The sequence below is a fragment of the Pinus tabuliformis genome, chromosome X, assembly GCF_031772625.1.
Source record: "Pinus tabuliformis cultivar Carrire ecotype Pingquan chromosome X, CPIR1, whole genome shotgun sequence".
In the NCBI taxonomy this organism is placed as follows: Eukaryota; Viridiplantae; Streptophyta; class Pinopsida; order Pinales; family Pinaceae; genus Pinus; species Pinus tabuliformis.
Window position 1 is genome coordinate 1,581,949,601 of NC_142308.1, and position 144,179 is coordinate 1,582,093,779.

At 40.5% G+C, this 144,179-nt stretch overlaps 2 protein-coding genes across 3 annotated transcripts; both read right to left on the reverse strand.

The window, feature by feature from the left end:
• Positions 1–21,333: 21,333 nt before the first annotated feature.
• LOC149146061 (uncharacterized) lies at positions 21,334–94,200 on the reverse strand. 2 transcript variants are annotated; one of them, XM_089449595.1, is made up of 3 exons: positions 93,734–94,200; positions 73,994–74,952; positions 21,334–21,890 (listed from the first exon to the last, which is right to left on the reverse strand). In XM_089449595.1, exons 1-3 carry the CDS (start codon positions 94,043–94,045, stop codon positions 21,686–21,688), a joined length of 1,476 nt encoding a protein of 491 aa, XP_089305721.1. In that variant the 5' UTR covers positions 94,046–94,200; the 3' UTR covers positions 21,334–21,685. The 2 variants fall into 2 exon arrangements, with proteins under 2 accessions (XP_089305721.1, XP_089305722.1); XM_089449596.1 differs by having other exon boundaries at positions 73,994–74,959; positions 93,734–94,047.
• A 14,040-nt stretch (positions 94,201–108,240) lies between these two features.
• Positions 108,241–134,708, reverse strand: LOC149146062 (pentatricopeptide repeat-containing protein DOT4, chloroplastic-like). The gene is made up of 2 exons (XM_089452645.1): positions 134,523–134,708; positions 108,241–109,854 (listed from the first exon to the last, which is right to left on the reverse strand). Exons 1-2 carry the CDS (start codon positions 134,706–134,708, stop codon positions 108,241–108,243), a joined length of 1,800 nt encoding a protein of 599 aa, XP_089308771.1.
• Positions 134,709–144,179: the final 9,471 nt, after the last annotated feature.

The window sequence follows — 144,179 nt, forward strand, 5'->3', positions numbered from 1 at the left end:
TGAGACTAATCATTTCATTCTCAACTTTTTCTACTTCATTGATAGCACCCTGTAAGGTTTATGCGTTACTCCTTTTAACCCACATCATAGTAGGGACAAGGAGAGCAGTGATGTAGAATTCCATGAGCACCTCCTCAGTAGGTCTAGCATTAGCTGGGATTCTGTTAAACGAAGTGTTGAACCGGATGTTAAAATCATTGACCTTTTCTTTGGTTTCTATTTTCAAATGCGATAGTTCTAAAACTAAGGCCGTAGGTGTTTTGTCATCGCCATACTTGTCTAAAAAGGCCAGTTGAAAGGCAGCCCACGAGGTGATCGATCCTGTTCTCAAGCTAAAGCACCATGTGGAGGCCGCACCAATCAAAGTAAAAGGGAATAGGCGACATACTATATCTTCATCAGCTACCCCCAACATGCGCACGGCGAGGAAGAAAGAGTGAATATGGCTATCAGTAGTGTCTCCCCGCTCAGGGTCAGATTTAGGAAGTACTCTTTCTGCATTCTTGGGTAAGGGATGCTGCTACCCAGGTACCACTACGACATCCTGAGCGAGCCAGGGAAGGAGTGCTCCCAGAGGAGGTGGGAGTTGGTTCCCAACCAGTTGAAGGTGATTCCCATCTGGAAGAGGAACATTAGCCATATTATGGATAGGGAGGTTCTAGTTCAAGATTTCTTTGAGGCGTTCTTTATTATGATTTCCCAAATTGGGCCAGGGATTACCTTCAAAGAGTGGATCTTCAGGAATTTCTTCCCAGGGAGTGTCGATACTTTGCAAGGACTCTAGCACAATATCTTGAAGAGACAGGGCTGCAGATGTCTCTTCATTTATGGAACAGATCCTTGTCTTTCTTTTAGTTTTCAAAGGTAAAGAGTGAAAGATGGGGAGTTGAATCATGCGTCAGTGATTTTTTAAGGGGGGCCTAACGATTAAGAATTGAAGATTTGACTCGGCAAAGAGTTAGAATCCCTAAGATAAAAACAGATCATTCGGAGAAGTGAAAGATCAAACTTCTAGGGGACCCATTCAAATTTTCTACCAGGGCATATTTTAATAGGATGGTGGATGTGGCCACAACAGACAAAAGAACATTATCGTTGCTTGAAGTAGTAATGATGGTTTCCCAAATAGGAGAAAGGCCTTGAAGAGTCACCACCACCATATCTTTGTCAGATATTTGTTCACCGGAAGATTGCAATTAATCCCTTAGGAGGAATACTCACATGATATAGGATTGCATGGATTCACCCTTATTCATTTTCATTTCTTTGAGTTGATTTTTCAAAGAGAGTATGTGATTCAAGTTGTTGACTTCATACATCCTAATCAGCTAGTCAAACATATTCTTAGACTTCTTCAAGTTACCAACATAAACAAGTAAATGATCTTGCAAACCATCAATGATAATTTTCTTGGCTTTGAGCTCATATTTCTTGTATTTGGATTTGATAGTAGCAAAATCACTTGATGGAGGCTCAGGTACCTTTCCTTACACATATTCCAAAACATCGATGTCATCTAATATAACTTCCAACATGATCTTCCAAGCAACGAATTTAGATGAGCCATCTAGATTCTCATTATCCTTAAGTAAGACTTAGACCTCTTTAACCAAATCAAATAGACTTCTTCAGCTTCTTTCAAGAATGATTACTCTTGTCTCTTTTCTCCTTGGGTTGTCTTCACCTTAGCTTTGATACCATGTTAATTTTCCATTGTTCTATGTTGTTACAATCACTTTAGCCCAATTCTTATCTTCAATTAGAAATCTTTCAAAACCTTTTAATATTTAAATAATCAATAGAAATCGTAGATAGAACAGTAAATGTAGTAGACAATAGAAGATAATCAAGAGAAATAAGAGACACAAGGATTTGGTCAAATACCATGGAAAAACTCACAGCGGGGAAAACCTTTTCAAATTCTTCGTTTTATTAGATTGTCATAAAATGTTCAGCGAAGAGAATACAATGTTCCAATTCACCAACCAAAATATTATCTAGCAAACCCAACCCAACAATATCCAAGAGATGATCCCAATAGACAAAATACACCAAAATAAACCTCTCCAAGCCTGCGATCAACAGTCAAAGTTTGTGATCAGTTGTTAAATGTATCTTAGGTCACAGTTGCACAGAGCTAGTGACCATGTGTGCAGCTGCAACTATCCAACCACAGGAAGCACCCTATCATGTGAGCACCTACAGCTGAGAATTCCTTGTTCCAACCCTGTGGCTATAGATCAAATTCCCTTCTTCACACGTGCGAGATTTGACCCTACAATTTCATATATGTACAAATCAATTTCGTGAACCAACCTCATACCTGTGCGAGAAAAAAACCAAAGAAGAGAGTGAACAAGATGTTTGTTGATGATGTCCAAATGAGGCTCACTTGACTTGTATTTATATGCTTCCAAGGGTGTCCAATTTCTCTTTAAATATGACTTGTAATTTTGTGCACATATGGGTTTCCTCCTTAAAAATACATTTTTCCTTAATGACAATTGACATTGTTGAAATCATGGAGAGTACTTTGGAAAACAACCTTGAAGCAGCATTTGGAGACTTAGAAAGGACCTTGAAGACTTGTTTTTTGAAGAAGACTATTTTCATCTTGAAGCTCTCTTAGAAGATTTGTTGAGTCACGCTAGAAGCCTTGTAGAATGTTTTTGGAGACACTTTGTGAAGACAGATCTTGAAGCAACCTATTAAAGAATTCATCAAAGGAGGTAGCATTATTGAAGACCAAATGAAGTAGTCCTTGAAAAAATATGCTTTAGGTGTCATGAAGAGTTGTGGAGATACCTTTTGTGGATCAAAGTTGTCATTAATGAATTTGTAGATTTTTGAAGACTTGTTGAAGATACCTTGGATAAAAATTGTCAAGGATTGTTGCAGAAGTGTTTGGGAAGACTTGAAGAACTACTTGTTGGAGCCTAGACAAGTGGATAGGGTTGGAGCCCTAGAGGTTGGTGCCTCGTTGAAGTCCGATTTAGAATTTGGCACAGTGCAGGTCGGAGAGTGGTTAATTGAAGATTGAATTCTTCATCTAAGGTTGGAGCCCTAAAATATTGTTGTAAAGAGAGGATTGGAGTCATCGTCATTGATTAATAAAAGTATTTATATCATTGTTCATTTTGTGTTTTAGTTATAAGTGATCTTAACTAGTACAAAAAATAACAATTGTAAAACTAATATTTATTCGCCACCCCCTCAATATTTCCAACAATTTGAATTAGAGCCAATATCTTCAGGCTCAACCTTACACCTAGAAGGTAGATCCTTATAACACAAAATGTTAAGGTCAAGGAAGAAAGGCTCTGAACCTTCTGAAGATGTCTCTTCCTTAGAAAAAAATTCAAATGAAAATCAGGTAGTCAAAGCCCCCATGTTGAATGGAACAAATTTTGAAGTATGGAAGGGTAGAATGAAATTCTTTTTTATGACTCAAGGTTTTGAAGTCTGGGATTCAGTGATTTCTGGAAGCACAATAGAAGAAGAAGAATCCAAAGTGCATAATGCAATAGCAATGAAGGCAATTTTGAGTGGGCTACCAAATCCTATAGAGGACAGAATGGAAAATTGTTCATCAACAAAAGAGCTTTGGGAAAAGCTTCAAGATCTTCACTCTAAAGAATTATTGGTCATAACCTCTGATCCAAAAGATGATGACAAAGAGCATCAAGATGAACCAAAGAAGACAAATGAAAGAAAAATGAAGGGACCAATAGTTAAAATTGGAAACTAGGGCCAAACTCCATGTGGATCATCTTATTAATGGCAGCTGATATTTTTCTTGGATTCCTCTCATCGAGAGGTGTAGAATTGATCTAAAGATTATCCGATTCCGATAATTATTCATGCAGATATGAATTTATTTGTGTTATGGGACAATTCATCAAGGTCGACCAGCAACCAAATAAACCCCACATGTGCTCAACGTTTTAGTATAAATAGAGGTACCTTGAAAGTCATTTGGACACACTCACTTGGGATCTCTACCTCCCTACTTGTCTTTGGGTTTTGATGAGAGGGGAGATCCTAAGGGATAACACTACCCTAATGGAGAATGGTTCCACGCTATCTAGAGGGAGTGCCCTAGGCTCTACGTTGCCCTAATGAAGAAGCCCTAGACGCAAGAGGAAAGGGAGATCTAGCATGATTAAGGAGGCCTAATAGCAAACCCTAACGTAGTCTTATCATGCCCTAATCTATACATTTTTCTGGAAGGGTTTGAGACAGCCCTTAGACACAGCAAAATGGATACCCTAACAGCAATAAGGAGGCTCTCATTCGCTACCCTAACCTACCCTCATATATCGTCCAAAGGATCCCTTATACGCTGCCCTAATCCACTGTCATAAGGAGGCCTTAAGTATGCCCTAGCTGCATATCTAAGGTAGGGTTACAACTGAGTTAAATGTGCCCTAGCCGCAGATGAAGGAGAGCTCTAGCAGCGGTTAAGGGAGAGATCTAGTCGTAGTTAAAGGAGGCCTAAATCTGCAACAAAGAGAGGCCAGATCCACAGCAAATGAGGAGACCTATACGCAGCTAGGAGAGGAGGCCTAATCTACAGTCAAGAGGAGCTCCTATATGTTATCAAAGGGAATTCCTAATCCACCATCAAGTATAGCCAAGATCTGCGGCAGAAATCGAAGTGTGTTGTAGGTGATAGCATGGAAATGTGTGTTGTAGGTGTTACAGTGGGACAACAATATAGTTATACATGATCAATACATGGACAACAAGGTACAACATCTCTGAATAGGACAATTGCAAGCATGATGACAATGGGACAGAAATGAAGCTTGGTGGAGCAAGAAAATAGGACAGCGGCAAGCATGATGACAATGGGACAGCAATGAAGCTTGGTGGAGCAAGCAAATAGGACAACTGCATGCATGATGACAATGGGACAGCGATGAAGCTTGGTGGAGCAAGCAAATAGGACAGCTGCAAGCATGATGACACATGGGACAGCTGCAAGCATGGTGAAGCATGGACAGCAACAGCATGGTGAAGCATGAACAGCGGCAGCACGGTAAAGCATGGATAGCAGAAAGCATAGTGATGCAACTACATTGGGACAGCAGTATAGTACTTGTGCAGCAAGTACACAAAGCAGCAATGGTGCAGCAAGCACATGGGTGACAATATGGTGCAGTAGTGGCACAAGGTACAACAATGCCAAACACTGGGACAGTAGTGTAGCATGGTGCAGCACGGTGAGGTGCAGCATGATGACAAGATGCAGCACCATGATAGATGAAGGAGTCACCTTGGAGAATCAGTTGAAGCATTTTGTCTTCAATTGATCTCATGTATCATATTATTAGAGATGATCTATGCTCTTATCTAGACAAGTCAAAGTGTTGACTTATGTTTTAAATGTACTATCTCTCTCTCTTTATCTCTCTGTTGAACTATTGAAGAACATATAAGAAGAATTGATCAAGGGCTTCCCCACATTGGGATTTGTGACTTGTCCCTGGCTAGCGCTACATCTTGTGTCCTCTTGTCTTGGCTTGTCCTATGCGATTTATGTTTATGTTCTATCTGCAGTTTACTTTAATGATGATGTGATTGCTAATCTGGAAAATAGATTGAGCTAACTATGAAAATTGAATTAAATTTCTCTAATCATAGAACATAACTAAACTTAACATGGAATCAGAGTTGAGGTCAAGACAATGCCCAAGCAAGAGTGAAAGAGTAATCACTGAAGACAGTTGAGAAAGGACAAAAGGATCAATGGATTCCTCATCCCTCTTCAAATTCACCAAGGGCGAAATCGAAGCAGAGAACATTATCAGAATGGTGCAGCGGAAGCTTATGATGGCCTACCTAAAGATCACTTCATTTGGAATTCCGGATCTAAGGGTGGAAGGAAAGGCAGATGACTTGTTCGGCCATTATGCAAAGGAGTGTCCGAATGGGAGGGACACTTGATGATGATAATAATCATTCTAGGGACATCTTCAATGATCAAAGGAATGACAGGTAACAGTCGACTCTTCAGAGAAAGCAAGGAACCCCAGGTATGAAGAATCAAATGTTGTTTCTGATAAGATAAAGAAGTGTTATCTTATATTGGCCCTCTCCTTTAGATTCTTTAGGAATATGGCTTATTGATTGTAGTGGTTCAACGCACTCCATCAGATAGAAGGGTGCTCTCTCTAATTTGGTAGAGATGGAAACAATCATGGGATTATACTTGGAGTCGATGCCACCTATCCCGAAAAGGGTGTAGGGAATGTTACCCCTCAATTGAATGAGGGTAACTCGATTCATTTACAGAACCTCCGTTATGTACTTGATCGCAAGAAGAACCTGGTGTCCACTTCGACATTGAAAGTCAAAGGTCACAGGGTGGCATTCATCGATGGAAAGGTGCGTGTTTTGAAATAGAATTTTCAAAGATGCTTTTATCTTTGAGTTCGGGGTTGGCAATTTGTATCAAGTTGCAAGATGGTCCATTGGGGACCATGTCAGTCGACACATCTCATCTGTAGCACCGGAGGTCTACTTATGGGGCTCTACCCAATGTGAGTTAGATGGTGACTCGGATGCCTGAATTCAAGAAAAGCATGAAGGTACATGTCTAAGATTGTTGAAATGTGGCAATAAGAATATTCCAATTTTAATTTGTCCTTGAATTAAAATTGAGAATTAAAATTCGAATTTAGTCTCACCAGCTACTTGAAAAATAATTAATTAATTCATCTTGGATTAATTAGTTGAAGAAATTCAAGCTAGAAGTCTTTGTGAAGTCATGCAACAGTTATCCCTTAAATTAAGAATATTATACCTTAATTAAGGAGATAAGGGTGAGTTATAATTGAGTTGTGATTAGTTAGGTTAGTTAACTGAGTTATGTCCAGTTAAATTAGTTCCAAACAGTTTGAGGAACTAATTGTGAGTTCAGTCAGTTAATGCATGCATTCATCAAACTAGTGTACTCCAGATAACTGAAGATTCTCTCATAAATAACTCATGCATGTCTATTCAGAGAAAGACCCAATTGAGATTAAAGACAGGGAGTGTTCTATTAGTTGCTAGAATTTTCCTATAAGGAAAACTCTTGCATTTAGAAGGAATTCATTCCTTGAGATTTGTGCAGTTTTACAAGGTGTAAGATCAATGTGAGTGATCAGTGTTACACATGGTAACAGATGGATCACGCAGGAAAAACTGCGCTAGGAAATAGGAGCTTAGAGGGCAATGTGGAGTACTTAATGAGAAGTCTATTTTGCCTATGAGAATCTGTGAGGTTTGTACTAAGAGCTAGCTAGCTATGAGAGCTAAAGTTGTGTGTAATCCTGAGATATTTCCACTTGTATGATAATACAGATAGCAGGGTTTTTAGCTAAGGCTTTCCCTAGAGTATTCTTTTGTGTTTCATGTGCATTGATTCTGCTTCTGGTTATATGTGTTCTACCTGATCTTGCTCAAATCTATTAAGCTTCAACAATTTTGATTGTAGAAGTAGATTGAAGTATTTTTCTTTAGTTATATTGCATTGTCAGGTTAATCTACAATCAGAATTTCTACATGGTATCAAAGCAAAGTTTATCAGAGTTGTGAAAAGTATATGGAGAAGAGAATTCGAAGTTTGAAGCTCGGGATTGTAGGTACAAATCGAATTCATCTCATACTTCAAGTTCGTCAATGGCGTTCTATGGGTTGAGACTCGAGTATGCCTTGGAAGGTAGCTCAAATTACACAGCATGGAAAGATAGAATGGAAGCTGTATTAGAAGACAATGGTTTGAAGGATCTCTTTGATCAAGAAATCCCCAAGCCAGCTGCAGCTAATGCACAATAATTGGTTGAATGGAAGAAGTGAACGGCGAAGGCGAGACGGATTCTTCTGGAGGGAGTTCAAGACCATATTGTCTCGAGTCTCCATGGGAAGTACACTCCGTTTTCAATGTGGAAGACATTGAAGGACCTCTATCAGAACAGTAGCGACTAGAGGAAACTGGCGCTCAAGGATAAGCTTTGGAAAATCAAGATGGAGAAGGGCGATACTATTTCTACATATATGAACAAGCTCACCACCTGTAGAGATGAGCTTGGTAGTGTGGGAATAAAAACTGTCGATGATGATATGGTGATCCTTGCTCTCCTCGGTCTTCCAAAGAGCTGGAATAGCTACCAAGACTCTGTGAATGGAAGAGAGAAACTGTCGGATTGGGAACGACTGTGGTCGAATCTCATGTAGGAGGAGATCAGGAGGAGCACTCTAGATGGTTCTTCATCAAAGAATGATGATGAAGAAAATATGGCCTTAGCGAGTAAGGCAAGGAAAGGGAAAGGGAAGGCTTCCCATTCCAAATCAAATTCTTCTCATGGAGGGAAGAAGGGTGACAAATCTAAAGTGAGATGCTTTAATTGTCATGAGATGGGGCATTATGCAACTAATTTTCCATCGAAGAAGTCCACAAAGGGATCCACAAAAATATCGGAAGGAGAGGCATTAGCCTCTCAGTTTGAAATGGATTTTATCCTCATCTCATGTATGGTTTCATTGATGGTGGGTTGTGTTTGGTATCTTGACAGTGGAGCCTCATTCCACATGACCGGCGATAAAAGTTTATTTAGTACCTTGGAGGAGAAATACCTCAATATGCGCATAGAGATGGGCGATGACGGAAAGTATAGTGTTTTAGGAGTGGGCACGGTTGCTTTTTAGAGGGAGCATGGAACTCCTCTCACCTTGACAGATGTGAAGTATGTGCCTGGACTGAAGAAGAACTTGGTATTAGTCGCCATGTTGGAGGACAAAGGCTACGACGTCGTCTTCAGTAAATGAAAGGTGTTCCTAAGACACATAGCCACGGGTCAGACCAAGAGGATTGGGATTCGAGTGAAGAATCTCTATAAACTAGAGGTAGATCATTGTGCTGCATTAAGTTCGAAAGCAGAATTGGTGCAAAGCCAAGACATTGGCAAGTTATGGCTAGGGCCATTTGTATCATGGGGCCTTGAAGATAATGCAGCAGATATCTACAGGACTTCCCAAAGGTAAACTTGAGCAAGTTGACACATGCAAAGGTTGTACCTTGGGAAAGTATGCCAAGTCTTCCTTTCATGATCAAGACAGTTGAGCAGAAGCCATCTTAGAGCGAGTTCATACTGATTTGTGTGGACCATTCTCAACTGCATCCATAGCAAAGCAAAGGTATTATGTGATTTTCATTGATGGTTATTCTCATAAATGCTAGATTTATTTCATGCAAAAGAAGGATCAAACTTTCTCAAAGTTTCATGAGTTCAAAGCTTTGGTTGAGAAAGAATCAGGGAAGAAGATCAAGGCCTTGAGAAGCGACAACAGTGGAGAATATGTCTCTCAAGAGTTTAAGGACTTCTATGCAGCGGAAGGAATTAAACAGGAGTTGACAGCACCTCATAACCCATAGTAGAATGGGGTAGCCGAGAGGAAGAACAAAACAATTGTAGGGGTAGCATAGGTGATGCTGCATGACCAAGGCCTACCACTTCATTTGTGGGTTGAGGCATGCAACACAGCGGTTTATTGCATAATAGAAGCCCGCATCGCATACTTGGGATGAAAACACCAGAGGAATCTTTCTCCGGTAAGAGACCAGATGTGGGTCACTTCAGGATCTTTGGCTCATCGATATATTGCCATGTGACAAAGGATGCACGGAATAAGCTTGATCCAACAGCGGAGTTGTGGATACTTGTGTGGTACATTGATACACCCCACGACTATCGGGTGTAGTTTCCTACCAGTCGGAGGACAGTGGTTCGCAGAGATCTTAAGTTTGATGCGCAGAAGACCATGCAAGTTTCCCTTGAGAGGGAGCTCCAACTAGAGGTTGTGGAGGAACTTTTGGTTCCTAAGGAGGAGGAGCCTCAAACTGATGCGGAGCAACCGCATGCAGAGGTTCCAGGAGTGGATACATCTACTCAAGCAGAGTCTTCTAGAGATGGACGGAAGCTCACAAGAGAAGCTAACAGATTATTGTCAGATGAGAGAGAGAATGTGGGAGAACCATATTCTCAGCGCAAACAGAGGAGGTCACCTGAGAGGTACACTGGATACATGGCCCTTGTTGGGGAATGTGTTGAGACCGAGCCATATTCCTTTGAGGAAGCAGTGTAGCAGCCGATTTCGGTCGATGCTATGGTGGAGGAGTATGACTCCATAGTTCGAAACATTGTTTGGGATGTGGTTCCAAGGCCGGAGAACAAGTCAGTTGTGAGTTTCGTTGGCTTTACAAGGTAAAGCATGTTGCTGATGGTAGTGTGGAGAAACATAAGTCAAGATTTGTTGTCTGCGGTTTCTCACAGGTCGAGGGGATCGACTATGATGAGACTTTTTCTCTTGTAGCAAGGTACTCATCTATCATATCGATGTTATCACTATCAGCACAGATGGGTTGGAAGATCCATCAGATGGATGTGAATACTGCATTCCTCAATGGCAAGATTGAGGAAGAGGTGTACATAGAGCAGCCGAAATTTTTGAGACCTTAGATTGTGAGTCGCATGTGTGCTAACTCAAGAGAGCTTTGTACGGGCTGAAGCAAGCACCTCGTGCTTGGTACACTAGGATCGATAACTACTTCACCGGGTTGGGCTTCACAAAAAGTGAAGCGGATGTGAACCTATACCAGATCATGGTGAAAGGTAAGCAGTTGATCATTGTATTGTATGTTGATGATCTCATATTGACAGGTGATGATCAGTTGATCATGTCTTGCAAGGAGGACCTTGCAAGAGAATTCAAGATGAAAGACATCGGTCTCATGCATTACTTCCTTGGCATGGAAGTATGGAAGAAGGATGGGGAGTTGTTTGTGTCTCAGAGCAAGTATGCCAATGAGATACTCAGGGGATTCCACATGGAGAAGTGCAAGCCCATGCAAACTCCTCTAGCAGATATCTGGAGGAAGAAAGATGCTACTTCAGGAGAAGTAGTAGAAGCTACTGTGTACAGGTAGCTTGTGGGTTCACTAATGTACTTAGTGAACACACGACCAGATTTGTTCTATGCAGTGAACCAGTGGAGTCAAGCTATGGTTCAGCGTACCAAGATGTTTTGGAAAGCGGCAAAGCATGTTTTAAGATACTTCAGAGGTACATCTCAGTATGGATTATGGTACAAATTGACAAAGGGAGTGAAGCTAAGGGCTTCACTGATGCAGATTGGGCAGGGAGTCCATCAAATCGGAAAAGCACATTAGGTGGAATTTTCAACCTTGGTTCGACGGCAATTTCTTGGTACAGCAAGAAATATAGGTCGGTTGCACTTAGCACGGCAGAGGTTGTATACATGGCTTCAAGTTAGGCAACATGTGAGGCCATCTGGATACGGAAAATTTTAGTTGGTTTGTTTGATCAGAGGATGGACCCAATTGTGATCTATTGGGATAATCAAAGTTGTATCAAACTCTCTGAGAATCCAGTATTTCATGACAGGTCCAAGCACATTGACATTCGATATCATCATCTCAAAGACTATGTGGCGAGGAGGATCATGTTGTTGCAGTATATTTTGACCGAGGAGCAAGATGCTGAAATTTTGACTAAGGCATTGTCAAAGTGTAAATTTGAGTTCCATAGAGACAGGATCGGGGTGGTGGATAATCCCTTTCTTGTTGAGAGGGAGTGTTGAAATGTGGCAACAAGAATATTCCAATTTTAATTTGTCCTTGAATTAAAATTGAGAATTAAAATTCGAATTTAGTATCACCAGCTGCTTGAAAAATAATTAATTAATTCATCTTGGATTAATTAGTTAAAGAAATTCAAGTTAGAAGTCTTTGTGAAGTCATGCAACAGTTATCCCTTAAATTAAGGAGATTATCCCTTAATTAAGGAGATAAGGATGAGTTATAATTGAGTTGTAATTAGTTAGCTCAGTTAACTAAGTTATGTCCAATCAAATTAGTTCCAAACAGTTTGAGGAACTAATTGTGAGTTCAGTCAGTTAATGCATGCATGCATCAAACTAGTGTATTCTAGATAATTGAAGATCCTCTCATAAATAACTCATGCATGTCTATTAAGAGAAAGACCCAGTTGAGATTAAAGACAGGGACAGTGTACTATCAGTTGCTAGAATTTTCCTATAAGGAAAACTCTTGCATGCAGAAGGAATTCATTCCTTGAGATTTGCGCAGTTTTACAGGGTGTAAGATCAGTGTGAGTGATCAGTGTTACACATGGTAACAGCTGGATCACCCAGGAAAAATTGTGCTAGGAAATAGGAGCTTGGAGGGCAGTGTGGAGGACTTAATGAGAAGTCTATTTTGCCTGTGAGCATCTGTGAGGATTGTACTGAGAGCTGGCTAGCTGTGAGAGCTAAAGTTGTGTGTAATCCTGAGATATTTCCACTTGTATGATAATACAGATAGCGGGGTTTTTAGCTGAGGCTTTCCCTAGAGTATTATTTTGTGTTTCATGTGCATTGATTCTTCTTCTAGTTATATGTGTTCTGCTTGATCTTGCTCAAATCTATTAAGCTTCCGCAAGTTTGATTATGGAAGTAGATTGAAATATTTTGCTTTAGTTATATTGCATTATCAGGTTAATCTACATTGATAATTTCTACAAAGATGTACTAAAGGAAAATCTTACAAGGGGACCATTCCCCTCATGTAGCAGGTCACAGGTTTGGAACAACCCAAGCGGTTTGAGATTCACGATCGGGAATCTCATGTGTGCAGGGGGAAGAAATCCCTCTATGGCTTGAAGCAAAACACCTCAAGTTTGATATCAAAGGATAGTTGCCAGATGAAGCTGAGATTCACTAAGAGTGAAGCCAATCCAAACCTTTGTTTGAAGGTTGTGGATGATAGACCTCTCATACCAGCACCTTCTGAGGACGGCCTATTTATGAAAGGTGCAGACCCTCTCATTTACAAAAGTAAGAGGGAGTTGGATTCTGAATGTGGAAGGATAAACTGCAAGCCCGTGACTACCTCAAGGATCTTAACTTTCAGAAGTTATATCGTAGTGATGTCGGACCTGATTTGGGAAATGCCTCTGAGTTTCATAAACTCATTCGCATTAATGTTCTTGGTGAAATTTCGTCCAAACATATGTTTTGTAGTTAGCATGATGAGATCATATATGGTTGAGCCTCACTGGACTGGTGCCAAGAATCTTCTGAGATATATTTGGGGCACAATCTCTCATGGATTGAAATACACTGCCGAAAATATGAAGCTACATGATTACTCGAATGCTCACTAGGCAAGCAATGTGGAGGATCACTAGAGCACTTCTCAGTGTTGGTTCTCTTTGGTTTCTGCTTCGACATCATGGATGAGCATCAAGTAGAAGTCGATTGCTATAAGCACCGCTGAGACCGAATACATAGCTACGAGTATGATCTCGTATGAAGCTACCAAGTTTTGGAAGTTTTTCAGTGAACTATTTGTACACATGATGAATACCACCATGATCCTCTATGACAACCAGGGGGGATTCGATTGTTGAGGAATCCCGTATTCGATGATTGCTCCAGTAGATAAACATCAGATACTAACTTATCTGGGATATGGTACGTCGATGAGCGAGGAGGCTCCATCACATTGACACTGATGTACAGGTCGCAGACATTTTGCCAAAGCCACAGCAAAAGGTCAAATCTATGACTTTACCAAATGACTAGGAGTTGTTGAGAGACCTTCTTATAAGGGCCCTGCATGTTGCATGTATTGAGCTCTGGGAGCTCTGGGGGGTTTCAGGTACTTACTGGAGCAACACACTACCATAGGGCGACTCACCATCCCCTAATGGTGCGTTGTGTACAGTGTGAATGGCTCAGCCTTCCCTTGTGATACCCCGAGGCGACTTTGGGACAGGATGATTAGTTCTCCTGTCAAGGCATCCTACCCATGCAGTCTGGGACTCATGGGAAGTGCCTCTCATCTGATCAATGAGCAGGGAAATGGGGTTAGGGACCATAGTAGTACTATCAATGGACGCATTTTTGTGTCTACCGTACTCCCTATGCTAGGATGACCTCCATTGATTTGGGATCAATGAAACTGATCTGGGATCAGTATGAGTGGTTTGAGACACTCTCTTGTGATATTGATCTGGGATCAATGAAACTGACTTCCGGTCAGTAGAGAATGGTATGAGACATTCTCGATCAATTCTTCTTCTTCATGGTTCAGCAAAGCAAAGCAGTGCAAGGCACTGATGGTAGAGATAGTACAATCAGACATATAGATCAGCAGATGGAGTTCTCCCTAGTTGAGAGGAAGTGTTAAAATTAGAAACTAGGGCCAAACTCCATGTGGGTCATCTTATTAATGGCAGTTGATATTTTTCTTGGATCCCTCATATCGAGAGGTGTAGGATTGATCTAGAGATCATCTAATTCTGATAAGTATTCATGGAGATATCAATTTATTTGTGTTATGGGACAATTCGTCAAGGTCGGCCAACAACCAATTAAACCCCACATGTGCTCAATGTTTTAGTATAAATAGAGGTGCCTTGAAAGTCATTTGGACACACTCACTTGGGATCTCTTCCTCTCTACTTGTCCTTGGGTTTTGGTGAGAGAGGAGATCCTAAGGGATAACGCTGCCCTAATGGAGAAAGGTTCTACGTTATCTAAAGGGAGTGCCCTAGGCTTTATGCTGCCCTAATGAAGAAGCCCTAGACGCAGGAGGAAAGGGAGATCTAGCATGGTGAAGGAGGCCTAACAATAGACCCTAATGCAATCCTATCATGCCCTAATCTATATGTTGTTCTAGAAGGGTTTGAGACAGCGCTTAGACACAGCAAAAGGGATACCCTAACAACAATAAGGAGGCTCCCATTCACTGCCCTAACCTGCCCTCATACATTTTCCAAAGGAGCCATTATATGTTGCCCTAATCCGTTGTCATATGGAGGCCTTAAGTATGCCCTAGCCACAGATCTAAGGTAGGGTTACAACTGATTTAAATGTGCCCTGGCCGCGGATCTAAATGGAGACTTAGCCGCAGATGAAGGAGAGCTATAGCAGTCGTTAAGGGAGAGGTCTAGCCATAGTTAAAGGAGGCCTAAATCTGCAGCAAAGAGAGGCCAAATCCACAACAAATGAGGAGACCTATACACAGCTAGGAGAGGAGGCCTAATCTACAGTCAAGAGGAGCTCCTATATGTTATCAAAGGGAAGTCCTAATCTACCGTCAAGCATAGCAAAGATCTACAGCAGAAATCTAAGTGTGTTGTAGGTGACAGCATAGAAATGTGTGATGTAGGTGTTACAGTGGGACAGCAGTATAGTTGTACATGATCAATACATGGAAAGCAAGGTACAGCGTGTCTAAATAGGACAGCGGCAAGCATGATGACAATGGGACAGCAATGAAGCTTGGTGGAGCAAGCAAATAGGACAGCTGCAAGCATGATGACAATGGGACAGCAATGAAGCTTGGTGGAGCAAGAAAATAGGACAGTTCCAAGCATGATGACACATGGGACAACTACAAGCATGGTGAAGCATGGACAGCAATAGCATGGTGAAGCATGAATAGCAGCAGCATGGTAAAGCATGGACAGTATCAAGCATAGTGTTGCAAGTACATTGGGACAACAGTATAGTACTTGGTGCAGCAAGTACACAAAGCAGCAATGGTGCAACAAGCACATGGGCGATAGCATGGTGTAGCAGTGGCACAAGGTACAGCAGTGTCAAACACGCGGACAATAGTGCAGCATGGTGAGGTGCAACATGATGACGAGATGCAGCACCATGATAGGTGAAGGAGTCACCTTCAAGAATCAGTTGAAGCAGCTTGTCTTCAACTGATCTCATGTATCATATTCTTAGAGATGATCTATGCTCTTATCTAGACAAGTCAAAGTGTTGACTTCTGTTGTAAATGTATTATCTCTCTCTCTCTCTATCTCTCTGTTGAACTATTGAAGAACATATAAGAAGAATTGATCAAGGGTTTCCCCACATTGTGGTTTGTCCCTAGCTAGCGCCACATCTTGTGTCTTCTTGTCTTGGTTTGTCTTCTGCGATTTATGTTTATGTTCTATCTACGGTTTACTTTAATGCTTATGTGATTGCTAATCTGGAAAATATATTGAGCTAAATATGAAAATTGAATTGAATTTCTCTAAGCATAGAACATACCTAAACTTAACACCAATTGTATAAAGGAAGATGACGCTGAAGAAATTCTTGAAGTAGAAGTTGAAATCGATATTAAGACAAAGCTTGTAGTTGCCCTAGAAGAAATAATCAACTTGAAAAAAGAAAATGAGGAACTCAAAAGGCAAGCACAAGATGGTGACCATGACCTTGACAAGACAAGGAAGGAAGTTTACATCTTCAACCTTCAAGTACAAGAAAGAGATAAGGAGTTGACCAAGCTTAAGGAGGAATTGCATCAAAACAAGAAAATGCATCATGAAGAAGTCATATCCATGAAAAATCAGTTGGATAAAGCAAAGAAAATTGAAGACATTTTGTCAAACCATCTTGAACAAAGAGGCGAGGACTTCAACAAATTTGAAGCAAAAATTGGTCAATACAAGGAATAGGTCTCCTCCCTTAAATATCATATGGAAGAAGCAAAGAAACAACTACAAGAAGTTGAAAAGGTGATGGAAGTTTTGGCCCTCTTGGAAGGACAAGTAGGTGAAGAAAAAAAGGAAAGAAATGACATGGCATGCCAACTAGAAGAAAAGGATGAAGATATCTCCAAATTAAAATTAGATGTCACCTCTCTCAAGGCCCAATCATGTGAAGCAACAAAGATGAAGGAAGAAATGGAGAACCATATAGCAAAGAAGGATGAAGAATGCAAGAAGATGAAAGAAGAAATTGATATCCTAAGGAAAGAAGTTGAACAAGAGTCTAAAGAGCTCTCAAACCCTAGATGAAATCCTAAGTCATCAAAGATCCCCCCTTGGTAAATCAGGCTTTGGTTATGCAGGTGAACCCTCAAGCAAAAATGATGCAAACCCTATTGCATCAAACAAGAAGGTTAAGGAGAAGCTTGGAAGAAATGTTGATGCCCCCAATTCCAGCAAAAGCAAGGAGATTAATCAAGATAACCTTAAAAGAAACCCTACTCCAAGAAGGTGTGCAAAAGGTGTCAAGAATGAAAGAGGCAATGGATATCATCAAAGGATCTCAAGGCGGAAAGACTTCAGAAGTTCATCAAGGCAAGCTCCCTTTAGGTACCAAAGTATATTTTTTGGTTATTGCTATTCTTGTATAAATTTTGGGCACATGGCAAAGGATTGTAGGGCATACAATAAGGACAAATATAATGGCCCTCATCAGCCTCCTAAAAGAAACTTTGCAAGAAGAATTCATGCCTCCTCATTGATAAACAAGTTGGAATGCTTCAAATGCCATAACATTGGACATATGGCTTGTGATTGTAACTTGACTTGGGTTCCTAAACAAGCTAAAACCATGACTACCAAGCAAGAAAAGAAAGTTACACAAGTTTGGAGAAGGAAGCAAACTGAATCAGAAAGTGTCTTGGACACTCAAGGCATCAATTCATGTTGTTGATCTGAAGAGTACATCTTCGAAAGATATGATATTCCAAGCTTTGATGTTGAGATTCTGCCAAGAAGGAGACCATGCACACTGTTAGGAGGAGCTTGTGATTATTGACCATTCTTGCAAAGGCTATCCATGAAGAGCCCTGTGAAACCCTTGATGAGTCACACATGGACAATCATGCTATGAGACATATGTCTTGGATGATCTCTTAGAAATTTTGCAGAAAATCTTGTTTGACAAGTTGGTATCTCTCTTGCATAAAGACATCATCTACTTCATTCCTTTCCATGAAAGAATGAAAGGGTTTGTTTCATCAAGCAAGTTCATTGAAGAACATGATCATTTGTCCCCACTACATAGCCAATGGACCATTGTTGAAGATGCCTTACACTTGATCGTAAAGTAGTAATCATTCTTGGGTTCATAAGCAAAAAGGAGAACAATACGGTTTATGCAAGTAGGGGGTGTTGCTTGATCACATGAAGAAATGCAAACTAAGACATCTATCTTGTACCACATTGCCATAAAAAAGAAAGCGTGATGACAAGGGGAGCAGCATGACAAGAAGAAGCATGATAGGGGGGATCACTTGATGGAAAAAGGCATTGTCAGGACACACCATTTGCCATTGATGTCAAAGGGCGTGGGAATGTTGAAAGGGAGAGAATATTGTCATCAATGACAAAGGGGGAGACTGTTGGTCAAATTTGACATTGATGTCAATACGATGACAAAGCCTAGGTGCATTGTTGAAACAAACCCTAGGAGAAAACATTGGGTGCCAAATGCATTGATGATACCTAGGTGCATGGATGAAGAAGGGCTTCATATACCAATGATCAACTCTATACAACTGGATGTAAAAAATGATGCACACATTCTGATGATGTCAAAGAGTAGTATGAACAGCCTAATTTTGGGGATATTGCAAGAAGAAGACTTGACTATCTAAATGTTGCCCACGCAATGAGAAGGTTGTCTACTAGTCTAGCATATGCCCTTAAGCATGCACTCGGCATTTAAGCATAGTGTCACATAGAGATTTTTTGGGTATTAATATGGACCTTTAAATTTCCATCATTACAACATGGAGAAGCTATAGTCAAACCTAAAATAATTAGCTTACATGTTACAATCATATAGGCAATTTGTAAGAGCCCATGAACAACACACTTGATTATAAACAATATTGGAACAGGTCCACACTACCGCAAATTTCTCCTTGTTGCTAAATTAGTTCATGGGCAAAAGGAAGTTACAATATCTGTGTCCACCTATAGAGAAGAAACACACAAAAAATTGTTCAAAATTTTAAATTATATACAAGTCGGCTTCCAAATGTTTATGTCAGCCCTTCAACCCAAAATTCATGCATGTTCAACTCACATTCAAACAAGTATAAATACAAACCTAAACTTGTTCATTTTAGCAAATCAATTTGGTCAAGGAAATTTGATCAAGCAGATAATAGAATTCGGATCTGAGGTGTAAAGGAATTGAAGGATAAAGTCTACCATTGGGAAAATCTCTTACGGTTTCTTAGCATTCTTCTGTGATCAGAACTTGTATGTTTTTGTGGTAAATTGTTGTAAATTCGGCCCTGTGGATGCCCTGATATTTCAGTCCCGTCAAAGCCTGAAATTTCAGCGCTAACAAACTATGAAATTGCAAACCACGGATTACAAAATAAAATGAAGATTTAAGGACCTATACACCTGCAAGCCAATGATAATTTGAATCTTGGACCTTTGATCTATCTATTGTTGTAGAATTGTGGTTGCTCCTCAACAATTTTTTTATGCTACTCTTGGTGACTCCTTTACACATTATGTTCCTAAAGTGTGGACTACACTATAGACCTATGGAATTACATTTTCATACCTGTGGAAGAGTTTTTTTTCTTATTGCGGACCTCTTCAGACCTGTAAGTCGTGTCTGTGGGATAACCATCTTTTAGACCTATTGCAAAGCTCACTTGTGAAAGCAAACCTGAAGTGGATCATTGGAAACATTCTTGCAGACCTATAATGATTCGTTAGAAACTTGTGAAAGCATTTTTGCAGACCTAAGGGGATACTTTCTTGGACATAAAGGGACAATTGGAGAAACTTAATTTCAAATCCTAATTGAAGACATTTTGGATTAGGTCTTAAAGACACCTCTTGTATTGGCATGAGAGTTGTGACATTGTTCAAATCTTGGAGAGTCTTTGAAGCAAACTTTGGAAGACGGCCTTGAAGTAGCTTTTGGAGACTTGAAAAGGACCTTGAAGACTTATTGTTTGAAGAAGACTATTTGTATCCTAAAGGTCTCTTAGAAGATTTGTTGAGTCATAATTGAAGCCTTGTAGAATGTTTTTGGAGACACTTTGTGAAGACATATTTTGAAGCAACCTATTGAAGAATTCATCAAAGGAGGCAGCATTATTGAATACCAAATGAAGTAGTCCTTCAAAAAATATGTTTTGGGTATCATAAAGAGTTGTGGAGATGCCTTTCATGGATCAAAGTTGTCATTAATGAACTTGTAGATTGTTGAAGACTTGTTAAAGATACCTTGGAGAAGAAATTGTCAAGGCCTGTCACAGAAGTGTTTGGGAAGCCTTGAAGAACTACTTGTACTCATTATTGAAGAATTAAAGCAGTGGGTTAGAGACCTAATGGTTGGAGCCTCATAAAGACTAGGTTGGAACATGGACCAGTGGATAGGGTCGGTGCCCTAAAGGTTGTTGCCCCGTTGAGTCCAAGTTGGAGTTTGGCACAGTGCAGGGCGTAGCCTAGTTGATTGAAGATTGGAGTCTTCATCTAGGGTTGGAGCTCTAAAATATTGTTGTACTTGATTTATTGTAAAAAAAGATTGGAGTCTTCATCATTGATTAATAAAATTATTTATATCATTGGTCATTTTGTGTTCTAGTTATAAGTGATCTTAACTAGTATAAAAAATAACAATTATAAAAGAAATATTGATTCACTCTCCCCCGCCCCACTTTCAGTATTTCCAACATTATCTATGCAGGCTATTCTCTGTCCTTGTCTTTGGGAGTTTGGCCTTGTCTCTGATTTACAGGATTCCTTTCTATGCCCTGAAGTTTGTCATTCTTATGTAGAACCTAGGGTGTTCAAAACATTTCTATAAATGTTTAGCCTCCTCTTTCATAAATGGCCTTCCGACTGGCCCTTTTTGGGTTTATTTTTCAATTGGTTTCAATCATTTTGTGATATCGCATATGCAAAATTTAATTTCATTCCTCTTTTGATAAATAAAATAACACATCATTTTCTACGAGCAAAAAGGAAAACCTAGATATTTGTTAATCAAATTTATCACTCTTTACATGTTTATAGTTACAGATATGTATCATTATTATTTAAATTAATTTTAATGTGATAAGCATACTATAACATTTTGCTGAAAATTTTGTTTGTATTTTATCAATAAAAACAAAACTACAATATAACAAATCCAATTGGATACATTTATTATTTTTATTACTTTTTATTTTTTAATTGAGCCAACATTATGTTTTATTATTAATTTTTTATTTAATTCTTCATTTAACAACAACTAACATCTGTCCCATACTAGGGTTGTAAGCCACCTCATTTATTATTTTTATTACTTTTTATTTTTTAATTGAGCCAACATTATGTTTTGTTATTATTTATTTATTTAATTCTTTATTTAGCAACAACTACATCTCTCCCATACTAGGGTTGTAAAGCACCTCTCAGTGCATAACATTGTGGTGTTTAAAGATCATACAATAAATTTAACCAAATTTAAAGCCAGCTTATAAGAGTACATCACACCTGAGAATATGGTGGAACCACCTATTTTGTTTACAAATTTTAAGTTGAACTGTGCTTAAGGCTATTCGACAATTAACAGGTTACAGTATCATCTGATCTTCAACTCAAACTAACCATGTAAATAAATAAAGAAGAAAATATTTTCGAACAGACATCACTACAAATTGTATCGATGACCGTTAATCACTGACTTCTACTTCCTTCAGGTATAACAAGATGATCTGCGAGCATGAATGAAAGATTTCGACCATTGACAGGTTTCAGTATCATCTAATCTTCAACTCGAACAAACCATGTAAATAAATAAAGGAAAAAATATTTAAGAATGGAGATCACTACAAATTGTATTGACCCTTAAATCACTGACTTCTACTTCTGTCGGGTATAACAAGATGATCTGCAAGCATGAATGAAAGATCATGCATTTCAGAAAGCAATGACTCCACTATTTGTTGTTTGGAATCATCACTTGAAGACACTTGGGGCATGGCAACCATTGAATTTCCGATGCTCAGAGAAGCAGAGGCAGCCTTGGCTTGGGCATTAACTTTCTTGTCTTCTACCCTGCAAAAGATATCATGTTGTCAAATTATAGCACCATTAATCTCATTCAAGAACAAAAAAATCAGAGTTTCTATAGTTTATCGTTCTCTTTTCAGACATGATCAAAACTAGTCCTGAATGAGCAGCATCTAACAATCTGAGAACATGTAATAACATGAATTAATATATATGCTTCCATGTTACTTTGAAATCTGGATTTTCTAAATCCTACATATAGTCGGGAAACTTCTTTTCTTTTTTACTATATTTAATTTCAGTTTATAGTATTTTTGAAGACTGGGAGCTTGTTTCAAAGCATATAGAAACTAGTTTTGATCAACATGGTCATGGCAGGTTGGTAAAGCACGAGTGTTTTATGCCCCCCGCTAAGATTCAAAATTTAAATCCCTAGCAGACACGTTTCATCCCTCGTGACTCTCACCCATGCCCATTTCATGTGGTTGGGGCCAAGTGCAAGTCCTGGGAAATTTTGGTGGAGTAGATAACCGAGCCATGTCTTCTCAGCGAAGGGATCTTTCTGAAATGTTGTAAGCTGGCTCCACTTCATTGTAATGTTCAGAGATTGAGGAAAGGCATGTTTGTTGGACAGTGATAATAGAAGCATCTTGTTGAAAGAAAATATCGTTTCTAGTACAAACAGCATGTCATGTTGCTTTTGCGAAGAAGGCTTACTTCAACTGCAAGTTTTCAGTGTCTATACATTCCTTTCAAAGAATGCCTGATCCCGTTTTTCCACAGTTTTAGACCTACCTTTGTGATTGTGTAAGTACTGTGTCAACATAAATTAATAGAAAGTGTTAGCTTTTGGGGTTACTCTGAGATTGTTTACACCATGTTTGGGGTGATTCATGAACTTTGGGGTGCATGGTGTATGTTCAGCCCCTAGCTGATCTGAGATGGATTGATACATTGAAGATGGTCCATGACAGATTTGCACAGTGGAGATAGCTTTCTTAGTGATTATATGACCTCGATTAGGTGTTGGATTGGTATTCTTCTCTCAGGCACTGGAGTTCTCTTGACAGTTTGGTGGACGCTCTTCATTATGGCCACATGAAGAGTTTGCTTGCTTGGACAATGCCCTAATTGAGAGGAGTGTCACGCATCTTGGAGGAGGTCATGAAGCCATAGATAACATGGGATAACTTGAATTCTTGTTTGGAAGCTTGGAGTTCTCACAGGGATGCTTGGGCTACAACAGTGTTATTGAAGGGGTGCCTTACGCAATAGAGTGCAAAGGCTTAGGGGCATCAATGGAGTCTTTAGAGGCCTGTGATGGAGAGATATAGGCATACCTTGCATAACTACGTCATCTTGGAGCCCTTATTATGTACATCACCTTGGAGTATGGAGACATGTACTTTGAAGTGGAGCACTGCACTTTCTTTGGCCAACAAGTGCTCGTTGTAGGTTGCTTGTAAAGGCCTATTCCCACATTGTATTATTGGCCTCCCTTACCTCTCATATATAGAGAGGAAGAAGAGAGTTCTTCTCATTCATCATCATCTTTATACTCTTCTCGTTGTAATTGTCTTCTAAGAGTGATTTGCAAGGGTTTATGAGTTCCTAAGGAAACACTACGAGAACCTATAGAAGGGAAAGAGGACATGCTAGTTTGAAGTTTGCTCTTGTAACTAGAGTTTACTCTTATGGAATAGACATTGGGGATGATCATTCTCATCCATTATTACATACACCTATCTTGTATTCACTCTAGAGTTGAGAAGTGACCTGGGGAAGAGTGTGCACAAGTCTTCTCTCTCGTCGTTTCACCTGTAGTTGATCTCTCTCTCTCTCTCTCTATGTTGCTAGGGTTTCTTGGCCTTTTTGAAGTATCTTGGAGCATCTTGGAGATCTAAAGTTAGGGTTTATCCAATGGAGGTTTGAGATTGAAGTTTTGTGATAAAGCCCTAGAGTATAATTGTTGACAAGAACAAAAAGAAGAGGACATCTTAACTTGGAGGACTTAGAGTGTCACGCATGTTGTAACTCCCTTGTTGAGCTAGCGTTTTCTTGTTTTCCCTAGCTAGGGTTTGGAGAGCCAGTGGACTTCTACTATCTTTGACATAAAGCTATGGCATGCACATGTACTTCAGCTTTAGCATATTAATGAAGCTTTCGGCCTGTCCAAAACATGTGCAATTTCCATATTTGATTATCAGCCATATATGTTCATATATTTTTATTTATAACTATATCTGTCTTGATGATTGAGATAAGTAAAATTCAGGAATTTAAGGGCTGTTTTGCTGCAGAAATACAGACGTTTATTGCTGTTATAACTGTAAATGTGAATTTTCAGATCTGGTCTATGTGGGATAAGTTGCCCTAGAGGGCTGAGATTTATCAAGATAGTTTAGTTTCTTTTCTCCTTCAGTTGCCTAGACGATTGGGCTGTTAGAAAGTGAATTATTTCCATTTGTTTAAACTCTATTTCATAACAGCCCTATTGATGAAAATTCATATGGTGAAAATATAGGAAATTTATAGTCAAAGAGGTGAAAGTTCTATTTCGCATTAAAAGATTTAGCTTCTAGGAATTCCTATAGAAACACTACACTTTTATTATCTCATAAACCAATAAAGAAAATGCTAATTAAATCTTCGAATAGCTTTCAGATATTGGAATTTGCACAATGGCATGCATTTTTATCACAAGGTGATAATAGGAAGTAAATTAAAAAATGCTTTCTAGTACAAACAAAATCCCGTACCCATTCAATGTTGTCAGGTTTACAACTCAACATTCAATATAATCAAACATACATCAAGCAGAGGGCACTAGGAATTTACACTCAAGAAACCCCTAGATGGGAAATTTATTCAATCAATCAATTCCTATGTGTTTCTATTGTACGATTGATCCTTTTATATAGCTTTAGGTGACCATAACAAACATGTCATAATTACACATGTTCAACTATCTCCACAACTATTTCCAACAATATCTCCATGAATATCTTAACTTGATCCTCATCCCTAACCTGGCTAAGTGATTAAGTTGAGTGATTCTCCCTGTAAAACACGAACTTCCCCTTCGCTAGAGGCTTGGTGAGAATATTTACAACCTGCTCCCCTGTAGGTATGTATTGCAATCTTACAGCACCTCTCTAGACCATGTCTTTGATGAAGTGATGCCTGATCTCTATGTGCTTGGACTTATCATGAAACATTGGATTTTCCAAAAGTTTGATGCAACTTCGGTTATCACAGTGTGTCACTATAGGTCCCATCTCAAGATCAAATAAACATGTGAGCATCATGCGAAGCTAGATGGCCTCTACTGAGCTAAGTGCCACAAAATGTTGCTTCCTACTAAACCACGAGATCATTGCAAACCCCGCGCTAAAACAACACCCGAAATCTACTACTCACTGGCCAATCAGAATCTGTATACCCCTGCAACTATACTCTGCAAATTCTAACATGCTTCAGCCCAAAATCCATTGTACCACGAAGGTACCTCAAAACATTGCTTCGCTTCCACCTAATGAACCTACCTCGGCTCCACCATAAACTGGATAAGTGCGTTCACTACAACACATAAATATGGCATGGTATTGACCAAATACATCAAGGACCCAATAAGCTTCCTATACAAAGTGGGATCCACCAACTCACTCTCGGAAGCATCAATCGTCCTCAAGTTGGTGATCATGGGTGCAAACATCGGTTGGTAATCCTCCATAATGAATTTGCTCAAAATCTCAACTACATACTTGCCCTACCCCAAGGAAAATCCCTCTTGGCTACTGCCACACCTCCAATCCCAAAAAGTAGTGCATGAACCCAATATCCTTCATCTCGAACTCCAAAGTAAGGTCCTCCTTGTGCATCCCAGTGAGCCTCTCAGACCCCGTCAAGAAGCGATTGTCAACATAGAGGACCAAGATGAGCAACTCATCCTCAACAAGTACATAGTATAAAGTTTGAGTTTGCCCCACTCTTAGTGAAGCCCAATCCACAAAGGTACCCATAGATTATGGAGTACCATGCGCACGGTGACTGCTTAAGTGCATAAAGGGCCTTCTTCAATCTGCATACATGGGACTCCCTCCCATGCACCTCAAATCCTTGAGGCTACTCAACATACACCTCTTCCTCAATCACCCCATTGAGGAAGGAAATCTTCACATCCATCTAATGTATCCTCCACCCCATCTCTGAAGCAATAGATATGACCACTCTGATAGATGCATATTTGGCAACAAATGCAAAGGTCTCCTCATAGTCCACTCCCTCCTGGGAGAATCCTCTCACTATGAACCTTGCCTTATACTTCTTGACGTTGCTATTTGTTGCATGCTTGATCTTATAGATGCATCGAGAAGTGACCATTGACTTCCCCTCAGGCCTTGGCACTATATCCCACACATCGCTCCTCATGATGGAACTATACTCCACCATGGCATCCCTCTAGCCCTACTGATCTACTACCTCCTCAAAAGTAGAAGGCTCGAAATCACTAATGTTGCACCTCAAGGCCATGTAGCTAGAAAGTCTAGTTGGTGGTCTACTCTACCTAAACATCCTGCTAGGAGCCTCCACATCCTCCTCTACATCTCTCAAAGTCTGCATGACCCATCTCAACCTCCTTCCGGTAGAGCTAGAAGGAACATCTCGTTGCTCCTAAATTGAAGGCTTTGTCCCTACAGCTAGTGTTGTTGGTCCCTCCTAAACCTTCAAAGCCTCTCGCTCCTTCTCCCCTACCACCACCAGCCCAGTATCATGCAACCTCCTAAAGGTCCTACTACCCTCCTCGAATATCATATCCCTATTGATGATGACTTTCCTCTATGCTGGAATGTGGACCCTGTAAAACTTAGAAACGTCATTGTAGCCCACACAGATCCCTCTCAGAAGAGGGCTCTAGCTTAGTCCTCTTCCCTAATAGAATATGGAAAAAAACTAGATTACCAAATACAAAAAGGTGGCTCACCTCCAATCTCACTCCTGTAAAAGCCTCCTCAAGAGTCTTGTCCTCCACCGCCCTGTGAGTACTCTTGTTTTGTAGGTATACAATTGTATTGCAGGCATCCGCCCAAAAGAACATACGCAAGTCCTAATCATAGATCATTGCTTTCGCTGCTCCAACTATGGTCTTGTTCTTCCTCTCTAAAACCCTATTATGTTAAGGGTTGTAAGGCACTATGAGGTCTCTCTTGATTCCTGCCTCCCTACAAAAACCCTTCAACTCGTTGGAGGTATACTCACCCCTGTTGTCTGATCTCGCACCTTGATCTTCTTCCCAGTCTAGTTCTCCACGAAAGCTTTAAACTCTTGGAACCAACCAACGACCTCATCCTCGGTCTTCAAGAAGTAGATCCATGTCCTGGAATAGTCATTTATGAATGTCACAAAGTAACTAAACCCTGTGATCAACACCACTAACATAGGACCACATACAACCGAATGCACCAAGTCCAATACTCCCTTAGACCTGCACCAAGTCCAATACTCCCTTAGACCTAGTCTCATTGTGAGGAAAAGTTGCCTTGGCATGCTTGCCAAACGCACATCCATAACACACACCCTCTACTCCACCCTAATCTCCAAAAATATCATGCAACATTGGTAAAGCCCTATAGTGTAGATGTCCCATCCTCCTGTGCCAAAGCTCACTTTGGTTGTCACTATCATGCACCAGAGTTGATCCGGATTTAAATAGGAATGCAACCAATTACAGAGATAACCATAAATACAGAGATGCAGCAGAAATAATACTTCATTTCATTATCATAAAACACTGAAAAATGCTTACAAACAGAAATTGAAATAAACTAGCTTGGGCGATGGTAGCTTATCTCTGAGAAGAGATGTGGCAGCTACATGCCTTTGAACTGCGTTACAATGAGGCTCAAGGGCCATTTTATTATTGAACAATAAGAGCAAACCCTAAACAACCAGAACCCTAACCCGAGGAGACGTAACACCAACAGTTTATGGGCCCCGTTGGAGTTAGTGAGATAACCAACTTCCCGCGATCATGACTTGGTCATATTATCTCTGCTTGACGCGCATGATACCCAATTGGAAAGATCTCTTCGAGGACTACAATGCAAAAGACAATTTTATTAAAAAATCGATGGTGGTAGATTGACAAAAAAAGTTGTTTAGGGCCTCAAAACGGCTCCGGAAGTTTAGGACCCGAAAAACTGCTAAAAATAGTAAATTGTGCTACAATTAAGGAAACTGAAAGAGACAGTTGTGGGGGTCCATGTGGGATAGGCGGGTGACCACCAACATCCACCTGGATCATTCCTCCCCCCTTAGGAAGCAATGGTCCCCATTGCGTTGAGTGCCTCCATGAGATGGGGAAAATTCTGCTGAACTTGGTCCCTGGTGAGTTGTTCTACAATCTCTGATATGTCTAGTAATGGTGGGAATCATGCTCGAGGGCAGTCCACATTGAACACTCGGTGCAAGCCAAAGAATGGGAGAATGTTGTGCTCCAAAGCATTGTTTCCCACAGCCTTGGTAATGGTGTAAGGACCATATCGGAGTGGTCTGAGCTTTTGATGGGCTTTTATAACGCATTCTTTCTGCAGATGCAACCAAACTTTGTCGCCCACTTGAAACATGTGTGGCACCCGATGTTGATCATGTCGACGCTTGTACTTGGCATTTTCCATAATAGAGTGCGATATATCATCCTGTTGGGTAGAGGTGCTCTGGGAGTCAGATCGAACAAATGCTTGACTTGACAGTGCAATGGTACCCCTGTGGGTGACGAGAAGATGTCCCTGTGTTCTTCCATAATCGTATCCACCTGCTTCTGCTGCGTGGAGGAACCCTTCCCGGGGGCCATGGATGTAGCTACGATATTCGCCTTACTTTGAGAGCAAACCAGAAAGAAAATAAATTTCCTAGTCTCGGAGATGATCTTACTGCATTTCTTAGCAGAGATCAAAGAGGTGGCGGTAGATGGGGCTACCTCCGGTATCTTGTATAATGAATTACCCAAAGAAATAATAGCAGCACGAGGCCTTGACTCATACATAGCATGTCGCTTCCACAAGTATGGTTGGCCTAATAATATATCACAAACATCAAGAGGTGCAACATCACACAATACCTCATCTGTGAAGGGCTTGATGCTGTAGGGAAGGCGGCACTGCTAGCGGACTCGGAGATCTCGTCCTTGGTGAAGCCACCCGATGTTGTATGGTTGCGGGTGTGGTATGGTCAGTAGGCCCAGCCACTTCACGACCTCTGCTGAAATGAGGTTCTTTTGGCTGCCACTGTCAACAATGAATTGCAGTGGCAAACCCTTCACCCACATTTGTGAGTGGAAAAGATGCTCCCCCTCCTCTAGATCTTCGGGCTCATTCTTCTGGATCTTGGCGGTGGCAACAGTGGCGCTAGGCTCCGCATCAATGATCTGCTTCCCTTTGTCATTCCTCTTGTCGAGTTCTAACTCAGGGTCAAAACATGCATCTAATTATGAAGCCTTCAACTCGGCCACCAACGACTGCTTGGCCCAACACTCACTTGTGTTATGAGTGGGGCTCTTATAGAATTCACACCACTTTCCTGTGTCCTTCTTTGACTTCGTGGTGTTGTTCTTTTCTTGTGGCTTCGACGGGTTGTCTTGGGTCACACTGTCTTGGCTTTGTCCTTGGTTTTGCAGTTTGGGGAAGCCTTTTCCTTGCTTCGGATTTGCAGATCCAAAGTCTCACTTCTTATGTTTAAACTTCTGCTCAATCTTGACAACATATCAGTATACCGTGCCAAGCGAGGAGATGTCCAGGAACTCCATCTCGTCCTGGATGTACCTGTGTAGGTAGCCACGGTACTTGAGAACCAAATGCTTCTCAGAATCCTTGATACCCAACTTCGTGCGAAGGGTATGAAAAACATTGGTAAACTCTGGCACATCTTGGTCCCTTCCCTGTCACAGCGTTGTCCACTTTATGTATTTATCCTCATAGCTCCCGACAAGGTAGTACTGCTCCTTGATGGCATCCCGGAACGAGTTCCAAGTGGGTGCGGTTGAAAACAGTGAGTTCGTACTTTCATCCTTCTGCTCACAGTAGGTTTCCCACCAATTCTTGACGTGGAGGGCTGCTTTGAGAAGTGCAAAAGTGATCTTTTCCCAGCTGGAAAAATCATGAATAGAAAAATAACCTTCCAGCAGATTTAACCATTTATCTACGGCATCTGCGTCTATCTAACCCTCAAATATGGGGATTTCAAAATTATCTTGTACCTTAAAGGTTGTGGCGTTTCTATTATGAAACTAGCTCACAAATAGAAAAGAGTGATCAATGCCTTCAAAATAAGCCTCTTCGAGGGGGCAACCTCCTTTACATTACACAAATGAACAATTCTTGGATGATACAAATCACAAGACCTCCTTTCTATATATAGGAGTCTAAGGGGTCATAATATAATCAGAGCCGACATAACAATAATAATGTAAGGGCATAAAAATAACAATAGTGGGCTTCTATGGGACACAATAATAACAATATGGGGACTACATGGGCACAACAATATAATAAGGGGGTTGCGCTAATAACAATAAGGGGTTACACTAGTACAGGGACCTAACATGCCCCTCTCCTTCAAAAAGTGTTGTCCTCAACGCTTGAGTAGTTCTGAATGATTCCATATAATATTTTTATCCTCCCATGTGGAATTTTCAGCAGATAAGTTCTTCCACTTGATGAGATACTCTGAAATTGATTGATTTTGTAGCTGTCAATTTCTTGTTTCTGTGACGGCTTCAGGTTCCAATATGATTTTTCCTTCCTCGTCAAGTTCTCGCAATATTATTTGAACTGGGATATTATGCAACTTTTGAATGAGTGGCCACACTTCTTTGTCATTGTTCCATTCATCCCTTGCTTCATTTATCCAATCTGGTTAGATAACAGAAATAGCACAAAACAATACTTCCACATCCTCATTCTTTCTTGAGAGTGCATCTGCAACAACATTTTGCTTCCCTTCTTGTAGATGATTTCAAAGTCATAACCCAACATATTTGTGACCCATCGTTTTTGTTCTTCTGAAAATAATCGTTGTTCTAAAAAGTATTCAAGACTATCATGACCCATTTTTACCTTGAAGTGTCTTCCCATTAGGTAAGGTCACCATTTCTTAAGTGCATATAGTATTGCCAAAATTTCCTTCCCATAAATAGATTGCTTGGGGGACATTTGTTTGTATAGATGTAGCCATAAAAATACCCAATCGCCTACATCAAAACTTCTTCCACTGCGATGTTGATTTGCTTCTTGTTTCATTCGATTCTGCACCAAAGTGGTGTTATCTTTTAAAATTTGGAGAACTTGTTGTTGATGCTTGATGTGATCTTTCACTGCTTGAACTTTTTTCTTCTTGATATGCCCTTCTATCTTGAGAGTTTGAGGAGTGGTAATTTCTGCCACTGCATTACAAGATATGGTCGGATTCATTTCTTGATGCTCGATGTGATCTTTTACTTCTTGAACATTTTTCTTCTTGGCATGTCCTTCTATCTTGAGAGTTTGAGGAATGGTAATTCCAGCCAAAGCATTACAAAATATTTTCGGATTCATTTCTTGATGCTCGATGTGATCTTTCGCTTCTTGAACCATTTTCTTCTTGATATGTCCTTCTATCTTGAGTGTTTGAGGAGTGGTAATTCTTACCAATGCTTTACAAGATATGTTCGGATTCATTTCTTCTTTCTCTGGGGTTGGTTCCTGGTGTATATCCTCTTCTTTTGATGTTTCTTGATCATTTTCTTCCTCCTCTTCACAATCTATGTAAAATAATTTCTACTTAGCACACTTGTGACCTTTAGTGTATTTGCTATCACAACTATAACAAAGCCCTTTTTCTCTTTTTTCTTCCAAATGTTGTCGTGTAAACCTTGTAAGTTGTGGAAGGCTAGGAGCAAAAACACTTCCATATTTATAGTTGTGAGTGGTAGGATTCCTTGTTTCCATAATTCTGCGTTCAATTTTTCTTGCCCACCTAAATGCCTTCTCCAATGAATCAGGTTCCCAAAGAGCAACCTCATGTTGAATGTTATCCTTTAAAGTCCCTATGAAGACATCAATCCTTTGCTTCTCTGGGATGTCATTTACCCTTATATTCAATTTTCGAAGTCCTCAATGTGCTCTGCCATTGAACCCTTTTGTTTGAGATTTATCAATTGGCTAAAGAAGGTGTTACTCTTTGTATCCTCATAATGTGCCATCAATTCTTCCATGAAAATTGACCAAGTGACAAGTGGTTTACGAGAGCAAAGCCCTTTATACCATAAAAATTGATTCAGTTCTAAATATAAAGATGCAATATGTACCTTTTGTAACAGTTGTACACCATGTAGATCAAAATATTTCTCCATCTGTAATATCCAATTTAGCGGATCCTTGCCATCAAACTTCCTCATATTGTTTTTTCTTGATTTTAGGAGCTCGATCTTGAATCTGCTGTATCTCTGTAATTTCTTATGTCCAAGGTCTGAAATTGCTCCCTGCAGTAACCCTCTGAGTCCTCTTTCTAACCCCACAACTCTGATCAAGATTGGATTCTCCAAGGAAGAGTTATGTCAAATCTCCCAGGATGACCTGATTATAGAATGGTTCAGTAATGCGAAATTGTACGAAATGCCACGTGTCCCTATTTGAACCTTAGGATCTGAAACCGACTAATAACAATAATAATAATATGGGGACTATATGGGCACAAAAATATAATAAGGGGGTTGCACTAATAACAATAAGGGGTTACACTAGTAGTATAGGGACCTAACCGCTTCCAGAGTAGCTGTTGGAAGCAGATGCGCCGCCCCTGGGTAGCCGCTAAAGGATCTGGGCAATTTTTTCCATCATCGCGTTCCATTGTCGCTCGAGGTCTTCTTCAAGCAAGATTTTGATAGGATCTCCTGCCCCCTTGTCTTTCTTTACATCTGCCATGGGAGGCCGTCGGGATTTGCGAGGTTGGTCTTGCAAAGATTCGACTAGTTCAAGTCCTAGCTCCTTATATCCTAACCTTGTTGGGGATATGCAAAGACAAACAGAGAAAAAGCAGACCGCTCGGATACCACTGATTCGGATTTAAACAGGAAAGCAACCAATTATAGAGATAACCATAAATACAGAGATGCAACAGAAATAATACTTCATTTCATTAATGTAAAATACTGAAATATGCTTACAAACAGAAATGGAAATAAACTAGCTCAGGCGATGGTAGCTTATCTCTGAGAAGAGATGTGGCGGCTACATGCCTCTGAACTGCATTACAATGAGGCTCAAGGGCCCTTTTATTATTGAACAATAAGAGCAAACCCTAAACAACTAGAACCTTAACCCGAGGAAATGTAACACCAAGAGTTTATGGGCCTCATTAGGGTTAGTTGGATAGCCAACTTCTCAGGGTCGTGACTTGGTCATATTATCTCTGCTTGATGCGCATGATACCCCATTGGAAAGATCTCTTCAAGGACTACAATGGAAAAGACGATTTTGTTTTAAAATCGATGGCGGTAGATTGCCAAAAAAACATCATTTAGGGCCTCAAAACGGCTCCGGAAGTTTAGGACCTGAAAAACTGCTAAAAGCAGTAAACTGTGCTACAATTAAGGAAACTGAAAACTGAAAGAGACAGTTGTGGGGGTCCATGTGGGATAGGCAGGTGACCACCAACATCCACCTGGATCATTCCTCCCCCCTTAAGAAGCAATGGTCCCCATTGTGTTGGGTGCCTCCATGAGATGGGGAAACTTCTGCTGAACTTGGTCCCTAGTGAGTTGTTTTGCAATTTCTGATGTGTCCAATAATGGTGGGAAGCATGCTCGAGGGCGGTCCACATTGAACACTCAATGCAAGCCAAGGAATGGGAGAATATTGTGCTCCAAAGCATTTTCCTGAGCTTTTGATGGGCTCTTGTTAGGCGTTCTTTCTGCAGATGCAACCAGACTTTGTCGCCCACTTGAAACTTGTGTGGCACCCGATGTTGATCATGTCACTGCTTGTACTTGGCATTTTCCATAATGGAGTGGCGATATATCAGCCTATTGGGTAGAGGTGTTATGGCAATCAGACCGAACAAATGCTTGACTTGGCAGTGCAATGGTACTCCTGTGTGTGACAAGAAGATGTCCTTGTGTTCTTCCACAACTGTATCCACTTGCTTCTGCTATGTGGAGGAACCCTTCCTGGGGGCCATGGATGTGGCTACGATATTCCCCTTACTTTGAGAGTGAACCAGAAAGAAAATAAATTTCCTAGTCTGGGAGATGATATTACTGCATTTCTTAGCAGAGATCAAAGAGATGGCGGTAGGTGGGGCTACCTCCGATATCATGTATAATGAATTACCCAAAGAAATAATAACAACACGACGCCTTAACTCATACACAGCATGTCGCTTCTACAAGTATGGTTGGCCTAATAATACATCACAAACATCAAGAGGTGCAACATCACACAATACCTCATCTGTGAAGGGCTTGATGTTGTAGGGAAGGCGACACTACTGGCGGACTCAGAGATCTCGTCCTTGGTGAAGCCACCCGATGCTGTATGTTTGCGCGTGTGGTATGGTTAGTAGACCCAGCCGCTTCACAACCTCTGCTGAAATGAGGTTCTTTTGGCTGCCATTGTCGACAATGAATTGCAGCGGCGAACCCTTCACCCACATTTGTGAGTGGAAAAGACGCTCCCCCTCCTCTGGGTCTTCGGGCTCATTCTTCTAGATCTTGGCGATGGCAACAATGCCGCTGGGCTCCGCATAAATGATCTGCTTCCCTTTGCCATTCCTCTTGTTGGGTTCTGACTCAAGGTCAGAACATGCATCTAATTATAAAGCCTTCAACTCGGTCACCAATCACTGCTTGGCCTGACACTCACTGGTGTTATGAGTGGGGTTCTTATGGAACTCAAACCACTTTCCTGTGTCCTTTGACTTCGTGGTGTTCTTTTCTTGCGGCTTCAACAAGTTGTCTTGAGTCACACCGTTTTGGCTTTGTCCTTGGTTCTGCAGTTTGGAGAAGCCTTTCCCTTACTTTAGATTCATAGATCCAAAGTCTTGCTTCTTCTGTTTAAACTTCTGCTCGACCTTGACGGCATATTGGTATGCTATATTAAGCGAGGAGATGTCCAAGAACTCCATCTCATCCTACATGTACCTGTGTAGGCAACCGTGGTACTTGAGAACCAAATGCTTCTCAGAATCCTTGATACCCAACTTCATGTGAAGGGTATGAAAAACATTGGTAAACTTCGGCACATCTTGGTCCCTTCCCTGTCGCAATGTTGTCCACTTTATGTATTTATCCTCATAGCTCCCGACAGGGTAGTACTGCTCCTTGATGGCATCCCGGAACGAGTTCCAAGTGGGTGCGGCTGAAAACAGTGAGTTCGTACTTTCATCCTTCTGCTCACAGTAGGTTTCCCACCAGTCCTTGACGTGGGGGGTTGCTTTGAGAAGTGCAAAAGTGATCTTTTCCCGGCTGGAAAAATCATGAACAGAAAAATAACCTTCTAGCAGATTTAACCATTTATCTACGGTATCTGCATCTATCTGACCCTCGAATATGGGGATTGCAAAGTTAACTTGTACCTTAAAGGGTGTGGCGATCCAGAGTAGCTGTTGGAAGGATCTAGGCAAAGTTTATCATCATCGCATTCCTTTGTCGCTCGAGGGCTTCTTCAAGCAAGATTTTGATAAGATCTCCTGCCCCCTCGTCTTTCTTTTCATCCACCATGGGAGGCCGTTGGGATTTGTGATGTTGGTCTTGCAAAGATTCGACCAATTCAAGTCCTAACTCCTTATATCCCGACTTCGTTGGGGACATGCAAATAAAAACAAAGAAAAAGCAGACCGCTCGGATACCACTAATCCGAATTGAAACAGGAACACAACCAATTACAAAGAACCATAAATACAAAGATGCAACAGAAATAATACTTCATTTCATTAAATGTAAAATACTGAAATATGCTTACAAACAGAAATGGAAATAAACTAGCTCGGGCGATGGTAGCTTATCTCTGAGAAGAGATGTGGCGGCTACATGCATCTTAACTGCGTTACAATGAGGCTCAAGGGCCTTTTTATTATTGAATAATAAGAGCAAACCCTAAACAACCAGAACCCTAACCTGAGGAGATGTAACACCAAGAGTTTATGGGCCCCGTTGGGGTTAGTTGGATAGCCAACTTCCTGGGGTCGTGACTTGGTCATATTATCTTCGCTTGACGCGCATGATACCCTGTTGGAAAGATCTCTTCAAGGACTACGATGGAAAAGACGATTTTAGTTAAAAATCGATGGCGTAGATTGCCAAAAAAAACGTTGTTTAGGGCCTCAAAACGGCTCCGGAAGTTTAAGACCCAAAAAACTGCTAAAAATAGTAAATTGTGCTACAATTAAGGAAACTGAAAAAGACAGTTGTGGGGGTCCATGTGGGATAGGCAGGTGACCACCAACATCCACCTTGATCAAGAGCCTTCACATGCTATCATTTTAACAGATGTATGTTGCTCTCCTTCATCCCTATCACATGTCTCACACTGGGACCCGCTCCTCTAGGCCTCACAAAAACTTCATCTCCTATGAAGTTGAACTCAAGTCCCTTATCCACCATGGTCGATACAAGTTAACACCCCTCACTTCCATCAGACTCCTTGAGTCTTGCTGAAACTATATGTTACTATGTTGCCAACACCTTCCACTACATATCTCGATTATCTCCATGCTCTACATGGAGATATTGGTGCTCCTTGGCTAAGTTGGTAAAGAGATCTTGACATCCCATCATATGAAGAGGATCTCCATTGTCCACAAACCACACACCATCAGTGATGGTGCCAGAAAAGCAAGAGATCAAAACAAACTCATTTTCAAACTTCTCAGAAAGCTCATCCATTTGCTTTGTTGTTGCTATAAAAGTTTTCCCTTTGCCTTTTCTATGTTGGCTCACTCTCTGACATAATGAGCAAACATGCAATATGCAAAGCATTTAACTTTACTCATGTCCTTTTTCCCATGCAAAGGTTCTCCACCACCCTTGTCAAAGCTAGTAAAGAGGTCTTGAAATCCCATCATATGAAGAGGATCTCCATTGTCCACAAACCACACACCATGAGTGATGGTGCCAGAAAAGCAAGAGATCAAAACAAACTCATTTTCAAACTTCTCAGAAAGCTCATCCATCTGTGTTGTTGTTGCTTTAAAAGTTTTCCCTTTGCCTTTTCGTTGTTGGCTCACTCTCTGACATAATGAGCAAACATGCAATATGCAAAACATTTAACTTTACTCATGTCCTTTTTCCCATGAAAAGGTTCTCCACCACCCTAATTTTGCTTTCCTTTTTCCTTGCCCTTCATCACTTGCCCAACAATAGAAAATTTCTCCTCATCTCCACCCTTCAACTGCCCACCAATCATCGAACTTTCCCAAATCTCCCTCTGGGTAAAGTCATACCACAACCAATTCCAATCAAGAAGTTGTTGCCTAGCAAGGATCCCCTCCACAAAAGTGGTCCATTGATTCACACAACCCTTCAAAGCTACTTTACAAGCTCTAAATCATCCACGAATTGCCCCAAAGTTGATAGTTCATCGTGAACCTGTTCAATCCTCGTGAGATAAGAAGTCTCAGTCTAAGATTTGTTCATGTGAATGGTGTTTAGCTTCTCCCTTAGCACCATCTTCGTGTTCTAGTTACTACAATAGCATAGGTTGGTAAAGAACATCCACATATTATGTGTTGTATCATTTCCTGTTATGTGAAGGATCACGTGATCCTTCACACCATCCAAAATATTGCCTTTAATTCTCACATCCTTCAACCCATAGTTGCAGGAATCGCCCCCCCCCCCGCGGATCCTAAGCCGGAATCGCGTCCCGTACGGAAGCGTTCCGGAACCTCCAGGCGAAGCGCGATTCCGGTTTTCATGAAGCGCGATTCCGGTTTTTTAAAACGATTCCTGGAAATTGGGTTGCGTTGCCCCGGATCCGCGCTTCGGAGGGCGCTTCGGGCATCCGGAAGCGCCACGCTTCGGGCCCGGAAGCGCACGCTTCCCGAGCGCTTCGGAGCGCTTCCGGAAATTTCCGCGCGGGCAGCCAATGAAACTTAAATTTTTTTTAATTTCTTTTAAAAGTTAACTTAACTTAGCATGAGGGGGTGGGTTAGGGTGAGTTTAGGGTGAGTTTAGGTGAGGAATGAAAAGCATAAAGCTCCCATTCATTCCTCATTTTCTCACTTTGAGTTTATGAGAGTTGGAGAAGAGAAGAGAGGAGAGGAGAAGAGAAGAGAGGAAAGGAGAGGAGAAGAGAGGAGAGCTTGGAGGAGTGAAGAAGGAGGAGCTAGGAGAAGGAGGAGGAGCTTGGAGCAAGAGCTTGGAGGACTTCATCTACAAGAGCTAAAGAGGTAAGTTCAAACCCCAAACTCCCTTGTTTTTTTGAAAAAAAAATTGTATTTTTCTCCTCCCTCTCCTACTCTTTCCCATTGTTTCTACTTGCTCCTTTATTTACAGGTTGTCCACCACCTATATCCATATTCCAAGATGGTGTTCTTTTGGCTTCTATGTATCATTCCACTCTTGGTTTTAATGATGGCAAGGGTGAGGAATAGAGGGGAAGAGGAAAGGGATGAACTTGGTCCTAATAGTAGTGACCCAATGTATGATGAGGAGGAAGGGTTTGAAGAGGAAGGGGATGAACTTGAAGGGGACACTGAAGCACAAGATGGGAAAGGTACATCAACACCCTTGTGGAACTATGTGACCAAACTTGATGGGGGAAAGGGTGGTGGATCTTACAAATTTGTGTGCCCTCATGGTTGTCATGGAGGAAAACCATATACGGGTTCATATACCCGTCTGAGGAGGCATCTTTGTGGGGTGCTGGACAGTGATGAAAAAAAGGGTTCTGTGGGGGTACAAATTTGCCCAAACATTTCAACTGAAGAAAGAAGAAAATACATCCAAATAGAGATGGCTGCACAACAAAAAAACAAGAAACAAAAAACTCATTCTGAATCAAGTGCAACCTCTAAATTTGGTAGTTGCCCATCTCCTCATGGTACTTCTGCAACCTCTGGAGGTAGAAGAACAATAGGGGATTTCCTTAATGTTGCTGGGAGGGATGATGTGGATGGAAAGATAGTCCGTTTTCTTTGTGCTTGCGGTGTACCATTCAATGTGCTTCGCTCTCCCTATTGGCATGACATGGTAAAGGCCATCAATGAAGCCCCAAAAGGATACAAGGCCCCCAACTATGAGAAAGCTAGAACAGTGTTATTAGAAAGAGAAAAAGCTAAGGTTCAAAGAGCTTTGACACGTTTTACACATGAGTGGGTGGATTCTGGGGTATCCATTGTATCAGATGGGTGGACAAATATTAGAAACCAACATTTGATAAATGTTCTTGGTGTTTCTTCTAGTGGTGCAGTATTTATTGCATGTCATGACTCCTCCTCCATCAGTGCAACTGCACAAAACATTGCAGATCTCCTATTGAAATCAATCAAAGATGTTGGTCCGAATAATGTGGTTCAAGTGATCACAGATAATGCAGCAAATTGTAAGGCAGCAGGAAAAATTATTGAGCGTACTCATCCACACATCTTTTGGTCTGGGTGCCTGGTTCACACATTGAACCTTTTGATGCATGATATTGTGAAACACAAAGATTGTGGGTGGATTGCTGAGGTTTACAGGAAAGGGAAGCAGCTCATTAAATTCATCACAGGGCATACAAGGGTAAACTACTTCTATGGCACTTACTCCAAGTTGCAATTGCTTAAAATTGCAAAGACAAGATTTGCTAGTTATTACCTCACCTTTAGGCGGCTAGTGAGGGTGAGACAAGCTTTAACTAATCTGGTGTGTGCTGATTCATGGGATGAAATTAACACTGACTCAGATGGTGCTAATGCAGTCAAGGACACTGTTCTTGACAGTTACTTTTGGTCACAGGTTAAATATGTTTTGCAATTCACCAAACCAATTTATTACATGATCAAGTTTGCAGATTCAGATCGACCAGTAATTGGGGAGGTGTATGAGCAAATGGATAGCATGTTGGGGCAGATTAAAGACAGTGTTGAGCCTAGAGATACCACCTTGTACAATTATATTCGTGTAGAGGTGCAAAACCGATGGGAAATGTTGACAGTTGCTCACTTGCTAGATAAATCATAATATGCTCTATGTTTTATGTTTTATAATATGCTTAAATGTTTTATGTTTTATAATATGCTTAAAAATTTGATGTATGTTTGTAATAGCTAGAATATAGATGATTGTTGTACATACTAGTAACTACAATGGAATCATGGATGCCATATCTATCTTGATTTATGCAAAAATATGCATGTTTTCATGTCTTCTACAATTAATTTGGTATTTGGGATGTTTGTTTTGAGTATAAATGCAAAAAAATATAAAAAAATATATATATATAGCAGACGCTTCCGCGGACGCTTCGCTTCCTAGATTTTTGGAAAATGACGCTTCCGCGCTCCCGCTTCGTGCAACATTGCTTCAACCTATGCTCTGCTACTTGTGTGGCATCCATAAGAACCTAGATCTTTGTGCTTGCAAACTCCCACAATCCATTCGACTTGAGAACAATAGAAATCCTCTCCTTCCATGGACTGAAATTTCTAGCCCTATCCAACATGTCTTCATACCTCAACCCTGATGCTACCATACTATTGCTTTAGCCACAAAATCCTAAAAAAAATAAACTACCATCAAAATCATTGTTCTCCCATCTTCAAAGTTTTAGAGCTCTAATAACATGTTAGATTTTTATTATCACCCCTAATCAATTTTATCTCAACAATTAATACAAAACCTACAAACTATTTCTTGCAAATAAATTCTAAATTGTTGTAAAATAAATACACTGATATTCTAACCCAGTAAATTAATTTGCAACAAAATAAAAATGAGAAATCAATGACATGCAACAATAGAAAAATTTACCCACAACACTTTTCCTTCACTTTTATTAAATTTGGAAAATATTGTGTAAGACCCACAGAGAAATACAGAAATTATTAATGGTTCGAGAAACCTATGACACAGTTTCCCAAGGAAAATCCACTTGGAAAAAAAATGACCTTCTGCTAAAAAATTTAGCCTACAAAGAAAATAGGCCTGCTACCCAAACTCGGCCCCTGCACTGCTATACGGTTTGACTCAGTCGCACGTGTGAGCTACGACCTCTATTATCGCACACATGAGCCGCGGCCTCCTCTCAGTGGCACATGTGAGCCACGATCTCCTACTAGCCGCATATGTGAGCCATGGTCTCCTCACAGTCGCACGCGTGAGCCACTGCCAACAACTCAACCTCCTTCTCTCCAACTTGGCCCTCAGTAAATTCCTCCTCTCTCCTTAATCAAGTCGAGCCAACCTCTTGCGCAAATCTCTCGCTAAACTGTTTGACCAAAAATTGTCTTTCGCCTCATCAGTAGGCTTATTTAATGGTTTCATTTAGCCAAATCCCTAAACCTAATCTCCTAAGTGATCAATGGCTAGGATTAAATCTTAAGATCAGTTGAGATCAATGGTTGAGATTATATCATCTAAGAAACTTACTTATCATTAGACTTAGACCTAATAATTCTCGATAATTAATTATTGAACTTTTCCTAAGTTAAACTTAGGAAAGAAATCAAAAATCTTTTACACCTCGCATGCTAGCACCCAAAGAGGCAAATCGAAGTCTTCTCCATGCTAAGACACAAATCTAGAAGAAGACGTTCTGCAACTACAAAAATCAACAATATTTCAATTACTTATTTTACCTTGCTTCTACTACTTCATTTTTCTTTTTCTTCTTTTGTTGTTTCATGTTTCTTAGATTGCCACTTGCCACTACATCTTTTCTTCATGCCCAAGTTTCGATGTCGAGCCTTCTTTCATCTTCTCTTGCTTTCTTTCAACATCCTCTTCTCCTTGCATCCTCCTTTGGTTGCATAATCTCTATCAAATCAACCTCTTGCTATGCTTCATCGATGTTTGTTTTGTTGTTTCTTTTGTCCATGCCCAAGACTTAAGAGTCCATGTTCTTCATTCTCTATCTTCTACATTTACTCTTCTACCAATTTCTTATGTCTTGCATAATTCTTCATCTAACTCTCCCACTTAAATACCTGCATAGAAATGTTTCTTCTTGGAGTGTGCACAATGTCCAACAAGGTATCCTAGGGCAATGGATTGCAAACTTAATTGACACACATGTTATGATTTACATCACTTAGCTTGGCTCAACTTTGACTTTTCATATGGCTTGACAAAGGCTTCATTACATAACCATGATCTTTCGACTCACATTTGGACTTGACTATGAATTTACTTGTCTCTAGATTCATAGCTTAATTTTTACTTCAACTAAACTTGACAACTTGATTTTTCCTCCTCCCAAACTCACAACAATGTATTCATGACTTGACAAACTCTCTATTTTCAATGCACCCTGCGACTTGACCACAAATTTAACTTGGGTGTAGGGTAAACACCAATCATGCACCCCAAACTTCTCCTTCCAATGACCTCTTAGAAGACTAAGACCACATGGTCATTACAAACAACTTTCAAATATTCTCTAAGTCCTTCTACAGACTTGGTAGATAAGAACCTTTTTAAATCAATAAAATTGACCATGAGTATAACAGAAATCAATAAAGACTAACCATAGCAATTAGACAAATACACAGCATTGCAACCTCCAACAATACAACTACTTGACTTGTAATCTTTCCTTCAACTTATTATCGTCAAATTGCACTTTTTCAATAGAAAGATAAAAACTATTCCACCATTTCTCTCAGTTTCTCATTTCTTCCATCCAATTCTCATGATCCTCTTTTCCTTCACACTGCAAAATCTTTGATTCTGATCTATTTGTATTAACAACATATGCAACCTAGACCTTATTGTCCACAAGGCACTTGAAGTCAATGCTAGGCTTATCTTTCTTATAGGCCATGCCAGAGACTGTTTCTGTTAAATTTAGTTAACAATGGTATGTTCTATGCTTAGCACAATTACTTCAATGTACTTTAAGCAGCCCAATGACAATTTCCAAATTAGTTTCCAATAGCAATCACATTAACCATAAATCACATTGACAGTAACTGTAGATAGAACATAAAATAAAATGCAAAAGACAAGCCAAGACAAGAGGACACCAGATTTGGCGGATGCCAGGGAAAAACCCCAATGTGGGGAAAACCCTTTGATCAATTCTTCTTATTATTATATCAAATGTTCAACAGAGATAAAGAGTACAAAAAGTCAAAGTCAACTTGCCAAATCAAAGTCAAAACTGTGTCAAATCTGCAATCAAACTCAGCCCTAACCAAAAAGTCAAAGATGCTCCACGCAGCAGTCAAACTTCTCCATTGAAGCTCAATCAAAGGCAATCAAACTCGGCCTCCAGTAGCAGTAAAAGTCAGCCCAAAACAATCATAAAATTTGTGGTCAAACTCGGTAAACTTGAGGTCAACCCTACTATCAACACAAATCAAACAACCCAAAATTTCTCGATTTTTGTGCCAATCAATGTGACATGGTCAAACAGAGTCAAACCCTCCAAAATCACAGTCAAACTTGATCAAACAGCCCCTAGTCAACGTTGGTCATGTTGAGAATTCAATAGGGCAATAAGTAGGTTAATTCTCTTAACTTGATAACTATTTGTGTTACCTTTTTACTTATTAGCTTTGTTCCTTATAATTACAATGTGCAATACATCAAACAGCTACCAAAACAACAAGAACAATGACAGTATATAGGTTGCAAGCCAGGGCCAAAACCCCTCCTCATGAGAGGAAAACTCGTAAATCTCTTCTCATCTTATAGATTCTTCAATTGAGGAATACCATGACCTAGTGACTCAGACAAATACCCTCCAAGATCAAGATCAACTTGGCCTCCAGCTGTACATACTTCAACCTCCCACTGTAGATCTGAAATTTTGGCTCACGACAACTGTTGCCGCTGTTGTTGCTTCTCTTGGAGACTTTGATCTCCCTTGAATAGCCTTCTCCTCCCTTCACTTGTCTTTCCTTGAGTCTTAGGGCTACTAAGACACCCTAAGAGACCTTCACTTGACTTCTTTTCTCTTCCTCTCCCAAGATCGGACCAAAGATAGTCACAGCGTAGAAACCCTAATTTCGACCTTCTCAAGAGAGAGAGATCTAGCCCAAGCACTTTAACTTCTTCGACTTCTTCTCTTCCTCTTCTTTGCATAGAATGAGATGTGTGGATGTGTAGAATGTAGGACGAGTTCCTCTCTATATATAGGCTCTTCTGAGGGGGAGACGTTGCTCTTCATGTACGCTGACTTGACAGCTCATTAGGCCGACTTCATCTTGGAGGAATTTCGACACTTTAAACTTTAAAGACAATAATTTTTTCTTTACAAGATACAATGTGCCCATAGGGTCTTCAATATATGACAATGACTCTATAAACCCTAGGAGCACTCAATGGGTGCTTGACCTATAAAATATAGGAACTTGAGCGTGAAACCCATGCTCCAATAATAATTTATTTTTCATTTTATTATTTACAAGAATACATTTCATACTTATGAAGACGAAACCTAGTTACACATTCTTCAACAGGTTAAACCCCTGCAACTGTCTTGAAATTCGGCCCTGCAATCTACCCAGAAAATTTGTCCTCCTTGTCACGTGTGAGAGAAAGAGAATGCCCAATCGATATACGAACAAATGAGAGAAGGAGAGAGAAGAATGTGTCGGTCATAATGATGCCTAATGAGACAAGAGGTCACTTGTATTTATACAAGTCGTTGAGGATGAAGTGACACATCCATTGGCCTTCATGAGCCTACATGATGATGTGGTCGACCTTAACAATTTGCACGTGTGGGCATAAATTCAAAAACACACTTCTGCTTGTCCAAATTAGATGATCTTTATATCAATTTTAGTCCTCTCGAAAAGAGGAATTCAATGCAATCATCATCTCCATCAAATGAGTTGTCCCAAGGTGGAATTTAGTCCTAGTTGCCAATTTTAACACTCCCTCTCAACTAGGGAGAATTCCACCTACCAATCCATCCATCATCATCGATCATCATGCCATCCAGATGTCATGAACCATCTTTGTATCTCATCCCATCTCTGCTCTGCTGAACATTAATATGAATAATGAAGAAGAATCGATAGAGTGAGTCACAAGACCTTACCACTCTCCATTAACAAAAGTCAGTCGGACTTGATCTCAGATCAAGTTGTTGAACACCATGCATCCTAGACATAGGGAGTACGGCAGTACACGGTGCGTCCATCGGTAGTGCTATAGTCCCTATCGAATTTTCCCAACTCGTTGGCCAAATGAGAGTTACTTCCCATGAGTCCCGGACTACATGGGTAGGATGTATGTTAGGGCATCAGCAGGAGAAGGTGAACCACTCATCCTGCTCATATGCCATAGGAGAAGATGAACCACTCATCCTATTGATATGTCAATCGTAGGGGAAGGTGAACCACTCACCCTACACATGTCAACCATCATGGGGTATCACAGAGGAAGGTGAACCACTTACCCTGTACACAGCGTACCAATTGGGGAAGGTGAACCACTCACCCTATGGTCGCTCATAGCTCCAAGAAGTACCCAAAGGCCCCTGGAGACCCCAAAGCTCAACGTTCAACTCAAGAGGGACCCTCATGGGAGGGTATTTCCACGACTCCAAGTCTCTCTTGGAAGGCTAAGAATTTGACCTTCTCTAAGGGCTTTGTGAGGATGTTTGCGACCTGCTCATCAGTCCTTATGTGTTGGACCCTTATTGCTCCACATTGTACCATATCCCAGATAAAGTAGTACCTGATATCAATGCCCTTAGAGCGGTCATGGAACACGGGATTCTCTGAAAGGCGAATCCCACTCTAGTTGTCGCAAAAGATCACAATGGTATCCAGCATGTGCTCAAATAGCTCACTAAAGAGCTTCCTCAACCAAACAGCTTCACAACAGGCCATACTAGCTACAATGTATTCGGCCTCGATGGTGCTTAAAGCAACTGATTTCTGCTTCCTACTCATCCACGAAATCGAAGCAGACCCCAATGAGAAGCAACATCCTGATGTGCTCTTTCGATCCACCACACTACCAGCCCAGTCAGCATCAGTATATCCATGTAGCCTCAAATTCCTGGCAGTGTATCTCAATCCATAGTTGATTGTGCCACGAAGATATCTCAAGAGATTCTTAGCAGCAATTCAATGCATGTGATGAGGCTCAACCATAAATTGACTCAACGTATTCCGAGCGAAGCATACATCCGAATAGGAGTTTACTAAGAACATCAGGGCCCCCACAAGTTGTTTATATTCAGAGGGGTTTGCCAATTCGGGCCCAGCAGCACTACCACATAGCTTCTTAAAGTTGAGTTCCATCGAAGTAGACACAAACTTGCAATCCACCATCCCACATCTCTCAAGCAACTTCACAATGTATTTTCCTTAAGAAAGGAAAATCTCACCTAGCTTTTGCCAGACCTCCAGGCCTCAAAAGTAGTGCATCAGTCCTAGATCCTTCATTTCGAACGCAAAAGCCAACTCCCTCTTGCATTGATAAATGAGAGGGTTTGCACCTGTCAGAAAGAGATCATCTACATAAAGGACCAAGATGAGAGGCATGTCTTTATCAAACTTGACATATAGGTTACGATCAACATCACTCCTCATAAACCCCAACTTCATAAGATAGTTATCAATCCTTTCATACCAAATCCTAGGGGCTTGCTTCAACCCATAGAGGGCTTTTTTCAACCTGCATACATGTGTCCTTCGATCTTGTACTTCGAACCCCTAAGGTTGTTCCAAGTTCCTCCTTAAGCGAGCCATGCAAGAAAGCAGTCTTAACGTCCAATTGATGTAGACTCCATCTTTGAGTGGCAACAAGAGAAATAATAGATCGAATAGTGGTATATCGAGCAACTGGTGCAAATATCTCGTCATAGTCCACTCCTTCCTTTTGAGAGAAGCCTCAAGCAACGAACCTGGCCTTGTATTTCTCAGCACTCCCATCTACTCCATGTTTGATTTTGTATAGCCATTTTGAGGTGACAACGGACTTGTCTTACGATCTAGGCACCACATCCCAGACATCATTTTTCATGATAGATTCATATTTCTCATTCATTCCATCCTTCCAGACTTGGTGCTTTACAACTTCTTCGAATGTACATGGCTCAAATTGAACAATAGTACTCATAGCAACTAAGTACCCTTGATACATGTTCAGCTTCTTACTTTCACGAAATGTCACTCTTGGAGCAATATGTATTTCAACGTCTTCGAGAGTATCTTTGAGCCACAAAGGCCTTTTCCTTGAGGTAGAGAGATCACCAGGAGGTGGATCAATGAGATCCATTGGGCCTTCAACATCAGGCATGGGCTCATATGTCGGAGGATCATCCTGTTTTTCTGCAACATCATCATTATCCATCCTTGGAATGGGGAGATCCCTGGATTTCCCAAGGACACTGTCTTCATCGAAGGTAACATCATGGCTTATTTCCATGTCTCTTTGACCAGGCACATAGATTTTATATGCCATTGAATTTTCATTGTAGCCCACAAATATACCTTTCTTCCTAGATGCTTCTAACTTGTTTCTTTTCTCTTTAGGCACATGAAAATACACAAGACAACCAAATATTCTAAAATGAGAAACATCAAGTTTCTTACCAATGAAAACTTCTTCGTGTGTCTTGAAATCCAGTGCTTGATCTAGGCTCCTATTTTGAATATACACAACAGTGTTGGCAGCTTCTCCCCATCGGAACTTCGGTAGACCTTGATCATGGAACATGGCACAGGTGACTTCCATAATTGTTCTATTCTTTCTTTCAGCAACTCCATTTTGCTCAGACGTGTATGGAACGTTTCTTTCCCTCTTAATGCCAACCTCTCTGCAAAAGTCATTGAATCATTTGAGTTCCATTATCAATCCTCAATATTTTGATCTTATTCCATGTTTGATTTTCTGCTAAGGCTTTGAAACAACGGAACCATTTGAACACTTCATCCTTCTTCTGCAACAAATAGATCCATGTTTTGCAAAAGAATTCATCCACAAAAATCGCATAGTATAAGTATCCTCCCAATGATGTTATGGGCAACATACCAGATAGGTCAGCATGGACCAATAGAAGAATATCAGTAGTTTGGCTTTCACTTGATGGGACTGGTCCTCTTGTAAGTTTCCTAGTTGCACAACCCTGACAAACTCCTTCATGATTCATGTTGAAATCAAGCATACCTTAACCATCTTCCTTACCCCAAGTAAGGCTTTGTAATGAAGGTGGGAAAATCTTCGGTGACATAATTCAGATTGAAGTGAAGCATCGCAAGTCAAGGCTCCCAAAAGGACTTCCTCCAACTTGATAGAGACCATCAACCCTAAATCCAAGTGGGAATGGATCTTTAGGGTTTCTTTGCCAAATATGTACCTTTCCATCAATGAATGCTACGTTGAAGCCTTTATCTTCCATTGCAGAAATAGACACTAGGTTCTTCTTCAAATCAGGCACATATAATACTTCTTGTAGATGAATGGTTTGACCTTGATTTAGGTGGAGAGTGACAGTACCTATCCCTTTCACAAGGTAGGTGGCATTATCTCCAAGTATGATCTCCAAATTAGTCTTCTTTTCAATCAAATTTGAGAGGGCCTCTTTGTACCCAGTGAAGTGCCTTGAGGCTCCACTATCAATCAACCAATGATCCAAAGTATCCAGAGGAGAGGCAATAGATAGAGCGGAAATAAGATAAAACTCCTTTTGTTTTTCTACAACATTACTTTCCTCATACCTGGAATTTCTCGATCTTTTGGGAGGTCGACCATTTCCATATCGAGCAGTGGGAGCATTCCTTTTTCCTTTATTGTTGAACTTGTTGTTCCTTTGATTGCCATTGCCTTTGAAATTGTTGTTGTTGTTGTCGTCATCCCTTGGAGAATTCTTCTTGTGAGGACACTCTCTAGCATAGTGGCCGAACTTGTTACAATTGTAGCACCTTCCTTTCCTTCCTTCTTTGAATCCTTGCTTGAACCCTTGACCCTGTCTCCTTGGACTAGCATTATTTTTCTTCTTTGCATGAGCGGAGAAAGCAGTAGATTCATTTCCATTTGAAGGCTTGTCTCTCTCTATCATCCTCGTCTCCTCTTGAGTGCATCTAGCCAATAATTTATCGAAACTATGAATCTTGTCATTGTTGAGAATGGTGGTGTTAAACACATCCCATGCTCTTGAAAGACCCGCAAGTGCAATGAGAGTGAGCTCCCTGTCAATAATAACTTCTCCAATAGATAGAAGGTCATTCTTGATTTGTGTGATCCTCATGAAGTAGGATTGGATAGACTCGACTTTATCCATCTTAATGTCCTTCAACTTGTTTTTAAAAAAGAGGATTTGATTTGCATTGTTCACTTTGAACATCCCAGCCAGCTTATCATATATCTCCTTAGAAATTCCCAAATCATAAATATAGGCAACCAAATGCTTTTGAATAGAGTCAACCAAAATTTTCTTTGCTTTGACCTCACCTTTTCTATACTTCATCTTAGCAGTAGCCAGTGCATTTGAAGGAGGCTCCACCACTTTTCCCTGCACATTGTCCAATACTTCATGCTCCTCCAAAGTCATGGCCAAAGTCATTTTCCATGCATGATAGCCAGATTTGTCACTGAGCTTGTCCTGGATTTTGAAGTAAGATAAAGAAGCCATTGAAACTTGTCCAATAAATCTTTCTTGGTGATTGCTTTTCTCTCTCTTGCTTGGGCTTTGTCTTCACCTAGGCTCTGATACCATGTTAAATTTAGTTAACAATGGTATGTTCTATGCTTAGCACAATTACTTCAATGTACTTTAAGCAGCCCAATGACAATTTCCAAATTAGTTTCCAATAGCAATCACATTAACCATAAATCACATTGTCAATAACTGTAAATAGAACATAAAATAAAATGCAGAAGACAAGCCAAGAGAAGAGGACACAAGATTTGGCGGATGCAAAGGAAAAACCCCAATGTGGTGAAAACCCTTTGATCAATTCTTCCTATTATTATATCAAATGTTCAGCACAGAGAGAGAGTACAAAAAGTCAAAGTTGAATTGCCAAATCAAAGTCAAAACAGCCCTGTCAAATCTGTTGCAAGGAAACTCAACCCTAACCAGAAAGTCAAAGATGGTCAATGCAACAGTCAAACTTCTCCTTTGAAGCTCGGTCAAAGGCAGTGAAACTCAGCCTCTGGCAGCAATCAAAGTCAGCCCAAAGTAGTGATAAAATCTGTGGTCAAACTTGGTCAACTCGAAGTCAACCACGTGTGAGAGAAAGAGAATGCCCAATTGTTGTACGAACCAATGAGAGGAGAGAGAAGAATATGTGAGTGATGATGATGCTAAACGAGGTGAGAGGTCACTTGTATTTATACAAGTCGTTGAGGGTGAAGTGATGTGGCCGACCTAAACAATTTGCACGTGTGGGCATAAATGCAAAACACGCTTCTGCTTGTCCAAATTAGATGATCTTGATATCAATTTTGGTCCTCTCGAAAAGAGAAATTCAATGCAATCATCATCTCCATCAAATGAGCTGTCCCAATGTGGAATTTGGTCCTAGTTGCCAATTTTAACAGTTTCCTGCAAAATTTCACCAGATCTAGGTGTTGATTCCTTACCACCAACTAGTTGATTAAGATCTGGAAGCAATAATTCCTCTTTCACAGTAAGGTCCTCCTCGTTTTGGGCACTAACATCAGCAACTACTGGAGGTTCTTCTTCCACATCTGAATTCTTATTTGAAGGCAAAGTCTCCTCCATTCACACCAAACTGATTTCTTCTGACATGAGATATCCTCTGTGAAGAAGCCCCCACAGTGAACTTCATCTCATCATTGTCCTGACACTCCTCTGTTAAATCAAAGCTTACATCTCTTTCAGCTTCATTCTTGTCAAAAGCTACACATCTCTCAGCAATGTTTTCCTGATCAATCTCAGCTGCAGGTGCAGTAACAATTGAATTGTCCAGTCTCACCATGGCAGGTTTCTCGAAGGCATCTACATTCTCCATATCTCCAATAGCCTGCTCTTGCTCCAGAGCCACTAATGACAGTTTTTCATTGATAACATCTTCTCGTAACTCTTTTTTTCTCAATATGTATAACAGTCTGCTCTTGCTTCAGGGTCACGGATAACAGTTTTTTCTTGGGTACGGCTAAATATACTGGCTTTTCATGTTTGATATCTACAATAGCCTACTCTTTTTCCAGAGTCGCAGATGACAGTTTTTCATTGATAGCATCTTCTTCAAGCACATGAACACTATCTCAAATTCTCAACTTTTCTTGTTCTCACCTCACACAAACTACCCAGTCTGCTGTCCACCACTAAAAACAAAACAAAAAAAACAAAAACTCAATATTTCTTCTATTGCATGCTTCTGGTTGTGGTCTTCTCATCAAATTGTTTCACACACATCAAATGTCTTCTTGGTTCTAATACCAAATGTTAAGTTTACATTCTACAACTCAGTATTGAATATAATCAAACATACATCAAGCAAGGGAATTTACACTGAAGAAACCCCTGGAGGAGAAATTATATTCAATCAATCAATTTCCATGTGTGCTTCTATTGTATAATTGGTCCCTTTATATAACTTCAGGTGACCATAAAAACCATGTCATAATTACATATTCAACTCCACCATCTCCATAACAATTTCCAAAGATATCTCCATGAATCTCTCAACTTAGTACTCATCCCTAACGTCTCTCCTTGTCCTCGTCTTTGATTTATGCATTGACTTTTATGTGTGGTTTACATCATTAGAAAGCAATCCTATAATTTAGACATCATTCACGATTCACAAGTATGTGTTGATTCTTCAAATGCTTTTAGAAACAAGGTTTATTTCCTTAAATTGTGAGTCTGCAGTGTCTCTACAGATTGCTTTCAAAGAATGTCTGATGTTTTCCCTTAAAATTTTGGATCTACTTTTCTGATTTTGTAAGCATCTTGCCATGAAACACTATGCTTCCCATAATTTCACAGGCTATTCAAGAAAATCCCAGTCATTAAATCTTTGATTATCCTTGGGCATGTGGTCTCATTTCTTTTTTATCTTTTCTAGACACTGTTTATATTTTGTAAGCATGTACTATTACAGGTTCTCAGGCTTTTGCAGTTAGATGGGTTTTCACTCTGATCTTATGGAAAAATTGCATCGATTTTGTATTTGTTGATGTTTCCTACCAGGCTTAAGACGTTCAATCTCATAAGCCTGGTAGGAAATATCAACATAAACAAGATGAATGCAGTTTCCTCGCAAGATCTGACCTCGTAAGCCTGGTAGGAAAGTCAACATAAACAAGATGGATGCAGTTTCCCCACAAGATCAGAGTGAAAACATGTACTATGTTAACTGAAACTTTCCCATAATTTCATAAGCTACTCAAGAAAATCCCAATCAAATAATGTTTAATTAAACCTAGACAATCAGTCTTGCATTTCTCTTTTAGCTTTTATAGACATTATCTGTTTATATATACTAAATGCAAGAAAGAGAAACAGATGGATTCACCTCACTTGATGGAAGCCCCCATTATTAACCATTTTAGTATATACACCTAAGCTAGAATTTCAAAGCAATGAAAGGATAGACATTGAAATAAATGTTGTTAGACACCTAATCCATTAGGGTTATGATGTGGAATATGAACCATCATCAAGAGTCCAAGAGACCTTGGAATATGAATCCAATATTCATAAACTGTATTTATATGTGTATCATTTTTATGGTAAAGCAATCCACACTTACCATCTAATTCTAGTGCAATCCAATAGTATTAATAGAGCCATCCTAACCTGTTAAAATTGGCAACTAGGGCCAAACTCCATGTGGGTCATCTTATTTATGGCAGCTGATATTTTTCTTGGATCCCTCTCATCGAGAGGTGTAGGATTGATCTAAAGAACATCTGATTCCGATAAGTATTTATGAAAATATGAATTTATTTTGATTATGGACAAATTGTCAAGTCGGCCAGCAACTTATGTAGGCTCAGAAGCCCAACAGTCATGTCTATTCAACCTCTACATTTTAGTATAAATAGAAGAGGACTTGAAGTCATTTGTCACACACACTAGCTCTTGTGATCTCACTTCACCCTATTTTGGGTTTGATGAATATGAGAGCTAGAGGGAGTGCCCTAGGGTATACGTTGCCTTAGATAACATGCCCTAGATCTAAATGTAGTCATGAGAGAATAAGCTCTACGTTGCTCAAAAAGCCGGAACTGCTGGAAAAGTTGGAACTGTCGGAAAAGCCAGAACTGCCAAAAAAGCCAGAAAAGCCGGAATTGCCAGAAAAGTTGGAACTGCCGGAAAAGCCAGAACTGCCAAAAAAGCTGAAACTGCCGGAAAAGCCGAAACTGTCGGAAAAGCCGTAACTGCTGAAAAAGCCGGAACTGCCAGGAACAACTGAAACTGCCAGGAAGAGCCGGAACTGCCAGGAACAGCAGGAACTGCCAGAGCTGCCAAGAACTGCCGAAACAACCGGAGCATCTGTCTCTGAAGGAGAGCAGCATGCAAGGGACAGCTAACTAACATTGGGACAGTTGTATGGTACTTAGCAGCAAATACACCAAGCATGCAATGTTACAGCTAGCATGCTAGGGACAACTAGCGTGCAACAAGAAGCATGCTAAGTACAAGAAGCAAGCAAGGGACAACAAGCAAGCAAGGTGCAGCCAACACATAGGTCAGGATGGCAACATGGTGCAACAATGGCACATAATGCAGTACAGTGATGGATACAGTCATGATTAATGAAGCGTGATGAGACGCAGCATAGTGATGATGGGTGCAGCATGGTGCAGCGCGGTGAGGTGCAACATGATGACGAAATGCAGCACAACGATAGGTGAAGGAGTCACCTTGGAGAATTAGTTGAAGCAACATGTCTTCAACTGATCTCATGTATCATCTTCTTAGAGACGATCTATGCTCTTATCTAGATAAGTCAAAGTGTTGATTTCTGTTGTAAATGTACTATCTCTCTCTCTCTGCTAAACTATTGAAGAACATATAAGAAGAATTGATCAAGGGTTTCCCCACATTGGGGTTTGACCCTGGCTAGCACCACATCTTGTGTCCTCTTGTCTTGGCTTGTCTTCTGCGATTTATATTTATGTTCTATTTGCAGTTTACTTTAATGTTGATGTGATTGCTAATCTGGAAAAGATATTGAGCTATCTGTGAAAATTGAAATAAATTGCTCTAGCATAGAACATACCTAAAATTAACATGGTATTAGAGCTGAGGTGAAGACAATGCCCAAGCAAGAGTGAAAGAGCAATCACTGAAGACAATTTGGAAAGGACAAAAGGATCAGTGGATTCCTCATCCCTCTTCAAATTCACCAAGGGTGAAGTCGAAGCAGAGAACATTATTAGAATGGTGCAGCGGAATATGGCCTACCTAAAGATCACTTCATTGGAAGACCGGATCTTAGGGTGGAAGGAAAGGCAGATAACTAGTTCAGCCATTATGCGAAGGAGTGTCCAGGGACACATCACTTGATGATGATAACAATCATTCCAGGGACATCTTCAATGATCAAAGCAATGACAGGTAATGTAGGTCATCAAGGAAATAGCAGACTCTTCGTAGAAAGCAAGGAACCCCAGGTACGAAGAATCAAATGTTGTTTCTAATAAGATAAAGAAGCGTTATCTTGTATTGGCCCTCTCCTTCAGATTCTTTGGGAATCTGACTTATTGATTGTAGTGCTTCAAGGCACTTCATCGGATAGATGGGTGCACTCTCTAATTTGGTAGAGATGGAAACAATTGTGGGATTATACTTGGAGCCGATGCCACCTATCCCGGAAAGGGTATAGGGAATGTTATCCCTCAATTGAATGAGGGTAACTCAATTCATTTATAGAATCTCTTTTATGTACCTGATCGCAAGAAGAACCTTGTGTCCATTTCAGCAATGAAAGTCAAAGGTTTCAGGGTAGCACTCATCAATGGAAAGGTACGTGTTTGAAAATAGAATTTTCAAAGATGTTTTTGAGTTCAGGGCAATGTCACATGGTTCGGGTTCGAATTGGAATTCGATTACAATTAAGTTCGATTCGAGTTCAAATTTTTAGATGAGATTCGTATGAGGTTCACCATTAAATTCGTTCATATATATAATTATTTTATATATATATATATATATATATATAATTATTTTATATATATATATAATTAAAATTACATAAATCTTTTATATTCATTTATAATTAATATATATTTATAATTTTAATCATATACTATATCAATAAATTTATAATTTTCAAATTCCAACGCGCTACGTCAATAGACCTATAAGTAGGCTTAAAATCATAACTAACAAAACTAATTCGCAAAAGCACACATTGTGGAATAACGTATGGTCTAATTAATGCTAAATTCTACTACAAATTTTGGTTCAGCGGTTTTATCTTATCGCAGTTAAGATTCATATAGTGAAAAATTGGTTTACATTCTTTCTTTTTCTTGAAAGGAAAGCTTCCATGGACACATACACTTTGTTATAATTTCTCTCAAGAACTGAATCAACTAAATAAAGAATCGGCATATCAAGGCGATGACGGACTTAAACGCCCAGAATTTAACTTCTAAAAAAAATGTCAGGTGAGAAATGTCCCAGCAGGACTCGATCCCTTGCGGCAGAGGTGCGAAGCCATCCTTCGTTAAAATGTTTTGGTAAACAGGGCAAACAAAAGGCTCGCCAATCTGCGCTTTCTTTCCCTCTTCGATCTTCACCACAAAATTCGGAGTCTCCTCCATACTTCAAGCAGCGATCTCCCTGCTCCTTCGCGTCTGCTATCTATTAAATTTTTTCTTAGAAATTGTGGAGCCACGGGAACGCTATCCGTAACCTCAACGCAATAGGAACTAATATAAAGTCGAACCTAAACAAACTTTAAATTTTTTTTTGAAATTCGCCGAATTTCAGACCTCAATGTTTAGGTTCGACGAACCCTATGACAATGGTTCAGGGTTGTATCAAGTTGCAGGAAGTCCACTGGGGACCATGTCCATTGACACATAGCACCAAAGGTCTGCGAGTCAGATGGTAACAGGGATGCCTGAATTCAAAAAGAGCATGAAAGTACATGTCTGAGATGTACCAAAGGAAAATCTTACAAGGGGACCATTCCCCTCATGTAGTAGGTCCACAGGTTTGGAACAACCCGAGGAGTTTGAGATTCATGATCGGGAATCTCATGTATACAAGTGGAAGAAAGCCCTCTATGGCTTGAAACAAAACTCCCCGGGCATAGTATGAGAGGATTGATCGCTGTTAGATGAAGCTGAGATTCACTAAGAGTGAAACCGATCCAAACCTAGATAACCGGATTCGCCCTAAAGGCCCCTCGAATCCCGAATCCAACAAATCCGACATGATTATGTCCAGATTCGTGTCCAAATCCAATGACACGACGTGTCCTTTCCTGACTCGTCGAATCCAAGGTCGTGTCACGATTTTCATCTGCGTGTCACGATCGTGTCCTGTTTCCAGGACTCGCTAAGCTCAAAAAGCAACCTGCGCGGGTATGAAAAGGGCATGTTTGCACATTACAACCACGCATATTTTCATTTGGCAAGTGTTTTGTGAGCTGTTGGCAAGTGGAGAAGGGTTTGCAGCAGGGAGTAGAGCATTCAGCAAGGAGAATCGACCACCAGGTAAGTGCATTTATGATCTCACTGTTTGTAGAATGCAATTTTTTCCATAAACTAATGAATGGGGTGGTGTACCATTAATGGTTTACATTATAATAGTATGGACCCTGTGGTTGTTATGAATGGGGTCGATTTGTAATGAAATAACTTTATATCTGGAATCTATTTAATTATATGTATTGTAACGGCAAGACATCTTTATTTTTATGTTAATTTTCTTTCACTCAAGAAGAGGCAAGTGTTATGGTGTTCCATAGACCTCTACTAAATTGTTTGGTGATCTATCCATCCCCCAAAATGGCTCCTTTTTAATAGAAGTTAACCAAAGAGAACAGTGTCTCAGTGGTCGTTGGTAACCCGTTCTCAGAATACTTTGGCAACCTTGAATTTCCAAAATACATGCTAAAACTGTCTCTGTTTTATGATAAATCATGTGGAAACCATCTGTTAAGTTTGAGTGATGGATGCTATCCTTAACAACTAGGCTTTTGTTAAGCATTAACCATCCAAGCACCCTGCAATTAAAGGAGAGGGGTTTACGGATATCTGAACACCTGCTGACCTATCTAACTTCAACATTTTGACTAGCCCATATTTTGGTTTACGGATATCTGAACATCTGCTTACTATTGTTACACAGTACACTCTATATTTTGGCACTCATTTTTGGTGGTTATCGTTTAAAAAAACAATTTGAAGCTAGTCCTGTCATGTATGTCTTTCTTCCTCGGGATATACTATCAAATTCAGACCACCACAGCTCCAAATTGGCAGTTATCTAGTCCTGTCATGTATGTCTTTCTTCCATGCTTTTTCTGGCAGCTGTCGCTGTCCTGAGCGAGTAGAACTGCTGCTGTGGTGGTATGAATCTTTTGTAAATTGTTTCCATTATTTCCCAGTGTTTAAAATAACCCCTGCAAGAGAGTAATTTTGTTCTAAATAGTTCCATCTCTATTCATAGCAATTGCTTATGATTGCAAGGTGACCAATACAGGGGGTTTTGTGAGTTTGTGTGTTAAATGTGACTGGCATTTCACCTCCATTTTTTTGCGTTTTTTACAGCAGTTTTTATATGATTTTCTATTTACAGATTTGTGCATGCTTTGTTCATTTTTTTACAGGTAACAGTATTCATGGCTCAATCAAAGGCAGCAGTTAGGGGGCAAAGGAAGGGCAAGAATGTCATGGGTAGAGATGCGCTTCCTCCCCCAATATCATCAGAGTCTGCTGCAAGTAATGTTGAGGGAAGAGGACTTAAAGACAATGATAAATATCCATTGTGGAAATATGTCACAAGAGAGGATGGGCCAAACAACAAGGGAAAGGGAGGAGGCAATGTGCAATGGAAATGCAACTTTTGTAACATTTCTTTCAAAAGCACATATTACCGTGTGAAATCACATTTGTTGGCTTTACCTAGTTGTGGGATTGGAGCTTGTAGAGTTATTACATCACAAAAGATAAAAGAATTGGAAAAGGAGGCCAATGTTGGTATGGAACATGTGGCTTCAAAATCAAAAAAACCCAAGAATGAAGACCCCCTTACATTTTTTAGGAAAGCCACCACCAAATTTCCATTTGAGAGTTCTACTTCTACTGGGGGACAAGCATTAAAAAGAAGAGCACTTGGTCCAATGGACAAGATTTTCCAAAAAGAGAGACGGGAAGAGCTTGATCTCACCACTGCCTTCTTCTTCTATCAAAACTTCATATCATTTAATGTTGCACGTTCACCTTTATTTATTGAGATGTGCCGAGCTCTAACTCAAGGGGCTCCAGCAGGGTATGTGCCTCCTGGGTCAGAGAAACTGAGAACCACATTGTTGACGAAGGCAAAAAAAGAGGTGCAAAAAATGCTTGAGCCTATTGTAGCATCATGGCCAACATCTGGGGTTAGCATTGTTTCTGATGGATGGACAGATCTAGCACAACACCCAATTATCAACTTCATGGTGTCTTCCTTGAATGGTCCAGTTTTCATGAAAGCAATGGATACACTTGGCGAATACAAGGATGCACAATTTATGGGTGAGTTATTTATTAAAGTTGTTGAAGATGTAGGTGTTGATTCTTGTGTGCAAATCATTACAGATAATGCACCTGTTTGCAAGGCTGCTGGCATGATTGTGGAAGCTAAATATCCATAAGTTTTTTGGACACTTTGCATTGTCCATTCATTGAACTTAGCACTGAAATCCATTGCTTCTGATGTGCTTTGGATTGGAAGCATTATTGAGGATGCAAGACATATTCGTAACTTTGTGCAAAATCATACAAATGCCCTCACTATCTACAAGGAGTACAGCAATCTATCATTGTTGAAGATTGATGATACACGGTTTGCATCTTCATTCATGATGTTGAAGAGGTTGAGGGAGGTCAAGACCGCTCTTGGGTCCATGGTTATTTCTGAGTTTTGGTCTTTTTGGAGAAAGACAGATCAGGCAGCCGCTAAAAGAGTGAAGGACACAGTGCTAGATGATGCTTGGTGGGAGAGGGTAGATCTAATTATTCGGATCATGGACCCTATCATTTCTTTGCTTCGAGTTGCAGATATAGACAAACCCATCCTAGGAGAGGTTTATGAAGGATGGGATTCCATGATTGAGTCTGTGAGGAGCATTATTCTACAGAGTGAGTGCCCCGATTATGAGACATCACCAGAGGCCTTCTGCGATACCATACATGATATTCTTGTCAGCGAATGGGACAAGAATTGTACACCTTTACATTGTTTGGCTCACTCATTGAACCCCAAATACTACAACCATGAGTGGCTGAATGGTGGACCTTCCCGCAGATTCCCTCCTCACATGGATGGTGAAATCTCACAGGGGAGGAAAGAGGCATTCAGGCAGATTTATTAGGATAGTGCATTGCTTGTTGAGGTGGAGGATGCCTTTGCAGAGTTTTCCACTGGCAATGGTCGATTTGGAGGTTAAGATGTGATTAGAGATGGGGGGGCTAAGAAGCCCTATTCTTGATGGGCAAATCATGGGGCAACAAGCCCTCCTCTTCAGCAGTTAGCCATGAGGCTCCTCTCTCAGGTGACTTCATCCTCTTGTTGCGAGAGGAATTGGAGCACATATGGGAATTTGCATAATGTGAAGAAGAGCAGGCTTGAGCAGTCCAGGGCAGAGACAATGGTGTATGTGCACACCAACCTTCGTCTTATTTACGGGCAGAGGGAAGAGTGGTTGAGGGGAAAGACAAATATGTGGGATGTCTTTCCTGATGATATGGGTCTGGACACCATTGTTGAGTTGTCATTGGCCAACATGGATCTCAATGATCCAGTGCTAGAGCCTGTTAGATTTGATGACTTAGAGGGATCAACCTCCACACCAATAGATGCAGAGGCGACTATGGATACAAGGGAGGAGGAGGATGCAGAGGAGAGCAGTGGGGACCATGATGATGAGGACAATGATGCTGATTCCGATGCTATTGTTGATTGATGCCTTGAGGCTTGTATACCTGTAGTTGTTTTATATTTTCTATTTCTATTTGCCATTGGCATTGCACCAGCACTACCTATGTAACACATTTTGATTTGATGACTTAATGAGAAAACTACAGTTGTCATTGTGTTTATCTTACTATCTTGTAGTTGTAAGTTGTCTTTCAGTTATGAATTATGAATCATGATTTAAATTTTTAATAGATTTATCATTTATGTGACCAGTACCACTAACATTTATTTGACTTTTGTATGTACTATGCATGCTAATAGCTATAGATGAAGATCTATGTTTGAAATCAATAAATTTGTATCATTAATTAAAATTTGTGTAAGAAATATCTAATTTTTTAATATATATATATATATATATATATATATATATATATATATATATATATTTTAATAAAATAATATATAACGAATCCTACGTGTCCTGTTCCGGGGAGTCAGCGTGTCTGAATCTAACACCACGAATCTCAAATCCTACGTGTCCCAAATCCTCGTGTCATGTGACTTAGATCCAAACCATTACCCAAAGGTTGTGGATGATAGACCTCTCATACCAACACCTTATGAGGACGACCTATTTCTGACAGGTGCAGACCCTCTCATTTGCAGAAGTAAGAGGGAGTTGGATTCCAAATGTGGAATGATAAACTGCAAGCCTGTGACTACCTCGAGGATATTAACTTTCAAAAGTTATATGGTAGTGATGTTGGACCAGATTTGGGAAATGCCTCTGAGTTTCATAAACTCATTTGCGTTGATGTTCTTGGTGAACTTCGTCCGGACATATGTTTTGCAGTTAGCATGGTGAGCTCATATTTGGTTGAGCCTCACTAGATTGGTGCCAAGAATCTTCTGAGATGTCTTCGGGGCACAATCTCTCATGGATTGAGATACACTGCTGGAAATATGAAACTGCATGATTATTCAAATGTTGAGTGGGCAAGCAGTGTGGAGGATCATTAGAGCACTTCTTAGTGCTGGTTCTCTTTGGATTCTGCTTCGATATCATGGATGAGCAGGAAGCAGAAATCGGTTGCTATAAGCACCACCGAGACTGAATACACAACTACGATTATGATCTCGTGTGAAGTTGCATGGTTGCAAAAGCTCTTAAGTGAGTTGTTTGTACACATGATGAATATCGTTGTGATTCTCTGTGACAACCAGAGGTGGGATTCAATTATTGAGGAATCCTGTATTTGATGATTTCTCCAGCAAATAGACATCAGACACTGCCTTACCCAGGATATGGTAAGTCGATGAGCGAGGAGGCTCCATCACATTGAGACTGATGTACACGTTGCAGACATTTTTTGTCAAAGCCCCGGGAAAGGTCAAATCTGTAACTTTCCTGAACGACTTGGAGTCGTTGAGAGACCTTCTTATAAGGGTCCTACATGTTGCATGCATTGAGCTCTGGGAGCTCTGGGGGCTTGGGGTACTCACTAGAGCAACATACAACCACAGGGCGACTCACCCTCCCCTGGTGGTGCGGTATGGAACAGGATTATTCGTTCTCCTGTGGGCCAGGATGATTCGTTCTCTGTGGTCACTGTGGAACAGGATGATTCGTTCTCCTATGGGCCAGGATGATTCGTTCTCCGTGGCGACTGTGGAACAGGATGATTCGTTCTCCTGTGGGCCAGGATGATTCGTTGTCTGTGGCGACTGTGGAACAGGATGATTCGTTCTCCATGGCGACTGTGGAACAGGATGATTCGTTCTCCTGTGGGCCAGGATGATTCATTCTCCGTGGCGACTATGGAACAGGATGATTCGTTCTCCTGTGGGCCAGGATGATTCGTTCTCCGTGGCAACTGTGGGCCAGGATGATTCGTTCTCCGTGGCATCCACTGACAGGATGATTCGTTCTCCTGTGGACAGGATGACTCGTTCTCCAGTCAAGGCATCCTACCGATACAGTCTGGGACTCATGGGAAGTACCTCTCATCTGATCAATGAGGAGGGAAATGAGGATAGGGACCATAGTAGTTCTATCGATGGACGCATCGTTGTATCTACCGTACTCCCTATGCTAGGATGACCTCCATTGATCTGGGATCAGTATGAGTGGTTTGAGACACTCTCTTGTGATATTGATCTGGGATCAATAAAACTGGCTTCGGGTCAGTAAGAGTGATGTGACACACTCTCTTCAAATGAAACTGACTTCGGGCCAGTAGAGAATGGTATGAGATATTCTTGATCAATTCTTCTTCTTCAAGGTTCAGCGGAGCAGAGCGTAGCAGATTAGAGCAGAGCAGTGCAGGGCACTGATGGAAGAGATAGTACAGTCGGACATATGGATCAGCGGATGGAGTTCTCCATAGTTGAGAGGGAGTGTTAAAATTGGCAACTAGGGCCAAACTCCATGTGGGTCATCTTATTTATGGCAGCTGATATTTTTCTTGGATCCCTCTCATCGAGAGGTGTAGGATTGATCTAAAGAACATCCGATTCCGATAAGTATTTATGAAGATATGAATTTATTTTGATTATGGACAAATTGTCAAGTCGGCCAACGACTTATGTAGGCTCAGAAGCCCAACAGTCATGTCTATTCAAACTCTACGTTTTAGTATAAATAGAAGAGGACTTGAAGTCATTTGTCACACACACACTCACTCTTGTGATCTCACTTCATCCTGTTTTGGGTTTGACGAAGATGAGAGCTAGAGGGAGTGCCCTAGGGTGCCCTAGATAACATGCCCTAGATCAAAATGTAGTCATGGGAGAATAAGCTCTACATTGCTCAAAAAGCCGGAAAAGCCAAAACTACAGGAAAAGTCAAAAAAGCCAAAACTGCCGGAAAAGCCAGAACTGCCGAAAAAGCCGGAACTGCCGGAAAAGTCGAAACTGCCGAAAAAGCCGGAACTGTCGAGACTGCTGGAAAAGCCGCAAAAGCCGAAACTGCCGGAAATGCCGAAAAAGCCGAAACTGTCGGAACTGCCAGAAAAGTCGGAACTGCAGGAAAAGCCGGAACTGCCGGGAACAACCGAAACTGCCAGGAACAGCCAAAACTGCCAAGAACAGTCGGAACTACTGGGAACTGCCGAAACAGCCAGAGCATTTGTCTCCGAAGGAGAGCAGCATGCAAGGGACAGCTAACTAACATTGGGACAGTTGTATGGTACTTAGCAGCGAATACACCAAGCATGCAATGTTACAGCTAGCATGCTAGGGACAACTGGCATGCAACAACAAGCATGCTAAGGACAACAAGCATGCTAGGGACAACAAGCAAGCAAGGGACAACCAACACATAGGTCAAGATGGCAACATGGTGCAGCAATGGCACATAACACAGTACAGTGATGGGTACAGTCATGAATCATGATTAATGAAGCATGATGAGATGCAACATAGTGATGATGGGTGTAGCATGGTGCAGTGCGGTGAGGTGCAACATGATGACGAAATGCAGCACAACGATAGGTGAAGGAGTCACCTTAGAGAATTAGTTGAAGCAGCATGTCTTCAACTGATCTCATGTATCATCTTCTTAGAGATGATCTACGCTCTTATCTAGATAAGTCAAAGTGTTGACTTCTGTTGTAAATGTACTATCTCTCTCTCTCTCTCTCTGCTGAACTATTGAAGAACATATAAGAAGAATTGATCAATGGTTTCCCCGCATTGAGGTTTGTCCCTGGCTAGCGCCACATCTTATGTCCTCTTGTATTGGCTTGTCTTCTACGATTTATATTGATGTTCTATCTACAGTTTACTTTAATGTTGATATGATTGCTAATCTGAAAAAGATATTAAGCAAACTGTGAAAATTGAAATAAATTGTTCTAGCATAGAACATACCTTAAATTAACATAACTCCTAACCTCTCTGACCATCAAAAATGTCCCTTGGCCCCTCTACTTCGCATGTTAGGTAAACTTGACAAGGGAATAGAGTCAAAGTTGACCGGGTTACAGTAGTGGTTTTGGGCCCATGGTTTTTTGGTTGCCCATGGTAATTTTCCCGTGGAATTCATGTGATGGAGCCTTTAAAAGGCTTGGAGGACACCATTGTAATGGTGCCAAGGAGGTGAGCGATGAAGGCTCACTACGTCGAGCTTGGTTAGGGTTTTGACCAAGGGATTTAATGGAGTATTGTTAGGTTGGGTTTTTGCTCATAGTTGGGATTTTCCCAAGGTAAATACTATGCATTGTGTTTTTGTTTTACATCTTTGAATTTTGTTGTTGGTTAATTTAGTTTTTCCTCTCCGTAAATTTTTATATCTCTGTAAAATTTCTACATTTGGTACCAGAGCTAGATGTTGGCTTCAGAGGGACGCTTCTGTTGCCAAGGGTTTATTTTTTCCTGGTAAAAAATGGAAACAATTGAGCCTGTGTGTCTGACCTTGCGTGTAATGGTGGCAGGTTTATGAATGCTCAAGAATGAAATTTGAGACCATGTGGGACAATGGATCAATGGCACACCTGATGTGGCCCATGGGTCAAGCAATTCACAAAAGTGCAAGACTTGGTGGATGCAATGTAAGACAACTTGGGTGCGGCAACATTCGTGGTGAGTTGGCTCCCTGGTCACGACTTGATACGCGTGGAAATGCAAACTACCATGATGGGTTCATGTTGTAAGCAAGGCATCAACCCTAGAGGCGAACTAAGCACAAGGTATTTGCTGCTCTACAGGCATTGACAACATTGATCAAGTTTCTCGAGGTCAATCGCATGGCAATGACAACACCCAAAAGCGATGCAAGTGGGACTGCAGTTGACCATGGGTCAATGTTGGCAAGCGGCAATCTCGAAGGCACTAGTATTGCTCAACTAGATGATTGGTATCGCGTTATTACCAGCATGCAAGACAGTGGCAACAACCTTGGAAGCTTCGAGCAAGGGCAGAGAAATGCAATGGAGATGGAGAACATGTCGGAGGTTCAGAGGTGGCCGTAGCCGACAGGGTCTATGGTGAGGTCACTGATGAGCTGCATCGATAAGCTGCAGAGATACAAGCAGCATATTTTAACACAAGATGTGCAACAAAGTTTTTTTCCGATGGTGTGGTAGAGGCCAAGCGAATCTGGAAGTGCTCAAAGCACTGAGCCATATGTTTTAATAATTACACCCTAACAAGAAGCTATGGACGTTGTGTGTGCTTAAGAAAGGTTTACTGGTAACTGAACCCTGAGTGGTGCAGATCATGGTAATGAAGAGATGTGACTAGCATGGTTTTCAGCTCTTGGTGATAAGGAGGGTGTTATTTTGGGTCCACATGTTGAATAACATCATATGGAAGGCAGACGTACGATCTATGATACAAGACTTTGTTGTACATGTCATGTATGGAATACAAGCGGCAGCCAGCAAGTTCTTGCTCTAAGCAACAAGGATTTATTCGATGCTTCGAACGTTGGCAAATAGCGAGATCGAGATAAAGGCATTGTTACAAAAATGTGTGGAATTGGTAGCTGAGACATCGTAAAGGTTTTCATTTACCATGGTGCAAGGACGTTGTATTTTTCGACGTTCAAGGAGCAAGCTTTTGCCCGGAGGCAACAAGAATGTGGTATTTGGTGCCATATCATGGATCTATTTTGGAGATCTTTGTGTGTGCTACAGAGATCGTTGTTAGCGATGCACAAACCTCACTTGTATCCAGAGAATTGTGATAAATTTGGTTCATGTTTATGAGCCATGAAGCATGGCTAAGAAGCAGGAGAGAAGAGTATGTCACTCGGACTGTATATATTATTATGTTGGAGTCAAAATTATTGTATGTAAATGGGCATACTGTTGTAACACCTGTTAAGGCATGCGTACTCTTGGGAAATTGCCAGTAAATTCTGGTGTTAAACCTAGGTGATAGGGGGGAATGTTGGATTAACAAATACCTCAAGTATAAACTTAGAGGAAGGTAGGAACAAACAAAGTTCGTTCTTCAAGTTAAATACTCCAAAAGACTTGGAATATGTAGATCTCCATTGAGGATACAAGAATATATATAAAATGTATGAATAAGAATGATGTTACAAATGAGAGTGAGGGCTCTGCTTATATACTAGGCAGGTGCCTCTTCATGGAAAGTCATGTCCCATTTAGACATGCCTCTTCAACACTAATTACTAATTAACTAATCATTATTACAATTATCATCATTATTTATATTTAATATATTTTATTCATAACATTGCCTTCCTCTTCAAAAAGCTTTGTCCTCAAAGCTTGCTGATGAAAAGGCTTGATCTCTTTTTCTGTTTCGAATGTCTTCTCGTCTCAGAACTGTCATCTTCGTTGATACAAGTTGATATGATCCTCTAAGTGATAAGCAAAATTGTCGGACTGAAAATGGATCTAGCCATCCTACATTAATCTTTTGTGGAATATTCTGATCACTGGAAATTTGTAACAAACTGTCATCATAGGACTGGATTGAGCTTACTTCAATATTCTTCGAAACATTAGTTTGTTGATTCTATTCTAAATACGTAGCTTGATTGAGTTGTCTACTCTCGTGATTCGGATGTCGATAAGGAATTCTAGTGATTTGATTTTCCCTTATCTTGTTTGTGTCGTTTTCTTGATTTATTTGAAGTACCTGATTTCCTTTAGCTATGGAAGTTGAATGGTTAATTTTTGGATCTTCACTTGAACCTTTTGTTGCTAGAACTGCAACTTTTGAATACATCTTTACTTCAGCTAGTTTGTCCTCTTCTTGAGTTGTGATATTGATTGGATCGGTATTTGTTGTTTTTTCGTCAACTTGAATTTCTACATTTGATGCTTCCTTCTCGATAAGTTGTTGTACCTTGTTTTCTAATGACTTCTTGTCCTTCTTAAGCTTCTTAATTTGCGTCAATAATTTTTCACTATGGTCTTTAAGCCGAGAAACTTCTTCATTTTTGTCAGTGGTGATCTTGTCAATTTCTCTTTGCATGTTTTGTAGTACTTTTTTACCTTATTGAAGAATTATTTTTGAAATATCTTGTATGTTTTGTGGTGTTGCTGAATTTGGTTTCAATGTAGCATCCTGGACTGTTATTTTCTTCTTCCTAAACGAAAATGTTAAAAGCTTATTTTTCGTATTTAAGATAAAGGATCCTAGAGTTTCCATCCAGGGTGAACCCAAAATAACGTCACCTTTATTGCTCCATAGGGTTTGAACTGAGAATTGTGATATAAATGTATAATCCTCAATGTTTAACTGTAAATTGGTTATGTCATATTTTTTGTTGCAAAAACAGTCTAATTTTTCGATTATATTTGACTCTGAAATCACTATGTTTTTGTTGCTCTAATACCAAATGGAACGAACAAAGTTCGTTCTTCAAGTTAAATACTCCAAAAGACTTGGAATATGTAATCTCCATTGAGGATACAAGAATATATATAAAATGTATGAATAAGAATGATGTTACAAATGAGAGTGAGGGGCCTGCTTATATACTAGGCAGGTGCCTCTTCATGGAAAGTCATGTCCCATTTAGACATGCCTCTTCAAGACTAATTACTAACTATATAATCATTATTATAATTATCATCATTATTTATATTTTATTCATAACAAAGGTTAAGGGCTAGAGTCAGCGGAGCTAACTCACTTGGAATGTTTGGTTGGATTTAGTCAAGGAAACCCCAAGTCAAGGTTTAAGGGGGAATGTTAGGTAAACTTGACTAGGGAATAGAGTCAAAGTTGAGCGGATTACAATAGTGGTTTTGGGCCCATGGTTTTTTGGTTGCCCATGGTAATTTGCCCGTAGAATTCATGTGATGGAACCTTTTAAAGGCTAGGAGGACTTCATTGTAATGGTGCCAAATAGTTGAGCAGTGAAGACTCACTGGGTCGAGCTTGGCTAGGGTTTTGGCCAAGGGATCTAATGAAATATTGTTAGGTTGGGTTTTTCCCCGTAGTTGGGGTTTTCCCAGGGTAAATATTGTGCATCGTGTTTATGTTTACATGTTTGAGTTTTGTTGCTAGTTAATTTAGTTTTTCCTCTCAGTAATTCTTTATGTCTCTCCTATAAAATTTCTACATAGCAGATCCGCTATGCTAGCCTATCAACTCCTATAGCGAGCAATTCTCTTCTTTGGTTGGCGTCATTTGTGTAATGCCATACTCGTTCTCTGCATCCAAATTTTCTCTAGTCACACTCATTCTCGGTGTTTCCTTAGCTTCCCACATGTCCATTTCCTCTACTCACTGTTAGTGGCATTTCTTTGCCCCTACTTTTTGTTGTTATGAACAAGGGTTTATGTGGTGTGCCCATTTCTTTTCGTTTCTCTTCCTTTGTGACCTAGTTGATGGGATTCTGAGTTAGGGTTCTCCAGGCTCGAAGAATGCCAACCTCAACGCAATGGTCAGCCTCTCTATTTCTCCCAATCTATTTTTTCTTCCTCATGAGGTCAAGTAAGAGAGTCATTTATTTGAAATCAAACTTGCATCTGTTTTTTTGGTTTACCCCTGGTCTTTCTCGATTAGCTTTGCTCTTAATATTCATCTCTTGCTTCATGTATATTAGTTGTCTCTAGTGTATTCATATCTTGATATTTCCTTCATTCTACAATAATACTCTCCTCAGAGGGATTGGCATCAACATAGACATCCATCATAGATAAAATTTTGTTGTTCCAGTGAATTTTATTTCAAATTCTAGCATCCCAATGTTCTACAAATTCCAATTCAAGGGAAATCCTCTGAAATCAAATCAAAGGCTATTGAAACTTTAAAATGTTCCACTAAAATTGGCGAGAGTCGCCCACTAACCATCAGACCATTTGAACTCGCAACTTATATCGAAACAGGCCCGTATACAATCACCAAACTAGCAAGGAGCAGCCACTAACCATTAGATTGAAGTCAAATCCTCTTTTTGGATACATTATGAAATAATGCTCAAAGGAAATGTGAAAGGATTTTACAGAGATCATGCTCAAATCATGGCTTGATGCTAAAAATTACTAGTGAAGATGCATTCGCTCATCTCCATCATAGGCATGGTGTTGACGGGCAAGGAGAGCTACAGATAATGGTCCAGAAAGATCAAGCACACCCACACTTTTAATGACTTGTGGAATGGCATTTGTGAAGAAGAAGTTGCCACTAGAAAAGGAGCGAGGACAAAGTACCTACGAAGCCTACATCAGATAAGGAGCTAGACATATGGAAGAATAAAGACAATAAAGCATGTGCCCCTGCATCAGTAAGGGGAGAGGTGAGCCCATAACATTGTTTCCATTACAAATTCTTATGGTGCTTTAAAGAAGTTGAAAGATTTGTATGACTCACACTCAAAATTGGAGCTTGTACAAATAATGGTCAAACTCTTCAACCTTGAATTGAAAGATGACTTTCCCTTGGCACCAGTTTTTGAGATCAGAGCCATCATGCTTGACATAGACACCACTGTAGTGAAGATAGACATTCCTCTCATAGCTTACATCATGTCCCTTTACCCTATATCATAGTTGCAGGAATCGCCCCCCCCCCCCGCGGATCCTAAGCCGGAATCGCGTCCCATACGGAAGCGTTCCGGAACCTCCAGGCGAAGCGCGATTCCGGTTTTCATGAAGCGAGATTCCGGTTTTTTAAAACGATTCCTGGAAATTGGGTTGCGTTGCCCCGGATCCGCACTTCGGAGGGCGCTTCGGGCATCCGGAAGCGCACGCTTCCCGAGCGCTTCGGAGCGCTTCCGGAAATTTCCGCGCGGGCAGCCAATGAAACTTAAATTTTTTTTAATTTCTTTTAAAAGTTAACTTAACTTAGCATGAGGGGGTGGGTTAGGGTGAGTTTAGGGTGAGTTTAGGTGAGGAATGAAAAGCATAAAGCTCCCATTCATTCCTCATTTTCTCACTTTGAGTTTATGAGAGTTGGAGAAGAGAAGAGAGGAGAGGAGAAGAGAAGAGAGGAAAGGAGAGGAGAAGAGAGGAGAGCTTGGAGGAGTGAAGAAGGAGGAGCTAGGAGAAGGAGGAGGAGCTTGGAGCAAGAGCTTGGAGGACTTCATCTACAAGAGCTAAAGAGGTAAGTTCAAACCCCAAACTCCCTTGTTTTTTTGAAAAAAAAATTTGTATTTTTCTCCTCCCTCTCCTACTCTTTCCCATTGTTTCTACTTGCTCCTTTATTTACAGGTTGTCCACCACCTATATCCATATTCCAAGATGGTGTTCTTTTGGCTTCTATGTATCATTCCACTCTTGGTTTTAATGATGGCAAGGGTGAGGAATAGAGGGGAAGAGGAAGGGGATGAACTTGGTCCTAATAGTAGTGACCCAATGTATGATGAGGAGGAAGGGTTTGAAGAGGAAGGGGATGAACTTGAAGGGGACACTGAAGCACAAGATGGGAAAGGTACATCAACACCCTTGTGGAACTATGTGACCAAACTTGATGGGGGAAAGGGTGGTGGATCTTACAAATTTGTGTGCCCTCATGGTTGTCATGGAGGAAAACCATATACGGGTTCATATACCCGTCTGAGGAGGCATCTTTGTGGGGTGCTGGACAGTGATGAAAAAAAGGGTTCTGTGGGGGTACAAATTTGCCCAAACATTTCAACTGAAGAAAGAAGAAAATACATCCAAATAGAGATGGCTGCACAACAAAAAAACAAGAAACAAAAAACTCATTCTGAATCAAGTGCAACCTCTAAATTTGGTAGTTGCCCATCTCCTCATGGTACTTCTGCAACCTCTGGAGGTAGAAGAACAATAGGGGATTTCCTTAATGTTGCTGGGAGGGATGATGTGGATGGAAAGATAGTCCGTTTTCTTTGTGCTTGCGGTGTACCATTCAATGTGCTTCGCTCTCCCTATTGGCATGACATGGTAAAGGCCATCAATGAAGCCCCAAAAGGATACAAGGCCCCCAACTATGAGAAAGCTAGAACAGTGTTATTAGAAAGAGAAAAAGCTAAGGTTCAAAGAGCTTTGACACGTTTTACACATGAGTGGGTGGATTCTGGGGTATCCATTGTATCAGATGGGTGGACAAATATTAGAAACCAACATTTGATAAATGTTCTTGGTGTTTCTTCTAGTGGTGCAGTATTTATTGCATGTCATGACTCCTCCTCCATCAATGCAACTGCACAAAACATTGCAGATCTCCTATTGAAATCAATCAAAGATGTTGGTCCGAATAATGTGGTTCAAGTGATCACAGATAATGCAGCAAATTGTAAGGCAGCAGGAAAAATTATTGAGCGTACTCATCCACACATCTTTTGGTCTGGGTGCCTGGTTCACACATTGAACCTTTTGATGCATGATATTGTGAAACACAAAGATTGTGGGTGGATTGCTGAGGTTTACAGGAAAAGGAAGCAGCTCATTAAATTCATCACAGGGCATACAAGGGTAAACTACTTCTATGGCACTTACTCCAAGTTGCAATTGCTTAAAATTGCAAAGACAAGATTTGCTAGTTATTACCTCACCTTTAGGCGGCTAGTGAGGGTGAGACAAGTTTTAACTAATCTGGTGTGTGCTGATTCATGGGATGAAATTAACACTGACTCAGATGGTGCTAATGCAGTCAAGGACACTGTTCTTGACAGTTACTTTTGGTCACAGGTTAAATATGTTTTGCAATTCACCAAACCAATTTATTACATGATCAAGTTTGCAGATTCAGATCGACCAGTAATTGGGGAGGTGTATGAGCAAATGGATAGCATGTTGGGGCAGATTAAAGACATTGTTGAGCCTAGAGATACCACCTTGTACAATTATATTCGTGTAGAGGTGCAAAACCGATGGGAAATGTTGACAGTTGCTCACTTGCTAGATAAATCATAATATGCTCTATGTTTTATGTTTTATAATATGCTTAAATGTTTTATGTTTTATAATATGCTTAAAAATTTGATGTATGTTTGTAATAGCTAGAATATAGATGATTGTTGTACATACTAGTAACTACAATGGAATCATGGATGCCATATCTATCTTGATTTATGCAAAAATATGCATGTTTTCATGTCTTCTACAATTAATTTGGTATTTGGGATGTTTGTTTTGAGTATAAATGCAAAAAAATATAAAAAAATATATATATATAGCAGACGCTTCCGCGGATGCTTCGCTTCCTAGATTTTTGGAAAATGACGCTTCTGCGCTCCCGCTTCCGCTTCCGCGCTTCCGCTTCGCTCCCGCTTCGTGCAACATTGCCCTATATACTCTCAGTATCTTGAATCTCTGCAACCTAGTGACCAATTGAAGTACATTACATTTGACTCTTTGGTGGAGAAAGCTGCAGAATGAGAGGAAGCTTTTGGGAAGAGGAAGACAGCAGCTCAACCCCCTGAAGAAACAGTGTGACTTGCTCAGAGAGGGAAGAATCAGCTACACGATTCCTCTAGAGGAAGTGACAGTCAGAAAGAAAATGGAAGAAAGAGAGACAACATGGATGGACATTATGCATCAACATGCAAAATCCCCTACGAGAAGATCAAAAACAAACAAAACCAGAAAGAAGACAAAGAGAACACCAGATCCAGCAAAAGGTAAAATGCCTGAATCTGCTCATTATATTGTTGCCCATTGCAATATTGGAGTAAATGGAGATTTGCTTCACACTTCATTTGCTTGTTGGAAGTATGCATGGCTTCTTGACACAGGTGCAACATGTCACATGACCTTCCAAAGAGACTTCTTTGAAGACTTCAATGACAATGTAGATAGAATAGTGTATTTTGCAGATAAATCAAGTCTCAAAACCTCAGGTCTTGTCACCGTCAAGCTTAAACCGCCTGATCACTGATTTTCTTTGTATGATGTGCTCTATCTTCCAGAGCCACAAAGAAATATGCTGTCCCTCCTGCACATTCGCCAGCAAGACCACTCTATTCATATCTTTGATGGTAAAGTAGAAATAAGGAAGGCATCTGATAACATAATCGTTATGACTCAAGTGGAGGATGAAACATTATTGGCCCTGAGAGGGACGTATGCTCACACAGATTCCAGAATTCTGCATACATCTCTCATTATGATGAAGGTACAGTGCCATCTAGTCTTCTATTGCATGCTAGGGTTGGACATACTAATTATGATAGCCTTTGTTTACTGAAAAATAATGGTGTTTCCAGTTTGCCTACTATTCCTACGAAACCGAAGCAAAGTGATGCTTATATCCTTGGAATGCATAGCTAACAACCATTTCATGATTCCACTTCCAGAGCATGTAGAAAACTTGGACTGATACATTCTGATTTGTGTGGCCCTATGTCTGCTCCATCTGCTAATGGCAATAAATATATGATGACTTTTACTGATGATTACACCAGAATGTCTCGGGTGTACTTGCTGAAGAGCAAATCTCAAACTTTTGAAACTTTCAGAAATTTTCATGTATGGATTCAAAATGAAGCACAATCGCGTACTGGCTCTCTTCATACTGATAATGAAAGAGAATATACTTCTAATGAATTTGAAGACTATCTTCACCAATAAATGTGTCTAGATTCTAGTTCTCTGACTTTTTTAACCCAAAAAGGAGCACCAAATGTCTGGTACTCAGTCATACTAAAATTTCAAGCTGTACATTCCATAGCTAGTGAACTGTCAGTACCCCTGTTGTTGTTCATAGTACTGCAACTGAACTTAGAACTTTAACTAGGGGTTGCTGTCAGACAAAAAAATGTTTTCTGAAACGTCGACCCTTGCACGAAAACCCATGTAACAAGAATAATGTTTTGAACTTGATGCTAACAAAATTAACAGAAGCAATAATGGAGGATGTAAGTATATATGTGCAGAATAATGAATGCAAAGAAAAATAACTTCAATAGATCACGACCGGAGGCAAATTAAGGAGAACAAACAATCTATGTGCTTGAGAGATTATGAAAAGAAAGCTGAAAACTCAACAATCAAGCAGAGTATATACCATGACTGTCTAAAAGTAGTGACATAAAAAGGAATAAGAACACACCCATTGAACAAGTCAACTTCAGTTAAGGTAGTATTTGCAGTTGTTGCCTCGCCTACCCTCAACTTCTGTGATGCCGGATTTGACTGGAAAAGAGTATCAAACTCCAATATTCCGTTCCCACCAGCTCTATGACTCTCAACATTTCCTGCAGTTGACTTATTGTTCTGAAAATTAGCATCTTGCTGCAAAGTTGAAACAGAGAAAGAATCTTGATAAGCTTCCAGCCAGCCTGCCTGGAAATCAGTGTTTTCCTCAGGAATTTTTGAGCTCCCTCTGTATTCTTCCTTTGTCATAAAGCTTGACCAAGGATCATCTTGAAGCCAGCTGTCTTGCATGTGCATGGTGTTTTTTGCACCACTCTTCTGGTCTCCAGACAAACCTTCACCATTGGCTGTAGATTGGCTGAGTATAGCCTGGACTGATCCCTTGTTTTCCTCTGTTAAATGAAAGGTATAATCGGCAGAAGGTGCTGCAGGTGTGTCTGAACTCTCCAATCCAAGTATATTGACTTCTGGTTTGGCACTTTGAAAATCAGCTTCCCAAGAAAAAAAGGGATCGTCATCCACTACACCCGTTTGCATGTTCTGTCTGCTTGGTTGTTGTGTAGCAAAAAAATCCATGTGACTGTAATTTTCACTTGCCGGTGGAACAAGTTCCGCAGATGCATGTTGCCCCACATCTTGTACCTTTCCTACTGTTGTATCTTGGTTATCTGAACCTTTCTGCGACTTTGATTTACCAAAGAAATCTTCTAAGTCAACTCCCAACCTATATGGAGGATTTGCATTTGCCATTTGTGCCTTACTTGTGTGTTGATTGAATCCTCTTAAATTATCCTCCGGCCATTTCAATTCCAAACTTGATATATCACAAGCAATAAGTCCATCCTTTTGTTCTGTCTTTTCAGCCCACACACTTGTCGCTTCAGCATATGGTATAGGCTTTCCAGTTGGGACATCCTGCCAACTTCACGAAATTATTTTGATTGGAATATATGCTTAGCAAACTGTTAGCCTGTTCAAAGAAGGCAGGTGTACCTGAGGTGTAGCCCACCATTTCATGATTATTAATCCCTCCAACTATTTTCATTGTTTCATCATCATGACTACCCCATCGTAGCAAAGATAACAAAAACTGCTCCTTGGAATTGGTGCTATTGAGTGCAACACCGAATGCCAAACACAATGCAACAAAACCGGAACAGAGGCTATTGAGTGGAACATTGAATGCCAAACACAATGCAACATTTTTTAAACACAGCCCCATCAGTTGGGCTCCACTACATTGTCTGTATTGTTACAATAAAGACAAAAACAGTTCAACAGATTTAAGCATGCTCCAAACACTTATCAACATTGACTGGAGGGGCTGAGATGTGATTCATCAAAACACACATGCATTTGACACACGGTATTCTCTCTAAAATGTTTTTTTCACTAGGAAATGTGGACTTTCAGTGTTTTTCAATCCCAATACAAGTGGACACATCTGCAGCATGACTTAGAAGAAGCCCACATTCACAATTAGCTTATATACTATACAATTTTGAAAAATCAGAAACAAATTTTTGACTACATCTTGATGCTTTAGGTTTTGCAAAGTTCAATTACAAAGGAGAGACATTGACAATACTTATATTACAACAGAGCTTCTTTAAAGTTTGAACACACTCAAACAGAACAACAGACATGGGGGAACACTTGATTAAAGTCTAAAATCATCAGCTGTAAAAGGCAGCAGTGTTACTTGAAATTATGTCACAGAAACTTATATTTATCAACTTACATCTCTAGTTATTAAATATTTTAAGCAAAAAACCTCTCTTCATATGTTCTTACATCCACTTATGCTCAAGATAGAAATCTGACTATTTTATAGCCAGACGTAATACAATCTTGCCATTGGAGAATCCCATCATCATTTTAAGCAAAGACATCTCCTACAGTTATTTCACTCGGTTGTACCAAATGCTTTCTTGACTATTCCTAAAATTTGAAACCATATCTAGCAATAAACCTGAATAAAATTGGAGATTCATTCTCCAATAGATGAAGTCTAATGATCCATACTGATCCATGTAAAATATTACTTCCGAATTGTTAGTCTTTATGGTTCCTAGATCTGGGGACCGAGCTGCTCGTAGACAAACTGAACCAAGCTGGAGAGAGTACAATGTTATTCTCTCTAAAATGTTTCCCTCACTAGGAAATGTGGACTTTCAGTGTTTTTCAATCCCAATACAAGTGGATCCATCTGTGGCATGCCTTAGAAAAAGCCCACATTTACAATTAGCTTATATACTATACAATTTTAGAAAGTCGAAAACAAAGTTTTGACGACATCTTGATGCTTTGGGCTTTGGAAACTTAAATTACAAGGAAAGACGTTGACAATAGTTACATATCACAACAGAAATTTTTTAAAGTTTGCACACTCAAACAGAACAACGGACATGGGGGAACACTTGATTGAAATCGAAAGTCATCAGCTGTAAAAGGCAGTAGTGTTACTTGAAATGATGTCTAGGATAATTTAGGTTATTTATGTCTAGACTAGCTTCTGAACAATATACTAAATATTTTAAACAAAAAACCTATCTTCAAATGTTTCTTATATCCACTTACGCTCATGATAGAAATCTGAACTATTTTGTAGCCAAATTACTAGTTCTATTGGAGAATCCCATCATCATTTTCAGTAAAGACATCTCCTACAGTTATTTCACTTGGTTGTACCAAATGCTTTATTGACTACTTTGAACCCTCATTAGCTATAAACCTGAATATAAATGTAGACTCATTCTCCAATAGATGAAGTCTAATGATCCATACTGATCCACATAAAATATTACTTCCAAACTATTACTCTTTATGGCTTCATGATCTGGGGACTGAGCTGCTCGTAGACAAACTGAACTAGGTTGGAGAGAGTGCACGTTATTCTCTCTAAAATGTTTTATTGACTATTCCTAAAATATGAACCCTCATCTAGCTATTAGCATGAATATAATTGAAGATTCATTCTCCAGTAGATGAAGTCTAATGATCCATACTGATCCATGCAAAATATTACTTCCAAATTATTACTCTTTATGGCTCCAAGAGCTGGGGACCAAGCTGCTTGTAGACAAACTGAATTAGGCTAGAGAAAGTACAGACCTTGCTTCTCAGGTGCATCATCAGATGTAGTGGACAGTTACACAGCCCATCATCCAAGCAGAGTTCGACATCCACCCTTTCTGCCTTGAGGTCATTTTCTGTGTGGTATCTTTCCTTCTTAGAGTCAAATCTCTCAGAGACTCAGCAACCGGAATAGAGAGGAATCCCTATCTTGCACTTTGCTCCTCAGAGAACTTCACTTCAAATCCTCCCTCGAGGTGGGCACAAGGTTGGTTCTCAAGGAATCTTGGCTTCTCCAATCAATTACTCTCTCCCCAAAGCACCTCCCCCCATTCGGATTCTGTCATGATGTGCTAAGCCATCTCTTGTTGACTAGAGAACCAAGCCATCAAAGAGGACATCTACAGATTGTACACTTTGGTCGCCTGGACCTCACCTTCAACGAACCTAGGCTCGAAGATGTCCTACCTAGAGCACTTTTTGGAGCTGAAGGATGGCATCATCGTCCACCCCCATATACACACAAGCATTGGATGAGGTCACTCAAGATCCCTTTAGGACAATGTTGGGTCAACTCCCATCGACTCTAAATAGAGACAGACCGCCATATATCATGATCTAATAGGATTTGCCAAGTGTGCCACCATCAAGAGCCAAGGACAAAGATGCACCTTATTTTTCGATATCCCCTACGCTATGAGCTCAAAAGATGCTATCATTGCCCTTACAGGGAATCAAAGGTCTCTCTACTTTCTTTTGATATTGGAAACAAAGATGCTTAGCTCTCTTCATCAAGGAGAACTTTTGCCATAGATCTCAACTCTTGCACACCATGCCCCGCCCTAGAACGACTAGACTAGTCACCTCATACTTTCCCTGTTGATCCATCAAATCAAAGCAACAAATGACAGGCAAAATTCCAAAGTGCACCAAATAGTAGAACGGTGAGACCCTGTGTTTCTCCTCGGCCTCTTCCTATGGGAGGCCACCTGATATTACCGAGATCAACTCAGCAGTATCAATTTGTACATCAAGACACATTCTCAGAGTGCTAAAGCGATCAACTCCAGACGAACTCAAAGAAGAGTACCTCTAGCCCATCAAATTACCTCCCAGTCCTAGAGGAGTAGCCAAAGATCCATTTGGAGTTTCCTTCTTTTGATCTTAGATGTAAGGAGTATCCATTGCTCATATGTCCCCCTTGAATCATATGGAACCCCAAATGGTTCTAGAGGACTCTAACAGCGAGCCAGTGACTTATTCACCCCCTTCGCCCTCAGCCATCAAACTCACGAGACCTTGACATCATTGGCCTCATTATTTAATCGTCGTTTGAGTCTCTCTCGACAAGTTCTCAAGTTGACAAAACTCACTTAGTACTTTGTAATACCATAGCTTGCAACAGTTTTATACATTTATACATATGTTCTAATGAAAGCTTCTTTCTTTATATTGTTTCCAACATTTCTAGGAGTTGCGCTTTGTTAAAATTGGGTAGCGTCGGGAGGTACTCTCACATGCCCTTGGTGTTAGGCTTATGAGAGAGAAACGCTCATAAAGTGTGATTTTATGAGTGTATGGGCTTTGCACCCAAGTTGTGGGCTTTGTACCCAAAGTGATGGGACTTTGTGCCTAGCGAGAGCATTTGACGCTCTAATTTAATGTTGAGTTTGATGTTGGGGGTTTCTTGAAGGACAAAGGGACTTCCAAAGGGACCTTTGGTCAAGTATAAATTAAGAGGCCAATGAAGAGGTGCAGGGAAACTCACATGGAAAAGAAATGATGGATTCTTCTTGAATGAGCTCTGAAATTTACTAAGGAAACCACAGACCTAAGCTAGGGCAACAAGGTGTTTTGGGACATCTTTTATATGGTGCATAAGGGCTTTAGTTTTGTTGTTTGCAGATGAGAGGGCAAAGGAAGAGCTAGAAGCAACCTAGCCATTGGCCAAAAGGGAGAAGGTAGTGCCCTCATGAAGGGCAGTCAGACTAAAAGAGGAGGCCTAACCCTAGTTTAAGGGTTTGTTGGTCAAGCTGCTACCTCAGCAAGCAAGTCGGGGGTGAATAAGGCTAGTGCAGGTCAAGTTGAACCCTAAGGAGCAGGTCATAAGGAAAATAAAAGTAGTCGAGAGAGAGCTAAGGTCTAAGGAGCAGGTCGTAGACTTGTCCAAGTTGGTCGAAGATGAGTATAGGAGGTCACACCCTGTTTGAGGTTGTCGGAAGGGTTCAACAAGGAGGTTGCAATCTTGTTTGAGGGTAGCTATATGGTACAGCAATAGGGCACAGTCTAGTTAGGACCGACAAGGTGTAGAAAAAGCTATAGCTAGATTATTTAGTGTACAGGGGACATCCCAAGAGGGCTACCAAGTCACTAGGAGCAGTCCAAGGTGTCTAAGAGGTTGATTGTTGAAGTTGCTAAAGGAACAGACATTGTTAAATGTTGGAGAAGTATTTTATATAGAGCTATACAGTTGTAAATATTTTATTATACCTTGGTCTTTACAAAGGATTGCAAAAGGGTTAATATCCCTAGTACGGGAGCCTTATGGATTTTCTTATTATTGGACTTGTTGTCGCACAAAGTGTCTAGGCATCGCAACAACGCTCAGAGTAAAGGTTTTCACTCTAATCTTTACTCACTCCGTTTAGACTCTCTCCTAGACAAGTGAAGGGGGGTAGTCCCTAAGGTGAATGGATGAAGATAGCCTGTGAAACACGGGCTCTAGGAGACTTAAGGATGGACAACCTAACAAGTGTAAACGAGTCCTGGTTAACTGAGATGGATAGATCTAATAAAATAAGACACAACCACAAGATAAAGATGATTTTAAACCAATGCCTTATGTTCAATTAACCAAAGCCTAAATAAAAGCAAGTTATACAAAGCAATTTATAATGTGGCAAAGCGACGATCATGAACAATTAAATGTAAAATGCTCAAAACTTTAGCATGCATGATAATCTAGCAAAATTTATCTTTCTCCAACAGTCAATATGATTTTTTTAAACATTTATCACACCTGACAATAGAAAATTCACTACCATGAAAGGACGCCAAGGAACTTTAGTTTAACAATTTAATCATTCCTTAGGGAATTAATTGAATGTGGTAAATGGAAAAAAAATTAATGTGACAAAAGTAAAACAAATCAAAGGGTTAATAAAATAAATTTTTAATGGGCCATAGGCCACATTAAAAATTTTAATGTGAAAGCGCAAGTCCTTTAATTTATTTCTCTAGTAATGCTAAAGTCACCAAATAATTTTTTCATTTTTTAAGTTTTTAATGTTTTTAAATGTTTTTTAAAAGTTTTTTAAACGTTTTTCAAATCAAAATGAAAAAATGAAAAAATATAAATAAATAATCGAAAAACAATAATCAAAACCAAAAAATCGAATTTTACACTAAAATGAATTGAACCAAAGTTTCATTAAAAATGGAATCGGAACTTTTTATTTTATTTTAAAAAGGAAGAACTAACTAAAACCCTAAAAGTGAAAGACAAAACAAAAAATAAAAAGAAATCGAAGTGTTTTGTTTGTTGTTTATGCAGGTTTTGACGGCATAAAGACTTCGACGGAGGGGTAATGGAGGGTTTGCAGCTCGATGGAATATTCAGGGGGAAGGAGAGTTTGAGATGGATGCTTGGAGGCAGGCTGAGAAGGATGCTTGGACGTAGGCCGAGAGGGATACTTGGGAGAAGTTGCAGTGAAAATCAATGGAAGAGGCAAGAAAGTTAGCAGACGGGTGAGCTGTGGATATGAGGGAGCTGTGAGGAAACGCAGAAAACAAAGGGAGAAAGGGTTGCAAGCAGGGATCTGAGATGCTTAAAGAAAAAAAGAAAAAAAGCAAAAACGCAGGCAGGGTTAGCAAGGATTTCGAGTAGCAGAGAGAGGAAAGGAGGTTGCAGTTTAGATAAGGCAGCAACAGAGGAGAGAAACGGAAAATCCCAGGCAATGATGGAGAGAATCCACTAGTTTTTTGCAGCAGGGGTATAGCAGCAGATTGGGGATAGAGGATTTCCCTAAACAAAAATTGAAATTTTCTGCAACAAAAAAAAGTAAAAAAATCCCAGGCAGCAGATAGAAGAAAAATGGTAGCCAAAGAACCCAAGAAAAATTTCCAAAAATTTTGATTAAAATGTTAAAAATTCAAACCCTTGGGACTGCAAAATGATATTGAGGCCAGATCTTACATTCTAGGGCCTAGATCTAGCTTCAAATTAAGCTTCTCTTTCAAATCTGCAACTTGTACCTGAAAACAAAAACACCCAAAACCCAGATATACAAAAACAAAAACCTAGAAACCCAAGTCAGAAAACTAAGAAAAATACAGATCTATGCACAATAATGGTAGATCTATCAGATCTAAAGAGTATGAGTCAAACTCCGCTCCCAGATTTGATAATCTAAGGCTCTCAACAGCAAGATCTATCAATTTTCCACACCAAAAAAAAAATGAGGTGCTAACTCAAAACCCTTCATGTATCACCAATAAAATCTTATGATAAGCCCGGAGCTAATTTAGCTAAGGCTCTTCAGAAAACACGGATCAGGAGTTGGTTGGTCCAACTGAAAACTTTCCCTAACGCTCGAGGATCTAAAAATCAAGAATTTCCTACAAAACTCAATCTAGCCATCAAAATAGAACAAGAAAATAACAATAAAATTCAGACAAATAGAAATACCTGCTATTACATTCAAAATTTAAATTATCATTTAAACCTCAGCGACTGAACAAGATACCTATACTCAAATCACTCTTCAGAAGCTATCATCAATGGCTTTAGAAAAAAATTATGCATGAAAACAACACATCTTACAGTATTCCCATGAAGAGTAAACACCAACAAAATTTAACCCCAAAGTCTTTCTTTATTATCCAGAAAACAAAAAAACAAAAAAAACTCATGCAAGAGCTTTTTGCTTAGGACACGACTCAGAGATCGGATGGATCGACTGACAAATGACTTCCTATTTAAAGATAAATCCTCCAACAGCTAGTTCAAGTGATCCTCGTCAAAACAATCTCGATCGTTGATGAAGATTAAAATTTCTTTTAATCTCATCCGTCAAAATATTTAATTCTTGAGGAAATTCCAATGTTTCAATTAAATGCATTTTAATTAACTCAAAAATTTAATTTCCCCAAAATTTTGACTTTGACTTAACCCCAGGGATCAAAAGTTTAAAATTTATCAAAATAATTAATTTACCTTAGTCCCTGGACCTCTTAAAATTTAATTTTTTTAAGACTGACAAATTTTTCCTTTGGAGAATTTAAATATACTTAGAACCGACAAATTTTGCCTTTGGAGAATTTAAATATACCTAGGACCTAGAATAAATTAAATTTATGGCTTAAGATTTTAATTAATTTTTGACCAGAAAATTTAATTAATTACCTATGAGGGGATAAATTATTTTTCCAACCCTAAAGACACTTTACATCATGATTTTCATACTTTTTACATCACAAGGGGGAAAACCCATTTGTAATAGACCCTCACAGTCTGCCCATTTCTGCGACACAAATATAATCCAGCAAACCAAGCAATTTGCAATAAAATAACCTAATCAAATAGTTAAGATTATTCCCAAATCACTTTTACATAGACTCGATCTAGAACACTAGGACTTGCCTAAGATCCCAGCGACAAAATCCATTCTAGCTTTGGGGTAAGACTGAAGGAAAAATCTGTTGACCATCCAAAAATGTATCAGTGAGACAAAAAACCCCCCAGAATGTAGATCGTCACCAGAAAAGTAGGTTTACTTAGGCCATCACATACATGACACAGATCTGCTGAGACTATTTACATCATATACATGCAAAATGGGTTTACATTATAACATCTTGGAAATCAGGCTAATGATGATAGTTGAACAGCACAGACACATCGATCAGGCACTATCCCTTTTGCAAAAAAAGGGGGTGTACTGTTATGGGTCGTTGACACGTAGTGGTCAACAAGACTTGTAAGAAAATGAGTTTGGAAAATTAAATATTGTGCTTGATCTAATTGTTGATGTGATTTTCGTTGTGCAAAAGTTTTAAAAGGTTAGGCATTTCAGTGTGTTGTGTTTTCTAGCTAAAACATCGACCAGATCTAGTGTGCATGGAATTCTAACGTGGAATTAGAGCTACTTTAAAGAGCAGTTGGGTCCGAATTGTGCACAAGTGACAGCGCTAAAAGGGAGTTGAGTTGCCATGTTGTTGAAGGAGGGACAATTGGTATCTTGGATTTCTAGGTAAGAATCCAACAAAGAAAATGGTTTCTGGCTTGTGGCTTGAGGACCTGTTGGAAGGGATATCCAACTACAGTTCATGATATAGCTGTTGATGTGATTTTCGTTGTGCAAAAGTTTTAAAAGGTTAGGCATTTCAGTGTGTTGTGTTCTCTAGCTAAAACATAGACCAGATCTGGTGTGCATGGAATTCTAACGTGGAATTAGAGCTACTTTGAAGAGAAATTGGGTCTGAATTGTGCACAAGTGACAGCTCTAAAAGGGAGTTGAGTTTCCATGTTGTTGAAGGAGGGACAATTGGTATCTTGGATTTCTAGGTAAGAATCCAACAAAGAAAATGCTTTTTGACTTGAAGCTTGAGGACCAGTTGGAAGGGATATCCAACTACAGTTCTGTTGTAGCGGCTACAACATCCTCCAAAATTTTGCCTTAGCTTCGTTTTGGAGCATCCCTACTAACCATCCTTAACAGCATGTCTTGCACAGCCCCGGTACTTTTACTTTCAGTTGAGTTTCTTTCGCTTATCAACTTGTGTTCGCTAACTTGTTCGCCTTTCACCCATAAGCTGACCTCTCGTGATTGGTCTTAAACTGGTTCTTGTGCTGACTTGGAGAATTGCGCAGAACTCGAGGGCAACCAGCCTTGCTCTCCGGAATTGCGCAGTGCATCATGGTAGCGAGCTACTCTCTAGAATTTCGCAGAGCAGGATGCCTTCCCCAAGAAAATTGCGCAGAGCAGCCCATCACTAGGTTTGCTCTCAAAATTTGTGCAGTTCTGACTGGCAACCTTGGTTTCAGTCCAGAAATTGCGCAGAGCTTGAGGGGCAGCTAGAGCCACTCAGCCTAGAAACTGCGCAGAAGTCATCCCAAGGCTTGTTGTCCGTTGCATGTGCTCACAAGTTGACGGGTTCCCTCCAAGACTCTGTAATCTTGCCTTTATGCATGGCAGCTTTTTCCCAGAAAAGCAAAAGGAAAAAGAAAAAAGCATCCCTAGATTTTAGAGATCTATTAATAGCCATTGGGGGTTACATGCAAAAGTCGTTTTAGAAACCTCCCGCCAAGCATCGCTTTTTCCTAGAATTGTGGCATGCGCGTCATAAACCTCGATCTTGTCAAAACTATTTATTCGACACCTCAGAGCTCATTCTTCACTTCGATCTTGGAGCTCTGACATCCCAACGTATCTAGGAACCTTCGGCACACTTATTGCAGCTTTTTCCGTGTAAGTCCGCTTTTCATGTCTTTTGTTGCTTTTCTGTCGCATTTTGTATTTTGGTTTGTGTGAGTGTTGTTTGCTTGGTTTCATTGAACACTTGTTGTCGTTTTAATGCATGTTAGCTTGTAGGAGCATTGTTTTGAGTTTTCCATTGCATTTCCTTGTTGTCGCATGCATGGCACTGTTTCTGCACTGACAGTCACCATTGCGGCGACTCGCTTCACACACTTCATTGTTTTCCCATCTTACTCAATCCTGCACTTACTGATTGCATGCATGGTCATTCAATCATGTCTGCCACCCAGCTTTGCACATGCATTCAGTCCCTACTGTTTTCAGTTGCCCGTCGATAAGTCTACGCTACCTTGGCCCGGACCGTGCCTTGCTCAGCTTGCACTGCGCATTTCTGGGGTGGAAGGCCTTGCCTTGCTCCTAGGAATTGCGCAGAGCTTGCCTCACACTGGCCTCCCAAGATGTGCTCTACGCAATTCTGAGAGACAGTGCCTCAGTTGGCCCCCGGGATTGGCAGTGCAATTTCCCGAGTAGCAGTCATGCTGACTGAAATTACGCATTGCGCAGTTCCAGTCCTCAGCAAGCCAAGTTGGACTGTGCTATGCGCAGTTTCAATAGTCAGTCAACTCACTGGCAGTCTGGATTATGCTCTGCACAATACTGGTAGTCAATCTCCCAACCTCTCCCAGAAAAAATTACACATATTTCCCAGTCAGTCACCCATGTGTGTTGCATGTCAGTCCTCAAATTTCTTTTGGTTTTCAACTAACAGTTTGCTTGCCATGAGTGTTGCTATGTCTCCAGGTATCACAGGTGTTCATCAGTCTCTCAGCAATACAGGTACAATGGCTTCCAAGAGAGCAGGGTCAAAGGACACCATTGAGAGCGCAACTAAAGATGTGGTCAAGCAAGTGTCTATGAGCTTGCCCATCTATGAAGATACTAAGTTGTTCATAGACAAGGAGATTAAGATCACATGGCAGGATATCAATAACATGTTTTCAGGCACCTTTGAGGAGAATCTGGCGAACCGTAGAGTCTATGTCAACATACACAAGTCTTGCTTGTACTGAGTTGCATGCAGGTATCTCGCATTTCCATGCGCAAACATGATCCACTGGATTGTCTCGCATACTGATCCAGAGACAATGGTGTTGAGCAGTGTCAATGGAACAGAACTTGCTACCTTTAGGGAAGCAAACTTTCAGGAGATGTATCACTTGCCGCAATTGGTGAACAAAATGGATGCACTCTTCATCCCAGCAGTAATGCAAACTCAAGAGACATCTTGAAGAGATGGGTGAGAGAGCCGTCTAAGTTCAGGACGACACCCAACCAAGTATACAAGACAAAGACACTGCGAAAGGCTTATCAGTTCTTGGTCATCTTCGCATGCCGCTTATACAGCCAAGAGAGTACAGAGACCTTCCCGCAGAGTTGGGTCATTGTTTTGGATCAGCTGGCGAATGAAGGAAGACCTTTCAATTGGTACGGCATGTTGGCTCTCCAGCTAAAAGGGCAAGTAACAAAAGCCTAGCATCTGCCCAAGGGTCAACAAGCACAGCTATTCATGTCCTCTTACATGCTTGATGCAATCTGTGCCCGCCAACAGTTCCCTGGCTTGGGTTGGGCATGGACACCTTCAGAAACCTCTGTGCACATCTATTGCAGGTTGTTCTCCAAGTGCAGCTTTTGTGGAGTTATACTACAGCTATCAGACCACTTCGTCACCCCGGTGTACAGGATGATCTTTGAGCGGGGTCCGCCTTGCATGTCACAAGTAGCGATGGAGGCATTGGTTAACATAGCAGATTGGTATGCCTCACCCCTTAACACCTTCATCCAGATGTACAGCGCATAGAAGGCTCTGCATGTGTTACCGAAATTTGCCATGGACAAGTTGGTTATGCAAGAGGTTGCATACCACATCACGACATGGTTGTCAACGAGACTGCAAAGGAAGAAGAAGGCACCTTGGACAACTCTTCCTTTGTGGATTGGGTTGTATGAGATCCAGAGTCTCAAGCATGCTAAGGCCGAGACGGAAGAATTCAAGAGATTCACCTTTGGCACCAAAAGTTTCAATCCATATGACCCGCATCACTTGGTGGAGGACCACTGTGCGAGAGTGTATCATCCTTGGATCCATGGGGCATGTCATTGGCCTGAAGAAGACCCGTGGACATACTGCTACAACTCCTCAAGGCTCAATGAACCAGTCAGAGTGGTTGTAGAGTGGTTAGCAGTGCAGAAGGCAGTAGCATCTCAGAGAGCAGCAACATCAACAGCAACAGAGGGCAGCAGACCTACGCATGACAAAGGCAAGAGAAAGGTTACCAACAGCGCAGAGGTGGAGCAAAGCTGCAAGTTCAAGGCAGATCCACTTGTAATGAGAGCAGCTTTGGAGATTGAAGCAAAGAAGCGACAGTGCAACAGAAGGATTGCGCAAAGATAGAGGGAGAAGCAGAAACTAGAGGAGGCAGAGAAGAAGTTGCAGGAGGTGAAGCAACAACTAAGGGAAGAATAAGAGTTGCGCAGAAGGGAGAAGGAAGCGCAGCAGGAACAAGAATAGCAGGAAGCGCAGTGTACACACATTGATGAAACTGTGCAAATACAGGTTATTGACTCATCACTGCTAGCAAATAGCAAACAGGATGAACAGTCGCAAGAGCAAGACTTTGCTCAGGAGATTGAACAAATGTTGGAATAGATGGACACGCATGTGGTTCAGCCAAAGCAGGGTCAGGATAAAACTTCATGCCCAAGGACCCAGAGGTCACTCCACCAGCTTCACCAAATTCGGAAGCATAGCAAGTCCCAAGTGATCAAGGAGACACCAAAATCCTTGAGGACAATCTAGAAGTAGATGTGCACAACATATCCCTTGACGAGTGACAACACAGAGTTGTGCATTTGCGCAAAGTGCCCACTCCAGATGTCCATGTATGTCCTACGCATTTTCAAGAACGAGTGATCGTGTCCGATTTGCGCAAACATCCAACTGCATTGGCCGATGCTACTAAGGCATATGCCGAAGCCACCAGCTCAAGTGTAAGCGGCCAAGCAGGGAGAAGAGCAAGCTACAGCATCCGCCAGAGCAGAGTTGAAGAAAGCGATACTTGATGAAATATCGTCTCTCGAGACAGTGATGCGAAAATTGTACTTCACATTCGTCACCATGCATAAGTCAGTGGTCCATCTTAATGGTTGACAGCAGCGCTATGCTAGGAGAGCACGCATCTTGACAGACATACACACTATTGTCGATCACATGTAGATATGGACAATGAGGTACAAGGGAGCCTTGTTGTACTTGCCAAAGATGATGAAGCCAAAGGCAGTGGAGTTGAAGGCACGCATTCGGAGTCAGATCCGAAACTATGAGGAACTCCCACAGCTCATCACCAGCTTACAAGCTTCACATGCACGAGTGTTCAGGAGCATGGATGTCATTGTGCGCACGCATGTGATCCCATCCATTGGCACACTCACCGAGGCGAAAGCAAAGAACCAAGTCCGATTGGAGCTAGACATGTACTTCGATCAATTGATGCGCATAGCCACCAGTGCATATTTGCAGATGAGCACAAACACTATGCACCAGTATGTCGTTGGTTCGACTGCACTCAAGACCATGATGCGCATGCTATATGACAAGTTGGACAGAGGTGCCAAATCAATGTACCTGGATGCAACAGAGGCAAGAGTTCACTTTCAGAAGGATGTCACCGTCACCACGGAGTACAAGGACACCCCCGTACCAGTAGTTTCCCCACCGCATCTTCCAAGTATTGGTGACCGCTCCTTTATAATCATACAAGTATAGGTTACAGCTCCTTATCAATCAATCTCTATTGGTGCCGGCTCCAGCAAGTACGATAATTTGCTTAAGGCTTGCTTCCCTACTATTGACCCTTTACGAGAGGAGTTCCATACCCAGCAGAGGAGCCTTCTTGTTGCCCGCTACATTATAGATAGCTCCTTCACTTTACGTACGCTATTGTCATCGTGAATTGCTAATTGCCATTGATCGCTATTGCCAAGCCAATCACAATCAACCTCGAAGTCACCATGTATTGGTACGACCTCCATCGGTAAGAGCAAACCTAATTGAAACATGTACCTACCTTATTGGGAAGATACCTGATTGGGCTGCCGAGATTATTCTCTGTGGGGTGAGCCGGTTTTCGCACCCAGATTGTATTCAGAAACTGCATAATAATAAAAACTCTCAGATATTTGCACCGGTATTCCTGCATTGGGTTTTTTCCGGGGACATTGGTCCAAAAACAACGGTGTCACTTGTGTGCTTGTTTTGTTTCCTTCAGTTGATGATCTGTAATGGATTGAGCATGTACTTGTATTTATTTTCAGTATTTACATGGTAAATAACTTGTTAATTAACCAAAACAAGTAGGCAAAAATAAATCAGAAAAGTACATGAAGGGTTTCTAACAGTTAGACTTAGAAATTCCAACATGGTATCAGAGGGTGATTGCAGATCACAAGAGAACTGAGGACATCAGCCGAGCAAAGCAGCAGCAGTAGAAACAGATGTCCCGAGTGATAGAAGTTGTTCCTAGCAGAGAAGCAGCAAGGAAGGGGTGACGCAATGCCTGCATCATCAAGTTTGAGTCGGGAAGAGGATCAGCGCAATGGTAGAGGGGAGCAAACTCGACCTACGCAGTGCCTGGTCATCTTTCTCAGTCAGGAAGGATTGACGCCCGTGGCCAGGAGGTGCGGATTTTGCTGGTGTCGGGATTGTGCAGAGCCTAGAAGCTCTAACCTTCAGTTTGCTGGAGCTTAGGAGGCTGTGGGTAAGTTGCAGAGTGAAGCTGATGGGGAACTGTAGTCAGAATAGTACCTAACAGGGCAAGACCAAGGAAGAGGGAGTTGCTACCGCGGATTTCTAGCCAAGAAATTCGAATCAATGGTGCAGTTGCACTAACGATCGGAGTGGGGGCATCTCGACATTGGCAGTAGGGTTTCCAAGAGGGAAATCGAGGCTCAGAGGGAGCCACACCAAGAACTTCCAGGAGGGAAGTAGAGGAGCAGCGAGATGGCAGTGAACGAGGTAAGAGACAAGGACAGACTGGACGGAGCCTCAAACTTCATAGTCTAGAAGGCTAGAATCTTGTCCGTTCTAGACAGGAATCATGTCAAGCACTTCACCTTAAGGACGATAGCAATCCCAGTTGACCCAGTTGAGAACGACAAGTACGAGGAGGGAATGACGAGGACCAAGAGCATCATCCTTGATGGGGTCAAGGACCATGTAGTACCACATATTATCGAAAAGGACATGGCAAATGAGATGTGGGAGGCCCTAAAGAAATTGTACCAGCATACTTCTGTGCAGAGAAGGATGCTACTTGAAAATCAGCTACGGTCATCCCAGATGCAGAAAGGGGAGCAGATAAACACCTTCCTCAGTCGATTGAAGGAGATTTGGGATCAGTTGACTTCCATAGGGGCCACGCCAGATCGAGAATTGATGGTGAGAACAGCCCTAAACGCAGTCTCGGAAGACTGAGAGGTGTTTGTCCAGAGCATACTGGGCAGGGTGACCCTTCCAGATTGGGAGGAAATGTGGGTGGCTCTTCGCTAAGAAGAGATCAAAAGGCTAAGCAAGGCAGGAAGTAGCAGCAAGGGGGTCAGAAACAAGAAGGAGGAAGAGGAGGATGCTGCCATAGCATCTAAGGGAAAGCAGGAGAAATGGAAGAAGGACCTCTCCAAGGTCAAATGCTTCCACTGTGGGGAACTGGGTCACTATGCGAGCCAGTGTCTAAGGAAGAAGAGCAAGGGAGAGGCTTTTGAGACCAAGGCTGCGCCAGCAAGGGCGGAGAAGGAAGTGGAGACAGATGATGACTGTGCCATGGGTGCTCACACACCACTTGAGAGGAAGTGGGGAGACATCGAGCTGTAGTCAAATGGACTACAGGTGATGAGGGTCAAGATCCTCGAGGTACCCAAACTCTTGGATTATACCTTGCTACGGGAGCCCCGAAGAGGAGTAGCAGGACTGGCGGATGTCGATAGAGATGGATGCGGTTGAAGCAAGAGAGGGAGCTACAGTGCAGGAGTCCTAAGACAGCGTGAGACAGCGGTGCGAGATGCACAGAGTTGTGGCAGTAGCGCAGAGGTCAGAGAGGGAGCACTTGTCAGTGACAGAGGGAGCTTCAGCATCGGGAGTGTTTCTAGCCTAACGGAGATGTCAGAGTTGGGAGATCAGTTACTTACTTCTCAGTAGCTGAGTTGCAGTGCAGCAGTTAGCAGTGGTAGTGCTATAGGCAACACGATGCAGCATGACGAGAGGGGTTACAGTGCAGATGCAGCAATGGCAGTGGCAGGGCCATGGGCAGCAGCACGGATGCAGAGGGAGTTGTCGTACAGATGCGACGATGGCAGTGACAGGGCCATGGGTAGCAGTACATGATGCAGCAGTGCAGAGGATGTTGGGCAGCAGGCCTAGCATTAGCACAGGGACCGATGCCCGATGACCAGAGTGATGCTCAGTGACGAGTATTACTAGAGCACAGTCCTCGCTAAAAGGGAGTGTTGATTTGGGGTAGCATCGGATGTGCTCTAGCCACGAAAATTAGCTAAAGCACATGAGATCTCCAATACCCAGAAATGGTTTGGGCAAATTCTAAACAGTTTGGGAGATATTAAAATAATTAATATTTTTAATGGAGTCCCTAAGTATAAACTTAAGGAAAATAAAATATTAATGTGAATTAATATGAAACCGTGTTAGAAGGGTCCAAAAGTCATGGATCAAGCCAGAGTTAATCTTAGTCGTTGATTAGGGACTTAATCTCGGTCGTTGAATTGTCAATGAGAAAAGTATAAGAGGAGGCTTGAAGGTCACTTGGAAAACACACCGAGCTGATCAAGATTTCAATTTTCTGGGGCAGGGTTTGTTGAGGAAGTCGAAAGAGTGATCAGAGTTGCAGCTGAGGGGCAGTGAAAACAAAAGAAGAGAGGCAAAGAGGGTACCGGGAGAATCAGCGTAGACGCCAGGAGAGCGGGACGCAGAGCCAGCTAGAGGCCACGCAAAGCCAGCTACGGCCCATGCAAAGGCAGCCAGGAGCTGCGCAGTGCCTCAGAGAGCCAACGTGGGTGACGCAAAGGCTCTAGAGGCTGACGCAGGGGTTATTGGGCTGATGCTGGGCTAGGAAGGGCTGACGCAGTCCCGACGCTGGGGTTTTCGTGGGGCAGATTGGAGCTGGGAACTGTCAGAGTGTTTATCCGAGGTTTCAGCCAAAATATCTGCTTCCGAGTAGAGAGGTACTACTACTGAGATTATTCTCTGATGGGTGAGCCGGTTTTGGCACTCAGATTGTATTCAGAAACTGCATAATAATAAAAACCCTCAGATAGTTGCACCGATTTCCCGCATTGGGTTTTTCCGGGGACATTGGTCCAAAAACAACGGTGTCACTTGTGTGCTTGTTTTGTTTCCTTCAGTTGATGATCTATATTCTATAATGTGTTGAGCATGTACTTGTATTTATTTTCAGTATTTACATGGTAAATAACTTGTTAATTAATCAGAACAAGTAGATAGACATAAATCAAAAAAGTACATGAAGGGTTTCTAACAGTTAGACCTAGAAATTCCAACAAGCACCTACAAAACATGATGGGGTCGTACGCAGACTCAAATGACCTTCCTAACAAGTGGTACACTTATTCAACAAAGTTGGCAAAGTTTAAATCAACAGTTGAAGAGGAGGAGACACATTAAATAATTTTGTTCAAAAAGTATCAGAATATGCAATGGGAATCAACTTCACCAGATTCAGCTTCAAATAATCACTACTTAACTGATTCATGTGCAAAAATCTAATATAAAGATATTTTAACCTATTCTTCAAAAATCATTATGTTGCACTGGAATTGTGACATTAAGAGTACTTCAAATTTTAATCCGCTATTAGCTCTGAAGTCAGTCATCACAAGTCTCCTCATCAATAGGCAGGGGTTAAGTAACGAAACTTACAATTAGGGATGGGAACCTCCTGCTCTTGGGTGAATAAATCATAACTTTGACATGGCCACAAAAGGTAATACAACGGTTTTGGGGTTCAGTACTGGTTTTCGTGCCAAGTTCATTAAGACCAAAACCAACAATCAAGCAGAAATTGAATGCCTGCTTGCCCCTTAGAGTAAAGGAAGCTCTCAAAAGAGGCTTAAAGAAGATTGTTTCTGAAGGGGATTCAAAATTGATTATTGATCATTGATTTGAACCAGATGACTTAATATAGAGGGCACTTCAAAAGCTATGTTTTCTGCATAAAAGGGTTTGAAAGATGGACTACATGTAGCTCCTCAATAAAATTCTGAAACCCATGTATGCAATTCAGAAGTCAGTTTGACAGTGGGGCATTTCTCCTGCAGACAGCACTTTCGTAATTTGTTTAACTATAGATGCTTTGTTAAGAAAATTATCGTATTTGCTTCACAAAAATGTCGAAACGTTTGTGAGGTTGAGAAGCTTTTGTCTGTCTTCAGCTTTCACGGCCACAGGGTGAGTGTATTGACGTTAGAGGGCAATAAAAACTCTTCATTTTTATCTTTTAAAATAAAGAATAAAAACACAAAGCTAGTAAGCTTATCGTAAATTTCATGACATAAATCTAGGTGATAGAACAACTTCCTCCAAAACATTAGAAGTATTACAGGATGAGACTTGAGTTGAACCAGTGTACTGATATTAAAAAAAGTAAAAACAAAATTTTGGAAAAAGGATAATACAATATAAGTAAGAAATTCAATAACAGAAACCTGTGATAATAATAAAAAAAATAAGATAAAAAAAATCATGACAGAGAACCTAGGTGACAGAATAACTCCCTCAGAAATAATGTCATGCGGTGCGGCCAATCAAGATGGCCCGCGTTAACGAGAGAATAAAATAAATGAAACTCTGACCTCATCTTAACTCTAGAGACCCTAACCTATATTGTATTTTATTTTTCCATTTTAACATACTAGACTGTTTATATTACTAGTATTTCGTTTGGTAGAGGTCAACAACCAATGGAATGGGTAGGTCCTCAACGAGATTCGAAACTTGAACAATATGGCGAGTAAATCCCTGAATTGAGGAAGTGGTGAAGTTTAACAGGAATTTAACTCACCGAACCCTGCGGTTGAAAGGAAGCCATGAGGAGCTGATAGGCGAGGGTAGATGCGAACGACATCGTGAAAGACGAAGCCGCTCCATCCCGTGGCGTTCCACAGGCAGCGCAGATTCGAGAATTCGGTCCCAGAAGCAACGAAGCCCTGCAATTATGGCATCGAAAGGGTCCAGATCCTGCATTTGCCACTAACTCCTCGAGTGTGGGTAGAGGATTTGTTGCTGTCAATTTGGATGCATTCGATCCCGCAACCTCCAACAAATGGGATTTGACTTTCTGGAGCAAAGGAGTTGATGTGGCTTCCATCGCCATTGTTCAGTTCTCCGTTATTTTTCCGTCGAAGCTTCAGAAGACGGAAAATGGAAAAAGGTACAAATATTGCGCACATCAAAGTCGTTAAAAACGCCAACGCCCATTAAGCTCCATCGCTTTTTACTGGTATAAACGCTTTCTGATTTTAGGGGAAATTATATGGCGTGGACGTTGGGATGGAAAGATCTGATTTGTTTCATTGTGCATATGGAGGTTTGATTTGTTAAAAAAATTGAATTATATTTGGTTTCAAATTCCTTAAGGTGTTATTTATAAATTTATAATGGAGGAAGATATAAGTAATATGAAACCAAGTCTTATCATCAATTCCGGTTTCTAAAGTTTTGGTGTTTGGAATTGATTTGTAAGTGGTTTCACTAGTGTTCAAATTTTGGAGTAGTCACTCATATGCTCTTAGTGTAGGAAGATATACACAATATGAAAGCAAATCCCATCACCAACTCTAGCGTCTATAGTTTTGGTGTTGCGATATTATTTAGATAATAATTATTATTATTATTTAGATTATGTGAGATAGTGACTTAAAATATTTGTAATTTTTATTGGTATATATCTATTTTAATTATAGATTTAACATTATTTTAATTCGAGATTTAGTCCCCGATGCGGGTGCATAGGTCAGATGATCGGAAGATGGCGGCGGGAGCAGTCGGCGCGTGGAGTACGCCTCGTGCCACCTGGTTCCACCTGCAGATGGCATTCAATTCTCTGCCGAGTTCATTCAAAGCCGAGCTATCATGGTTTGACATTCCCCACAGGTTCTCCGGCATTAAATCGATGGCGCATACCCAACTCAGATTTGTTCCCTCCTCTCGCATTTTCGGCCTCCACGCAGGTGCAGAGCTCTGTCCGGTGGAGGTTTCAGGTATCCAAGGTATTCAGGCTCGTGATGCATCTTCTGTTAAGATTTTACTGGAACGCCTCTGCCCCTTCAGCGTTCTCCTCCCCTGTAAGCTCTCCAGCTCTCCCAATTCTCTGATAATCCAGTCAAATCTCCCCCTTCTCGTTGAACCTGTTCAGCCCAGTACTGTTGTCTGTACTACTCTCCATTCTCTGGGCATAATGACCATCCTGAGACAGAGAATGGGTTGCCGCAGAGGAGGAGTTCGTGGTCGCCCCCTGCGCCATGCCTCTTCCTCCTCCGAGGACACTACAACTGAAAGTCATCCTGTTCGTGGTCATGGTTGTGGTCGTGGCAGGGGACAACGGGCTGCAATTTCGAATCCTCATCATTCTCATGAGCACTCGGCCCGCTTTCAAATCCCCTGCAGGCTAAGCAACCACTCCTTCATCACTACTGTCACGATTCAGCTCAGTGAAGGCGTCGCAGATGTGGCTGTTGCAACTCCGCGTGATACTTCAGAGCAGAAGACGAAAGATCTGCCAAGCACATCTCAGAATCAACGCCAGCAGTGTCAGGTACCTAAAAATTCTACTCTCCTGGCTCAGCCTGCTATGGCGCATTCAAATCCTCCAGATGATGGGCGTCGGCCAAATGATAAGGGCCTTTCCTCTGACGAGGACAACCTCTCCAGTTATGGTTGCCGAATTGTGGAAGAATCGCCCTCCTATGCTCATGATGCCTGATCTGGGTGTCGTCATCTTTTGGAATCATAGTGTCTGGTCAAAGAATATGCTCAGTGGTTTTCTGTCTTTGTTTAATGGTTTACTGTCTATGTCAATAGTTCGAGTCAATAGTTTTACTTATGTTCAGCAGTTTTGGAACCTCAGTCAGTATGCGTTTTGTTATGACAGTTCGGGTTTAGTCTCAGGCGGTCTGTTTTTAGTTTATATGGACTATCTTTCAAATCCATCATGCGAGATAGCCAATATCCAGGCTAGACCTCAAGAGGCTGCTGCCTCTTTGTAAAAAAAAATTGTATCAATAATAGAAGTAGTCTGATTCGAAAAAAAAATAAAAATAAAAATAAAATAAAATAAAATAAAATAAATAAATAAAAAATTAAAATTAAAAAAATTAAAATTAAAAAAATAAAATAAAATAAAAAATATATATATAAATAAATAAAATAATAAATAATAATAAATAAATAAAAATAAAATAAAAAAATTCGAGATTTAGTAAGTGTTAAAAGAGATAAAAAATTTTGAGATGTAAATCTCTTTTAAAATATAAAATTTGAAGAAAAAAATTGCACTTTTAGAAATCTGAACCCTACTTGAGATGGATGTATAAATCTATTCAAATTTGAAATTTTTCCTCTACACTTGAACTATATAGTTTTCACAATTTACAATTGCAATTTGAACATTTTTTTTCTATATTTTAAATAAAATTGAACAAAAAAATATATCCAAGAAAAACAAAATGTAGAATAACAAGGGTTGCATAGTAACTAGTCCGTGCAGGTTAGTTTTCTTTTTGTGTGCAATATGTATTTATTTCATTTGCTAATTGGGCATGTAAAAAAAAAAATGTTATTTGAAAAAAAAAACTAATTTTAAAACATATCATATCAAATACCACTTTGACCACTTTAGCTTTATACTTAATGGATTTAAAAGTTTGGAGATTTTGTTTTATTTGCTCAAGTTAAATATATCAATTTTACTTAATCTTTTTCTTTTATTAAACCTTTAACTATTTATAAATCTTATGTTATCTATTAATTTTCCTAAAACATTCATAACATATATTTAGTTATAAATGTATATATTAATTTTATTGAGATAAATTAAAACTTATATTAATAATTAAAACAAAAAAAACAAACAAAAAAACTTATAATATTTTAATAATTAAAACAAACAAAAAACTTATAATATTTTTTTTTAATTATAGTAGTTAGGTAAGTTCAATATTTTTAATGTTTAACCATATACATTCACCCTTTAATATTTAAATTTGGCACATACATAAATATATTCATTGTTTAATATTTAAATTTGCCACTTAAATATATCACTTTGTATATTTATGAATATAAAATAATCATATTACTTTGTGTATTTATGTATATAAAATAATTACTCTTTTTAAATATTAGTGTTACACATGCCTATTGTTTAGGATATATAATAATTATAGTTGAAAATGAATATTTTTATTAAAATTATAAAATGGATGTGTTACAAACTATTTATGTATATATATATGGCTTAATTGTTTTAATACCAATAAGTTCGATATGAAATTTCCTTATATATTTTTATATTTAATAAAAGGTTTACATGTAACTATGATACAGAGAAGGGAGAAGAGAGATATGAGATGTACGTGAGGCTAGCTGAGAAATATCTAGGTTTAATAAATATCCCATTTTATAGAACAAAAAGCAGTACTCTCTACGTTTGATTGCAATGAAAATCCTTCTATATTTTTTTTGACATGTCATCAATTTATAAAGTGACATGGATGATGAGTACACTATAGAGCACGTAGGTAGTTATAGTATTTTGGCTGAAAACTATTTTCTTGTGCGTGCTTTAATTATTTGGCTGCCCAATTTTATTTTGTTGGCAAATACTAAGGAGATGATCAATCAATGAAATCAGTCATAATTTTATTTTGTTGGCAAATGTTGAGGAGATGATCAATCAATGAAATCAATCCTATTAGATTTCAATAAATATAAATGTTGGCATAGAGCTTACTTAAAAGAATATATCAACTTACTTTACCATGTCATTGCTCAACATAATACAATATGCTTCAAATTGAGAGGCATCACATCGATTTGACACGGGTTCACAGAGCCGAGCAGAACAATAACAAGAGGTCAGGCAATAAATGCGTTCATGCCACATACATTTTCACACCAGGAATGGGTTACTGCAAGTGCACGGTCTGCTGATTTAGAATTTATAACCTAACACGGATGACGACAGGGATTGTACTCAAGGCTTCGTGAATCACGAAATTATCCGCAATAACATATTAAACTGGATAGCCAATCAGATTAATAAAAAAATAGTTAAATTATTTCAAAAAAAAAACTAATAAATTTGGATTTTTAATGTTGAACTTTGGAAATTTTGCAAATTTTTTTGGTCAAACCGAAAGTAATATGCGTTTGACCAAAAACCCAATGCATAGTCCTGTTAGGCGGCAGGGACAATAAAACTATTTGAAATATGTTAATTATGGAAGAGATGTTGTGAGGTTATTGAGCCGAGAGGCTCATTTTATAGCTCAGTGTGAAGGCGATGTGTAAGTATGTATGTGCTCAACTTGGTGTTAATAGGGGTCCTCTTAAAATAAAAATAAAATATTCTCTACATAAAAAAAGCAATGTGGATCAAAATAGTAATAATAATAATAATAATAGAAAAAAAAAATGTTATGCATGTTTAATTAGTGATAATGTGACCTAAGATAATTTCATGTAAAGTAATTAGAAGTAAAAAAAATATGTGAGTAAGATGTTCAAACCTTATACATTTCAAAAATATTTTAACATGTTTGGTTAGTTTTGACATGGTTTCCCTTTTCACCAAGATCCTAGTCCCCGAAGCTTTAAACCTAATCTCCCAGTTAGTAGATCCTTAAACCTTGAACCTGATCCAAATCTCCCTCAACTCAAATTTATTTTCTTTTAAAGGTAACATATATGAGCAGATAGAAGGTAGAGTTATGGGCTCCCCTCTTTCCTCGGTAGTTGCTAACATCTTTATGGAACACTTTGAAGCCAGAGCTCTCAATTCTTGGCATCTCAAACCCAAATGTTGGTCCCAATTTGTTGACGACACCTTTGTCATTTGGCAACACAAGCGACCTGCACTTGACGCCTTTCATTCCCATCTCAATAGCATTTCCCCTTATATCCAATTCACTATGGAAATTGAATCAAATAAATCCCTTATATTCCTAGATGTCCTTGTTACTCGTCTCCCCAATGGCTCCCTCTCCCATCAAGTTTATAGAAAAATACTCACACTGATCGTTATCTCCATGCCCTTTCACATCACCACCCATCCCAAAAGTCAGGTGTTCTTAAAACCCTTATCTCCAGAGCTCTAAAAATCTTTGCTCCTGGGTTTCTTTCAGTTGAAAATCCCCATTTGTTCCAAGCTTTTAAAGCTAATGGTTATTCCTCTACTCAGATCAATAAAGCCTTTGAATGTGTTGCTCACCCTAGGTCCTCCAATTCTAATCCCTCTCCCTCTTATGGCCAAGTTACTCTCTCATACATTAAAGGAACTACTTATTTTATAGCAAAGATCTTGGCCAAAAAGAACATTAAAATTGTTTTAAAGCCCCATAAAACCCTCAAGCAATTATTCGAGTCGATAAAAGACAAGTCAGACCCCATGCTAGGATCAGGGGTATATTAGATTCCATGTTTTTGCGTTAAATCGTATATTGACCAAACTGGTCATCCTTTCAAAGCCCGCCTCAAAGAACATGTAGTTGATACCAATCATAATCGTTTTTCAAATTCTACCATCGTTGAGCACTCATTTAAGTCCAAGCACTTAATTTGTTTTGATCAATCAAAAATCCTTACCTCTTTTCCTTTCTATAACTCTCGAATTATTCAAGAAGCCCTCAAAATCAAGAAGAACCCTAATAACTTTAATAGGGAGGATGGATACAGGCTAAGCCAATCATGGAAACCCGCCATCTACCATCTAGCCCCTTGATTCCTACCCCTCCCTTCGTTGCCTCTCTTCCGGTCTCGGTGGCCTTTAATCCCCTCGCGCCCCCGCTTTCATGAATCTTATTATCATTTCCTAAAATTTGTTCATCATTCTCAAATTAGACCCAAATGGTCTCTCTTTCTATATTCTTTAATCTTATTCTTGATATTATATTCTTTATTTAAGTTAATTAATAAATATTATTTATCATTAATTTTTGTTTCATTTTCTTTATATTTTATATTATTTAATTAATTATTATTTTAAATCATTAATTCTTATTTAACTAACTCTTATTTTATTAATTAAATTATTAAAAATAATTATCATTTTATTGATTAAATTAAATTAATAAAAATAAATAAATAAAATTCAACTAATTTTTATTTTAATTAATTTTTATTTGAGCAGAAAATTTTCAATTCTTATTTTAATTTTTAATTTTAACTAATTCTTATTTGAATTTTTTTTTTCTATGTAAAATTAATTCTATTAAGTAGAAGAGAAAGTATTTACAGGGTGACCGAAGTCAGTACAATACTCTGAAGAAGAGCCTTCATTCCAAGAAAAACCAACAAAAGCCTCCCTCCAGAGGCGAGGAAACCCATAACTGAAAACAAAACCACCCATAGAAACCCATACATCCTAATCAAAATCAGGAGACCCGTTCATCAGCAGCCGGAAGAGACCCAGAACCCGGATAACTAAGAAGCAGTCGAGGATATCCAAAATTGGGACAAAAAGAAGGAGGATTACCTCCAGCAGCAGCATGCTACTCATCAGGTTGTTCCTCCACAATTCGAAACCATCCGAATTGTTGTTCATCTTCAGCAAGAGCGTTGAACTAAGCAGAGGGACCAGGATCGGCAGGTTGCATCTCCGTGTCCTCAATTGTTCTTCCTAGTTCCGCCTGTGTAGGCTGTGGCACCATACCAATGCCAAGCTGGAATGCAGGGGGAGGACCATGAGCGGCTCCCGAACCTCCAATATGATCAGCAGTGCCTCCCAATTGCGTGGTTTCATAAAACCTCACCATGATGTGAGCAATGACTCGTGGCCGATGAAGCGAACTGTCAAAGGTAAAAATAGCAGAGCCAATTGTCGAGGGTGGCCCAGGAGGCAAATTGGTTGCTCGACGCCTTCCTCGTCCGCTACGGGTGCTCGGATAGCACCCAGTGAACAGCTCGCTGGTGGGCGGCGAGTCCGAATTGGATTCATTGGGGGCACGCCTGGGTTGGCCACGGCGACAGCCCATTCTCTGTCGAAGGCGGGCCATAATAGGAGAGGCCTCAGACGGATATCCACCAGACACTACACTGTATCCTCGAAAACCCACCGCGATAGGAGAAGATTGAACGATCGCGCACCGAACAGAGTCAATATCCCGGAGGTTCAGGCTGAGGGAGGAATATAACATAACAGAGGGAATGTCGCCCACCTTATGACTGAAACTCTTTGAGCCAGCGGGAGCGGAGAGGCTGTTTCCTGCGAAGTCCTCTCCCTCCTTTCCAAAACCTTTGCTCGAAACAGGACTAATGCACCCAAGACTTAAAGACAGAGGCCACTGCTCAGAGCTCGAACTCCAGCCAGTGTCCCAGAGAGAAATAGCATAAACCATACACACCAACTCCGCTTCAGGCGCAGAATTGACAGAGAGGACCCAGCCTAACACTTCACCTATCTGCCTCGCGCTTGCATTACCTTGCGCTTCCTTATAGTTGTCTTCCCTCCCTCGATTAACCCACACCATAACTGCCTCATTGATGAAGACCGCCATCGCTTGCAGCTCACAGCATGCGAGAGTCGACGCATTAACAACTGAACCTGCGGCACTTAACGGGAGTATGTGATAGCCTACATGCCAGGCTGCCTTCCCCCGCTTTGCATACCTCTTCACATACAGGGTGGGCAGGTGTCGAGCCACCTCCCACCACCCCTGTCCCATCACATTGATCACCTCCCTATTCACCCGCATCCGAGGAACTAATTCTTATTTGAATTATTTTCACTTCTCATTTTAATTTTACTTTAATTCTTAATTCTCATTAATTCTTATTTTCAATTACCATATATTATTAGTATTTAAAATTACATATATATTGATTTCGATTTATTATAAATTAGTTAATTATTCATAATTTTTAAATTTTAATTAATTCTCATTTTATTTCAATTAATTCCTAATTTATTTTAAAAATTATTATTCTTCAATTTTCACTAGTAAATTTTGTTATACAAATTATAATAATTATTATTTTAATATAAAATTTTATATTTGATCTTGACCAAATTTATTCCCTACACATTAACCTCACTGATACTTTGTTCCTTTTATCCTATAAAAATGTTCTTCAATACTTCTTTACTCACAAAAATTATTTGGTCCCTCATGATGGATGGAGTAACCATCCAAAACATTGGACAGATAAAAAAACATTACACAATTCACTTCCCGAAATCTCCAACAACAATGTTATTTAAATAAATTATTTGAAGATCTATGTTAAACGAGTTTTTTGAATATCAACTTATTATATATCTATATATACAAAAAAAAATTGTTAAAAGAAAATATTTTAATGTTGTATATAATGAAATATCCAATGTAGGTTATGAATAAAATATTTTAATATAAATTAATATTTATGTATACTTAAAAATATATATCATTCAAGAATACAATTTAAACAATGAAAAATTACAATTGTTTTCTTTCACTTTAAAATAAGCTTGCACCCGAAGGACTTTGATCCCTCTAGGCTCATGCTAAATCCATGCTTAAAATGGATCTATGATGGTGTTATATTATGTAATGTAAACATTTTGACTCGAACAAATTACATAAGAATATGATGAACAAAAAGAGATACAAGCTAGATTCCATGGCCAATTTAGTAGCAATCTCTCTCTCTCTCTCTCTCTCTCTCTCTCTCTCTATATATATATATATATATATATATATAAGACAATTAAAACACACGCATATATATAATATGCAATATATGACAATTAATATATACACACATATATAATATGCAATATAGGGCAATATATATATATATATATATATATATACTAGCAATTGTCCCAAAAGGTACAAAGAGAGGCCGATAGGATTATTAATTTGGAATTGTAAAATTTAGTAGCAAATATTGCAGAGGGAAATCCCATGATATTACAGAATGAAATCCCATCCTATTACAAGTAAAACTGAGAAATTTCATATACCACAATACAAGTAAAACTGAAATCAATCTTGTAGAGTGAAATCCCATCATATTACAAAATGAAATCTCATTATATAGGATTTATTAGGGTCATTACAGAGAAAATTAGCATAAGTGGAGAGCTGATTCAGAAGGTATGACATGGACTCTATAGAGTGAATCCCCTAATCTTGTAGAGTGAATCCCATCATATTACAAAATGAAATAGAAGTCTAAAGGATTTATCAGAGACATTACAAAGAACGCTATCACAGTGGAGAGCTGCTTCACAAGGCAGGACATGGATTCTGCTTATTCACCACAGAAACTCTTTTTGTTGAAGATGAGAAGCAGCACAAAAGTAAGTCATTCCACAGTTACTACAAACTTACAACAATATTAACATCCTGCAAATATTCTCATCTATGAGGAGCTTTGGGGGCCTATAGATTACAAGAGAATAGCATAAATTCTTCACTAAACATGTTAGTAGCGTACTGATCATCTTGGCGGTTGGAGACAGAACTGGTGTTGAAGCTCTCTTTCCTCACAAACCCAATAGGGGCTTTCTTGTCATAATTCTAAGTACAAAATTTGACTGTCATTTTCTGCATCTTTCTGTTTATATACATTGTTTGAACTCCTGTACAAAATTTCCCACATAAGAGAAACAAAAGATATTACAATCATATTGTAAGAGAAATGATCTGGCTACTAACAAATGAAAACCAATATGAAATGATGATTCAAGCACTACAAAGCTAAATCCTAGTTTTCAAAATACATTCTGTATTAACTGCATGTGGCCATCAGACTGTCTTTGTACAGTGACTTAAGCTATTTGGCTAGCAAGAAATGAAAAGAATTCAAAACAAAGATGTTATTACTAATCAAGTTTGACACAAGAATAGATATGCATATTAAGGGACACAACCACCTTTAAAGGAAAAGAAACAAATAATACTAAGATCCCCAGATATATATATAACAATAGTGTGGAGTTATTTCAACGAGGCTTGTCAAGGTAATCCCAGCTATTGTGGGTCATGAGGCATTACTTTAAGAGACAATTACGAGATCAGTTTCAAAGCAGAGCTGTAGGAGATGGATCAAACAACAGAGCAGAACTTTATGCTTTTTGGTAGATTCTGAAAATAGCAATAGAGAAAGGTTTAAATTGTCTGCAGGTGATAAGAGATTCCAAACACATTGCAGAGAGGTCAAATGGAAATTTCAATCAGGAAAATTTGCAGCTGGCCCATCATTGGACGGAATCAGAGAAGCAAGGAAAAATTCCATGTCATTATCTTTTCAGCATGTCTGCAATGGATAAATATGAAGGTTGATATATTGTCCAAGTAAGCACTGAGGATGCAGAACAGATGGATGGAGATGATTCAATACCCCATCTGGACCTTCTCATTCAATATATTTCTAATCAAGCTATTATAGTAATGACCTTTTGGATGGTTGTTTTGGAAGCAGTGTGTTGTAAAATTTCCATGTTTAAGAAACTGATCGTAAGTAGTTTTCTTTGGTGTCTTGAAAAACCTGGAGGATTGCATTAGGTGAATGCTTTTGAAATTTCTTAAGAGTTCATGTATGGCACAACACACACACACACACATATATATGAGAGCACTGGATTTATCAGAGGGTTGGTGGATGGGAGATTGCTGAAGAAGTTGTGGTCTCTTTCCCAATTTCCCTGTGATCCCAGTTTCTGTGGGAAAAATCTCAACATCCAATAAAGGTTGCCAACTACACTCAAGGGAATCAAGTTTTTCTTAAACTCTCAATGAAATTTTGTTTTTTCATTCTAGCAGAACCCTTTCATTCAGATGTGCTTTTGCATGCTGCAATGTAGAAAAACTTGTTGTCACTTTCATCGTGCCAAAACATGAAGAGTGTAAGTTTCAGACAATAATCTAAAAAGATTTTGCGAACAATTTTTGTCACGTTTATCAAGCCAAAGCATGAAGACTCTAAGCTTTAGAGAAAATTCCATCTTTCAAATTAAACAACATAACATTACAAAACATGCAAGTCCAGAACATAATTTTTTTTAAACTCACAAAACTAATTTCATTACTAATAATTGGGCAAAAGTTAAAACATTGCTTCCTGGAAGAGGACACATTTAGATATATATTAAAGAAAGGGTTGACACGAAAATAAAACACAAATCTCTATTCTTAAAATAGTCTTAAGCATGGAATACAATTCAGATTATTTTTTCTGGCTGACTACCGACCCTAAAGAGAGGGGAATTAGTTTAAAAACGTTTTGCCTGCTGGAAACCACATTGAGCTAGCACAGAATCCAAATACCAATTAACTCATAAAGTCACATTTAACTTCAGATACAAGGTACAAAGAGAGGCCGATAGGATTATTAAATTGGAATTGTTGAACTTTTCTAGAAGAGTTAATTGGTTTGTGGAAAACCTTGTTTTCTTGGACTGGAGCACTGTGCAATTACTTTTCAAGAACACATTGAATGTCTTATTTCATTTTAGAGTAAGTTAATTACCCAAAATCAAGAGGTTAAGTTAATTACCCAAAATCAAGAAACCTCTATAGATGGCCAAGCATATACGAAGAATACATCTCATTCATATGCAATACTAAATCCATCTTTTCTTTTCTCTGAGTAAAATTTCAAAAGCATGAACACATGCCATTTCATATGCACAATAAACCCAACTTCTGAAATTTCAATGTTTGATCAAATCTCCAAAGAAATTTGAACCAAAGAATCTACTTTTTGTTTTAATTGTCCTGTGTAAAGGAACGAGAAAATGCGAGGTAAGCGATGGAGAAGCCTGGCGACTAAGAGGAAACATGGCCACAAGAATGACCTGGTTCACTTCCGGGGTAAGGAGAAATTGTTACCGCCACGGTTGCACTGTGGAAGCCATCGACAGTATAGACCTGTAGCTTTCCCCTGCAAAGAAGGGGAAAAGGAAGTACCAATCAGCCATGCATAATAAATTACAGATCATCTGCAAACTCTGAATAAAACTAAGTGACTAAATGTTGCCACATTAAATTTAAGAAACCTAACAAGTATCTCCTTTTAATTACCTTAGAAATTTACGAATAGGGAAAACAACGTTTTCATCTGGTTATTTCTTACTCATCAATAAATGAATTCATTACCAAAATGTATTAGAAAGTGGCAATAAATAGATGAAACCATGATGGAACTTAATCTACTTTATTGGCACTGAAACCCACACTATTTGGCATAAAGAAAGGTATTGGAAAACACATGTGGGTATGTTAAATTTTAGTACCAGCAAAAATATCAATTAGTGGGGCAGATAGTATGAGAGGCCAAAATCTGACAAGGGTCCCAGAGAAAGCAGTCACAACAATTAACACAAACAACGAAGTTTCAAATCAAAGCACAGGCACCGGATGGAAATCAGACAAAACAAAAAAGCCACAACTTAAACTAATTTGGGAAGCAGATGAATATAGGATAAATATGGTTGTTTTAATAAAAAAAGATAAATATGGTTGATCAGTCCAACAGACCAATAACAGATACCAGCAAATGGGAGGAATGATATGATAGATCATAGAACCAATGAGCATGAACAACTTTAACAAACATTCAAAATATGCAAGGTGTCAGAGGACAAAGATAACTGATCAGACCAACAGTTCCATGAGACAGGATCTTGCAACAAGGGCACAGCAAATGATGATGAATATCGCTTGTCCTAGCAACACATTAGAAGCTCTCAATTTAGTGTCTACTCATTCATGTCTATATCATCAATACCTGGTATGCATGGAGGTCTTTAGTCAGTTTTTCAGTTCTTTAACAAACATTCAAAATATGCAAGGTGTTAGAGGACAAAGATAACTGATCAGACCAACAGTTCCATGAGACAGGATCTTGCAACAAGGGCACAACAAATGATGATGAATATCGCTTGTCCTAGCAGCACATTAGAAGCTCTCAATTTAGTGTCTACTCATTCATGGCTATATCATCAATACCTGGTATGCATGGAGGTCTTTAGTAAGTTTTTCAGTTCTTCTGTCGCAGTCAATATTTTTGTAAGGTTGAGAGTTGTAGCCACAAGTCAGGGTAATTCATGGAGTTCTTTCAAGTTTCAAGCACCTATGTATGTGACTATTTTTCTGATTAATGTCTATTAAAAAATGCTTTACTGATCTCTTGAATGAATATATGTGAGAGATGAATTTTGCAAGCCTAAGGAACTGAACTACGGTACAATGTAAAATATTACAAAAAAATTATACAAATGAAATAGCAATATAGATACAGAACTAAAATTCTATAGCAATATAGATATAGAATTTATCTCAGGTAAGAAATTACATAATAAGTGCGTCATAGCAAAATGAAGAAGATAAATCATTCAAGAATTACCTATAAGATTGAGTAGAGGCGTGAAGGCTTTTTGTAGAATGTGAATCATTCCATGAGTGGAGGAGGCGTGGAGGTTTCTTTGTTGATGTGAATGACATACTTGCTGACACTCATAATGTATCATTTTCAGAACCTTCATTGAAGAATATGGGGCTCCAAAGACTTGCCAAAACCATTTTAATTTTTACGATGCAGCTGAAGGAGTGGTTCTTGTCTCAGAAAGCTGTTGCAACATTGTTCCATCAGGTTTCACAAAAGATAAATTCAAAGTTCATGGTATATGAGAAGAAAGAAAGAAGAAACTGTAGCATATTACATTGAAGAAAGTGGAACATGCTCCATGGCAATCCAACAGCCTGCAGAAGAGCTATGTGAAATAGAAAACAAAACATTTAATTACTACCTTGAGTTAAACATCCTCATTTCATAAATATAGAAAGATGCTTATTAGCGGATGTAAGTATGACACTTGCTGAAAGCCCCATTTTCATCTTTACTCTTCGCCCTTTTTGAGGTATCAGTAACTCCAAATACTTGCCAAAACCTGAGTGTTTCATCTGCTGCAGCTGATGCAACTGTGTACCCATCAGGGCTATGAAGAGGTAAGGCATAAGAAGGATCATGAGGACAAATCCATTCATAAAACGAAAGATGAATGCATAAGTACTCATAAAAATAAATCAATTTCCATACCTGTGCTAGATGAAGAACTCGAGAAGTATTTACTGTAAGTTCAGTAATCTTCACCTCAGATGGGTACTTCCATAAGGTTAACTGGTTCTGACTAAATCCATGTGAACTCAGTAACTCACGTTCATGCCTATTCCAGAGTAATGAACAAACTTGGGAATGAGTGTCTACGGTATTTAAGCAGGCACCTGTGTGAGTACTCCAAAACTTTATAGACCTGTTTGCACTCCCTCCACCACATGCTAAAAGATTGCTTTGGAAGGGGCATCATGCCAAGGCCTTGACTGCTGCACAGTGTTCATCTAAGCGGTGGAGATATTGAGAGGTAGAATTATGGGATGCCATGCTCTGATCCCAAATGTACAGTAGATTGTCATTCCCCCCACTTGCAAGTTGTTGGCCAGAAAGAGACCATTTCAATCCACAAACCTCCTGGTCATGCCCATTCTTAACATACGCTGCAATCATTATGGTCCATGAGACAACATCTTTTTGAGACAGGTTGTCAAACAACTTGCGTGCATATTTTATGCTCCCACATTTAGCATACATGTCTGTCAGGGCGTTTCCCACAAATACATCAGATAATAAATCATTTCTAATTGTGTAACCATGAATTTCCTTGCCTAGTTGCAAAGCTGCTAGGCTGGTGCATGCTGGGAGAACACATGAAATGGTTAATGGGTTTGGCTTCAGTGTTAGTTGCAGGTGCCGAAAATATTGCAATGCCTCTTCAGGTTGTGCATTCTGTGAGTAACCTGCTATAATTGTATTCCATGTGATCGCATCCCTTTGAGACATTCTACAAAATACACCATGAGCACCTTCCATATCCCCACACTTGACATACATGTCTATGAGTGCATTCCCCACAGCAATAACAGAGTCAAAACCATATCTAGTTATATAGTCATGGATGTCCTTGCCATGCTGCAGAGCTCCTGATCGGGCACAGACTGAAAGGATGCTTGTAAGGGTTACCACATCGGGACTGAAACCTTGCAGATTCATTTTATAAAACAGGTCCAATGCCTTGACATGATTACCATTTGAAGCATAAGCTCTAATGGCAGAAGTCCAGGAAGACACACTTTGCTGTGAGAATTTCTCAAACATCTGGAGCGCTTCCGTCAAGCTTCCACATTTTGCATACATGTCAATGAGTGAATTCCCCACTAATGCATCTGATCCAAATCCCCTTCGTGTTGCATAAGCGTGGATTTCCTTGCCCTGCTGCAAAGCTGTTAGTCTAGCACAGACTGGAATAACACATGCCATGGTTGCCGAATCCGGTGCAGTGCCTGAGATTTGCATCGCACGAAACAATTCCAATGCCTCTTCACCACGATTGTTCTGAGCATAACCCACAATTATGGCGTTCCAGGAGACCACATTCTGTTCAGACATATTGTCAAACACTTTGCGTGCATCCTCTATACGCCTGCACTTGGAATACATTGAAATGAGAGCATTCCCTACAAAAACATATGAACTAAACCCACTTCTAAGTATACGCTCATGGATCTCCTTACCCAGTCGGAGAGCTGATATTGCTCCACAGGCCTTGAGAACACGAGTAAATGTGAACTCATCCGCCTGTATATCCACATCCACTGCACACATTTGGCAATAGATATCAAGGGCTTCATCAAACCGCCCTTGCTTGATATTCTCACCGATCATCAGATTCCATGAGAAATCTTCACTCTTCCAATGCCGGATCCCGGTTTTCCGACCGAGGCGAGGGAGGTCGCCGCCGTGTTTTTCTTCACGTTGCGTTTGAGGGCGGGCAGAACGGGGGCGATGTCGGTCAAGACCACGTCGAGGCCGAGCAGGGCACAGAAAGCATGCCTGGGTGTGAGTAGAGGCTGGCCCGAGTGACTGTAGGCCATGGCACCGACATCGCCCAAGTTAATGCAGACGGTTCCAGAATGAGCGGAAATGAATAATTGAAGGAGACCATGACGAATATTTTGAAAATGCGCACAGGTGTCAGCCTGAGAATCAAGCCTGAACAAATACAAAGTAAATTGCCCACTCCGCCAGGTGTCAGCCTGAGAATCAAAAGGACGACGAAAGTCTCTTTCAAAGGAAGGCCTATCGGCCTAATTAAAACATTTTGTTTAGGTCAAATTACATAAAATAATGTGCATTTCTCTTTTAAATTGAAAAGAGATTTGATCCCTCTAGACCCTTGGTAGATCCGAAGTTAAAATGGATATAGGCTAGTAATAATCAATTGTTTTATATAATATATTTTGTTTAACCATATATAATATTGACATAGTTGACACATTTTATTTAATATAAATATTGAAATATTTTAACTATAAGCCATGTTAAATTTTGTTTATTATTATAAATATTTTTAAAATCATCCATATTAATTTTATATTAAGGATTAAATGAATTACACATTTTCTTTATTGTTACTCTTACCATAAAATAATTGAATTTCTTTCTTTTCAATTTCTTTTAATTTTAAGGCATTTCAATATCTCATTATGGTCAACATTAAAATAATGTATTTTATCTTTTTACTTTATAAAAAGTTAATGAATATTTTTAAAAAGTGTCAAAATACATAACATTTTTTCTACTTTTAGTTACTTTATCTCTCTTTAAAGTTGATATAAAATTATGGAGAAGTTTATTAAGCATGCTTAAGCGGGAGCATGAGCACTCCTTGCAACAAATTTACACCTCGCTTCACCTTGTCGATCTAATTCGATGACCCTTGTGAAGGCATCTCCATGAGGGGATCGCCCCCCTCCCACACAACCTCTTGATCTAACTGTTGTCGCCTTCAAGAGCCTCATCAACTCTCAGGCCGCTACAAAAGCGCCCTTCAGTCTCTAAATTTGTCAAGAAACTTGACTCAATTCCAGAGATTGAACTGCCTCCCTAAGTCCCATGTAAGGCAACACTTTCACTTGTCAAACGAGGGTTGGTTGGTCAGTTCACGGATCTTTGGCCCTGCCCAAAAATAGTACAGAAATGGATTAAGCGTAACTAGGCTTCGAAGACTTGGACAGATATCAGTGTGCTTTTGCGGCAGAGGGTATTTCACCTTCTATTTCAAATCCAAAGAAGATCTAGACCTGATCTTCAAGAGCAGTCCATACTTTATGGACACGCGAGGCCTCTACCTAAACCGATGGACACCTTATTTTGATCCAGAATTAGACATTCCGAGTGTCATTCCCATTTGGGTTTGTATTCCACACCTCCCTCGTCACTGCTGGGGAGATGATTCGGTAAGAAATATTGGCAATGCAATCGAAAAATATATAGAAAGAAGCAAGCCCAAGGAAAACCTGCAGGCATGCGCCTAGATCTGTGTGGAAGTTAATCTCAGCAAAGGGCTTCCAATAGCAATAAAGATTAAGGTAGACAACTGGATGCACATCCAACCAATCATCTACAAGCAACTCCCCTTTAAATGCAAGGTATGCCATAAATATGGTCAAGTTGCAACTAGATGTTCAAAACGACCAGTAGAAGAATCCCAAGGGAATTCAAAGACACAATGGGAGACTGTGAAACATAGGAACTCGGGCAACTCTAGCAAACCCTCCAAGACTACAATGCACCATGTTTCATGTCCTTCCCCACTAGTCCTCCCCCGCTCCCCCTCATACCCAATCCCCTCTAATCTTGATCCAGATGAATCCCTCGTTATCCCCCCTGTAAGAGCCCCTGGTTAAAAGTTCATCTAATAACAGTTAATAAAGGAAAAATAAGACCGTGGTTAAGAGACACTTATTCCAAGTTGAATGTTGGGCAAAGATATACTGGTGGGCATCACTGGATGTGTTTATGGCTAAGGGAATTAGCAAAGGCAGTGGCTAAGGAATTAAAAAGACAAAAAGGCATTTTTGGCACATTTATTTATGAAGATAAAGGAAAACAGGGGAAAAGGAAGGTGAAAGGTCATAGGTTGCATGTGAGGAGGAAAATGAAGGAAAATAATGGAAAGTGAAGAAAATAGAGGCCTAATTGTCAAAAAGGCTTATGAGGATCAGTTGGTACCTTTTGTCAGTGCAGTTTTGGAGCTCTCTCATTATTCTTTTTCTCTTTCACACTCTTGGACACTCAGAGTTTTCTTGAAGCATTTTAGTTTGGAGCAAGGAAGAGCAGGATCAAGCAGCTTCATCAGGAATACTTGCAGGTAACATATTGCATGTGTGACTTCCTAGCTAGTTTTGACATGTATGGCTTTGCATGATGGTATATGGTTCTCTTGCTGCCAGTGGCATGGTTTTGTTGAGTTATGACAGTGGTTTTCAGCCTAGCCTTTCCTTTTTCTAGATAGCCATGGTGTGATGGGATTGTTTTCTCAGTTTTGAGCTTTGGAATTATCGAATGGTTTCAGAATATGGGGCGGAGGTGGTCTTAGGAAAAAACCAAAGGCCTAGGAATCCCTTGACCGGTTTTGGCAAGATACATGGTAAAGCCTAAGGGTGGAGTCTCAGTTTAGGGCCTAGTGATCTAGTGTGGATTGTGGTAAAGCATGAGAGACTAGTGTCTCGGTCTAGGGACTAGTGATCCAATGTGGATTGCGGTAAATCCTGAGAGACAAGGAGACAGAAAATTCCTCAAGGATAGTGATGGAGTCTGACATTCCAAGCTCGGTTTGTTTTTGTGATCTCGATGCCGGTTTTGGTGAGATCACGGTTTGGTGAGGGTGAAGGTGGTTTAACCTATGGATTCCCTTGGTTGTTTTATCCATGAGATCACACATTCATGCTTGGAATATGGCACGGGGGTGATTGGATGAAAGAAGGATTTGGTTTAGCCATGCCTACGATCGGGTGGTACGTGGAAGTCCCGAGCCTAATCAACTTTGCCTATGTTTAATAAAAACTAAGCTCTTTTTTCTTTTGTACTTGTAAATATGTGGCTTTAATGGCTGTTATCTCATTGTTATTTTCATGGTTTAATGTTGGTTATAAGCATGGTTATATGATTGGTTATGTCATGGTTATTTCATGTATTTAATTGTAACTGAAAGGTTAATGGATGCAAGACCTAATTGATGTCCAAACTGTTAAGGGAAGAGGGTGGTGATCCTTCTTGTCAAGTCTCATATGGGTTATTAGTCATTTATGCTTTGTCTTGCATTCATTTCCTATAGATTGCATTGGTGCCAAGTGTTTGACATAATGTCAATCCCAGTTGGGGATGGTCAGGCCTAGTCCTGGAGTCAGTTTTTGATTTATAATTCTTGTGGTCATGTAATTTATAAGTCCTGAAAGTGTCATTGAGTTCTGGGCTTTGACCTGGACTCTGGGCCTGAAAAAGTGGTTCAAATCTCGGAGACGCAGGCACAACATTAGGCATAAAAGTCCCCAAACGCGTGCACACCCAAGTTGTGGGAGCGTCTGGATCCTTTTGGATGCATGCTTATCCATATTAAGGGAGCGTCTAGGGGTTTAATGGTCTAAAAACTCAGTGGTACCCAGGGGTTGGTTACTTGAGTGGTTGGGATGGTTCCTGGGAGTCTTGTTGCTGATGTGGAAGGTCTGTATGGTGTGTTTCCGTCGGTTCCACTTCCTTAAGGTGACTTAGGAGTTCGAATGGGAGGAGGGTGTTACACCCCCAAACCATGAAGAGGGAAAGATCCATCTGTTTGAGGTGATTCAACCTTGAACCTTCATATCTTAACCAACCCCTCATTTCCTCTTCCCCCCTAGGTCCCAACCCTTCACCCTGATCCGGATCTTTGGGGGAAGCCCCAAAGATCTAAAAGATTGAAATGGATCTTGTGGGGGAGGCCCCCAAGATCTGAAGAATTGTAATACTATAAAGAAAATGACAGAACACACCGTAAATAAAACCACAAAGAAACTTTTTATTAAAACCGATAATAACTATAAAGGCTATATTGTGGCAGACAATCTGTCATTTTACAAAATGCGACTTGTTACTTATAGTATTTTTCAGTTACAATACCATGGGTCAATTCCATGGGTGGATGTCACAATACCATGGGTTAATTCCATGGGTGAATGAATACCATGGGTGGATGTCACAATGCCATGGGTCAATTCCATGGGTGGATGTCACAATACCACGGGAAAATTTTGTGGGTGAATGAATACCATGGGTGGATGTCACTTACAATACCATGGGTGGATGCCACTTACAATACCATGGGTGGATGAATACCATGGGTTGATGTCATTTTCCATTCGGATCATTCCTCCCTCCTTAAGAAGCAATGGTCCCCATTGCGTGAAGTTCCCTCCTACGAAGCCTTTTTTGAATATGAAGACCCACTGAAGAGAAGGGTTTTATGTGGTTAACCCATAACCATGATGAACGAAGATCTGAGGATAGAGATACCCTGTAATGCTTGTGACCAACTGTGATACTGACAGTGTGCGGCCTAGCAAATGGACTTCGATGAAGTGTGGGTTTGTGGATGACCCATAACCATGATGAACGAATATCCGAGGATAGAGATACCTTATAATGCTTGTGACCAACTGTGACACTGACAATGTGCGGCCTAGTAAATGGACTTCGATGAAGTGTGGATTTTTGGATGACCCATAACCATGATAAACGAAGATCTGAGGATATAGATACCCTGTAATGCTTGTGACCAACTGTGATACTAACAGTGTGCGGCCTAGCAAATGGACTTCGATGACAAGGGTTTTGTGCAGTTGACCCATAACTATGATGTTGGTTGTTGATGAAGTAGCAGGTGCCTACATAGCCTGGGGTAGGAGGGCAAGTTTCCAAATAACCCAAGCTGAATGCTGCTATGCTGAAACTGATGAATGTGAAGCAAGTGCCTACTAAAGTGGGGTGGGAGGGTACGTCTCCAACGGGAACCCGCTCCGAATGTTGCTCCAAAATTAAAATGGACATAACTCAGTCAATATAACTCATAATATTTATTATAACCTGTTTTTGGAAGTAGAATGACCATTTTGCATCTTCCCATGTGTTGGAAATTCCTATCTTGACACTCTGGAATCTCAGATTTGCACTGCAATTGTTGTGTCATCACAAAAGTTCTGAAAAAATTAGTTGATTTTAAGTCAACGATATCTCCCACATCCGAACTCTGATTCGACCCATTTTTTTTGAAATTAGGTGATTTTTCAAGAGAAGCTCAGATCTACAATCACTTTTGTCAAATCTGCACCAAAATTTCAAAAAAGGATAAGAGAGACACCATCCACGAATTGTTGTCAGAAACATTTCTGCAAATAGCTGATTTTAAATCAACGATATCTCGCTCATCCGAACTCTGATTCGACCTTTTCTTCTTCTTCTTCTTTTTTTTCTTTTTTTTTTTGGGGTATTTTTTCACAAGGAATCCAGATCTGTTATTTTTTTTGTAAATTTTGCACCAAAATTTTTAGATTTGATCTGTAAACTCGTTGCCCAAAAACATTCCTGCAAAAAAATGAAAAATGAAAAATTCCTCCCGCTTGGCCAAATGCGATGTGGAGGATGTAGCACATGCCCGAAGTTTGTTGAATATTGCTATAAAATTTGAAACTAAAATGTGCATCAAACCCTCATTCCCATGGAATCATAACCTACTATGATACCACTGATCCGGATCTTGGGGGGAGGCCCCCAAGATCTAAAAGATTGAAATGGATCTTGTGGGGGAGGCCCCCAAGATCTAAAGAATTGCAATGCTGTAAAGAAAATCACAGAACACACCATAAATAAAACCACAAAGAAACTTTTTATTAAAACCGATAATAACTATAAAGGCTACATTGTGGCAGACAATCTGTCCTTTTATAAAATGCAACCTGTTACTTATAGTATTTTTCAGTTACAATACCATGGGTCAATTCCATGGGTGGATGTCACAATACCACGAGTCAATTCCATGGGTGAATAAATACCATGGGTGGATGTCACAATACCACAGGTCAATTCCATGGGTGGATGTCACAATACCACGAGTCAATTCCATGGGTGAATGAATACCATGGGTGGATGTAACAATGCCATGGGAAAATACTATGGGTGAATAAATACCATGGGTGGATGTCACTTACAATACCATGGGTGGATAAATATCATGGGTGGGTGCCACTTACAATACCATTGGTAAATTCCATGGGTGGATGAATACCATGGGTTGATGCCATTTTCCATTCGGATCACACCCTCTACTATACTCAATCACACCCCCTCCAATGGCCACCCAGAATCTCCTCCATCCTCTTCTGAAGGAATCAAAACTAGAAACCAAAAGAAATATATAAGGAAATAAGAGACAAAGCAGTGTAAAAAGACATGGCTCTAGGTGTTCAACAACCGATGGAATCATACCTAGACAAGGGAATAACAACGAATGACATGCAGCCCTAAGAGGGAGAGGTAATGACCCTATCACATCTTCTCAAGGAAAATAATGAATTTAGTCTCCTGTAACAGTAGAGGCTTGGGTCACACCTCCAAAATAATTGCAGCCAAAGACCCTATCAGATCATAATGTGCGACAATCATTTTACTCCAAGAGACTAAATTGAGTGAGGAAGAAATGGTAGCAATAATTAAAAGAACCAAGAATTTCTCAGAAGCAATAATAAGCTCTAGAGGAGCATCAAGAGGCGTATGCACAATCTAGAATCATACAACCATGGATATCAAAGCAGTTTATAAGGATCAACACTGGATCAAGACTGATCTTCAAAGCAAAGAGATTGGGAAAAATTTCATAATGTACAATCTCTATGCCCCCACATACTACAGGGATAAAGAACCGTGTTATAATTCATTGGCAGCGAAGCTATCAAAAGAAGAAAGTGAAAATATGATAATAGGAGGAGACTCTAACTTAGTCATGGACACAAATGAAAGGAACAGTGGGTCCTACCTTCCTGATCCATACAGAGACAATCTTGAAACAATAATTATAGGGAATAATCTAATGGAAATCATTCCAAAGAATGGTAAATTCACATGGAATAACAGAAGGATAGGACTAGGCAATATCAAGGAAAGGTTGGATTGCTTCCTAATCCATGTAAGTTTCATAGCTAGGAATGGATTGATTTCCTAAAAATTCTTCCAATAGCAACATTAGATCACAAACTCATCACCTTATTTATAGGGTGAAAGTGTAAATTTGAGACCCCCCTCTTTCTGTTACAATCCTCAATGGTCTACAGTCGATGAGGTTAGGAATCTTGTTAAGACCACATGGAAGACCAGACTAAATGGATCTCCAATATTCATATGGGAAACCAAATTGAAGCTCGTTAGAGCAGCCCTCGAAGAATGCGTAGAAGTAAGTTGCAAAGAGCACGCGTAGGAGATAATGCAATTGCAAAAATAGCTTGAATTACTACAAGCAAGATTGGAGAGCGATAAAGAAACTGTAGAACTACAAACTAAAGAGAAATAAATATACTAGAGGTTGTACCAAAGTAAACGAAAAAAGGAAGAGAGTTGGAGGATTAAATCTATAAGCTTGTGGTTGCAAGTTAGCGACAAAAATACAAGCTTCTTTCACAATAAAACCAAAGCAAGAAGAATAAAAAACAAAGTAAAGGTGCTAATTAGCGAGGGAAACATCACCATCGAAGGGCAAGAGGCAATAAAAAAGGAAGCTCATCAAACAATTCAAAAGACTCATGTCAACAGAGTTAGAACCAAACAATTTTGATGGCATGCTTAGAACAATACCTAAATTGGTAATATACGAAGAAAATATAGCATGGATTAAGACATTGGATGAAGAGGAACTGCAAAGAGCCATTTGGAGCATGCACCCAGACAAAGCACTGGGACCGGATGGCTTTTCCATATCCTTATATCAAACCCACTAAGAGATCATGAAAAAAGATCTACTAAAGATGATATGATGGGGTCAAACCAAATGCAAAATTGGAGGTAATACTAATTCCACCCTTCTTACTTCGATACCTAAAGAATCTAGACCCTCTTCCCTTAACTGTTTTTTCCCCATCTCTTTATGTAATTCCTCCTATAAAATCATAACCAAGATTCTTGCAAACTGCCTTAAAATCCTTCTCCCCAAGCTGATTTCTAGAAATCAAGGTGGTTTCATCAACAATAGGCAGATGGTGGATAATATCCTCCTAGTTCAGGAAACCATCTAGTCCATTCCTTCCCATAATGAGTAAGGCTTCATCCCCAAGCTCGACATGGCCAATGGCTTTGATAGGGTCAGGCACTCTTTTCTCCTTGCTAACATGGAGAAATTTGGTTTTGCTAAGGAATTCATTAGCTTCATCCAGGCCTACATCCACAAGCCATGGATAGATCCCCTAATAAATGGAAGGCCTAAGGAATTTCTTGAGAGTTCCAAAGGGCTTAGACAAGGATGCCCAATCTCCCCATTCCTTTATATAATCATGGAAAAATCTCCTAGCAAGAGGCTAGAGCAAGAGAGACAAAGAGGGCTTACCATATGAGTTCAGTACAACAAAGTGTTGATTTGGGGTAGCATCGTATGTGCTCTAGCCACGAAATTTGGTGGAAAGATTGGGGAACATGAGATCTCCAATACCCAGAAAGGGTTTGGGCAAATTCTAAATAGATCAGAAGATATTAAAATAATTAATGTTTTTAATGGAGTCCCTAAGTATAAACTTAGGGAAAATAAAATATTAATGTGCATTAATATGAATCTGTGTTAGAATGGTCCAAAAGACATGGATCGAGCCAGATCTAATCTTAGCAGTTGATTAGGGACTTAATCTCGGTCGTTGAGATGTCAACAGAAAAAGTATAAGAGGAGGCTTGAGGGACACTTGGAGAACATATTGAGGGAGACTAGTCAGTTCAATTTCTGGAGCAGGGGTTTGCTAAGAAATTGAACTAGTGGTCTCGAGAGCAGTCAGGAGGAAGCAAGTATGAAACAGAGAGACGAGAGATCAGCGAAAAAGAGGTAGACACAGAGCTAGAGGAAGCCACACAGAGGCAGCAGAGATCGTGTAGAGCCAGAAGGACCTGCATCATCCATGCAGAGGCTACAAGAGTGACGCAGAAGCCCAGAGAGGTTGCGCAGAGCCTCTGTAGGCTGACGCAGAGGGTTTCAAGCTGACGTAGAGGGTTTCAAGCTGTAGCAGAGGTCAGTAGGGCCTACACTGGGTTTAGGAAAGTGTTGGAAGTTTGTCTATCTATGGGTAAGCCAGTTTGGCACCTTGTTGTACAAGAAAATTGTTGAATAATAAAATCCTCCCTTGTTGCACTAGTTTTCCCACATTGGGTTTTTCCGGGGACATTAGTCCAAAATAACTGTGTCAATGTGTGCATATTTTTGTTTCTGTATTACGATGTGATATCTGCAACAATATTTATTTTAATGTTTGTTGAAGTAATTTCATGAATAACTTATGATGAAATAAGTAGGAAAAGTAAATCAATTGCTGCAATGATAGAATTTTCACATGGTATGAGAGCAAGTAATCAAAGACAAAGGGAAAAATAGTTATGGGTCGAGACCACGATGCAGAGGCATCCACCTCAGGGGACTCACATAGATTTTCAGAAGATTGCACAAGAGAGAGAGATTTCGATTCTCTATGTTGTCTTCCAGGTTGGAAGAAGAAGTGGCGTGCATGAATAGTGTTTCATCATCAAAAATATGGTATATAGACAGTGGAGCCTTGTGGCATATGATGGGAATCAGGGAGTGTTTCTCAGAATATCAAGAAGAGAAGATGAAATTTCAGATCACCATGGGGAACAAGGCAAAGTGTACTCCAGTAGGAAAGGGTACCATAGTTTTTCAGACAGAATCGGGAGAGAGATTCCATGCCACAAATGTGTTGCATGTGCTAGGATTGGGGATGAACTTACTTTCCGTGTCATAACTACAAGGCAAGGGCTATGACATCTACTTCATCAAGGAAAAGCTGTATGTTAAACACTCGAGCTGGAAAAAGAATGTGCAGATCAGGATCAAAAGTAATCGGTTGTACAGATTACAACTAGAATCTCCAATGGCACTAATAGGCCGTCATGGGGACAAAGACTTGAATGAACTATGGCATAGAAGGATGGGTCACTTGTACCATGGAGCTCTAATAATTCTGAGGAGCACTGTAACAAGAGTTCTGAATCTGAGTACAGAAATAGATGATGTATGCAGGGGATGCGCTCCAGGAAAGTATGCCAAGGCAGCATTTCCTAGGAGCAACCACAGGGCCAAGAGTGTACTAGGATTGATACACTCACATATATGCGGACCTATGTCCGTCAAAGCTCTCAGTGGTGCCGAGTATTTCCTTACTTTCATAGATGATCACTCGAGGAAAACTTGGATCTATTTTTTGAAAACCAAGGATGAGGTCTTCTATCGATTCAAGGAGTTCAAGGCTCTAGTGGAGCATCTGACAGGTAAGAAAATAAAAGTCTTGCGCTCAGATAATGGTGGAGAATATGTCGATAAGGACTTCACTGATTTTTTCACTAAGGAGGGTGTTGGAGAGGTAAATCCCCTCTGCGGACAGAGGCGATCCCACTAGCCCAAAATGGGTCTAGCAACAATCAATTAACGCTACCATGCAAGTTCCTAGTTGCAAATTGAAAGTGGATTATGAGAACCAACCTGGAGTCCAACGCTAGTGTCGTAGACGAGTTGATACTCTCGTTCCCTTGCTCCAGCAGGTCACGATCCTCACGATCTCCGCGAATGGATACCTGCACATGCAAAGAACGAAGCGAATACAAGCATAAAATCCACTAAATACAACTATATATCGGTCAAAAAAGACATAGATCAAACATTATCATAATGAACAATAAGATCGGAACCATAACGATAGTCGTTTATTAATGAATAATCAACAGAGAAAAATACAACCAAAGTTCTGATGTTGAATCTCTCCTCTGGCTGGGCGAGCAGCTACGTATGTCTTGCAATAGACCTTTCTCTCTCTTTGATTATGAATACACAGCTCAGACTTCTGGTAGCATAACCTCCCTATGCTCCAAGATTCTTACTATCACTCAAGACAAGCGTTACTAGCACTATCACCACTGCTCAAAAACTAGCTTGTCAAATGCATGAGGACAGACTTTTATAGATGGAGAAGGGGAGGAAGATACAATGCATCAAGACACCCATTATGGATTGGCATTATCTCCAAAAAGCCGCTGTGGATAGATGTAAGGGATAGATGATGAATCTCGACATCTAGAAGATTAGCTTTATCCTCAAAAGACTTCATGACTTGAAGGGAAAAAACATCCGGGCGCGCGTTTGTTAAAAATCTTTTCCAAACTCGGTTGGCGCGGGTGTTACTCTAAGACAGAGCGCCAATGGGCGCACCTTCTTTTGAGGATCTCCCTCATTGGCGCGGGTAGTACACTGTGGACCCGCGCTAATGGAAAAAGGGCACTTTTCAGGGATATTTTGCAGGAGGTGTCTTCAGGGCACATGAAGTCCATACTTAGGGGAACATAATGCAAGTGTTTTTAAGTGATGTCACTGCTCACAGGTCCCGGAATGAGTCCTCCAAAGTACGGGAAAGGGGTAACAGGGACGGTGACCAATGGTGACAAATTACTGTGTAACAGAGGGCATCAGAAGAGAGTGGACAACTCCCTACAATCCAGGGCAGAATGGGCTGGCAGAAAGAAAAAACAGGACTATTATAGAAGAAGCTAGGGCCATGTTGTATGATCAAGATATGCCAAAATTCTTGCGGGCATAAGCATGCAACACAACTGTCTACATTCAGAATAGGACTCCTCATCAGACATTGGGCAAGATTACTCCAGAGAAAGTCTTCACTGGGAAGACACCTGAAGTCAGTCATTTCAGGATATTTGGGAGTTTGACATATTGTCACGTACTAGAATAAAAGAGGAAGAAGCTGGATCAGACTGCAGAAAAGGGGTATCTGGCAGGATATAGCGAGAATGCTAAGGCATATAGGATCTATCTTCTAGGGAGTCGGAAGGTAGTAGTACGATGAGATGTAAATTTCATGGAGGACAGAGCTTTCAGAAGATCTTGCGAAATGCCTTCCAAGGAGCAGTCGAAAGAGGATCCGTTGGTCAAGCCTCTTCAACCGACAGAAGTGAAGAATCCTTCCTCAGATCAAGAAGATTCTCAAGACGAGTAAGAGGAGCAAACAAAAGCACCTGTTGGTAGAGGAAGAACCAGTAGGGAACTTCGTTAGTTTCTAGGTGATGCAAAGAACTTCATTGGAGAACCAAGGAACAGTAAAAGGGAGTGAAAACAACCAGATAGGTATCTGGCGTTAGTAGCTTAGGATGGAGAGCCTACTAGCTTCAAGGAGGCAGCTCAGCATTAGGTCTGGCTAGATGCGATGGTGGAGGAGTATAACTCCATAATGGTAAACGATGTCTGGGAGGTGGTGTCAGGGCCTCAAGACATATCTGTGGTAGGTTCAAGATGGATCTACAAGATCAAATATGTTGCGGACGATAGTATTGAAAAATACAAGGCCAAGTTTGTGGCTAAGGGGTATGCTCAAAAGGAAGGGATTGACTATGAGGAAACTTCACCCCAATATCCAGGTATACATCTATTAGTACCGTGATATCTCTTACAGCCCAGATGGGATGGGAGATCCATCAGATGGATGTGAAGACGACATTTCTGAACAGGGTAATAAAAGAAGTATACATTAAACAACTAGAGGGATTTGAAACTCATGAGAAGAAGTCTCATGTATGCAGATTGAAGAAAGCCTTGTATGGGTTGAAGCAGGCACCAAGAGCATGGTATGGTCAGATAGATGGCTAATTGTAGAAGATGGGGTTTGTCAAGAGTGACGCGGATCTAAATCTATACTATCTGGTCGTAGAGAGCAAGCCACTTATATTAGTATTATATGTGGATTATCTTTTCTTGACAGGATCATCTAGACTCATTGAAGATTGCAAGAAGAATCTAGCCATAGAGTTCGATATGAAGGATCTGGGACGAATGCACTATTTTCTAGGGTTGGAAGTTTGGCAGCAGAAAGGAGAAATCTTCCTTGGGCAAGGAAGGTATGCTACAAAAATTCTGAAAAGGTTCAGGATGGGAGACTGTAGACCTATGGCTACGCCAATGATCACCAACTGGAAGAAGATTGATGCATCAGAAGACAAGGATGTTGATCTCACCCTATACCGATGGCTCATAGGGTCCCTGATGTATCTAGTCAATACCAGGCTAGATATTTGCTACGTTGTCAACACCCTCAGTCAGTTCATGGTGGAACCAAAGAGGGCTCACTGGGCAGTAGCCAAGCACGTTCTCAGGTATTTACAGGGAACAGTTGATTATGGGCTCTTGTACAACAAGGGGAAGGATATCAGGTTGAGTGGATTTACTGATGCAGATTGGGCAGGAAGATCGGTGGATCAAAAAAGTACCTATGGGTACTGTTTCAACATTGGATTAGGAATAACCTCTTGGTGCAATAGGAAACATAAGTTCGTGGCTCTGAGATCGTCTAAGGCAGAATATATGGCGGCAAGCACAACTTCGTGTGAGGCTATATGGCTTAGAAAACTGCTGGTAAACCTATTTAGAATAAATATGGAGGCGACCAGGATCGTGTGTGATAATCAGAGTTGCATCAAACTCTATGAGAATCCAGTATTTCATGATAGGTCAAAGCATATTGATATATGGTGTCACTTTGTCAGAGATTGTGTCCAACTTGGAGCCGTACAATTGAGCTACACTCCTACAGGGGAACAAGTGGCAGATATCCTCACCAAGACCCTTGGAAAGTAAAAACTTAACTACTTCAGAGAAAAGATGGGGATGGTAAAGAACCCATTTCAGAAGTAGTGTGTTAGCAACACGAATGAAGAGGGATTTGCAGTGCAGATGCAATGTTGGGAGAAAGGACCAACAACAACACAGATGCAGAGGAAGGTGCAGTGTGGATGGAGTGATGGGAGAAAGGACCAGCGGCAACATGGATGCAGAGGGCACTGTCGTACAGATGCAACAGTGGCAGTGGCAATGGCAGAACCATGGGCAGTAGTACAGGATGCAGCAATGCAGAGGATGTTGGACAGGGAGGCCTAACATCAGCACATGTATCAATGCTAGATGATCAGAGTAATGCTTAGTGAGGAGTATTGCTAGAGCATAGTCATTGCTAAGAGGGAGTGTTGATTTGGGGTAGCATCGGATGTGCTTTAGCCACAAAAATTGGTGGAGAGGTTGGGGCACATGAGATCTCCAATACCCAGAAAGGGTTTGGGCAAATTCTAAATAGATTAGAAGATATTGAAATAATTAATATTTTTAATGGAGTCCCTAAGTCTAAACTTAGGGAAAATAAAATATTAATGTGTATTAATATGAATCCGTGTTAGAATGGTCCAAAAGACATGGATCAACCCGGATCTAATCTTAGCCGTTGATTAGGGACTTAATCTTGGCCATTGAGATGTCAAAAAAAAAGGTATAAGAGGAGGCTTGAGGGGCACCTGGAGAACATACTGAGGGAGACTAGTCAGTTCAATTTCTGGAGAAGGGTTTATTGAGAAATTGAGCCAGTGGTCTGGAGAGCAGTCAGGAGGCAGCAAGTATGAAACAGAGAGACGGGAGATTAGCGTAGAAGAGGCAGATGCAGAGCCAGAGGAAGCCACGCAGAGCCAGAAGGGCCTACGTCATCCACGCAGAGGCTACAGGAGTGACGCAGAAGCCTAGAGAGGCTACGCAGAGGGTTTCAGGCTGACGCAGAGGGTTTTAAGCTGTAGGAGAGGTTAGTAGGGCCTACGCTGGGTTTAGGAAAGTGCTGGAAGTTTGTCTATCTATGGGTAAGCCATTTTGGCACCCTGTTGTACAAGAAAATTGTTGAATAATAAAATCCTCCCTGGCTGCACCGGTTTTCCCACATTGGGTTTTTCGGGGACACTAGTCCAAAATAACTCTATCAATGTGTCCATATTTTTGTTTTTGTATTACGGTGTGATATTTGCAACAATATTTATTTTAATGTTTGTTGAAGTAATTTCATGAATAATTTATGATGAAATAAGTAGGAAAAGTAAATCAGTTGCTGCAGTGATAGAATTTTCACACAGAGGAACAAAAAGCATGAATCACTCCCAATTCATTGACAATACCTTGCTTATAGGAGGATCATCCCCCACAATGGTGAAAAGATTTAATTCCATCCTAGATCAATTCTTGGAAGCATTGGGAGGACTCCTTAATAGTCTCCAAAGTTGCATATACAGATGGAACACCCCCCTTGAACTCTCCATCTCATCTCCCAGATATTTGGAGTTCCTTGCAAAATGGAGTGGACTCACTTCAAATATCTAGGCATGCCCATCTCCAAGCAAGCGCTAAAAACTGAAAATTGGATAGAAGTCATAGACAAAATGAAAAGGAAAGTACAACAATGGGGAATGTACTAGCTCAACCTGTAGGTAGAGTCATTCTAATCAAGTATATTCTTTTAGCTCTCCCACTATATTAATTCGCAATCATGCAAGCCCCAAAAAACATCCAAAAGCATATAGAGAGCACCATCAAAAAATTCCTATGGCAGGGAGGTAGAACAAAAACAAAAAAAAATTAGCCTACTTAGCTGGAATAAATTTATAGCACCATACGAGAGAGGAGGAATAACCATCAAACATCCTCGATTGATGAATCTAGTTATGGGGGCAAATATTACATGGATACTAATAGTAGAAGGACCAACATGGTGGAAGAAAGTCTTAGAAGAGAAATACATGAACTCTAATCAACAACATCTCCTACAAAGTCAAATTCCTTCTAGACCTTTTTCACAAATCTAGAAATTGTGCAAGAAAACCCTTCCCCTCATTCAAGCCCATACCTCTAGAATCCCAGGGGGAGGACAAGACATTGATCTATGGGAAGAAATCATCATGGGAAAGCCCAAACTCTCCTCCATCCCTGAAATCCAACAAAACAGGAACTGGCTTATAGGAAAAGACATCACTAAATTGGACAACCTCTCAAAGTGGCACCATTATGAGAGCTCTTGGAAAGGTTGGCAAAATATCATCATACCACTAGAGCTTCAACAACAATGGCACCTCCTCCTTTAACACCTAAAAGGTGCAACACAACCCTATTACAACCATCATGACAATTTTAAATAGAATTTGACTGGGGGGGCCTTCACAATCAAGAGCACCTACAAAGCCCTCCAAGAAGACCATGAGACTCAGCTATATGGGCCTCTTAGATGCTGATTTGGAAATATGAAAGTCTCCCCAAAATAAAACTCTCAATTTGACCCTCCTTAAAGGGAATATTCTAACTGTTGACAACCTTAAAAAATGCATCATTCAAGGGCCATCCATTTGCCCACTACATCTGAATGCATAATAGACCATCTAGCACATGTTTCTTTCATGCCCTCTCTCCCAAAGTTGTTGGAAAACCATGTACTAGCCCCAACCTACCCAAATAGATTTTGAGAGGAGTATATTTATGGAACTCAATTTCCCCTACTCCCTCTAAAAGAAGAATCTTATCAAGTGCTTTTGGACTAACCTTCCATACTACCTATGTTGGCAGATATGGCTCACCTGGAACAAATATGTATTCCCAAATAAAAATCCACTGCAAAGGATGATCACAGCCAAAGCTTGGGGCCTCTTAACTGAAACAATATTCTCCAAAGGAAACAATAGTCTTAGCAAGCAAAGATTTAAAGTGGAAGGAGTGTTATGATTCCAATTTGCTATGAACAAAATCCCTCATAGCACATCAACCCCTTAGAGAAACCGGCCCACTATTCCCAACTGGAAACTAGGCTCAAGGATAAAGAGTTTGAAAGTTAGTTAAAGGAATAAATACGTCCCTACCTCCTCTCTGACGGGGCCTCCAAACACAACCCAGGAAGGGCAGGTGTAGGGGGAATAATACTTGATCTTGAAGGGAAAGAACTAGTGTCCTAAGAATGGGGATTGGGAAGGGACTCGAATAATAGGGTTGAAGCATATGGACTTCTCACGAGTGTCAAAATTATTTGTGATCTAAGTGTCATGTCTTCTATCATAATAAGTGATTCAACTCTCCTCATTCAACAACTAATCAAGGGTACCAGGCCCTAGAACGTTGATCTCAGCAAAAGAATGATTCAAATCCAACACAAATTGAGGTATCTTGAGAAAACCTCCTTCTTCCACGTTCTCAGGGAGAACAACACCCAAGCCGATCTGCAAGCAAACAATGCATGTCAATGTCCAAACGGATAGGTCAGAATCAACATGGAGGTCAATGTCATGTATATCCCTTGACAAGATCCCCATCATGCGTAATCATGGCAACTACAATATTTCTTCTAGAAATGGTAATACATATCCTCATCTCCGACAGTGCACTCCAGTCAACTAATCCAAAGCCTATCCCCATAGCAGAACTAACATTACCCAAAAAGGATCTAATCGCCCCTCCAGGAAGATCTACTTAAATTGCACCAACCCAAGCCTCTAACTGTAGCTGTCCCGATCCCACAACTATCCTTCACCTCAAACCTGGCTCCTCATTAAATACATACCCTGGTCATCATGTCCAATCACAAAATGGTCCTTTCCTCTCCCTTACTCCCTCTAAGCCCTTTCTTGATTCCTTCCCCTCCCCACTATGGCTTCAAGTGCTCCTTGTCCATAGTGTGCATCTCTCAATAATGAACTAGAGCAGTTCAAGAAGCTCCAAAATAAATGGAATGAAAGAAATAAAGTTAAGCATGGGTTCTTGTTTGCAGCGACAACATCACTCAGATATGCGCTCACGAAATCATACCAATGTTGCACCCACATCGAACACACAATTGGAATGTTGGAATATCGACTTTCTCTCGTGGAGAAGGAGGCAATAGAGACCTTAGGCTCCAACAACCGTAATGGCACCTTCCTGCACGTAGAAGAACACTCCATTAACCAGAATTAGCAAGGGTAACCTCTAAGTTAGTTGTAAGTCGCCCTAGCAATCCACCATCACAACAGAAAAACCATGAAGTGCAAATTTAGATTTTTATTGTTCCAACTTGTCATAGTTTACTAAATTAGAGCAATAGGATATGTCGGTTATCGACCTCAATATCTAATAGGAATCAACAACAGACAGAGAAGTTATAGTTCAAATGCAAACTCCTGTCAGTGTGAAGTATTGTACCTCGAGATTAGCCCGCATTATTTATTTACTAATCAAAGTGAAAGTGAAAGTAAAATATATTTATCATATCTCATTCATTATGAGTTATTAATATAATGATTTTAATAAAAAAAATCATCAAAACATGTGTATTTATTTTTGCTTTTATTATATATGACATTATTTTTTTATTTAGAAAAAAATTATTTAATTTTAAAAAAGAGCACGAAAGGAATTACACATCTCCCTCATACTAGGTTTTAGAATGCGCCTCTCAGCACAATGATTGTTTCCATCTTCAATTCACTTCATAAAATTTGAACATAAGACATAATAGAAATGGATATTTTTATTTTTATATTTTTTATCAATTGAGGTTAAATTCGAAATTAAGACATAATAAAATGCATATTTTAATTATATTTTGGGGTTATTTTGGGTATTGGGAGAATGGTTATTATTTTCCCCACTGTTGAGTTGAGGAGTGAAAGCATAACCTACAAATAGATTCAATACAAAAAATAATGACAAATAAACAAGATACAAAAATAATCAAACACACGAATTGACATAGTGTTTTACGTGGTAAAACCCTCCTTGTGAGGGAAACATCCACAGGGCAATGATAATCACTATTCTTATTATTCAAGGAATATTTACAACAACCAAATCATAGGCATACATTATCCAATCATTCAACACACTCTCCATTAGTTTATGTGTTCTTATTTCCTGTTATAAAATTGAGTACCTATTCAAGACTTCCGCATCTTCAACATCCTTACCTTTATCACTGGAAACATGCACTTACCCACCATTTCCTATAACTGCGCTTAGCTTGCATAGTTGTAACCATTCTCACTGATGTAGGCTTCTTCTTCCCCTGCAAGATTCTCTTTTCTTCATCATCATCCAAGCACTCAATAGCCTTCTCATAACAATCCACCTTAGTCTTGTGAAGGTACAACCAATCCATACCCATAAGCATATTGTATGATCCCAATGGAAGTACATTTAGATATGTGGATGTAGGCATACCATTCAGCTCAAATGCACAAGCTCTTACCCAATGATGAACTCTTTTCTTAGTATGTGTATCTAACTGCACCGACCAAGACTTTGCATGTGCTTCTTTTCTCAAACCACAATTATCCACCAAGTCAGGATTAACATAACTATAATCAGATCCAAGGTAAATCAAAATAGAAACAACTCAATCACAGAGCTTGCCTTCCATCTTAATAATGGATGCCTGGTTATCCACCTACTTGTTATCAAATGTTGTATAGATCCGAGGAATGCTCTGGCCCACATCCCCCACTGTCTGCGCCTCCTAAGAACTATAGATTTGAGGCCTACCACCCTAATACAATGAAAAATCCTTCTTGCGATGATCATTACCACATATCCAACACTGCAAAGGCCCACTACCTTTGTTTTGTTTCTCTCCAGGTTGTGACCCATGTCCCTTCTCAACATGATTAAATTTTATCTAAGGAAAAACACTCTCTTTCTTACCTGCCTCCCGAGGACTTCCCTACTTTGGTGGCCACTTCCATTTATTCTTATCACTCTCTTTCTAGCCTTTCTTAGACTAGATCTTACGCTTTGATTGCTCATAATAGTGCTTCAACTTTCCAATGACTTCTTCCAGCGACCGAGGCTCATCATACTCAATTTGATCCTTGAATGCTAATGACAGTCCACTAATAATTATTTGAACTTTTGTCTTTTCATCCTTGAGGTAGGGAATATACCTCAACAATTCTAGGAACTTAGTCATGTACCCCTCATTTGTCATAAATCCCGTCTTCAGCTCATATAACTCCTTGGCCTTTCCATCATAGTACCTCCCTGACAAGTACTTCTTCTTGAAGAGTCTCTTGAATTCATGCCAACTCAACTCTTATGTCCTAATGTCTCTGACACACTTCACATCTTCCCACTAGATGTTTTCTTTCCCTTTAAGACTCAAAATAACTATATCGGCCTTCATGTTCTTTGTATAGTCATGCATCTCAAAAGACTTCTTCATTCCAAGCGACCATGCCTCTGCATCTTCCGGTTTCTTCAACTCTCGATCGAATGTAGGCGACTTGGCTTTCTTGAACTCATCTGGCAAGTATCCCCTCTCACTCCTTCTGTAAGGATGATAGCGATGATGACCATGATACCTATTTGAACTAGAACTAGAATGTAACCCGTAGATATTACCTCTCCTGTCAAGTGTATCCAATAACCTACCATATCTTACTGTGACATCCTTGTCTAACTGGTGCCCACCACGAGACTTCCTACCATATGCCCCATTAATCCTGTCCTCCTATCCATAGCTGATATGTGGTTGTCCTTGTCTTTGCAAGTCTAGTCAACTTTGAAGGATAACTACATTGACCTCTACATGTTTCTCTTGTGCCCTGGAAAGTATTTCCTATGACTGAATGATTCTGTCATTATCTGTTTTTGTAACTTCTGATTTCTACCTCTACACTTCTCAAGGTGTCTGCTATGTCCGGAGAGTACTCATCTTTGTGTGCTAATCATTTGGTCTATAAGGAGAGTCTCGTGAACCGTAATCCACCATTTTACTGGTCATATTTGATCTTCTTCTTCCTGCAAACATACCATGTCAAATCAACCAGATATAAACATCATCAACATACCTTAGTGAAGTTCAGGGGTGGCTATCTCATTTGCAAAATAATTCCAGATTAGCACGATACATGTATATACATAATTATATTAATATATCAACATCATGCACGACGACACTAAATACACACAATGACCTCATGCACGACAACCATATCCATGACAATGCATGCATAAAACCACATAAACACTGACATGCATGCATGAAAAACACATTCCACCCATCCAGTCCAGGTATTGAACCATGCTCCGATACCAATATGTAACACCCCCCTCCCACATTTACCTAATTTCATTGGTCTACCAGGGTAAACATGAGACAAAGAGTTACTATGACATGACCCAACCTCCTAGGTATAGTTAAAGAAGTGGAGTCGACAAACTTGAACTTTACTGACCTTCGTTGAGGGCTACAAGACACCTAAGAGTTAAAGAACCACTCCAAGTGCCAAAACCCTAAGTTAGATTTTTTTTTTTTAGTGATCTAGGCCCACAACTGCATGCATGACAAGGCCTCCATGTAGTTATAGGTCTCCATCCACATGCATAAGACTGTAAGGGTGTAGTTATGACCCAAAACTTACAGTTTAAAGGGTGTGGTCTTAGATTCTGAGCCACCATTTCAGGCTAGCCTTCAGACCACTGCCCAAAATTCAACGAAACTTTCCAGAATGATAAATAACATCAAGACAAAGACATTCATACAAAACTTGATCTAGGAATTAACCTAACCAGACCTAACCATGACATTCATTTCGTCAAACATATGGTGAACATGTAATCTACAGGTCATGAATGCATATCTAAACATAGGAGTCTGAAACATATATGAGATTCACCAAGAAGGTCTAATTCCCTTTCTTAATAGCTACAATAACATTTGTTAGCTCATGCAATCATTAACCATTCATAAACTAATCAAAACAGAGCAAGAGCCATAGCTAGAATCTATTATAGAACCATGCCTATAACCAACATATAACCATAATATTAATCATGATAGAACAACCATCAGAGACACATAACAACCAATACAAGTACTCATAGAATAAAATAGGAAAAGAGTTCTTAATAACATATGAAGAAGCCAACCAAGACATGGAATTCCACGTACCCTGACCATAGATTGAGATGAAAAAAATCTTCTTTCAGCTAATCAGCCTCGTGTCATATTCCAAGCATGAATGTGGGAATCAAAACATAAACAACTAGGGATTCCTAGAGATTAAACCACCTCCATCCGCATTCTCCTACGATCTTGCCAAAATTGGTCAAGGGATCACATAAGCAAACTGATACATAAACAATTGGGGTTTCCAAGAGATTAAACCACCTCCACTCTTAGGCTACCGCGATCCCGCCAAAACTGGTCAAGAGATCACTAAGCCTAAAACAAGCTTGGATGCCTTCGAATTTCTTCACCATTACCTTGAATAATTTTCCTGACTCCACCCACCTATCGAGGGCTTCTCAAAGATTAAACCACTTCCACCCCCAACCCTTTGGAATTTTCCTGAGACCACTTCATCTGGTTCCAAAATATAGCGGTAATCCAAAGCTCAACCAAATAATAGAACCCCATCACACCATCGCTATCCGGAAATGGAAAAGCAATGATGAAACCATTGTAAAACCAAACAAAATCCATGCCAATGACAACAAAAGAACCAAATACATGAATATGCATTAAAGAAAAAACTAGGAAATCACACATGCAACCTGTTACTTGCAAGTCTTCCTGTTGAAGTTGCATGATCCAACCTTCCTTGCTTGTCCTTTCTTTTCCTTCCTTTTCTTTCTTTCTTGCTTCCTCCTCTTGGTGCTCTTCTCTCTTTGAAACTAATTCCAAACCTAAACTAACAAAAATTTGTGAACTGGTCCTGATGTTGGCTTGAGGGGGCCTGACCCAGGTTCAATGTTAATTAGCCAAACAAATCCCTACACTACTGGCCCTTTCGGCATCAGCCCGCAGAGCACGGACCGAAGTCTCACCCGAAGAAGTATGGGGGGATGCTAGAACCAAGTTTCCGCACCCTTGAGATGGTTGTGATGTCGTCTGATCTCTTCTATCCCTGCCTTCACGTAGGTGATCTCACTCTAGGGCTTGTAAGACAAACCCTCTGTTCCGGCTTTCAATACCTTTGCAAAAGGACACGATCGACCTTCGCGCAGCTCTAACCTATAGCTCAGGTACTTTCGCGCTGCTATAGCAACATGCCATGCATATTCCCCAATTATCCTAAGTGATTTGCTTATCTTGTTAAATACTTAAAGTTATCACTGTGTAAGCAGACATTCGTAAATTGCGTTCAATTATTCAGTTTAATTGCATTTATTCGCGCATCTTATAAGAAAAATAAAGGAAATTCATACATAAGATATCCAAACCCATCAACAGAACAAATACACAGAAATTGCATAATAACTCCTTTTATCAATATCTTCTAAGTGTTACAGACTTTGTTCACCCTGCGCACACAGCTGCAGGGGTTTGTGCACTCAGCTGTGGACTTCTAACCTAGGCCTCTGCGCACTCAGCTACAGAACCTCTACCTACGCTACAACCCAAGACTTAGACTTCTTGCTCTAAAGCTATGACTCTCTTCCTCGTCCCATGCTTCTAATTACTTAGAGCTTAGCTCTTTTTATACAATCCCATGGTCCACGGACCATGGGTAGATCTCTTACAACCGACTTTACTTTACAAAACAAAGGGCGGACTACCCTTTGTGACACATAATACCTTTATGCTCTGTGACCAAAAAAAGCGGAGTCTTTACAATAATATTACAAAAACATGGGCTTTTAGCCCCAAAACTGCCCTTGGAGGATCCCGCTCCCAACAGGCCCCCAACACAAACATCGTGATTCGCCCTCGAGTCACTCGGCAGGCATGAAGATCTTTGTAGGAAGCTCATCCAGCTCGACCTTGATGACCCAACTTCAGCTGTGCATTGAGTTGCTGCCTGCTTCGCATCTTTGACTGTTGGGTCCCTATAATACTAGTGATTACCCCATTACTATTATAGTTGCATCCCTTATTAATATTGTTATGCCCCTATTATCCCCAAATTGTTATTATTGTGCCCCATAGACTCCCTCTATTGTTATTTTTGTGGCTTTATATTATTATTGTTAGGTCGGCTGAGTTATATTGTGACTCCTTAGACTCCTATATATAGAAAGGAGGTTTTGTCATTTGAATCATCCAAGAATTGTTCATTTATGTAATGTAAAGGAGGTTGCCCCCCCGAAGAGGTTGAATTCTAAGGCGTTGATCTATCTTTTCTATCCTTTCTTGAGCTGGTTTCATAACATCGACTGTCTTCTCAGTTACTGCCTCTGCACTATCAGCCTGAAGTTGTTGTTGCGTCGCTTGCAGAGTCGTAAGCTTGCCTTCAATATTTTTTGTAACCGCATAAGCTTCCTATAGCGAGGGCTTGATTAGCGCCTTTAGCACTGCTTCTTTGTGTAGCATTCACCTATTCCTTCAGCTTCTTGGCTTCCTGCAACTTGGCTAACCTCTGTGTGAGCGTGACGGTTCGCGTTTGCCCTTGACTTTGTCATAGCACTGTTGGATTTTGTGCGCTTCCATCTCGAGCCTCTAGATGTTTGGGTCCTCCTGCAATCCAGTCAGGACCTCAAATGACTGTTCAAACAACTGTGTGCAGTCTGCTACTACACTTTCCACTGCCGCAACTTCTTCTGTGACAGCAGCCACCCATTGTTCCTTTACCTCCGGTGGTGTCGAAGGCTGAGCCCTCAACTGGAGCTTTGTAATCTGCAAGTTTAGCTCCAACTGAACTCACACCATCTCCGTCCGAGTGTCGCACACCCCTGTGGCCAATTTACAGATGCGGACCTCGACTGGTTCCTCCTCTGGAATGGCCAATTCCAGGACCATTCTGCAGGCCTCTTCCACGACCTGTATGATCTTCTGTCTGAGGCTGGTCACCTTGGCCTTGACGGTAATGGAAGAATTCCTCTGTAAGGTCATCTTCTCAATATTAATTCTCTACTCGTTGATCACTTGGAGGGCGCGGTGCTCGCGGACCCTCAACTTTGAAATTACTCCATCTTGCAAAGAGTGGAGTGCTTCACGCGGGAGCGCTGCCAGGTACAATCCTACTCCCTTCAAAGCGCTGACTGTGGGCCTGTTAGCGTCATTTTCTATTGTTAGTGCTCCATCTGGCAGCACTAACGCACTAGAAGCCTTCGTGCACAACATATTGACAGCCTCTGATGTGCCGATAACCAAGCTAGTAGACGTCGTGCCAACCTGCGACACGTGGGCCTGCAACTCCTGCTTGGATGGCCCCTGGGACGATCTGTAGTTGCTTTTCAAATTGCTGTAAGGCCTCCATGGTGACATCTCTGACTCAACTACTTCTGGGGCGGCTTCTTTGACGTATTTCTCCATCTCTTGTGCCCGCTCTTTGACCACTTGTTTTGTATTGATAACTTCTGGGGGTGATGACATAACACTCTCTATTAGTACTCGCGACATCTCAGGCAAGTTTGTAAATGCAGGGGTCTATTTGAGAGCTACGAAAAACTCTGGGTCCATAGGCGTCTAAGAGATCAACAACTGAATACTAAAAATGCCAAGTGTTTCTTACTGGACAACCACTTGTAATTTATAGGGCAATTTGAATTCAAATCCGACTGTTCCCCCCAAAATCGGTTCATTAATGCTAGATTGGTGGTAGATTTTTAAGGATCTAAGCCATAAATTTCGTCTTAAATGTTGGTCGCCCGCTCCATTTGGCCTCACTTATGCTGTATTTTCATGAATAGTGACTTTAACGGTCACTTTCAAGCTGACCCGCGCGATTTTTCCCTGGGTAGTGCAACTCCCTCCGCACTGTCACGGACCCAGTGACACGTCCTTGTTTTGCACCATCTCCCAATCGCCTAGCTCCCCAACTTGGGCAGTGTAGTTTATAGTCCCGTGGCTTCTTTCACCTGCCTGGAGTGCTAAGACTGTGCTACTTTCATTTAGTCACCTGGCCAGACCGCCGGTGTATGGCTTCAAGCGACTGTTATTCACCTTTCCTTGGAAGGGTTTTCCATTTAGCTTGTCCAGCTATACCGCTTCTCCATTGGTAATCTCCTTAATAACATAAGGCCCTAACTAATGCATCCTGAATTTTCCTGGAAATTTATCATAGTTACTATCATACAACAAAACCAGATCAATTACCTTAAATGTGCACAACTTGATGTGTCGATCATGCCATGCTTTTTCTCGTTGCTTTTGGACCCGCTGGTGACATCCAGCTAAAAATATTTCTTCTTCGAGCTCATCGAGCTGCGCGAGCCTCTCCTCCAGGGCTCCGCGATCCATCATACCTGTGAGCGCTGTTATGCGCAGACTAGGCACGATGTATTCCATAGGCATTACGGCTTCCACACCATAGACAAGCCTAAAAGGGGTTTGTCCCGTCAACTTCTTGCATGTCGTTCGATAAGCCCACAATACTGTAGGTATGCGTAGGTCCCAATCACTTCGCTGAGCATTGCAAACCTTGGTCAGCACGTTTTCAAGCACTTTGTTGAATGCCTCCACTGTCTCGTTAGCCTGTGGGTGATAAGGTGTGCTCTTCTGGTGATATACCTAAAATTCCTCTGTTAGTGTGTTGATCGTCTCATTCAGGAAGTGCGTACCATGATCACTCATCAATATCCTTGGGAATCAGAATTGTGTCAATACATGCTCAAATAAGAACTTTGCGGCCGTCGCGCCCATGCAATCCTTCACTAGCTATGCTTCTGCCCAATGAGTCAAATACTCCATTACAGTGATAATGTACCTCGCTCCTGTCTTCCCCTGTGGATGAATGGGTCCTACAAAATCTATTGCGCACTTCTTGAAGGGTTGCAACGTCATTTGTGGATTCAAAGGCATTTCATCCCTCTGTGATGGCCCACCTATTCATTGACATACATCACACGGCTTACAATATTCTTTTGAATCCTGATGAAGTGTTGGCCACCACAACCTTGCGCGTAGAATCTTCTTCACGGTTGCTCTCCCTGCATAGTGTCCTCCCGCGATGCCCCCATGAGCGTTCATGAGGATGATTCTTCTTTCAAACTCAGGTACATACCATCGCAATATCTCATTAGTCTCCACCTTGTATAAATGCCCAAAAATGACAGAGAAATATGCCGCGTGCACCACTAATTCCTTCTTTTGCTGGACAGAGTATCCTTCTAGTGTAGTTCCTGTTGTTAGGAAGTGTATTGTATCCTCGAAATGACCATCCACGACATGCACTGCAAATAGCTACGCGTTAGGCAATTCTTCTTCCAAGTTAGTAGGTTCCTCCCATATTTCGATGCGCAACAGATGGTCTAGTCCTGCGTTCAATCGTCCAGGCTTCACAACAAATTCAAAATTGTACTCTTGGAACAATAAGATCCATCTGCAGATTCCCCCCCCCCCCACAACACAGGCTTATTGACCAGGTACTTCAACGCGAAGTGATCCGTATACATCTTAAAATGGCCTCCTAGCAAGTAGTGCCAGTACTTCTGGAGCGCATACACCATAGCTAGCCCCTCACGTTCAGTGGTAGAGTAGTTCTTCTCTGCTTTGGATAATTTGCAGCTTGTGAATGCAATAGGATGGTCCAAGCCTTCTTCGCCATCCTGTGTTAGTACTGCCCCCAACGCTATACATGATGTGTCGACATGTACATGAAACTCTTTCTTCCAGTTCAGGAAGACTAGAATCGGCGCGGTAACCATCTTTTCTTTCAATATATCCAAGATTTTCTTACAGTCATCGTTCCAGCAGAACATGACATCCTTCTTCAACAATTTTTCCATCGACATGGTGATCTGGGCATAACTTTTGATAAAATTTCTATAATATCTTGTATGTCCCAAAGTAGTGTGTAGTTGTTTCACACTCCTCGGCGCTTCCAAGTTCAGTATCACCGTGATCTTCGCAGGGTCTACCATCAGTCCTTGTCTGCAAACCACATGCCCCAATAGGTTCCCAAAAGGAACACAAAATAGACACTTCTTGAGATTGAGCGCGATCTGGTATCTTCGATAGGTATCCAACATCAAGCGCAAGCTTGCTACATGGTGCTTAACCAACCCAAATACAGTCCAGTCATCAAAATATACCTCTAGGAACTTATGAATAAATTCCTTGAATGTTGCAACAACCACGTGCGAAAAGATTGCAGGCGCATTCTTCAATCCAAACAGCATTACAGTGTATTGAAAACAACCCCACTCAGTCGCGAAGGTTGTCTTGCTCTTATCCTCCGGTGTAATTTTGATTTGGTGGTACCCAGAGAACCCATCAGTAAAGGAATATGCTTCCTGGCCACCTACATTGTCCAACACTTCATCCGTGAACGAAGTCGGGAAAGGATCGTGCACGCAAGCGTCATTCAGTTTTCTGAGATCCACGCATATCCTTATTTCATCCTTCTGCTTCTTCTCTTGTACCACCATTAGGCTTACCCAATCAAATTCTTCCACGGGCTCAATGATGCTTGCCGCTAGCATTTTCTCTAGCTCTAAGCGGACCTTCTCCTTGTATTTTGGATTGAGGTGGTAAGGCCTCTGCTTAACTGGCTTCACGTCGGGCTTTAACATGATCTTCATCACTCCTATGTTTCTGATGATTCCTTTTAGATCCGTAAGCTTGGTAGGGAATAAGTCATGTTATTCATGGAGAAATTCAATGACCTTATCCATCGTCGTGTCATCCCAGTAGTCTCCAATCTTCGCGAATTTGGGATTTGCCTCCATACCAATGTTCACTTGTTTTATTTTCACCAGTGCGGTTATATCAGGGTTCTCAATCTGTGGTCCTTGAACCTCATGGTGTCCTTCTGTTTCTGGAATGTTAATCTTCCGCAGATCCTCGTCCTCTGCTTCAGCAGTTACATTATAACATTCGAGCACGTGACTCAGCTAAGTAGCCCATTTAGGCTGAATCAGGTCTAAAGGATCCTGCGGTATCCTAAAGATGGCTTCTTTCACCTCTTGTAGCACTTCATCAATACTATCAAATCCATCCTCAAAACTGAATGTCATCATGAATCCTTCACGTAGGATATCCCATTCGCTTGTCCCATGGCGAAGCTCTATTTCTATATACCAATTCATTGGGATAACATCCAGGGTATGACAGAACAGGTGCACCCACTCAGGTTGGGGATTTTCTCCATAAGCTTGCATCCATTTGGCCAGATGCGCACACGGATCATTTTTCCCATCGTACTTGTCTGTCAGTCGCATCTTAGGCTTCCCAAATCGTGTTCTCATCATCCTCCTACATTCGCGCCAATCATCAAAGCTTCCCTTGTGCGTACCCCACCATCTTGCGGGCGTAGTGCGCAGTGCCCAGTCCAAGGCCTGGAAGCGTTGCTTTTTTGGTACCTCCCTTTCAAATGCATCCAAAAAGATATCTACCTCATTTAGACCATCATAAATAGGCAGATTTCTTACCTCTGATGACACACAACGCAACGACCGGGTCATCATGTTGCAATTCAACATAGTTACTTCATGTAACCGATTTTTCCAGCGTTCTATCTCTTTGTCGGAGTTTGAAGTGTAGGAACTCTCGCGATCCCACGTAATCCATCCATCTACGATGGGATTCACCCAATCTTAGTCTCACTCTGTTATCTTATAGATATAGTCTAGGTCGTCATCACTCTCATAATCATGCACAAGCTCAGTATAGCGCAATCCTTCAGTAGGATCGAGGGGTATTATTACGCGCAACGATTTATTTTCAAAGATCATCTTTCACTTCTTCAAATTGATTACCCCGTTCATATCAGTAGCCCAGTTAATTCCCGGGAGTGCAAGGTAGGGATTGTTGTCATCCACTATCTTTATTACTTCAAAATTGGCCAGTGCGCTCGCTCCCTCAATATCCACGGTCACTCCCTACAGCCGCTCCATGGGTATGATTTTCTGCTGATTCGCCATCCTTAGCTGAATTGGAGACCATTGCAGCACATGCCTGCCCATTCGTTCCCAAGTTTGTTTTGGTAGGACATTCGCATCTAACCCCAGGTCTAAAATGACCTGATCCATTTCACACTCTCCTATTTGTGCGGTGAGTCTCATCTCCCATCCCGTCCTTATTTTGTGCTTGCCAATCTTTCGTATTATGCACGGGTAACCTAACACGGTTCCAACGCATATATTGATAAGTTCTTGTAACCCTTTCACAGCCTTACTGTCACACAGTAACTTCATCCAGGTTTCCAGGAACGTTGTGAGCATAGAGGGTTCCATCTCCGACTCAGGTTTATCCTTGCTTCCTAAGGTGGAGGCCTCAGCGAAGCTCTTCTTAGCTTCCATGAAGGCTTCACGAGCGCGCTCCAAATCGAACTCAGCCTCTTTCGCCAGGGCTTTGCGAACCCATGTATTATCTTCTGGCTATTTCCTTTTGTCATCTCCCATCGCGATCCCACTTTTGAGTACTATATTTATGTTTGGATCTTCCTCGTGCGGCTCAGATCTCATCATCTGCATGTTCTAAGTTGGCGGAGGTGGCAACGCCCCTTTGTCATGTATCCTAGCTATCATCGTAGGACAATCTTCCCTTTCATGATCAAACAACGTGTAATATTTGCACGACGGACGTGTTGGATTAGTGCAATCACGGGCATAGTGTCTTGGTCCTCCGCAATTGTAGCAAATCAATTGTCCTCGACCTCTACCAGGTCCTCCTCCGCCTCAACCTCATCTGCGCCCCTGAAATCCTGTCTGCTCCATCCCTGCATTTTGGTCAAGGGTCCGCGTTTCGGCCTAAACCCTATAGGCGGGAGTTCTATCCATCATCAATTCATAGCTCCTGCAAGTACGCTCATCATGTCCTACTGACCTAAACAAGTTGTAGAACAACTGTTGCGGTGCTTGTACATACTTCTGTAGCAAGTGACAACTATCCGTGGTATGTTTTTTGGCTACCTGAAAAATAGCACACCATAATGTAAGCCTCGAACTAGGTCCTTCTTGAGCTTCTAGCCTTAAAGGCATCAATCCTCCTCTTGCAAAGTAATTTGCAAAGACCAGGCAATGATCTTTGTCATGACCCTAACTCTTGCATTTCAAGCAACATACCTCCCTGTGTACCTCTCGCTGAACCGTCCTATCCTGCTTTAGACTTTGCATCTCTAGGCACAGGTTCTTCAGCTGCACATGGATCTGTTGAACTCCTAGATTAGGATCTTGCATCAGAGTCTCATGTAGTCTTATGGCAATCTCCAAGGCCTCTTCCTGAGTTGTTATCTTTTGTTGTGACAGCGCACTCCTTAAGTGTGGTAGTAACGAAGCCACAAACCACTCACAATGTTGTCCATATGTCAAATTCATGTTGGCTTCGCGGATTGTACATTTCATCCTCTGATCTAGTTCCCAAGTCATCTTGCCTGGTTTCATCACGATCTCTTTTAATCCCACAATTGATTGCGCCTCAAATTTAGGCCTACTAAATTCCCTATTTAGTGTTGCCTAGATGTTCGCTACTCCAACATTCAAGTTATTGTTATACTACTTAATATACCTGGTTAGCGTACGATCTTGCAAAGCACTAACCAGTGTCACCTTCTTTATATGATCATCTATAACACCCTGAGCTTCCTATACAACCCTCACAATGAACCAGAATTGGTCCAGGTCCTCATTTCCCAAGCTTTTGAACAAAGTCAACTTCACTGTGTTTGCCATATTGAACCGCGTTGGAGGTGGTACGGGTGAAGTTGGAGGTGATGGTGGTGAAGTTGGAGGTGGTGTGGGTGGAGGTGGTATTCGCGGGAATCCTTGTCTTATCAACTGAATAACACTTCGCGGAGAAACCTTCGTTATCCCTTCTTCATCTCTTCGCAGAGGTGAAATCAAGGGGCTATACTCCGGACCCTTATTTCCTTCGTTCCTGTAAGTTTTTCCACTTCGTGTAGTCCCGAACATCAAGGTAGCTGCATAACCCGTTTTTCACACAACAACATTTTAATCCAAGTATTCAAAGATTTTATGTACTTACCTCGCGGTCCTTTGAAAAAGCGTCACCCTGCCTCGCTATAGCTGACTAAGGTGTTGACCACGAATTCAGTCACAAATCCTCCTATGACGTAATCGAGCCAATGATCGACAGCACGAGCGATCTTATCCTCTGATGCTTCCAACCTTCGCACTAGCTCTGGGGTCCACACAATAGGACTGTCAAGTTTCCACCTTCCTTGGCTATCTGCTAGCTTCACGATCCACTCGTATAGCTCAATAGGGAAAGAGCAGAAAAAATATTTCGTGGATCTCTGTATACAGGTATCGGTCCAACCACTGTTCTTTTGACAGTCGCGGGTTTCTGTTCTCCTGTGCTGTGAATTCGTGGATCTTTCTATCCAACTAGTCTCCAATCTCCTTCTTAGCTGGATTCTAGTGATACGACATCATGCATCTCTTATGCAGACTCTGGTCCCGACAACAGAACCATTTTTTTGCTTGAGGGGGCTTGACCCAGATTCAACGTTAATTAGCCAAACAAATCCCTACACTACTGGCGCTTTCGGCATCAGCCCGCGGAGCATGGACCGAAGTCTCACCTGAAGCAGTATGGGGGGATGTTGGAATCAAGTTTCTGCACCCTTGATATGGTTGTGATGTCGTCTGATCTCTTCTATCCCTTCCTTCGTGCAAGTGATCTCACTCTAGGGCTTGTAATACAAACCCTCTATTCCGGCTTTCAATACCTTCACGAAAGGACACGATCGACCTTCGTGCAGCTCTAACCTGTAGCTCAAGTACTTTCGCGCTGCTATAGTAGTGTGTTGTGCAGATTCCCCAATTATCCTAAGTGATTTGCTTATCCTGTTAAATACTTAAAGTTATCACTACGTAAGTAGATATTCGTAATTGCGTTCAATTATTTAGTGTAATGCATTCATTCGCGCATCTTATAAGCAAAATAAAGGAAATTCATACATAAGATATCCAAACCCATCAACAGAACAAATACACATAAATTGCAGAATAACTCCTTTTATTAATATCTTCCAAGTTTTATAGACTCTGTTCACCCTGTGCACACAGCTGCAGGGGTCTGCGCACTCAACTGCGAACTTCTACCCTAGGCCTCTGCGCAATCAGCTACAGAGCCTCTACCTACGCTACAACCCAAGACTTAGACTTCTTGCTCTAAAGATATGACTCTCTTCCTCGTCCCATGCTTCTAACTACTTAGAGCTTAACTCTTTTTATACAATCCCATGGTCCGCGGACCATGGGTAGATCTCTTACAACCGACTTTACTTTACAAAACTAAGGGCGAACTACCCTTTGTGACACATAATACCTTTGTGCTCCGCGACCACAAAATGTAGAGTCTTTACAATAATATTACAAAAACACGGGCTTTTAGCCCCAAAACTACCCTTGGGGGATCCCACTCCCAACACCTTATAAGCCTTTTTATCATTGAGCCTCAATTTTTTTCAATTTCCTCTATTTTTCCTTCAATTTTCCTCACATGAAAACTTGTGACCCTTCACCTCCATTTTCTCCTATTTTCCTTTATTTTCATAAATAAATGCCAATTAATGCCTCTTTACCTTTGTTAAATTCCTTAGCCATAACAAACTGAAAGTGGAACCCACTAGGATGTTTTTCCCAACATTCAGCTTGGATTAAGTGTCCCATGACCTTGGTCTTATTATTTTTCCTTTATTAACTTTATTACATGAACTTTTAACCTAAGTTGTTACACTCATCATCATCCTGTTGGTCAGTGCAACTACCAACTAGCTTAGACTGAAACTTAGATAATGACTAAGGGTCCGTCTTGAGAGCTCTGTCATGCTTTCTCTCAACCACCACATATCTACTCTAAGAACTCCCCACCTTGCTACTCAAAGTTGCACATGCATCAACCTATAATTTGGAGAGGATCTCGATCCTGACCTCAATCTACTTGACTTTCCCTGAAGCAAAATGGTTGAGGTAGGCTCTCCCTTTACTAAATACAATCTCATACCCTTTATCTTGAATGGTTGCTACTAAGACAAGGTTTTTCTTCAATCCTGGAACATACATCACATTCTTGAGATGGAGAAGGGAACCAAACTCCCTCTTAAATATCATTGTACCAACTCCTTTGGTCAAGTATCTACCATCATCTCCAAGCTCGATATGGAATTGCATGTTTTTCTTGTCCAAATTTCTGAAGAGATCTTTGTTCCCTGTCATGTGGAATGAAGCCCCTGAGTCAATGTACCACACATTACCTCATACTAAGCTTTCCATGCAAGATATGAAGGAGAAATCCAGTTGGAACTAATAAGAGAGTGCTTCTCCTCCTCCTTCTCCTATAACATGCTTTGCTATATTTCTTGTTTGGACATTTTGTAGCATAATGTCCAAACTCATGACAATGAAAATGCTTGATCTTGCTAAGATCCTTCTTTTCCTTGCCTCCATTCTAACT

Bases quoted from the DNA above. Each gene is read 5' to 3' on its own strand.
- LOC149146061 (XM_089449595.1), bottom strand. From the start codon at position 94,045: ATGGCGATGGAAGCCACATCAACTCCTTTGCTCCAGAAAGTCAAATCC. The intron at 74,953-93,733 runs GTGAGTTAAATT...TGAAGTTGGCAG, and splicing joins CCTTTCAACCGCAGGGTTCG to GATGTCCCAACTGGAAAGCC. The intron at 21,891-73,993 runs GTGTGTTCTTAT...TATCTTTTGCAG, and splicing joins GAAGTTGACTTGTTCAATGG to GGTAGAAGACAAGAAAGTTA.
- LOC149146062 (XM_089452645.1), bottom strand. From the start codon at position 134,708: ATGACCTTACAGAGGAATTCTTCCATTACCGTCAAGGCCAAGGTGACC. The intron at 109,855-134,522 runs GTGTGAGTTCAG...CATGGCCTACAG, and splicing joins GCGACACTCGGACGGAGATG to TCACTCGGGCCAGCCTCTAC.